The sequence below is a fragment of the Rhea pennata genome, chromosome 15 (genome assembly GCF_028389875.1).
Source record: "Rhea pennata isolate bPtePen1 chromosome 15, bPtePen1.pri, whole genome shotgun sequence".
In the NCBI taxonomy this organism is placed as follows: domain Eukaryota; kingdom Metazoa; phylum Chordata; class Aves; order Rheiformes; family Rheidae; genus Rhea; species Rhea pennata.
In genome coordinates this window covers 9,207,991-9,336,872 of record NC_084677.1, presented here as the reverse complement: position 1 = coordinate 9,336,872, position 128,882 = coordinate 9,207,991, and the positions used below count along the sequence as shown (strand labels likewise).

General features: G+C 39.3%; 5 protein-coding genes across 8 annotated transcripts; 1 reads left to right on the top strand and 4 right to left on the bottom strand.

Moving 5' to 3' along the window:
- Nucleotides 1-2,378: 2,378 nt before the first annotated feature.
- On the bottom strand, nucleotides 2,379-53,322 carry BMERB1 (bMERB domain containing 1). Its single transcript, XM_062587971.1, has 6 exons — nucleotides 53,142-53,322; nucleotides 26,062-26,185; nucleotides 12,103-12,176; nucleotides 8,973-9,087; nucleotides 7,197-7,279; nucleotides 2,379-5,658 (listed from the first exon to the last, which is right to left on the bottom strand). Exons 1-6 carry the CDS (start codon nucleotides 53,245-53,247, stop codon nucleotides 5,546-5,548), a joined length of 615 nt encoding a protein of 204 aa, XP_062443955.1. The 5' UTR covers nucleotides 53,248-53,322; the 3' UTR covers nucleotides 2,379-5,545.
- Nucleotides 53,323-62,051: 8,729 nt separating this feature from the next.
- MPV17L (MPV17 mitochondrial inner membrane protein like) lies at nucleotides 62,052-68,343 on the bottom strand. 3 transcript variants are annotated; one of them, XM_062587968.1, is made up of 4 exons: nucleotides 68,002-68,343; nucleotides 66,490-66,560; nucleotides 65,236-65,265; nucleotides 62,052-63,435 (listed from the first exon to the last, which is right to left on the bottom strand). In XM_062587968.1, exons 1-4 carry the CDS (start codon nucleotides 68,330-68,332, stop codon nucleotides 63,169-63,171), a joined length of 699 nt encoding a protein of 232 aa, XP_062443952.1. In that variant the 5' UTR covers nucleotides 68,333-68,343; the 3' UTR covers nucleotides 62,052-63,168. The 3 variants fall into 3 exon arrangements, with proteins under 3 accessions (XP_062443952.1, XP_062443953.1, XP_062443954.1); XM_062587969.1 differs by lacking the exon at nucleotides 62,052-63,435 and adding an exon at nucleotides 63,675-65,074; XM_062587970.1 differs by lacking the exons at nucleotides 62,052-63,435; nucleotides 65,236-65,265 and adding an exon at nucleotides 63,675-65,074.
- A 2,707-nt stretch (nucleotides 68,344-71,050) lies between these two features.
- PDXDC1 (pyridoxal dependent decarboxylase domain containing 1) lies at nucleotides 71,051-103,744 on the top strand. Its single transcript, XM_062588334.1, has 23 exons — nucleotides 71,051-71,134; nucleotides 77,764-77,837; nucleotides 78,375-78,437; nucleotides 79,187-79,270; nucleotides 80,205-80,351; nucleotides 82,742-82,931; nucleotides 85,932-86,000; nucleotides 86,487-86,565; nucleotides 87,366-87,450; nucleotides 88,201-88,249; nucleotides 88,355-88,456; nucleotides 88,704-88,829; nucleotides 90,123-90,173; nucleotides 91,395-91,458; nucleotides 92,921-93,009; nucleotides 93,735-93,840; nucleotides 94,971-95,142; nucleotides 95,783-95,901; nucleotides 96,931-97,052; nucleotides 99,116-99,208; nucleotides 99,307-99,403; nucleotides 100,692-100,796; nucleotides 101,789-103,744. Exons 1-23 carry the CDS (start codon nucleotides 71,114-71,116, stop codon nucleotides 102,049-102,051), a joined length of 2,370 nt encoding a protein of 789 aa, XP_062444318.1. The 5' UTR covers nucleotides 71,051-71,113; the 3' UTR covers nucleotides 102,052-103,744.
- Nucleotides 103,745-104,874: 1,130 nt separating this feature from the next.
- NTAN1 (N-terminal asparagine amidase) lies at nucleotides 104,875-112,352 on the bottom strand. 2 transcript variants are annotated; one of them, XM_062588074.1, is made up of 10 exons: nucleotides 112,224-112,352; nucleotides 111,318-111,420; nucleotides 111,132-111,197; nucleotides 110,312-110,420; nucleotides 109,105-109,178; nucleotides 107,720-107,773; nucleotides 106,661-106,714; nucleotides 105,985-106,082; nucleotides 105,334-105,447; nucleotides 104,875-105,162 (listed from the first exon to the last, which is right to left on the bottom strand). In XM_062588074.1, the coding sequence occupies exons 1-10, from the start codon at nucleotides 112,302-112,304 to the stop codon at nucleotides 104,983-104,985; spliced, it is 933 nt and encodes a 310-aa protein (XP_062444058.1). In that variant the 5' UTR covers nucleotides 112,305-112,352; the 3' UTR covers nucleotides 104,875-104,982. The 2 variants fall into 2 exon arrangements, with proteins under 2 accessions (XP_062444058.1, XP_062444059.1); XM_062588075.1 differs by having other exon boundaries at nucleotides 104,878-105,162; nucleotides 111,306-111,492; nucleotides 112,224-112,308.
- Nucleotides 112,353-113,599: 1,247 nt separating this feature from the next.
- On the bottom strand, nucleotides 113,600-127,776 carry RRN3 (RRN3 homolog, RNA polymerase I transcription factor). The gene is made up of 18 exons (XM_062587965.1): nucleotides 127,695-127,776; nucleotides 127,417-127,525; nucleotides 126,891-126,947; nucleotides 126,351-126,440; nucleotides 126,134-126,263; nucleotides 125,777-125,836; nucleotides 124,635-124,698; nucleotides 124,117-124,186; nucleotides 122,380-122,478; nucleotides 121,696-121,791; nucleotides 121,085-121,220; nucleotides 119,985-120,115; nucleotides 118,711-118,841; nucleotides 117,716-117,900; nucleotides 117,059-117,167; nucleotides 116,427-116,579; nucleotides 115,434-115,521; nucleotides 113,600-114,713 (listed from the first exon to the last, which is right to left on the bottom strand). Exons 2-18 carry the CDS (start codon nucleotides 127,507-127,509, stop codon nucleotides 114,555-114,557), a joined length of 1,851 nt encoding a protein of 616 aa, XP_062443949.1. The 5' UTR covers nucleotides 127,510-127,525; nucleotides 127,695-127,776; the 3' UTR covers nucleotides 113,600-114,554.
- Between the last annotated feature and the right edge of the window lie 1,106 nt (nucleotides 127,777-128,882).

The window sequence follows — 128,882 nt, the reverse complement described above, 5'->3', positions numbered from 1 at the left end:
GCATTTCAGCATTCAGATGGTACAAGGCTCTCAAAGCACAACCATATATCACAAAGGTACAAAAATCATGCACCAGCCTTTCTCCTGTTGGATTCAAAAGGCACGTAGAGTTCAGGCAGGAAACTTGCTTTGCATGCTGAGAATTACCAGTAAATAATACTGTTTATAGGTGTAGGTGGGATGAGGTAATTAGCTCATGGGGAGTTCAGGATTAGCTGTAATCATCTCTGTTGGTTTTGAGCTTTCTTAAACAACTCTGCAATTTACCTGAAGCATCACTTTTTGGAGGAGGCCCAAGCTCTAAACTAAAGTGCTCAACAGGCCAGCAGGTATTTCCTTAGCTCTGCGCTAGACCCTGCTGATCTGTTGCGTGCAGCCTCCCCAGCTGCCCAGGGAGCAGCATGAGATGAGGTGCGCGCACTGAAGCGTGCTTGATGCAGGAGCCCTGCACGCTATGAGGACCGTGGTGGGAATAGATGGAGGTTGCAGAAACCTTCCAGCTCTGAGCAGTCTTCATGGCAACGAACTCTGTGCTTTGCCTGCATCCTAGGCACACTGTGTGTTCTCCTGGATGGCGCAGGATGCGAGAATTGTTCTACGTTAGTCTTTGCGCCTTGTAGCACTTGCCATCCTTCAGACTTTCACATCAGACCAAAGGCATTACAGCCCTGTTTCTCCAGACCATGGTGAGGTCAAGAACACCTACCCTCCCTTAGGATTTCTGAGGACCCATCTTTGCCCCCGTTTAGATGGATAAATGATCTCTAAGGGTAAGTCTGCCAAAACATATGTTACATTCTTCTAACTGGTATAGAACCTGGTGGCAGTAGTGTATTGTGCCAAAGCACACTGAGCTGCTTCTTGCTGAGACAGTAGTGGGCTGACTGGTGACGGTGTTCCAGAGTTCAAGATGCTACCTCAGCCCCTGAAAGGGAAAGTGTTTGCAGGTAAAAAGCTGTCATTCTTTTTGCCTGCTGGGAAGATGTTTCTTGTGAATTCTCTCTGTGTATGCATCATCTGAGTGCCAACAAGCACAAGAGACAAGTGCATGATTGTAAAAACAATTTTAAATCTGTCATCACCTTCGTGGCTCCTAGGAGTGAGTGGGATTTTTTATTCAGTTAATACTTAATTTTAAAATAAGGATTTTAAATCTCAACACAACTTGCTCTGCTCCTTCCTTGGTGCTGTGTGTCTTCTGTCTTGCTAGTGAAGATACTGCTGGCTCATGCTTCAGGAGGAATGTGCTCCACATCCTGTGGTAGCTGCAGTTGATCAGATAATCTCATGCCCTCTCTATAATCCCTCTGTGGACCTGCTTTTATTTAATAAGTTGACTGAAGGCTGTAAGGCTTTATTGATTAGGCTTATTGTGTGGTAGTTACAGAAAATGATTATAGCTACAAGAAGCTAGGGAACTTCTGCATTCACAGCACTTCATTAGAGCAGTGTTGTTTGCCCAGTGAAACAAAGCTGGGTTTTGTCCATGGCAGGGCCTGGCCTGCAAGTTGCTTAAGCAGGTAGTAATGTGACAGAGGAATGCTTGTAAGAGCTGCAATACTAGTACTAGCCTTAAGGGGGAAAACTTTGTTCTTTAATCAAGCAGAGAAAGTCTGGATGATGCAGTCACTGGGTGTTGTTGATTTGTCATTCCTCAGTTGAATGCCATCGCTGTTAAATATTCCTTAGTTCACTCTAAACACCACAACTTTCTTAATGCAAACTTTAATTTCACGTCTGTATTCATTTCCCCTAGCAGGAAGTTTGAAGCAGTGAAAACAAAGAAGCGACATGGGCTCCAGCCCCAGATGCCCGTGCTTCCCTCTCACTCCCTGTGTGTGGCCACGTAGCTTTTAAGACCTCTGCGCATCTGGTTCCTGAGCATCTCCAGAGCCCAGCACTACAGGCAGCACCTGCAATCCACCCCTGGTGCAGACTAGGTGATCCAGAGACTCTTCTTACTGCTGTTAGAAGCATTCTCACTTGGCAGTGTGTTTCACTTCACTCAAAAAGATTCTTAGCAGGGCTAATCGGGTATGTTAAGACCTTTTTCTTCCCTATGCAGGGCTACGAACTCTACTGATCTCTGCACTGTTCTGGGTTGTAGTGAGGCTACCAAGTTGTCTAGGAGGATCATGAGGCTGCTATTCTGATTTGATTGTTTTGATTTCTGTGGGGTGCAAATTGGAGAAATTTCATGGTCTTTTTCATAGTTAAAATCCTTCATTTTTATTGTAGTAGCATCACTGATTTACCAAACTATGCCTTCCTTGCAGAGTAATAACCCTACTCTTGAAAGGTACAGCTGCACAAGACACTTGCATCCTGCTGTACTTAACTACTCATTTTTTTCAGTAACAGGAAAAAAACAACAAATGCTTAGTATAATATAGCAGCTTAGTTTATTTAGAAATATGTTGGACTTTGCTGAAGAGATTTGGTAGGCTTAGAGGAAGGTACAATTAGAGCTATTTGCTGGTAGAATGAGAGCGATCAGTACAAATAGCAGCTCAGCTCTTCTGCTTTTTCTCCGGAGACCAAGATTGTTGACGGAATATAGCCACATGTACCTGACCCAACCACTCCATAGAGAAAACAATTTGTCAAATCCACCTTCAAATTCCTTCTTTTTCTGCTGCCTTGCCTTCTGGCTTGAGTCAGACAGCAGTTAAAGCCAGGATTTCCAGAGGCAATTTTAGGTGCTTCTGTTGACCAGTATCCTTGTTTGCAGGCAGTAACAGGCATCTGAAAATCAGGTCTGCTGAGATGATGCCAGTTGTTCAATGTAGCCACCTAAATATTTGTCGGAGATTTTTCTGTTGACTTTACCATCTTCTCAAACGGGTGTTGTATGTTGTGCCCTCTTGGTAGGGTTTCAGCCTTCAGACTGCTTACTGATGTTCACAGGATCAGGGAATTTAAACTCCCTGTTTGAATTTGGGAATACTCAGTATTTTAAGTTGGGCTTTCAAAGAAAAGGCCTAAGTCTTCCACACACTTGACTTCTTAAATTTCATTTCCTTAATTACAGCTACTGTTTTGGGCCCTGCTGTGTTCTGGATGGATGAAGTTAAGCCAGCACTGAATACAGCTGAGAATCTGACCTCAGTCTAACAAATCCCAAGCTTTACGGCTAAGCAGTATCACTTGTTCCTCTTGGGCAAGTTGCTTGAACCTGCCCAAATAAATCAGACTTGAAGAGTTTGCTAATTAACAACAAAAGACAAAAACCCCTTTCAGCTCAGCCAGGCTAGAGGTTCTGAAAACAGAGATCGCTTTTAATATTGCTGTTGGTGACTTCCCTTTGGGGCACTGGCTGCCCGTGCTACCTGTATATAAATGTTACAAATTCATACTTGCTGTACCTTTTCTTTTCCATTTTAATTAAGGAAGGGGACTCTGTAGCCTACTCATGAGTGCTGAATCCCAGAAATGTCTATCTCTGTCGTAGTGAAACTTTTAATCTCAGCCTGCATTTTACTGGTGAAACTCCACTGACTTCTCTTTTCTCTCCAAGAGACTTTAGACATTTCCTTATTTGCAGGCACTCGTATTACTAGGTCATAATAGCTGATCCTCCCGAGGCTTAAGTTCAGTGTTTCACAACAGTTTTTTTTTTTTTTTTTTTTTTTTTTTTCCCTAACTGCTGTTTCACTTTGCCTTTGTTAAAGACACCTGTCTTAAGATAGGAGTAATTCTTTCTGTCTTAACTGGATACTAGCAAATTCAAGAGGCTGTTGAATTACCCAGAAGCCAGTAACAGCTGCAGAACTAAAAGTGAAGTTCTATCTCAGCAATAGCTGTGTATGGCAGTCCAGCCTTTGGATAAATACTTTGTCCTTTTTCCTGCGTCTTTGGTCAAAGTATTCGAAGTGCTTCATGTCTTGGTGAAAAGCTTCATATTTTCTCCTCCTTGATCTTGGAGCCCTAGGGAAATTGCAGTGACAGGTCCTTTCTCAAGTGTGTGTGCAATACTGAAACAAATAATTTTGGAGGTGAAAATGCTCTTTGCTGGAACAGTCCAGTGGTATGGATTTGTATTTCATACAAGAATACACTAATTTACTTGAGATGTCTATCTCCTTGAACCCTAACAAGCTACTCTTTAAAAAATTATTACTGTTTATCCTTTAGGATAACTCTGGTGTTTATATTGATATCCCCTCTCTACCCCCCCCAATAACTGTGGTGTCTTTGTATATAAGTGCATGTTTCACTTAGCTGCCTTCAGAAAATGAAAGTTCCTCTTGGAGAACTTCTTAGGAACTTTTTGCTGTTTATTTCTAAGCCTGAGATTGTTTTCACATTAGATCATGTTCATTTATTTACTCTTTACACCCATCACAACACATTAATATGGAATACCATCACACAGACATACCACCTACTGACAGCTAATATAAAGATACTGGATTTGACAAGACTTAACCTGCACAGAGACCAGAAATGCATTAAATGGTGAAACACGGGTCACTGTTTCCCTTAGTTTTAAACCTGCTTTGTGTAGATGGTGACCTTTTTCCTACCACAGATGTCTGCTTTCATACTTACTCTTCTTGTCTTGTGGTCAGTTTGGGTGGCTAGTGTCTTCCTATGCTAGATAGCTTATATTTTTCATGGTCATTAAATATGTGATTGATAGTTGTTCTGAGCACTATAATTTAACTGTTGTTTCTCTGTCCATGTTTTCTTCCTTTCTTCCAGCAACCTACCAGTGATAGTCTCACACAAAACCTAAGTATTGTTTTTCATAGCTGACAACATTTTCTGGGTGTTTACCTCTGAGTGTATGCGAGGTGGAGATATACAAGAAAAATATATGATGTAGCTTTGGAGTGCATCACATATTTGCAGATTACTGTAGCTGTGTTTGCTAAAGCTTTACCAGACTTATTTTTTCCTAGTGCAAGCAATATTTACTTGAATTGGGTAATTCAGAAGTCATATGGGACATAAATGCTATATCCACTTACAGCATCCTTGTCACTGATAATCATTTTTTAGGAAGACTGGAAGAGAAACTCTATGGCAAGGTAGTTGAACATCACACTAGTTTGATAAATATTTTGTATGCAACATCAGTTACTCTAAATTTGCTTCATCTATTGGTTGCATTATATACAGCATCACTACTTGTGGCTTTTCAAAAGTAGCTAAAATGGGATATTCCAGCAAGTGTCTAAGTGCTTTTTGCCAAGAGGAAAAAGTATATAACAAATTCTTAAAGTGATGATCTTTTAAAATTGCTGTGTTATCTTACTTGGTGAAATGTGCCCTCTTCTCACTTGCTTTTTCACTGGGTGTTTTTTGTGATCTCTATTACAGATCTTTTCTGGTCACTGGATAGCCACTATATAGGTTTCTTTTTTTAGGCATGCGCATTGAGTGATCCATGCAACAGTGAAGAACCTGTCGTCATACAGTCCATGTATTACTGCTGTATCACAGTCTCTTATTTCAGTTATGAGGATGCTGTTAAAATCCCTCACTCTACAGTTTCATTTAATGAAAACATTTGAAAAGACATGTGGTAGAAAGCCCAGAGCTACATGATGCTGCACTGTGTGGCCCCACAGCAATCTTTAATAATAGCCAATCCTGCCTTGGCAATGGTGGGCTTGCTTGGAGGAGGTTCTGCCTTCTTCTCTGCTGGGGTACCTGTGAAGTTCAAAATAGGATACCATTAAAACTAAGGCTAGTGCAAATTATTTCTACCCAAATCTGGCTTACACCAAGAATGAAGCCTTTCTTCTAGCAACTTCGTAATGCCAGTTAGAACAATATATCTAAGACTTTGGTAGAAACCAAGATGAGTGGATTCAAAGTGCTCTGGAAGACTTACCTCTTCAGGTGAGGGAGTTACAAGAGCATAGAGAATCCATACATCTTACTGAGATATAACTTCTTGCACTAGGTTCAGTTCAGGTGCCCTAGTTCACAACTGCAGAATCAGGTAACAGGTCCTTCCACAGAAAGCTTATTGTGTTTAAAACCCACTTACTAAGGAACTTAAGATGAAAAAGAATATTGCTAGATTGCTGCTTATTCTCTCAAGAACTTGGATGTCCTAAATAGTAGAACAAGATCTAAATATATATATATATATATATATATATATTTTTTTTTTTTTTTTTTTCAGGGTGAAAGGAATTTCTACCACTGCATTCAAAATGAGTGTATAAAAGCAATAACATTAAGTAAACTAACAAGGGAAATGAATCATGCTTCCTGTGACTAAAGGGTATAAATAATTAGTGTTGCGTTTTAAAATACCTCTATCAACTTTGTGCTTTAATTTGTCATTCCACATCCCACTAGAAGCATTTTAGCGAGTCCAGATCAGTACAAAGTAGCAGCATGTTTGGATATGAATTTTTTCCACCCAACATAGAACAACTGTATCTTCCAAGAAGCAGACTGCTCTCATTTGACTGTTTCCTTGCCTATGAGCTCAGATTCAGACAGGTGAAAATCAGTCTAACTTCTAGAACTCCTGCTGTGCCTGTTCCGCATGTAAGTTGCAGCTAAAAGCTTTCAAGGGATCATGGAATCTGCGTTGTTCCTGAGAAATGTCTGTGTTTGCAGTCCTGGCAACTATAAGCCATTTGAGCTGAGGTGATTGACAAGAAATTATGGGCAGTTGTGGAAGTTTGAAGTCTCTTTTCTACTTCCCACTTGCCTGCAGTAAAACAGACAAACCTGGTTTCAGGTATCTTAGCATGTAAGAGGCTTTTTCAGTGTATTCTGTGTGAAAACAAACAGGAAAATATGGCTGTCAACAATAAACCCCATTGCTTACAAAAGAAGGTTGTGGCAAAATGCATATTCAAATGAAATTTGCATATTCAAAACATGCAAAGCAGTTTTAAAGCAGTCCTTGATTATTTGGATTCAGTATTAATGGGATTTAAGATTCCAAATTCTAAGTGGCTGGAAACAAGGTGTGATGCACTGTCTTGCTTCAGTGTGACAGGTCATGCTAGCCTTTTGCAGGAGCAAGGTGCACGGCCCAGTATGGCCTTTGAAAATGCCTTTCTTTTATCCAGCTGTTTTTGGAGGGTTTTTTTTCCCTGTTGTTCCTGTGGGCTTTTTTGAGGGGGTGTGTAGGTTTGGGGTGTTTTGCTTACTTTTTTTTTTTTTTTTTTTTTTTTTTTTTTTTTTTTTTTTTTTTTTTTTTTTAATGCTTAGGAACTCACTGGTGGGAGATCGTGTTGCTTTGTCTATTGGTTTTAACTTGGTTCGTAGGAATTCAGCCATCTCCTTGTCTTCTTCTTTCTCTCTGGAGAAAAAAGGAAAATAAATCCATGATAGAAATGACTTTGTTAATGGGAGAGTAAAACCCAGAATAGTTTAGATCAAATCAGTAGGAAAAAATTCACTACCTTACCTTTTTAAAACTTTTTATCTTGCTGCTCATTAGAGCAGAAGATATTTGCCCAAATGAATTTAGTAACAAACTTCATAGAATTGAAAGCAAAATTTTCCCCAAGGCTCTTCAGTTGTATCTCTGACATAATTTTAGTTTGCTATATTCCTATATTCCTTAGTCAGTAGATTTCAAAACACAGTGTATCACCTATTTTAAGTTTGGTTTTTTTTTGTGTGTGTGTGTGTTTTTTTTTTTTTAAAGTGTTTCACCACATTCTCTCTAGGAAATGAAACAAAGCAATCAACATATATGTGCTACCATACTTATTTTTAAAGGCCCCACTTAAGTAAAAGACTAGTTTTTATGGTATTTTGCTGTTGCAGCTTTTTCCAAAGCCAAGTACACTTTTGATTGCATGAGGATGGCAGGATTAGGCCCAAAATAAAGATTACATGTTTTTAACCTTGATTGTATCTAATACTGATATTCCTATGTTGGTTTCTTTGTTATTTCATTATTTAAATATTGAACATACGGATTGAAAAGTATTTTGTGTGTGTACAGTAGAGGAAAACCAGATTTCATTAGCCAGAGCTTTAAAGAAAGATACCAGGTTTTATTACAAATGTAAATTGGCACTAATATATTCCCATCTGCATAGCAGTACGTTTTGCATGGCCTACAATTAGGCTGCTGTATTGTCTGATTGCTGCTGAGTTTTTGTGATTTGCGCATTGAACCAGCAGTTGAGAGTACTGGATCCTGTTACTACTCAGGCTTTTTGCCAGCTGCTGACTTAGGCAGCTCTCTTTGATCAGCTGCAGGACCCTGGCAAGCTTTCTTCTCTCCCAGCCTTTGCCTGCTTAGAATTTAAGCCCTTTTGGATGGATATTGTCACTGAGGATAAATGGATTGATGCACTAATGTTGAAACAGAAATAGGGGAAGTAATAGCAAAGCCCTGACTATTTGCAAGATGTCAGGATCTCAGTGCAGCAGTTAGAAATGAGCTGTCTTGGGAGACCACAGGTTTCTCAGTAAGCAGCTTGCTTTCATGGGCTAACATACTGAAATGAAACCATTCTGAACTCACTTATGCTTTAGGTTAGGTAGACCTGTGTTAGTGACTGCATTCTCCTTTTTTGAGACCAGCAGGTAGTCTCAAAGGTGGGATGAAAGATAAATCACTAATGTGGCTTTTTTGTATAAGAAGAGCAGATTTTAGATGTCAAAAAATATGGCCCTCATAGAATTCTCTCTCATGTTTACTACCCATGCCAAGAGGCTCCCCTAGCAGGCAGCAAAAATCCTTCTCTTCATAATGCTAGGTGCCTAATCACTTTCCAGTGAGAAAGTAAGAAACTGGAACCTGTTGTAGTCATGAGATGATAACAACCATTTATGGGATAAGGAGAGACAGAAGTGCAGCAATTCCATTTTAATACTTTCTTGTGGAACGAGGCAGTGGCTTTTAACTTGATAAGTTGTTGTAAAGGATTAATCCTCTCCTGTTAATGCTAATGCAAACTGCTACTCACTCCAGTGGGTGTAGAATTATATCTGTGAAATATCCAAATAAATATGTTTACTTTTTTAGCTCTTACCGTAGTCTTTCCACCTCTGCATCATCTACAAGAAAATCCCTTTTTTGTACCAGTGTATGGATTTTCTGAATCAGTTCATCCTCTCTTTGTTTTTCCATCTTTGTTTTTTCTTTTTCTGGTCAAAAACAGAGAAAAGAGACTGTTACTTTGCATTCTAGGAAGCAGGGGGAAAACCTGCAGATGTCCAAGAACTGCTTGCTCATGGAAATCAGCTCTTGAGACCTGAATCACAACACTTTACATTATGAAAAAGACAAAAGTATCAGAAATCTCCAAAAACTATTTCTAGAGAAAAAAAAACAGAAAATGCTTTGGAAAGAGGATTAGTTAATCCCTGCAAATGTGGAAGGTGCTGGGGCAAGCACATGGAGGGCCTAGGCTACTTTAGAGAGCTGTAATTTAAGGTTATAAAGCAAATGTAGTTAAGCCAGATCTCTTAATCTAGCAAGTAAAGCAGAGACAAGAAAGCCAGAGGCAAATCCCAGCCTCTAAAAGCCAAAAATTTTGATCAACTGAAAAGATGCTTCACATTAAATCAAGAATTTTGGTACTGAGCCATAGAACAATAGAACTGAGTTTAGAGAACCATAAAATTGAGTCAAGTATAATAGGAGTTGTGGGAAGAAGGGTAAAGTGCCTACAGTCCAATGCACCTGAGGTAGATTATGTCTTGTCAAATGAATTTATAAGAGATTTCAAACAGCTAAATAAATCAGACATTTGAAAATAATTGTTTATTATAAGTTAAAATCTGAATGTGGTCTCCAGGACACTTTACTGGAAATTTCTGCAATAAATCCACTCTTTAGTGAAATAAAAGTACCTTGAATTCGAGTATTATATTTTGAAGATAATGAACTTCTGTAAATCTGAGGCTGGAAAGTCATGTTGCTTGGAAAATTTTAAATTATGGTCTGCCAGTGACAGAGGAAATGATTTGTAATACCTAGTAAGGCTCCTTGTTTTGTCCAGGATGTATTTTCTGTGTTTATCTTTTAGAGGAGGAAAAAAGGAAAAATAAAAAAAAAAAGGGGGGGAGGATGATTACTAACTGCTATGAAGATTTCAAAGCTTCTGCAGTGTTAGTTCCTGATTCTGAGTAACCCTGGATTTACAGCAGGGGAAGAAAAAAAAATGCTTGCCTCTACTCTTGCCTTGCTTTGCATCATATTACGTCTATGGAGCAAAGGATCTCCTCCTCCCACTACCCTTCTACAGGGCTTCTTTGTAAGGGCTACTTTCTACTTTTTTCCTATCTGTCCTCTTCCCAGATTGCAAGATATGCTCTTCCATCCTGTCCTTCAGGAAATTGGCAGCTAAAAATATTGCAGATTCTGTATCCTAACAGCCTGATTCCCTGTCAGCTGAAGTATATTAAACTCCATCTACTGAATTTAGTACAAGAAGTCTCTATACAAAGTTGTATGCCAACAGAAAAAACTGAAGTTATCAATGAATCCATTTCTGGAAAGTCTTTTCTGATGATGGGCACATTCTGTGTTAGCACTGGGTTCGGTGCTGATGCCTAGAGTGTCTGGCTCTTGATTAAGACAGAAGTATGCTTGCTGTGAGCCTGCCAAAAGGTGGTGCTGCATATTCTTAGTTCTTAGAATTGCTAAGAGTTGCACAGTGTTAAAAGAGAAGCTGTTGTCTGTGGATCTCTGCTTAAGACTTTGTGAATGGAAAATGGTTTCCAAAGTTAATTTAAAAGAAAAAAAAATAATCCTAACTGTAAATTAAACATATGGCTAGGAAAGCTGCAGACTAAAAGAGGTAAGGCAAGGGAGATCATTCATTAAAGCTTTTAGCATTCATAATTCTTTACAATACCATTTAACTCAATAATATAAGAATGTAATTAGAAAATAAAAATATGTGTAAAAATAAAAATGTTAGCGGTATGGGTCATATATATAGTCAAACTCTATAGGGTTTGACTCTGTCCTTTGGCCATCCTCATCTTGTTTCCATGTTTTACTGTGCAACTTAAAAACAACAGCTTCCTCCCAGAAAGGAGAGTCATTTCAGTCATGATACAGGAAATAGATACCCACATTTTTCCTCTCAGAGCCCATACAGCAGCATTTCTTACGTGAATAAGAATTTTTCTCTGTTCTTTTGCATCTGAAAGTAATATTATTCATAATTTTCCATTTTCTTCACACATGAGTCAAACCCTGTCCTTACTAATTGGGCAACAGCACAAAGAGCATTTGATAGGTGCTAGAGGCCATATAGTGACATCTAGTGTAAATGCACCTTCCTGGTCTCTTAAGAGGTGCTTGTGACCAGCTGGTTTCAGGAAACCTCATTGCAAGGTTGGCCCCACGGTACTGTAACAGGCCTGGGACTAACGGTATGTCAGCTCAGTCTGCTGGAACAGGAAAAAAATGTCCCTACTGCACTTAGCAGTTCAGCAGGTATTTAACAGGGCACACTATGGTAAGAAGTGTTCTATTCAATACAAATAGTTATGAGTTTACTAAATCACTTTGTAGGAAGATACATGTCTCGGTTCTGTGATCGGGTGGACCTGCTCCTCAATAGCCTACAAATGCTAACTGTCCCTTTAATTCAAGCTGAAGTGAAAATGCAAATACAGGATTAATCTCTGCTGGAAGTTCATTTTTATTTAACTTTTTTTTAGGTACTCCTCTTTTTGAAAGATTTGGGGCAATTCTTCGATCTAATTACTTCTCAACTGAAGCTCTGACTGAGAGGAAGCAGCATTCCCTCCAGTGATATAAGACCACTAGAGACTGTGATGAATCAAAAAGCTGCTAAGCTTGAGTGAGTGGCATGCTTTACTCATCAGACTTAGGGTATTCTCTACTCCCCTCTTTACCTATATTGTTTATTAAGTTTCATTCCTTATGATTATAGGAAGTCAAAACACCATGTTCACAGAGGGAAGTAGCTCAACAGTGATATTTTTATGATGTTTTGCACTGCTTGTTCCAAGAGCAAAGGGCTAATTTGTGAAGAGGTTTGGCATTGTTTGCCTCTGTGCACTTTTTAAAATCAGCCTCGGGAGATTTCAGATCATTTGGGGCAGAGTTGCTCCTGACACCATACCTTCCCCTGGAATGCCCAAACATTATCCTAGTGCTGGGTTGGAGATCACCATTACCTGGGATTGCTACCAAACTCTGCAGCTCTTTCTTAAGGTTCATAATGTCTTTGCACAGCTGGATGTCATCCATCCTGCAGAAACAGAAAAAATAGTCAGACATATGCAAATTTGCATGCTCTGTTCATGGGATCAGCCAGTCTTCATTTCACTTCACTTTCATTTCGCCATCAGCTTTGTTGTTCCTGTCTCGTACCTCCCAGGAGAGGAGGAAATACATGGCCAAGCATTTACGGGCTGTAATAATTTGTGACTATCTGAATTCCTGAAGTCGTATGCCAGATGCCCTCTTTTGGAGTTGCTGTTCTGTAGTCATCTGGTTTTGATGATGGACAAAGACTAACCCCACCATCTGCACCAATTCCTTTAAGCACACTGAACATTTTTCCTCCCATCTCTATCAAGCAGCCTTTATGTTTCATCCACTTTATGCTGCTGCTTAGGGAAAAAATATCTGCCTGGCATGTTTAAAGGATTAAAGAAGGGCTATTCATGAAAGTCAAGCAAAGGTAGCATCCATCCGACTCAATGAAAGCAGGAGGTATATCTGCTTGCTGTCCTGGGTAAGGGTCGCCTTGTTGTCCTCTAAGAAAAGAGAGGAGGGACTCCTGAGAAAGCAAGCCCTTGAAAGCCATTCAAACTATATTGTTGCTGTGAACCTCCCTCTCTTTCTCCTTTGTGCTCTAGATCCTGCACCTGAGCAGTTACAGGAGGCCCAGAACAAGTTAATGTTTCTTTTGAAAGAATCACGCTGCAGTGGATTTGAAAGCTGATCAGTCAGCAGAGTTTGACTGAGAACACTTCTCAGACTTCTTGAGAAGTCTGAGAACTTCTGGGCATCCGAAAGAGAGCTGGAATCTACAGAGTAGAGAAAAAACTTTTTTGGATGCCCCAACTTTTAACAGAAAAGCTGGGGAAACATTCTAAGACTACTTCTGCAGCACTTTTTGTCTTATAAATCAAATCTATCAAAGTACAAGATGGGTCAGAGGAAAAGCTACACTCTTATCCAGCTTATTTAAGAGCACTGTTACGCCTCCTGTGCAGCTGGTGCTCTTCTCTGAGGACAAAACACAATAGCATCGCTGGTCTATGCTGAATGCTTTTTCCCTGTAGATAAAGCATGACACAAGGTAGCGAAATGACATCCTCCAGGCCCCTTTAAGATATCTGTGAAGCTAACCAAGACATATGTGTAAAATTTCCAATATACAGCCAACCTTCTCTGAACCTTGTGTTCTCTGTAATAGATGGTGCATTCTTTCCAGTCCCTGTGAAATCATTTTTTAATGTTGTAGCAAAAACATCAGTAAAGCAAACAGTGGTTATAGTATATCAGTTTTACCTCAGAGCAGAGCTTTAAATGTCTGCCCAGCAATTCTAAACCCATGAGTTATGAATATAGTAAAACATTTCTCTTCATAAGAACTCAAATCCATTCCTGGAGTAATTGCAGTAGTGTTGGTCTAGGAATGTGTTCTCAGTATACTTTCATGTAATCCTGACACTCCTCCTATAATTCTGCTTTTCTGTTTCATAATTGTTTATTGCAAAAAGCCCTCTGCATGCTTGGAGATATCACAGCATGTATTATTCTTTTCTCTCTTGGTATTTCAAACTATATCATCAAAACCTAAAAGCAGACCCTTTATTTGCCCAGCCAAGAAAAAACATCTCATAATGAATAAATAGTATGAGCAAAAGATTTTCTAAACCTGTCACAAAATGACTGGAAAATAAGTGGGTCGGAGGAGCCCACAGTAATCTGGTACAGTGACTCAGCGCACTGATGTATCTTTCTTTGGTCCAGTTACTAGGGGAAGATGCTCTGAGTACAGTCATGCCCATAAGCACCACAAATGAGGAGACAGCTTGAGTCATCCCTGCTTTAAACAGCCTGGACGGGGAGGGAGCAGGGCATGGAAATAGGAATGGGAGGCATCCCATTCAGCTGTGTCCAGGCAGGTCTCAGTGGCAGGGGAAGATAATGGCAGTCAGAGATGAATTAGAAAAGAAAGAAACCTTCCATACTGGATACAGGAGGAGTGTTTTGTTCTGTTTCAAAAGAAATTAATTCCAGGACAGCTAAATACAATTTCTCAGTCTCTTTTTCCAGCTGAAGAAGAAAACCTAACTCCTCAATACGCCATCTAGAACCATGCCTTCTTTAGGAAAGGCAAAGAAGACAGTAAAGGCAATAGGAAAAATACTGAATACTCACCTTAATAGTCAGCTAAAGAAGAGAAAAATGGCCAGAGAAATTTGTTGATTGCAAATGCCCAATGCTTAAGCTTTGTAAGACACAAAGCTTATGTAAGCTTTGTGTGTCAAATATCTTTTTGTAAGTGTCAAATATCTTTTTCAATGATTTCAGGTTAAGCAGAGCAGTTCAGTGTCTAGAGAGCTGCTAATTTTACCAAATGACTTTCAAAGCCAGAAACAGATCTGTGCTCCCTCCGGAGTGTCTGCAGGAGTGGGTTTGAGATTCTTCTGTTTTATTTTATTGCACTGAAGTGCTTGAAGGACAATGTAGATTAAAAAATGAATCTAGGATAGTTTTGTAGATCCTCTCCCCTCTCTTTCAGCAGGTTTGCAGGCACTTAAGATTGTTTAGTTCTGTTCTAATATATCCTTGTCCCAGAAGTAAAAATGCACGTAATTTTTAAGAGTTTCTGAAGACTCCAATAGTGCAGGTCTAAGAGATCACTCAGCTGTCACACCAATCACAAGTTCATGTGCACGTATCTTATCCCCTATAGGGATAAGATCATCTCCTCAGCTGTGAGAACAATGAACATGCTGAACACCAGCCAAGGGCAGCCAGTAGTGATGGAGAAATTTGGGTGACTAAGTAAAGAGCTGTGTAGAAATAACAGGCAGAGATGGTGATGTGTAGGCAGGCTGCTGATTTGTTAATTTAAGGACAGCAGTAGAGGGGTGGGACATCAGTGGAGCCCACCTTTGAGCTGTTTTTAAACACTGCAAGTGTTTAAAGCCCTGTTAGAGCCATGGGGAAAATGGAATGCTGAAAATCTCCTGGGAATAAAAGAGAGAAACAGTAAGTTTACCTTCCACAATTGACCTGTTTTACTTCATTTTGTCCCTGTCAATGCATCTTAGTTTCTTAAAGCTTCTAATTATAAAGCTGTGAAATCACAGACAACATTTAATGAAGAATATAGGACATGTCTTCTGAGTCATTATGATGTGTGTTTATCACCTTGTTATTTAGCTCCCCACCTGGTGCTGCTCAGCCTGGAAGACATAGAGCTGGTAATTAAAATAACAGATTGCTGACCAGCCCACTTGGCAGGTCAAGTTACAAATCAAGTCCTATAATAACTTTAACTATTAAAATATGTGGGTCTATCTTTTCTTGTTAAAAGCATTTGCTGATCCTGGTGGATATCTATCTAGGATTCTATCCTGGTGGATAGACGCAGTGGACTACAACTTATGTGCAGTAATGTTGTAATTCAGCTGTTTAAGCAGCTTGAGGCAATTGAGGCTGGCAGGACTTGAAAATCCTAGTTCCTGTAGGTCACACTTAAGGCATATTTCTATACAGAAATTCAGAACAGTGTTTAGAGAAGCTGTCTGAATTTTATTCTCACTGACATTGCTAAATTCCCTTGAGCAGGGGCCATCTCCTCTGCCAGTTATGAAGTCTTACCATCAACTTCAATTGCAACAACAGAAGGAGCATTCCTGGAAATACCTCCTTCTGGAGGGGAATGTTTCTTTGTTGTTAGGAGCTAGAAATTGGAACATCTACATTTGGTCATGCAGTGACTTTAGCATAATTAATAATAAATTTCCTTCTTAATTTACCTCCATAGTTAACCTTTTCTTATTTTTAAAATCAAAACAAGAGCAACTATTTTTGTATCGGGGCTGGAAAGACTAGAAAGGTATCTGGTATAAAATTAAACATTGACAGTCAGTCCATTTTAGGACTTTTCAACTCACTGTTGAATCACAATTGATTATACTTCTGTTCTTGTAGCAGAAAGCAGGGAGAGATACTGCTGAAATACTACCGGTCAAGAATTATAAGCTATTATAGAGAATCTTCGCCTAGAGGGAGATAACCGTGTAAAAGGATGGGCCCCAATAATTATTGTGAGTACTGAGTGTGCACAATGCACTATGAATACATTTTCTTGCATACATGGTCTCATGAAAAACCACTGATAACTATCATTATATAACATTTAAAAGAAAGTTTTCCTTTCTGAACATTTTCACATAGTTCTTTCACTGCAACCAATTTAAAAAAGGAATGTCATATTTTCCTCTGGGATTGTTTGCTGTCAAACCAGGCAAAGAGATGGGTCTGCAGAGAGATCAAGCTGAACAACGCATTTTTTTTAATTTCTGTGTGAGCTGATTTTCATTTATACTTCCATCTTAAGTGCACTGACAAGAACTTTGCAATTCTGTCCCAAACTCATGTTGTTGCGGCTTCCTCGTTGCAGTCTGTGAACCTGGGAAAGCCTGGTTAGAGCTGGAGCTTCCAGAATTTTTCAGATTTACTGTGGGTGCAATGACCCCTTTAGGCTCCCAAGTCCAAGGCAGTTCCCCTAGAAAGTAGGACTGTAACTAACCTGAGAAGCCCCAGGCTTTGAGCATCTGACAAGTTTCATTACAGAAACCAGGTTGGGGCAATTCCCAGCTTTTGTTTCCCTGTTATTCCTCAAAGATTCTGAGTATTTGAAGGTTTGACACCATTGCAATGGATAGGAAAGATGAATGGGGACAAGCAATCACAGCCATGAATGAACCATATCATGCAGAAGAATGAATGTATGCCCCACCATGCTATGCCAGTGAGAGAGCCAGGTACCTGGTCTCCCTCAAAAAGATGGACTTATTACTTTCCCTAATGATACCTTATCTTTGTCCCTGTCTCTTTTCTTGTTTGTTTCTCCAAAATTCTCATTTAACTCCATTCAATCCAATAGGGAACAATATCAAGCTGACAATCTGACATAAGAGGTATTTATTAAAAAATATGTATCATCACGCAGCTGCTTCCCTCTCTACAGCATCCCACAGTGCTTCCGTTGTTCTTAGACCAAGATACAATCTGCCAAACAGGAAGGAATTCACTGTAACTTATATTGCTTTGTTAAGATTATAGCACTATGAAGGATAAAAGATTTATTGTTCCTTTTCATGAAAAGATAGCCCTTATCAGAAAATTATCAGAAAACAGACAACAACTACAACTCTGTTCACAGGGGGGGAAAAAATCTGCTTTTGTTGGTGTTATTTCCTTGCACCATAGTAACAGCTAGGTATCCAGCTCAGAGAAGAGTGCTAAGACACTTACTCAAATTGTCTCACTGTTGCCACCCATGATATTAAGCCACTGAGAAGTCACAGTTGATGCTACATCAATGAGCCACTAGAAACAGAGTATTTAGATGGAAATTAATTAAAATTTAAAGTGAAATTCATTTTATACAATGATCATTGCTGCCTTTTCTTGCTTCAGAATGGAAACAGTCCACTTAAGCAGTCCACTCCTCCAGTTCTTGTGTAGCTTAATGTTGCTTCACTTTGCAGTGGTTGCATAAAGTTAGGCACGCAACCAATGTACCATTTTGTGTTTTAAATGTTCTCTGCATATTGCAAAACTTGTACAGGTGAGAGTCCTATCTGATGCCTATTGAAGTGATGGTTATTGTCCTTAGAAGGAATTTTGATTATTAATTTTTTTCCATCATGAATTTGCCCTCAATTTGAGATTCCACTATCACGTCCAACACCCTATAGACCAGTGACGATTACTGACTATCCCATCCCTTCTGCTGCTAGTGGTGGGTGTATCAATGCCAAAGCAGCAAAATAGTGATTTCATTTTTTTCACAAAATAAGGAAAGGAAAAAGGTTAGAAGGGCAAATAAAGAAAAAGTAAGCCTACCTAGAAGCAACAAAAGAAGAACAGGGATGAATTATGTGCACTAGACAGCTAATGATGGTGTGGGACTGCTAACAGGAATTTTTTACAACGGTAAAGTCAAGTTGCAGCAAACTCATCCAAATAGAAAGGTAATTGTTCCTGGGATCACAAGTAAGCAAACACAGTAGTACAAAATCGTCTGAAAACCAGAATGGATCTATGGAGAATTTGGATGATTTGAGATATTATGAGCACTGTGGAGCAGAGGGAGTCATCTGATACTGCGTACAGAGAGTGTACAGAGAAAATGACCAATTTTGCTCAGTCAGTGTAGAGGTGAATCTGGCTTTTTCGCAGTATTAGTTATGCACGGTAATAACCACACAGATACTGAGTAAGTATTCTGTATATTATTTATAATGTTTTTTTATAGATTAAACAAGCTTAATGAGGTAAGTAAGACTATTTTCAATAATTGCCTAAAGCAACCTAAGAGATCTTATTATTTAAAATCCTGCATGTCATATACATTAAAAAATTGCTATTCTGTATTGACCACACTGCAGAAATAACCACTCCCCAGGCGGCTATCCCAGGTGGAAGTAACTTCCACAGTTTTAGCTCAAGGTCAAGCCAGTATAGTTGGCTTCAAGTCCTGCTTTCCATCTGGAAGACCAGCAGTATCAGGTACTGGCAGACTTCCCAAGGAGTACGTTTCACGATGACAGGGAATGCTCTTTTATAAGAACTCAGTGCCATTTCTATTCACAGGCATAGGCAGTAACTGTGGTTCATAAGATCTCACCTGAACTATTAATATTTATGGGTCAGAATATGCTAATGTATTTTAAAATGCATTAATTTTGTACTACAAATAATTTTGAGCTTCAGTTTTGATGTGTTCCTATATCACATACTGCTCTGAGCTTTTGCTGACTGGCTGTTCTGTCAGCTAAACTGAGCTAACACATGCGTTACCCATTTTTACAATCCGCTCCTTCAGTACGGTAGATTTCTATGCTGCCCAGTCATACTGAATCCTATACTGTCTCTGAAGCCAGACACAAGTATCCATAGCAGTAAGACATTAAACGTGCAATGAAGAGAAGAAGCTCACTCAGCTTCTGGGTATGTTGTCTCGCTAAGAAAGCGAGTAAGAAAGCAGGGGAGAATAATTAGAAAGGGAAGGAGAACGTGCATACTCTGAAGTGTGTATTTGCTTTTATTAACAAGGAAGATACAAGGAAAATCTACAGTTTGACCCAAAACTGTTCTTATAGAGGCCATTTTAAGAAATACACTGAGACAATCCAGAGAAGATGTGAGGGGAAACTGGGTAGCTATAAACTGATGCTTTCAGGCACAAGTTGTCTCCGTAACAACAATGGCTGCATCCTCAGCTTTTCTGAAATTAAACCTAGCACAGCTGGAGGTAACATAGCTTTAAGCTATATTTTAATTTCCTGGGCTGGTGGTCACAAAAGCTCCTGACATAATTTAAAGAAACTTCACAGTTTTGGTAGCAGAGAAGGAGGGAGGCTACAACCATAGTTCCTACAATAACCTTAACGTTGCCCATCCTGAAAACTAGGTGAGGAAGGGTCTTGAGGGGAAAACAGAGGTCTGTAATTATAGAGCAAGTCACAGGGTATCTGCTCTGCTCTGGCTACAGTCATCTGAGCTAAACTGCGGCTGCATAACATAAATTGTAGCATTGCCGAATTGTGGAAGGCTTAATTTTATAAGATGAGAATTGTTGAATGTGTCTGTTTTATGTAAACTTTATGTAATTCAGCAAACAGGTAATCAGGTGGAACTGATATGGACTTCCTGGATATAAAGAGTACAGCTGTCTTTAGCTGCCCTCCCCTTTTTAAGGAGGAAATAATAGCATAGAGCAAAGCAAAAGACAGGCTTACAGAGGCTAGTATCTGACCGCAGGCATGCAGTTTGCACCAAGGTCCCAGAAGGATTGTAACCTCTGAATTGATTATTTCAGCTAATTTTGCTTCTCTGTTTCTATGTATTGGTTTAAACCCCTGACACACACACACAAAAAAAAAACAAGAATCATCAGAAAACTGGCTTCTTCTGAAGTATACACTATCAAGACGAAATATTCCACTGCGGCATATAGCATGTAATCTATTAAATAGATAAAAGAGTTCAGCTGCTTCCACTGATGTTCAAATCAGCAATTTTCAGAGGACAGGCTAGGAACATAATCACTTTGCCATCATGTATCTAGTTTTATTGAGCTTCACTCAGCAGAATTAAAAACTTTGTGTTGCAATACTTACCTCAGTGAAAAAGCTTCACAAATTTGAAAATCAGAGGTGTCTATGGGAGTTTCCTGTACTGTATTTTTCACTTCACTTCAGATTAGGGTCATGGGGTTGCACTCTTTTAAGGTATCTTCCTCTTTGAGTGCTTTAATCTTTTATTACTGAAAAATGTCTCACCTTATGTTCAGTACTGAAGTACAACTTTTTGCTTCTATCTACAAGGCTAAAAAACAGCACAAAAGAGAAAAATTGCATATATTGAAACTGTATGGATATTTGAAGCCTTCACTTAAATTTTGGCGTGTCAGTCAACAACAGGATAAATGATATCTAGCTAGTATTTTAACTAAATTTTCCCTTTTTTTTGTCGAAATCTGGGAAAGCTTCTTTAACTCAGGTATAGGCAGACTATGAAAAAACTTTGCCTTAGACCCCTCACGTGTGATCCACTTCGGCACTGAACTGTTGTGCTGGCACTGAAAAACAGTATTACTCTGCTAAACAGCTATAAGTACAGAGAGGCCAAAAAAGTGCAACACGCTCTTAGGCGTGTTTTCTGAATTTTCCAGTTATTTCAATGGGTACAGATACACGCCTGGATTTTCCACCAGCCAGGAGAGGCTCTGTTTCTGGATGTTGTCAGCAGGTGCCTGCCAACAGAGCTTAATTATCGGCTCTTTTGCGCCCGGCTACCTGTACGGAGCGGAGCTGCGGCCGGGGGCACCGGGAAGGGCCCCGGCGGGCCCCCGGCTCCCCTATCGCCCCTAGGGAGAAGGCTGCTGCGGACGCCCCGCTGCCTCGGGCTGCCCCTCGGGGCGCTGCACCACGGAGGGCTGGAAGCAGCGGCGTTCCCAGGGCCGTCGGCCTTCCCCAAGCGCTGGGGCTCCCCGAGGCGGCGGCGGCACGTCTGAACACGCGGTATCGCTGTATAGGGTACCTGTACATTTTACACAGGATATCGTGGGCTGGGTGATGCGGCGGGGGGGCAGTGTGCAGTCTGCGAGGAGGAAAGCTCGCTGGCAGCGGCCGCGAGCAGCTGGGTGTCCGAGGAGGGCTGGGCCGCGGCGGCCATTTCGCGCAGTCGAGGCGCGCCGGCCGCCCCTCAGGTGGGCAGTGCTCCTGCTAGCTGCCCCAGCAGGGCACCTCTGAAGGGATCCCCCTCTGCTAAGCTTTAAAAAACAAGGGGTGTCCCTTATTAAAGGAATTTTTCCCGCCCCCTCTTCCCTCACTTAAGCAGAATCACAAACCTGCAGGCAGGTGAGGTTTCCTGTGTGATTGATTTCAGTCTTCTGCTAGTGGCTGCTGCTAACTTGGTGCCTGAATCTCTTTCTAAAGGTGGAAACCATCTTCCTGAGCAGATGATTTTTTCTGTCGGTGGCCCAGAGTGAAGATTGTAAGTAAATTTTACATCTAGCCCGGCACAAAACAAGTTACTTATTCACAAAGTGATTGTTGCAAACAAGTGAGTATTAAAGCAAAGAAGGATGTACATTTGAAAACTAAAACACAAGGTTTGAGTGTTTTGATAACACTGGATCACAAAAGGTAGGTGAAATTTGTTCAAATACAATTAAAAAATTTCCCTTTTTAATTTCTAAAACTGAAAATCTGACTGTCTAACAAATAGTTATGTTTGCTAGATACTGGCTAACAGGTTAGACACAAAATAGCCTGCCTGGACTCACATCTGAGAAGGAGCCCATATGTGCTGCTCTGTGGTTTTCAAACACTACTCAGCAACTATTAAATCCTTTTATTTCTGAGCTGTCTTGTTGTATGATTCTCTTCCTCAGTTGCTTTAGGTTTTGCTTTCAAATAATAATGATGACTGAGTATCTGGCTTTTATTTCTTCATCGTCCCACTCTTTCTTTCACCCCTACGGGGTGACTCTTCTAAAGCTTCTAGCAACGATGAACCACTCAGTGAAGACTTTATTTAGATACTGAAGTGTTACCAACTGTGAGTACTGGAATGCAACATTTGTGTGGTGAAGAAGGAGCAGCATATTTCATTTTTATCCCTTTTCTGTCCTATGGATTTCATTAGTCATTAGTGTTATTTTGTTCACTGGGAGAAGGCAATGTGGACCTCATAGTGTTACACTAACTAAAATAAGGTGTAATGTTGAACACAAGCAAAGCTGCCTGCAGGTCTTGCTAGAGATTCCTTTATTTGCAGTTCAGGTTACCTGAAAAGAAAAAGAGCTGACAAAATCTGAGATACACGCTATACGGATCACAACTGAGAAACTGCCTGAAGGACTACTACATTATCGATGATCTCACATATCAGCAGGAAATTTTTTTGCTGGTTCACACACAGAAGAGTGAGAAAATGAGAACTAACTCCAGGCCTGCTGAGCAGCCAGACCTTCCTAGTTATTTTTGTACTGGCTGCTATGCTAACCTGGAAGAGTTTTCTTTGCTAAATCTGCTTATTTTATGGCTACTGCATTAACTTGGGCAAAACATTGACATAATAGTTAAAGACAATGTATGCTGTTGCAGAACTGATTCAAACCTCAGTGACAGTGAGTTTGTTTTTGTCCCATCTCAGTCACCTTTGTGCACCTTCTTTAAGGAAAGCAGTAAGCTCAGTTAGCAGTCTTGGAGGAAGATCCTTCCGCAGATTAAATCTGCACAGCTCTGACAGAGGTAAAGCTTGCTTTCCATCAGCAGCAAGTCTGGCTTGGAGTGTTTTGTTTTCTCATTCTTGAGTGTGAACATTGGTAAAGTACAGTAAAGCTGACAGGCTGTATGCAGGAGAGAGTCACTGACACCATTAGGGGTGTTGATGCACTCAGAGTAGAAGCCCTCCAGCTTATTTCCTCTCCCCCCCCCCCTTTTTTTTAAGTGCAGCTGCAATATCACTGATGCCATGTCCTAGCTTTAGGATCTGACCATATTTTAATACCAAAAAAAACCAAAAAAACCAAAAAAACAATACAGTCAGTGAGAAGAATGGACCATCGTTTAAATAAAAAGTAGGTAAAGATGCTGTAATCTTTGTCTGGATATACAAGTGATGCAGAATTAGTTCATCATTTTACTCACGCTATTATAAGAACTAATAGAACCCACAGTTTAAATCCAGAGAATTTCTATTCTGGTGCTAACATCATCAAAGGGAGAAAGGGAATACAAACAAACCTCATGCTTGCTTTTGCTCCATTACTGTATGCATGTTTTATTCCTTTGATATCATAAAATGAAAGGCTAAAGCAGCTACAGATCTAAAGAGACCTGATTTTCATTAAAGTTAGTATTGAAAAACCAGTGGTCTGAGCTAGATAACAGCCACATTATCAAAGTGAAGTCAGCTTTAAACCTTTCTGAGGCAGCTCGAGTTCAATGCAATTGGTTGTAAAGGTCAATCACAGGTGACTCTAATTCTGGCAGGAGAAAGCAATTACTAAAATGCATAATCTACATACAGACTTCAGGTCTTAGGACACTGGCAATCCTCTACTTCAGAAATCAACTGAGAGAAATAAATATAACCACATATAAAATCTTCCACTGTATGTCTATGAATGATTTATATAAGTTTATTAGTTAAACAGGCATGAAACTGAGGTAACTGAGCTGTACTTTTAATCTCAGCAAGAGATTAACATTTCGCACTTGGTTACAAGGCAAATGCAGCCAAGCCCCTCTGACAGACAGTGTAAACTATCCAGAATAAAAGGCAGTAAAGAACAGATGCAGCTCTAGCATTCAGGGATCACTAGCAACATCCTTCTCACTTGTTAGGAATAAAATGTAAAAACTTTTTTTTTAAGAGGCAAAGTCAAATAGACAATTTTTTTATACTCTTAAAGGCTATTAAGAGAACAGGCTTCTGATTCTGCAGGCCTTCGTGTGAGAGACTGCTTTCTCTTTCAAATTTGATGAGCCAGTATGAAGAACATGCCTGCTGTAAATCAGTTTAGAAAGATAGGCTGCCCACATGAGGCTTTAAAAATCATGATCAGTGATTTTTTGGTTTGCAAGTAGGGTGCCAGTGCAAAGGCAGAAGCTGGCTCACCAGTACTGACAAACTGAATTTCACTGCCTCAAGGATTAGCAAGCAGAGTCAGGATATTCTGCCACGGAAAAGCAAGGAGCTGGGCTAGAAGGCTGCATGAATATCCCAGAAAAAGTGGTCTTGCCAGCCTGTGGCTGCTGAAGGAATTGGAGGGTCTGTGACTGCAGTACAAGCCTCAGTACCTCTTGTTGAAGCCAGTGGCAGCAGCAACTAGCTTGGCTTTCAGCTTTGATACAGAGGCTCAGAAGGACTTTCCTCACTCAGCCTGTTCTTGGCAAGTGCTCTTCTGAAGTTCTAGATAGGGTGTGTTTGGATGGTGGCTAATGAAGGAAGAGCACTGTGCGCAGTATGAATGTTAGGTATATTTCCTTTTCAAAAACCAGGCTGCTTTGCGCTCTATTCCTTACTGCCTTGCGAGGCAGGCTTAGATGAGTGTGAGCATGGGGGAAATGAAAAAAACAGACTAGATGATAAAAGAAAAACAGAGCAAGCAAAAAGCATGCAAAAGCATGACAAGCAGATGTCTGCCATGGCTCTCATGTCAAGGGAAGTTAGGCTTTTTACCCAATCAAGTCTAAGAACAAGCCACTAGCCAAGTACCTATTTGATTACCAGAAGTAGGTATGACAAAACCATTCATGTTTGCTTTACTTGTACTGCCATGTTTTACTTTATTTGTATTATTAAAGGTCAGCATAACTGTTGACAGACCTTATTTCCAGAGGTCTATAAACAGTGACGGTACACGCTCTGGGCTGAAGTATTCTGCAGTAATGAGAATGTCACAGATGTCTGTGCTGTTTGAGGGTGAGACTTGCAACTTTTGGTAATACAAGTAAGTTAAAGCACTGAAATAAGCACTCAAGAGTAAAAATTAAAGTATCAGTGCTATCTTTATATTTCAAAGGGAGAAGAGAGCAAAGAGTTCTTCAGGCAAGATAAGCTTTTGTAGCTTCGTTAAAGGCAAACGTCTGGGTTCATCAGGGTTTAGACCTACTGAGGTCAGCAAAGGTGTTAGTTTCTGATCTCAGGTACTCATAGAACATAAGACTTCAGAATATTATTTCCGCTCTTAATAAGCCATAATCTTCTAAATCCAGCAATTTAGGAATACAAATTCTATTGGCTTCATCATAATTGGATTCACTACCACTAAATGGGGCACCTATGCCTGACCTCTTCGGTGGTTTTGAAAATCTCTCTGGTATTAATGCTATTTAATTCGATGCATCAAAATGTGTTTTGTGCTTATAAGCTAATGGCTTCAATTTAATAAATGTCAAATCTTGGCTGCTATTAGTTCAGAGCACAGTGTGATCTCTTGTGACACGAATTGTCTAAGACCACTAATGAAGTAAGGGGTAAAGCCCAAAATCAGTTAGACTGTGGAAGCTTTAAATCTCCTACCTGTTGATACTTTCTTCAGACAAATATCCTTCCCACAAAGGATTGAGCTCAGGTAGAAAAATATTCTCTGTAGACAAACACTTTGCTAAAGTTTCCTTTTGTAAGTAATAGAGCCCTTTTATATCTTCTGCAAATCATGCAGAATAAAAAATGTCATTTCCTTTGCAACCCCAGAAATCATTTCCCAGTGGCATTTTGCAAGCATTCACCTGACTGGGATGCTCTTTATCTTTCTTCTTTTTAAAATGTCAAGCAGATAAGTCTTCTAAATAGCATTCTTTCCCATTTTGATTAATTTTGCATAGTGTTTTCCCAGAAGAATTGATACTTACATAAACCTGAGTTCTGATTCTCGTCTGACTAAGACTTCCCGAAGTCTCTGGATCTTTGCCATCTCTAGCTCAATTTCCTCAGGCATCATTGTTGTTTCAGCCATTGAAATGATGTCAAGTTGATCTGTGTGTAAAGAAAAAGACAAAATGAATGAAGCTAGTCAAACTATCTTAACAGGATTTTTTAGGAATGAAAACTTAATCACAGAGCTACCTGGCTATAGGGTAATTAATGCAAGTAGTGGAGAATATTCTAGCCGAATGTTACAATGACTGGTTTCTTTACGTTTTTGCTCATTACTTCAATACAAACTTTGACAAAATATCTGTAGAACTGCTACAAAACTCACCCCAAACAGCTATTTGATACCCTGAAGAGTCCTATCTTGGCCCAAGTGCAGGCAGTGTAGATTGATGAGAGTTCACATCTTTATTTTTTATTACTCTTTACACCATTCAACCATTGCAGCATGACCAACAGCAGCAGCCCATACCCACTAGAGAAGATCCAAAGATGTGGCTAGAAATGATGCAGGGCCTAATCCTTTGAGAGCTTCTCACAAGGGCAGTAAAATCAGTTGAGGAGACAAATAGCACTTTATAGGATTTGCTGGGGTACAGTTGGTTAGGATATAGCCTAAGAAGTCCTAAGACGTGTTGTTTCAGCTCTATTATCTATGGCTAGCTCCACCGTGAAGTTCTTAAGTTAGTGTCTGGATTTTTCAAAAGACTCAGATGCTGAAATAGAAGCTAAAATTCTTGGAAACTCTAGATCCACTTCAGGGGGGCTCAGCCCTAACAAAAATGCTATAGGGATTATATCTGACCTCTTACCACACTTTTCTGTATTTGACAGTGAGGAACCATAATGAAGTCTTGAACTTAGTAGCAGAGTACTTTATACATTGTGCTACTGCTAACACACGGGTAGAATTATAATACAATAGTCACTGGAAGTTACATCAGACATCAGTCAAAAGAAACTGGAACAAAGATTCTGTTAATATAATTTTGCCTTTTGTAGGTTTTTGGTGGCTATGGAGCTGTTTTAACTGCTTGTAGTAAAATTGGCTTTGATGCAAATTTATTTTCCAAACATATTAAGCAGCAAAGTTATTATTGGCTTTAATTCATGGTAACACCAGAATACTAGTAATTAGAAGGTTAAGACATGAATACATATATCTGTGTATATTTTTTACATAGGCGTGCACGATTTAAATTAGCTTTCAAGAGCTCAGAAAATAGTGGGGGTTTTTTTTGTTTGTTTGTTTGTTGTTGTTGTTGTTGTTTTGTCTATCTTCCACTCTGCAGTTGTAGACGTAAATGCCCTAGTGTTATCCTGGGGAAACACCCGAGCTATCATATTGTGATTTAAACAGTTCAGGAGGGTAATCATGAACAAGCCTTATGCCCTGAGTAGAGGCTTAGAGTCAACACAGGAATTACTGTGGCCAGTAGTATGTGGCATGATCTCTTACAGCACATTCAAAGATTCTCCTTCACATCTCCCTCAACATGTGTTTGAACCACAGAAAATATTTCAGAAAGCTGTCTATAATTATGCAGTGATTTCAAAAGAATCAAAAAACATAAGCAAAGCACCACAATGTTGAAACTGGAAGGAAATAAATATAGAAAGCACCAGATCTTAGTTCCCAACTTCTCTGCAACCCTAGAGATGCAGCTACAGTAATAGAGAGATAAGTGTTTTACTTTCTCTCTATAGCAGTATCTGTGCTGTGGCCATGTTGTAAGGAGATCTCCTCATAGAGAACTCAAACTGCAAGGAGGATTGTGAAGAGCTGGATTAAAGCAACTAGGAGAGGAAGAACCGGACATTGGCAGCTGACATAGAGAACTGAGTATGGTGATTCTGTGGTGTTAGAGATTAAGAGGCAACTGTAGATGAGTAGGCATGGTCTGACAAGGAGAAGGGACTGAAGGATATAGTCCATACTTCATACATGTTCACTTGTACATTGTTAAGGAACTAAATTTTGCATTAAATCTCCAGTTTTTCTAAACCTCCCTTCCTAACAGGTAAGACTGAGTAAGCTCCTTTAATAGCTGCTATTTGATGAATCCTTAGGTCAAATAAACCCAAAAGAGTTGCAATATGCCACCCACTTTGGCCTCTTTTCTCTGAAGACTATGCATTTTTAAAGCAGGCTATGACTGAAAGGGCACAGCTATAATATAGTATATCCTGGAAATTTTAACTTAGTAGAGCACAAGTAGGAGGATGCTCTGGAAACAGGAGCCTCAGGTCAGGATTCCAACCTCAGACCTTCACTGTCATGTTCCTTTCAGATCAGCAACCTGTTTGTGTCTGAATTTCTCTTCTAAATATTGTGGCTAACTGTTCAGCCTACCTGGCAGCTGACTGAAGGATAGTCAATTATTGTTCATAAGATGCTTTGAGCTCCTAGGATGTAAAAGACTCAGGAAAGCAAAACATGTTCACATTATTAAGCCTTTGAATAAAGCCCTAGCTCTGTCCCGGTGATGAACGACACCTTTATTGCTTTGAGACATAGATTCTGAACAGCTTCACGCACACCATCTCTTGCCTTTTCATAACAGAAATACTTCATTTAAAGCAAATATGAAATGCTACTGCAATTGCATGTGTGTGTGAGGGCAGGCATGCATTAGTCAACTATTTTTAGCATATATTGCTATTACAGAAATCAAAGCTCTTTTTCTTTCTTTCTTTCTTTTTTTTTTTTTTTTTTTTTCTTTTTTTTTTTGGGGGGGTGGGGGGGGAAATCAGCCAAAATTTACAAAGAAAAAGTGGAGAAACATTGAGATTGCTCATAGCTAGTGACAGAACAAAACTACTTTGTTCGCTCTACAATCACTAGAATAATTTTCAGTGACAAAGAAACAAGTGAAGTATTACTCTATGCACAAAAAGATATCAATATGATGATAATTAGTATATAGAAATAAAATTGTCAAGCTATTATATGTTAGACTGAAGAGGTTAAACTGAACCTAGTTTTTTTGCATATTTTTCCTTCATTTAAATGCATGTTGCTATAGTTAACCTGGACATTAACTTAATGATCACATTTCCTCCTCACTATAGTAGCCATAAATGGGACATTTGCCGGTATGATGAAAAAGGAAGAAAAAAGACTATTAAGTCAATAAGTACAAAGAAAACTTTAAAAGAAGCCTGAAGTGATGGAATAAGAAATGGGAGAATGCATTGCACCTGGTGTCAATAGTTTCAGACAAATTGGTAAAGAAAGCTATGAGGAAAAAGTAAATATCAACAAAAATTCTCCTTACTGTCAATCCATGGAGACAGAACACTCTTGAAAGGATTCCCATTCAGACCAGTTGCATGCTTTCCCTTACAACTGCTGAATAGCCAGACTTCAGTCAGTAACAACCCAGCTACTCAACCTATCCAAATTACAGTGCTTCAGATGAAATTTAATTAAGTCATTGCTGTTGTGCACTGGATTTAAATTGAGCAGTTTGAGACCTATTTCCACGTGCTTAGATTGTCCAATAATAAAATAATCCCTGTTAAAATATACTTAGGTTAAGTTTTATTTCAAATTTGGATTTGCGGCTTTCACAAGAATTCAGTCAAGTTCCTAAACTGATCCTTTTCATAGGGCAGCAAGTACACTCTTAATGCTGCTTCAGGTGCCAAAACCAGGATTTTCAAGATCATTCTCAGTTGACGCTCCAGAGCAGGAGGTTCAGCTTACAGAAAGATGAAAAGAGAACAAGATGGTGCAACTTAAAAACAGTATACTTGGTGGAAGTTGCAACAGTTGCATGCTGCAGAATGCAACCATGATACTATGAAGAATATTCCACATAAGGAATATTCCAGATAAAATGTTCATCTGAAAGAATCAGATGAGTCATTTAGTTACTCAGTAGCTTGTCACCTGGAGGCATGAACAAGTAACCTTGTAGCCAGCACTGCACACCTTTGACTGGTCTCCGAAACACATTCAAAGGTTTGGGGATTTTTTTTTTTTTTTTTTGTAACCTGTCCAGGGCAGGAGGGGAAATATTAGCAAATAATTAACCTATGTGGAGAAAAATATATCTAATTGCTTATTCCCAGCCTTGCCTGCTGCAGCATTCTGTAACTATGATTCCTAACAATGATTAAATTTGGCACATCTGCGGAATGGTATTTATTCAATGTTTTATGCTGGAATTACCATAAAAATTTAGCTAATAGCTAAATACAATTCGAACAGCTGCAGTGTATTTTCTTTCTGGCTTCCCTAAGAGGCAGGCAATGTTGTGCAATCTAAAAAGGGGGCCAGGGGAAAAGCGGAAGGTAGTACAGGAGAACAGCTGTGTGGAAGGGACTTGACTGTCAGGGCCCTGAGCACATCACCCCACTCCTGGTGGTTTGGCTGCCTGGGCTCAGACTCAGTTTAGACAGTGCAGATATCCAGCCTTGAGAAGCCTCAGCAGAGGCTCCCTGGCCCTTTGCTCAGGAGCAGATTTCAAGCTGAGATTCTTACTGTTGGTCCCCTGCCTAGGAACCTGGACTTGCTCCGATGTGACCTTGGACCTGCCTTGTCAGTAGGGACTCGCCTGAAGATCTAGACTGTGGCTGACCCACGTTATTGTCACCAGACCTGCTCTGTTCACCTTGCTCAGGTAGCATGGGCCTGCACCCTTGCTGGAAAGGACACTGCTTGCCTGCCTTGCTGTGACTTGTCACTGTGCTCACCTACTCTTTTGGAGCAGCCTGTTCTTGATGCACCCACCACTGATCCTCCCCCTTTGCTCATCAGTGGAAATACTCCTCATGACTGCAGCAAACCTTGGACAGAGGCTCTCTTCGCTAGGGTTTTCCACTGCCTACTTTTGATGATTTCTGGAGAAATTCCAAAAGGAATCTGCATATGTAGACTGTGGTGACCTATACCAGATAGCAGTGCACAGCCATAGTACCTGCTTCCAAGTGCATTACATAAATGCTGTGCTTCACATTCTCTTCTTCCATGAACAATGTTGAGTACTGTTATAATGCCTGAGAGTCCCAGTGCCTCTGAGACACAGGCCCCAGTGCTTTAGCTCTGTACATAAATCCCAGAAATTAGTCCCCATTCTGCAGAGTACAGTCCATACTTCATTTCAGTGCTTTAGTCTACAAAAGGCTTCATTCTCCTCATCTCTTTCAAAGCAATCTCTTCCCTCTGCTTGTCAATTGGTCTTTCTGTTTAATCTCTTGCACTGAAGACAGACTAATGAAGACAGCCAATTTAGTAAAAGTTGTAACTATGCTGCTGGTTGTATCAGGCCTTAATAAGCAGCTAATAGGCTACATCAGGACAACAGAAGTACACATACCTGAGGAGTTTTAACATTGGAAAAAATGTAATCTCTAAAGATGCCCACAGCGTGCAGAGACTGCTACTGAAAGAACAAAAAAACTACTGTTCTACTGCCGTTATACGTGCAGTATATAGTGTTCTCAGAATCACTTTACTTTGACTGCATCAATAGCACCAAATATTAGAGATGACATTGAATTAAATTTTGCTTCTGGCAGGAAGCTGAAGATTTTTAGTTCTCTGCTTTGTTCTTAATGTTAAGTCAAAAGGAATCCTGTCTGTGCAAAGGGCCTGGTTTCCTATCAGAGTACATGGGGATCCAGAGGAGCCCTGCAGGTCTGGAGCTGTTGAATTTTCTGCTGCAAAGTCAGAAAGCCCTGAAAGCAGAAGTTTCAATAGCATTGCAGCTCCCAGGTGCACAAGAGGTACACTTGGAGCCCTGAAATACTGGCTTAACTCAGGGCATCAGAGCAGCCAGTAGCTCTGCCAGACAGCAGGGCACCTAGAAATCCTAATGCTGCTTTTTCACATGTTCCGTGTCTCAGGGCAGAATTCTGGGCTGCTTGATTCCCCTTTCAGCTCAGCAGGCAGCTGTGAAATCTGGCAGCCCTAGGGAACCTCCTCGGCAGGAGGGAGCCAGAAATACATACTGAAAGCTGATTAAATGCCAGGGTCTCTGGGAGTGTCACAGTCACCACATATCCCTGCTTCTGAACAGTTACTTAGGGAAAGAGAAAAACAAGAAGATGGGAAAATTTCTCATTTATGGGGAATTGGGGTGTATCTATGTTTCCTGTAAAACTGAAATACCGGCCAACTGAGCTCTCTAGTGCACTGCTTCAGCATCAGTCCATTCAGCAACTCCTCATTCAGAAGATTAGAAATAATGAAGTCTGTAGAGAGCCTATGTTACAACCTGTAGAGATACAAGAGACCTCTCCGAGAGGATCAAAATGATTTATCACACATTTAAACTTGCCATTTGTGGGAGGAAAAGAAACCTTGCTTTCACAGTTATGGTTAGAATCCCTAGGAAAAGCACTGTTATACCATCACCTGCAGAGAAAATATTTTTATTTTGCAACTAGAGAGAATAATAAATAATCACTATTGTCCCTTAGGATGATAGCTGCTTTTTCTTGTGGAAACAGGTTTTTTTTTTGTAATCAGCATGAAAATCCTGTGATTGTAGACATGTAACAGTATTACTAAAGACAAACAAAGGCATAAGCAATCTAAAAAGACATATTTGAAAGATCAAATTTGGAAGGTCTTGTTTTGAAATTTTGTTTTGAATTAAATACTGCAACTTTTCAGAGAAGTCATATGTGGACAATATGATTAGTTCTTTTGCCCTATGCATCAGCCTCTTCTCATTCAGTATTTGACAGCCTCTCAGTCTTCTTGGTATTAAACACTGAATATCACAGATAATCTGTTTCCTTAATATATGAATTTCCTGTTCTCTAATAATAGGCTGTAATGGGCATGTACAGTTTATGTGTGGCTTGAATCTGTTATAAATCATATGTATTTGTGTCATCTTTGAATACTTTGATCAGCATTCATTAAGTATGTGTAAATAACTCTAAAATGATTTTTTTTTTTAAAAAAATGTTTTTCTTCTATGCAGCAATCTTAGCAGTAAGCCCTACACCATATAAAGTCTGTAGGGAAAAGAGTAGCTAGGTCAAGGAGCTAGGAAAGTGTGAATTCATCTTATGGAGATGATCAGCTCTGGGGATCCCTGCTGCTAATCCAAGGCTTACTGAAGTCAATGAGAGTCTTTCACTTCAGTCTATTTTTTCTTTTTTTGCATGTGTCATATTTAACTTGTCCTTTTAGGCACACAGATTTTTTTTTTCCCCCTTTGAAAGAGAAGAATAAGCTTGAAAAAGTCTTGGAAGTTCAGACTTGGCTTTTCAGAAATCTGCTGGTATTCTGTGCTGAAAAATGACTAGAGAACTGATGAATTGTGTGGAGCTGGGATGTGATATGCTAGTGCTTGGAAAAAGGTGAGAGAAAAATGAATCCCAGAAAAAAGCAAAATGTCAGGACAAAAGTGGCATTCATCTTTTTGTTGAATTCAATAGAATTCTGATGAAACTTTAAACCACCAAGTGGTGACCAGAAAAACTGATTGCTAAAAGCCTCAGAGATCATTCTGTCTGCCATATTATTTCCTTCCAAGACATAATAAATTCATCCGACATGACCAGAGATGGCTCTGTTCAAACAGAGTTAGTTGTGGTCTGAGCAAAATAATATAATTATAAAATTTGGATTTATTTTGTACAAACCATTAACGCTTTTTTTTTTAATCACTATGGTTAGATTCACAGTCTAATCATATATAACCTGAGATTTCCACTTCAAATTAATGTCTCACTCACACTCTAGAATATGACCCAATTTTAAAATTAGATGAGCAGAGAAAATAAAAAAACACTGCAATTGCCCACTCCACTTCCAGAATCGCTTCCCTCACTGTTCCATATGTAAGAGCCTCTTGTATAAAAAGATTCTCTTTGAGTTGCTTATCCTGTACTTTCTTGTTCTTATCTTAAATCTTTGCCCTTTTATTTTTTCATTATTTATCTTTGCAAAAAACCTGTTGGCAGCAGTCTATTCTTTCCCATTTCAGGTTTTTGTATACTGTAGTTTCACTGAGATTTCTCTTGAAATAAAAATGCCAGATTCAGTGTTGAATGTTCACTCCTTCCTCTAACTCTCAAAGTCCTTTTGGTTTCTATGGTATCATACTCAAAGACTTGCATATGACGACTCCTTTCAAGTCTGATGTAAGAAAGTGCTTGTACCTGCTCAGCGCCCAAATGAGATTTTTGTTGCTTTACATCTTTCACATCATAGTTTCTCATAAATCATTGCAGTATTGCTGTGAAGAAAGGCTAGTTTAAAATCTGAAACAGAAATAGATCCTACTTTGAGTTTTCTAATTTAACTACATATTTCCAAACAGAAATAGACATTCATGCAGTAAAAGTGACTGCTATTTAAGGACAGTCTTCAATACTTTGCTGACTGGAGGTATTATGGTTAAATGATGGTTCCAACTTACTATTTCAGGGGCCATTTTTGCCCTTGTTCCATATATAAAGATATATATCAACATACTTCAATAAAAATATCATGTATAAAGATTTGTCTATTGAAAAAGCTTGTCTTGATTGTTATCCTGAGATAACAGACTGGTTATCAGGTTTGTTATCCTGAGAAATTTATAAGCAACAATTACTCTCGGCTTTGTGTTCTGTCAATTTATGACAGTTCCAATTTCCTAAGTGGGTAATTAGGCGACCCTCTAATGTTACAGTTCCCCAGGAGAAAGACCTCCCTCATCTAAGAACTTATGCATTGTGCACAGAAGACTTCATTCTAGCTTGTAATGATAACCTGAAAAAACAGCTGATTTCTCAGTAGCTGTTCATCCTTTTCTAATGATGAAGACCCTGTGAATCTGCAGCAGTTTCCTGGTTCTTGTAGAAATCTAATGTGACGCATAGGACCTAATGTGATACATTAAGGATTAGCATGAATGGTACATGTATCTATAAATCTATACTGCCATCCTGTATTTGGATGATAAATTCCATTTGGTCTATCTTGCACTTACACTTCCAGCTTTTAAGAGCTCTCCTGATTTTTTGATGCTATCAGCATTGTGGAACCAGTCTACTTGTGATGATGGGGGCTTTGGTAGCTATGATGAAAGGATCAAGGACAGGGAAATGATTATTTATTTTAAATGATAATGGCTCGTACAAGATTAAGTAGAGGTGAAGAATAAATTTAATTGAGAAATTAGTAATTATCCAAAGCAATGACATTCTGAAACAGTCTTTCAAACAGGATAACAGAGGAAAGGAATCCAAGGTGTATTATACTAAGATCAGAGCATATGGGTCATTTACGGATCCAGCCTATTCTTGTAGGGGGAAAAAGTAAACACAGCCTGGGAATAAGCACAGATATTGTAGCATTATCTGCAGCTGCAAGAGGGTGGACTCAGGAACTGGCAGAGATCAATTTGACCACGCTTTGCATTCCTAGCAGAGGTGGTGTATGAAGATGTGTGCAAAATGAGCACATTGTTTAAAACTGCTAAGCTGTAAAACAATCAATATAGAAACCAGGAGGGATGATGAAGTTGTGGGTTACAACAGATTGCTATTCAAGAAGGTGTGACAGCATTTTTTGTTCTTAAGAAGTTATTATCCATTTGATTTCAGAGTGAGAACAAGACAAAATGAATGGAGGAGGTAAGTGTTTCTGAGCTCCTGTTTCATGCTACCAGTGTGCAGACATCACAACATCCTTTACTGGAAATGTTAGATTTTTAGCCTTCCCACCAGTCCTGCACGGCAGGTCCTCTAGTGTAGCTTGTGTATCCTCTGTGCAGTACCAGCCCCAACTCCCGCCACCCCACGCTGGATGCCGGAAACCAGGAGAAGCTGCAGCCTGATGCGGAGATGGCACTTCCAATGATTGCTGCCATTCGCATCCCTCCGTTCAGGCCAACCCTTGCCACTTGGTGCACTGCAGGGGATTTTGCCCCCAGCTCTTGTCCATTTAGCAGCACTGGTGCTGCACCACACAGCTGACATCTGAAAGGTTTATTTACAGCCAGGAAGCCTGGAGTTATATTTTACCTTTAGAATCTGCAGCACTAGGTGGATTTTGCTTCCAAGCTAAGAGTTACAGAAAAATGGTTTGCCTGAGCATCTGATAAACTGCAAATTCAGCTTTAGAAAGCATCATTTTTCTACTAAGCACACAGTCACCAATATCCTTTTGTACTGGAATCTCCGAATTGGAATAAATTGGGGTTTCTGGACTAGATCATCAGGTAGTATAAACTAACAGCTCCAGTCAGTATCACTGACACATGCCCAGTGGTAGGATTTAGCTTTTTGAGATCTGGTGTTCTCTGCAGCCAGATATTCCTCACCCAAAGATTCCAGACTCTTTCTCCATATATAAAGTCATAAGGATCCATCCTATCAAGTCATCAAACTACCACTTCAAGATAATGCACTCTTGATAATCTCTGCTTTCATTTTTTCCCTCTGGATCCAAGAGGTTTTGCTTATACAGGGACTTGACTCAGTACAATAGGACAATTTGCTATCTAATTATCTGTAAATAGAATTGTTTCCTTCTAGCTGTAAATCTGTGTATGATTTGGTGATATTTTGTAGCACCATCATTATGATTTCTATGTAGTTTTTCTACCACAGAGAGGCTTTCTATTTTTATATCATGTCTTATATCAAGTCTATATCATATCTTGTATCATGATCATGCCTTATATCATGTCTATATCATGTCTTTGATCTGGAATTCACAATGCCCTGGATATTCCCCTAAAGAGTCAATTTTAGGGGAAGAGAGAGAAAGGACTTTTCCTCAGTAGTAGTTCCTCAGGTAGCAGTACAAAAGCTAATATAAATATATTTACAGATCAAAAAATAGAATTTCAGCACCCACAGCAATAAATGCCTAAGGAGTCAGAATTCAATATTCAATACAAACTAAATATTTCTTTGAAAACATGTAACAGTTTCCTATGAAAGTCTTTCCATAAACCATCAAACAACAGCCCCAGGCTTGATTTGATAATTCCTTACTATTAAGTCAAAAATACAGATTTCTTTTTATTGTTAATGAAATTAGCAGGAAGTGCTTCTGATATAAATAAATTCAGGGTATGTACAAGCATGTCCAGTAACGTAAATTACCACAATGCGACTCAAAGATTGTGTTTTGAAAATCCTTAGGGGCTTTGACACTCCAATTACAGGGTTCGACCTTGCTGCTTTGAAGCTGCTTTCAAGACTCTGTCTAGGCAATTTGCATGCCCCGGCCAATTCCCACTATGGTCAGTGATAACAAGGTTGTGCACATCTCTTCAGCCTGTTAGAGGGCAAATGCATAAAATGAGAAAAACAGAATCATGAGAATAGCAAGAGGAACTTGGAATTACTGCCTTTTTAAAAAATCTTTTTAAACTCAAGTCTCATTGAATTAAGAAACCCTAGAGACAATATTTATGGATGTACTTGTGATTCTCTGCTCAGATGAAACAGATCCTCTGTTTTACTTGTGATTCTCTGCTCAGATGAAACAGATCCTCTGTTTTAATACATATTGCAACTCTGAGTTGAAACAGTGTTTAGATACCCAAATTCTAAATTTGGCAGGTTGGCCTGCTTAGTATCATCTCAGGACAGTTCCTGTCACGCATCAGACTAAAATCTACGAACACAAAGTGTGTTTGCCGGTGTCAAGATATTGACAGAGTGAAAACAGTACTTGTTCATATTCAGGAGATGATTTTTTCAGAACAATTACAGTTCCCCTTATAGAAGGGCATCGTCATCTCTATGACCATTTCAGACTTCAGTTTCAGATATCCCCAGTGCCTGAAATGGGCCACAAGCTCCGTTCAAGACCAGGACAGCCCATTTGAAAAATAACCTGTGGTATCTCATACAGCCATTGCTGTGTGTACTAAGAAGAGTAAAGTGGCTTTGAGTGGGATTTAAAGAAGAGCTGGCCATATAATGAAGTCTGCAGAGAACTATGACAGACTTAGCAGAGAACTATAATTGAATTGTGCAAAAACATTTCCCAGACTTCCTACTGTTATTTCCAATTCTAAATAAACTCTTGTTTCTTGGGTATCAGTACCACATTCCTTGCTGCCAGATGCTCTGAGAACAGGTTTTATCACACATTTGGCTGGTAGCTTTAAATAAGGTGTGAAAGAAATTTCCCCTAGACCACATTATATGTCAATCCAAAACTAAGCAACCTAATTTGTCAGGCTATAGCTGAAATAAGAGTGCCATTTTTCCCTCCTCTTTCTCAGAGATACACCAGGATATTTTTCGTATCAGCAGTTCTCCTACTGACCTAACCTGAGGGAACGGTTCCCTCAGGAACCGTTGGAATTGGAATTCTTCCAATTTCTCTCTTCTCTCTCTCACTCCTCTTACCCACAGATAAATACATACATGCATACATACATACATGCTGGGTCTCTGCAGATGAGACAAACTGGCTGATCTTGCATGGTGTGGTTTCAGCACTTAAGTAACTGCTGCTTGCAGAGACCCCAGCAATTCAGCAATTCATTCATTTGTGAATAACAAGTCATTACTAGCACTGCTAGCCTGCATCAGCCTGCCACAGATTTTGTAAGGAATGAGAGGCCTAGCCTGGTCTAATGTGGGAGCTGGTTTTGAACAAACTTGAAACTCTGGCAGAGGCATCAGTCAAGGGGCTTTGGGCCTCAATGTGCTCTCTGCTCCCTCTTTGCTCAGGAGAAGGTATGCAGTAAATTACTGGATAACAGGGACAGAATAACTGCCATACTATTTCTCCAACCTTCCCCAGCTGCCTGTTTGGGGAAGAAATAAATCCCTAATTAGCTCTGCTTACTTGTAAGCAGCTTAGACCCAAGATTTGAGCAACTTTGGGACAGAAAGGGAACTTCTTACTTTCTTCAGCAAACAGTTGTTCTTTATCACAGCCACAGCCATAACACATATCACAGCCTTAGAGAAGTCAGATCAAAGTACTACTTGTATTTCCAAGAGCTCCTTCAGAAGAAAGCTGGCTTGACTTTGCACATAGCAGTTATATCACCACACAGTGATTACTTTTGCAAAACAGGGAGAATTCTTTTAAATTTCCTGATATGAGAGGATAAGGTCACATACTACCTTGGTACTGAGACTTCAGCATTTGAAACATGACACATTGCCAGGCTAGGTATATAAGTAAGAAAATCTTCTTTAAGGCAGACACTCTACAATATAACACAAACTTATTATATGGGAATCGTAGCATTCAGCTATTCATAATGTTCTTCTCAGAGTAGGAAAGATTATTGTAATGCTATCACTTTGCACCATGCAGGCAGCCAGGGATCCCATGCCAGTGTAACTGTGTTATAAAACAGTTTCAACAGAAGTTTGAGTACCATACATTCACTAGCTTTTCAGGGCACTAACTGTATGTATGTATGTATGAAAACATTACCCAGAAAAAGCTTTGGAAAATTGGCCTGTTTTCAGAGAAACTCAGAACTGTTAAGCCACACTTTTAGGTAGAAAAAGGCTTTAGATAGCCAAAGATTTTTAAAAAGATAATTCTGTTGAGGGGGGAGAAAGTGGATGAATTGTTTAGAGGAATGAGAAGATATCCAAAGACATTAATCCTTCCTAGATTAAGACATAGCAGGATGACAAGTCCTTAGATAAGATAAAAATGTATGTAAACTGTTTTCAAAAACACTTTTTCACCGAAAAAGTTCCAACTGTTTGCATAAAATAATCTGAGCAAGGCTCTTCTGTCATGGTAGACAACTGATCACAACGCCCTAAAAGACAGGGGGTCCAAAGCCTGCTGAAAGGGAGCAGCAGAGATTCACAGAGCACTGAAGCTGGGCTCTGTCCTGCTGCAGGGCAACCGTGTGGAGAGAGGATGGGGAAGAGCGTAGACTCTGAGATGCTGCACTCCAACACACGGCCAGAAGACAAAGACCTCACTAATAGTTCAAAGCTATCGCATGGTCTTTAGTCACATTTCACTTTTTTTTTTTTTTTTTTTTTTAAGTTTGCAAAGAATTTTTCCCAGTATTGTATTGCATCAGGATCTGAATTTCTTCTGCTGTCATGTCTGCATATGAAGAACTTCCAATTTAAGTTTATAAGCAGAGTGTTAACTGATTATTGATTTGAAAAGCAATGGCATACCCTTGAAACAGTTTCTTCTGGCTATAAATGATCAGAACTTCCTCCTCATGTGTTTCTTAAGAGTGGATATTCCATATATGAATTAAACATAAGCTCAAGAAGAGCTTGTCACTCACTAAAATATTGGGATGCCAGCAGCATGAAATCTGTTGTTTTCTTAAAAATGAATTATGCTAAATTGCTTCTTTTTTTTTTTTTTCTTCCTCCTTCCCCTCAGGTAGTCTTCCTATCCAATTCTTTGGCTTTACAATCAGATTTTCCTATTTCATTAGATGTTTATATCTCCTCTGTTGCTGAACGAAAACTTCGTACAATCAACAGAAAATACATTGACTCTATTCAGAAAGTGTTATCAGGTAGACTGAATAGACAAAGCACTGTCACTACAATTGGTTTCAGACCACTGTTCATATAATGCTGCTATTAGTAGATTAATAATAGATCTTACAGAAGTATGATCTAAGTAAATGCTATACCATTAAATAATGAATTTACCTCGTTTGCAATTTTAAATCTAGTGTGTGTACATACACATATTTATTTATTTTTTTCTCATTTTTGAAAAGGAATTTGTTTGTAAAAAAGAATACATATCTTTGTTTCCTCAGGAGTCACTATGCAGGGTTAATCATCACCAGGAATAAGCAGTTTAGTGATGAGCCTTATTTTTACTGACCTTTCCTCTGAATGAAATATCTCCAATCTAATTTCTATTTGTGCAAACTGGGATATAAACTAACAGCCCAAGTATTGCTGTAAACATTCTATGCTATTTTATTTGCATCTAGATGTATAATTTTCAGTTCATTTGCAGTATTGATCCAGTTTGGAAGAAATGCTCACAAAGATCATTTCCCATGTTGCTGTTTCTTTACTTGCCTCACCACAAACACTCGTCTTATATAAGCTGGGGTCTGATAACGACCTAGTTTTGCCTGTAGAAATGTGGTCCATATCCAGTCTCTGCGAAAACTCTTTGAACCTTATGCAGAAAAGCAGTTTCCAGTATCTAGAAATGAAAGAATTCTGATAATCTGTTCCCGTAGATGTAAAATGGTTTCTAGCTGGGATTTTATTCCTTTCTATCACAACAGAGTAAGGATGCCTGGGGCAATAATCAAAGGGATATTCTGTGAGGAAAGGTTCAGTTTCCTGTTCTAGTACTCTTGCTCCTGCGAAGGACAGCGGATAGTCACCTTGTTATAAACATGCAGGAATGGAGAAAGAAATAATTTAACTTCTAAGAAACAATGCGTCTTCTCCCTTGTGCAGAGTGAATGAAAATATGCTAAATGAACAATGTTTTCTTTGGTTAAAATACCTATAAATGTATAGGACTCACAGAAGGCAAGTCTTTTCTTGCTTACAACACCCTGGTGTAACATATTCCCAGAGTGAAAAGAGTCACACTAGATTTACTGTGTTTTGACTAGTCATACAATTTTAAAACAATTAAATAAAATGCTATGATTTTCTTCAGGAATTGCTAGACTATGCTACATAAAAGGTAAACATAAAAGAATTTCTGATCAATTACTGAGGAAAAAATCCACATCAGCAATTACGAAAGTGCAACAAAATAAATTAGGAGGATGCTTTAGAAAGTGCTTGGTCTGGCTAAGATTCCTGCCAAAAGAGCTCTCATACATGTTCTCTACTTTTGACTGGAATTTATCCCAAAGTTTAAGCACCCTAGTATTATGCCTCTGCTAAACAGACACACTTTGGATTACTCAAGCTCTGAGTGCTTTACATCAGCTGTGCTCTGTCCAATCCTCAAGTCACTGGAGTTTGCACAGTAAGAGTGCTCTGTTTTAAGTCATGTTGTTTCCTTTGAATGAACATACCTAGGAAGTGAGGGAAAGAAAACTGCAGGAAGCAGAGGAGGAATTAAGGAGAGTGAAGGAATTAAGCCCAGTCATTCATTGTAGCCCATCATGTGTATTAAGGGAAAGAATTTAATGCAGTGGAAAATGATGCTGGAGCCAGTACAAGAGCTCTGGCACTCACCTTCATCAGAAACCCATAGTTGTACAGAAAAATAATTCCATAAAATGTAGGTAGGTTTTGGATTTGGTCTTAATATTCCTCTCTTCCCCTCATCACAGTCCTGGCCTCACTGTTACATCTCTATCTCTTTATGAATGCAGAAATAAAAGGGACCATGTGGGTCACTGATTCCATTTTCTAAAAATCACAGGCAATAGGCGGATAGCCCACAAGGATCAAAGACCACAAAACACCTTCCAAGGTCCTGTAAATAGTTTAAAGAAGAAAGCTGCATTTAATGCAAGACAGGAAAAGAACAGGACAGATCAGGGGCATACTGACCCTCAACACTATTACAGCTAGAAAAGATTCAGTGAACTCTCATAGAAGTCCTCCCTAAGAAGTGAATCATGGTCCAGACTGCTGAAGGCAAAAGATCCCAGTGGTCCCTGCCACTCTAACCTGGGGGATAATTCTCTCCTGATCCCAATCCTTAATATCAGTTTATTCCTCAGCATCTGAGTAGGACACTTAGCCAGGTACCTCAAGGCTTCTCATATCGCTTCAAGTACCAGCCCCTTTGTCTCTAGTGGCTTCCAGTATCTCAGAAAGGCAGAAAAAATACCCAGAAATCAACCCGAATCAGTTACTTATCTCTAGAGACCAGATTCATTCAATGTTTCCTAGCATCCGTTTGATTGTCTTAAAACCAGCAGAGAAGAGACAAGTGTTCCTACTACCTGAAGTACCTTGTTCCCGGTACCTGTGCTTTAATGCAGTTATACCTGGGCAGGGGGTCAACTTCTTAAAATAATATTCTCTTTCTCAAAACAAATCTGTGAGAGATGCACACCTGCTTTACATTCAGAGCAATCATGACGCCAATAATATAGCTGCCATTGGTTTCTGCATATTTCTTTGACCTTTTCCCATCATTTAATGAATTGAAAGTATGACCTTGCGCACTTTAAACAGCAACTTGCCCTTCAGAGAATGGAGAGAGTATTCAGCTGTATGCAACCTAGTGAGAAAGTTTGCTAAGTGTATCTGATGTGACAGCTGTTCCCTAGGAGAAAATGGATCCAAAATGAGACATGAAAAATGAGGATAATTGTCTTTGAAGGTCTGACCCAAAAGCCCTCATTGTCAGTTTTCTTCAGTGGTGCTAAGCTAGACCTTTATCTGCAAGAAGCTATTTTCATCTGGCTCAGGAAGACTGCCAGGAGTCAGGAAGATTCAGGAAAGGGTTTTCTGTGCCCAGTCCTGCCATAGTCCCTGCATGAGATTCGGTGCAATCAGAAGGCTATAAATAGAAACTAATATAGTTAGTTACTGTGGCTGGTATCTCCCTTAATGTGGAGCTCCCACTGAAATCACTGCAGAGTCTCATCTGAGATAACGTGGACTTGGGAGCAAAAGCAGGTTAAAGTCACATTCCAAATAAAGCAATTTATGCTCCATACTTACATGACGAAGGATTAAAAGGGAATATTAAGAAAGACAAATTACTTCTTCATCTACTTCTGTCATTTTGTTCAGTGGTCAAAGGAAATAGCCTTTGGCTTTCCATTTGATTACTCACTAGAGTCATTTCTGATCCTGTAACACTAGCATAAAGCATTAGAATTTAAGTTTCAAACACTATAATAGCGTCAGCTACAGCTAATGTTCAGTATTTTAAAGCTTATTTAGTTTGACATTTAAAAAAAAATATTTTCTATCTGCATTAATTTTTTTCTTTCAAAAAAAATCACCAAAATGCTGCTTCTTAGAAAATCTTGCAAAACCTCTTTAGGAATGTATCATTTTATGTAAGACTTCTACTAGCACCAACCAATAAACAGCAGCATATGTAGCAAGGGAAATATCTATAAAATGGCCACTGACATTTCTAACTTTCCAGTCTTCACAATATTCTCCTTTGTTCGAAATTATCCAATTGCATACCAGAAAGCCTTTTTATCTCTGTCTTTGTCCTCTGTGATGTGGTTCTCTAATAACACAGTTGTCTAACAGGGCTCTAAACATCTTCCCAGCAGCTGGTGGATAATTTTAGGCAATCGTAATACCATTGGATAAATATTATAGACATCCGAGTCCAACCCAGTAAAGGCCAAAGCAGTATTGGTGTGGAGAATTGCTTCAGAAACTAAAGAAATTGGTTCATGTAACAGATTCCCACTTCAGCAAGTAATTAACTATTGAGAAGTTCCTTTTCAGAAGCCAAAGGTATGGGGGGGGGGGGGAGGTAAAGAAAAAAGGAGTTTCACGTTTCATAGCAGAAAAGACAAGTGATTTCTCAAGGGGATGAATGTTGCTGTTCCTTAGCAACTGGCATACAAGGGGTACAGGCCAGCAGCAAAGGGGGATGCCAGGCAATGAAGAATCTATCCCTAGAGTCTTGCTCGCAAACGAATAGGGACACATGGTGCTTCCAGAAAACCCTAGGCAAAAGTTGAGCCCTTCCTGAAGCATGGAATTACCAGCACAGAGCCAAAATCATTTGGTTCTTTCTTAACCTATGCTCAGGTGCAACAGCGTGTGACCCGATTTATTCTCATAATGTAAAATAATGATCATCATCACGGTTGGCACAGAAATTTGTTTGCACTTGCCTTTTGTCTGAGGATGTGGAGTCATTCTGAATCAACCTGTTTTCACTGAGTTAATTGCTTTGATATACTTTATTTTGATTCAGTCTTCTTTAAATATGCTAATACATTCTTCCTCCCAACAGGTGCTGGGCTGACCAGCAGTGGAGCACGCAGAGCTGATTATCTTCTTGCAGGTCTCAGAGGTGAGGAAATGAAGGCAGTGCAGCAGAGTCGTGAACTCTACCACTGAGGTGAGTGGACCTCTGCCTGTCACCTTCTCTTTGTACGAGAAACTGTTAGAAATAAGTTCTGTAATTGCAATACATTTCCCACTTCACCAAGAGACAAACAGATCACGATTTTGCTGGCTTTCAAAACTCCACAGCTGTGCCTATGCCATCTCATCCCACATACTCTGTCTTTGCTACAGACAAGTATCAGCCTGAAGGAAAATGTCTCAGTCTTGTTTCCTAGAGCCTGCCCAACAGCATTAACTTCAGACTGCTGCAGTCTAGCCCAGCGAGAGGCGATAGGTGGGAGGTAAATAAATGCACAGGACAGCCCAGCATGGTTCTCCAAGTTCCCTCATAGTATTGACACACACCCCAAATTCCATCCAAAACAGCTTGCCAAAGACAATCAAGGACAGGAGTCCTGGAGACATAGGTTCTGAGCCCAGATTTTCTTACACTAACATCAGTGAGAAAATTTCCATTGATGTCAATGAAGCTTGGGCTATGTTTTGTAACTAATAAAGTGTCCGTTATGCATCTTTGTCATTTCACAGGGAGGTCAGCTCATCTGGCTTCTGTAGCATTATTCTAAAATCAACTTTGGCCTTATGTACAAGGGCGGAAATGATAGAACTGACTGTCGACTCCTGTTCTGGTTTTGGAGTTGTTTTCTCCAAGAGATGAACATACCTATTAAATCACCTTGTGATGAGAAGCTTTTGTTCCAATTTCATCAATATATAAACAAGTCTCTGTAAAACAAAATCTGAAATCTCTAATCAATAAAGGGCTGGGAACAGGGCAGGGCTTCAAGGCAATAGAAAGATCCTTAAACATTGCTGCTGTTCTTACAGTAAGACATTACCTCTTGCATTTTGGAAGTTTTTGTGTTCATTAGAATTACACAATAAGACACCTGTCTCATTGAAATCATTTATCCTCATTTAATGACAAAATTCACTTGAAATAATTTTCTCAAACAATTTGCCCTTTATGAACTGACAAAATGTTGATAATTAATGTTTCATTTCTGATCCTGAAGGGCAACTAACAATTATGCAAGGGTGCTCCTACTGATTCTTCATACAGTTTGCCCTCCAGGTATGCATTTTTCATCTTTGAATTGTGAATGCATTTATACTATCCCCTCTATGTAGTTAGATAGCAGAACATGTCTTACAGAAATATAGCAGCATTATTTATTTCTTCATTCTCCGGGACTATTTTACCAAGATTTTGACTAAAATGGAATGTATCCCTCTACAGAGCAAAAGTGCTTTGTGATTCAGGATTACAGGGTGCCTAGTTTCAACCGTTACAGTGCTCAGTAACTTCAAGAATACTTCATGCATGATACACAGTACTTTACAGAGAGCACCTGATCCTGAATGCATGTTTTTAATCCTGTTTTATAAAGCACCTTTACCTTGAGACAGAGACATATGCACACATTCTCACAAGGTTCTCACATGGTTTCTCTGATGAAAACATGCTATACAACTAAGGGATCAATTATGAAACATGAAATTACATAGACTAAGTCTATAATCCCTCAGGCTACCAGCAGCAGGAAAGATGTGTGTAGTTAAATGTCCTGCTTTCCAGAGCAAATGCTTTTTTGTGTGTGTGTGTGAAATACCTTTAAAAATACGAAAATTAGTGAGCAACAGTTTCAAATACAACAGTTGAGCCTTATCTATAACACTTCCAACAGCAATTAGTTGGCATTGGTTTGAATACAAGCACTGAGTTACATTTTAAATGCTTATTTCCTGACTGGAACACACAGTTGGGCACAGATATCTGGAAGTCAATAACTCTCCAATTTATGAATATCTCAAAGAGATAACATCTTTGCCAACACATGCAAACAGAAGTGAAGCAGTAAGATCTTGATTATTGCCCACAATAACCCACATGCTTTTGCCAGGTTGCCCTAATAGTATCCAGTAGCCAGACTCCTTCTACCCAGGCCCTCTGGCTTTGATCAAGCTGGGGTGGTAATGCTTGCTTTAATTCTCATTTGTCTACATTTTGTAGGATAAGTTGGGCCTTGTAGGATAGGCTGGCTTAGGAGAACAGCAGGGATTAGGCCCAGTAAGTTTTTGGTGAGAAGCCTTGGAGACACATAGCCCATAGCTAGACAGAAAAGAGAAGGGCAAAATTCATGAAATGCGATATGGAGACGACATAGGTGAGAGCTGATCAGTGGCCTACTGACTGATTTTATTTCGGTCGCCAGATAGGAACATATCTCCCCACAGAGATCTGCGCTACAGAGTTCTGCAGACTTGGAAGATCAAAGCTCTAAGCATCACCAGTCTTTCAGTTACTGGCCAGTATTTTAGCAAGAATGCACTCAGTGGCACTGAAATATTCCCATTTCTCCCTTATGGTACATTCTGTATTTAAGAAACATTTTTCAAAACGAGACGTATCAGGGCCTGGTACATATAAAAGGAGATAGGCAAATAGAATTCAGAAAAATGGTATGTACATATTGCAGAGATATTAATTCTTAGTTTCTAAAGCCAGCCAAAACCACCAGTGATCTGTAGAAACACCAAGCTGTTCAACAGAATTTTAGACTATCGGACTGCCGTTGAGGCAAGTGAGTGTTCCTATTGACTTAAGTCTGTCCTTTTCAGAAAGGATACCAATTTTCAGTGTGCAAGAAGGGTAGTTTTGTCTTGATTTCACAGATCAAACAGAAAGCTGCTTTTCCTCTTGAACTACCGTATAGATATGTTAAAATTAATAATTATGAACAAGCAAAGAGAATAATGTAGAACTAGCCTCATACTTTGAATAAGTTGTCTTTGTGGATGATTACAATATTTTGGTAAGTAATTTTTAAAAAAGTGTGCTCAGAAAAAATAATGTCTACTATACTGGGGTTCCTCACTGTTTTTTATTGTCCATATCTGAATTTCTTCATCACTTTCTCTTTTCAAAATTATTACACAGATTCTTTTTTCAATTGAGACATGGGAAGAATATTAATTACCTTCTCTCCCTATTTAAAGCCTGTTTTCATATCTTCATAAAGCCAGCAGACTTGCTGCTTCTAAAAAAAAGAAATGAAATTGTGTATACCCTTGTGTTAGCTCTTTCCCACTTATCCCCTGAAAAAGCTTAATCTGTTTTGTCTCTCCTACCACCTGTAATAAACATAATTAATTATTTGGGGGAATTTATAGTAGCATAAGGGCATCTCTGTGAAAGGGCAACAGTGGAAGGAAGGCTTTATAACTTTGATTTGTGCCTTTGAAACTTCCATTATTTTTTAAATCAGAGTGGGAACATGAAGAAACTGTGGGACAACATCACAAGAGCATGATAGGCAGAGCCACAGCACATTATTGACTGCTTGGAGAGATGTTACAGTAAAAGAAAGTTTTTAGGCCAAGCACTGAAGTACTTTTGTGGATGTTTGTGGGATGCACAGAACATTATGGGAAGATATCCAAAACCATTTTTTTGGAAAATTTAACTGCCAAATGATAGAAACTCCTGTAACTGATGTAGGTTTGTATTTAAATGGGGGGTAAATGTCAGCCCCTTGTCAGTTCCAGTTCACGATCTCTTCACCTCTTGCTGAAAACTCAATTTCTAGTGTTACTCTGTAATTTCTGTAGTTTCTGACTTGACAGCATCTAGCCTTCCCAGCCACAGTTCTGGGCATCTTCCCCATCCCATGAGACAACATGAGTCACCCTTCAGTCTCATGAAGCAACACAGGCGGAAGAACAAGGACATTCAGCTGTCCCTCTATCCTGTTCACTGATTAGTAATGCATCCACCTTTGATTGTCAGAGACTGAATAAGTCAGCTTTTCTATGGTCATTTGGGACTAAGCACAAATGCACAGGAGGGCATTCAGTACTTCACAGGAACCAACATACTGTCAATCTATCTGTACCGGATATAGAGAGAGCTACTAAACCTCCAAGCTTTAAAAAGCTGATACAAAAAATCAAAAAGGAGGCAAATGCCAATTTCTTCTTGACTAATATTTAAAGACATATGATTAATATGAACCCATCCTAAATACCTTTTAGTGAGCCGAATGACAAACGTCACAGTGCTAGCTGTGCGTGTTTTGCTGTGCAAGACAAATGTATTTCTCTGTTGCTACTTGATTTTTTTTTAATATTGCAACAGACATCTTTCAAGTTATTATAAAATGTTATTAAGTAACATTAAACATTACCAGCTAGACTCTGTTCTACCATGAAGCCTTTGTGTTCCATTAATGATCAGGACTTAGAGATGACACAAGCAGTTCCAACTGGATTAGATAAAGTACTCATAACCAGAGGATCGCTCTTGTATAAAGGCCTTTTCTTCATACTTTGCTCACCAAAAAGCACAGAAGCAATAGCTAGAGGACCAGTGTCTATGTTACTTCAGTCTGTGGTTGGTTTCTTTTTAGTCCTTCAACTTCTTCAAGCTGGGAGAAACTATCTCCATGCAGAACAGCACTTCTAAAACAAAATGGTTTTGAACCAGAAAGGATGCAGAAAAATGTGAGACATCCACCTTCTCATGCTGCCAAGAAATGCAAATGCAAAATGTTAAATAGCATATATATTTTCAATGTTTGAACCACTCTCACTGCTCAGCGATGGAACATGTAAATACATACAAGCATCTCTTTCTGGATAAGTTTAGAAGGGCTTTTAAGATAAACTAACCCAAATATAGCAAAATAAGCTTTCCAAACCTGTTAACCACAAATGTTTGTGAAACAGAGAACAGTGCTGTCTTTCTGGTGTTGGAACACACCAGAGAAATCTCAGGACTGGTCTAATTTACACCAATAAAATCCCCCAGTGCACCTTCAGTGAAGTGCACTGCCATCTCAGGGCACCTTGCCTGGGTACAACATTCCCGGGAGGACAGGAGAGGAAAGGAAGCTGGCTATGACGGATTTATGCTACTACTGAGTCTCATCTGTTGGGAATCTCTAACTTGGTCTTTCAGTGCTGGTCTGCAATGGGGCCCTTTTTGCCTAATCTCCACTTCAGAATCAAGAACAGTTGAAAAGGTAGGTCTTTGCAACAGGTATAGCAGCTCACTTTCGATACTGAGTCACCATTCAAATGAAAACAATGAGCAAATTTCATGACATTTAGTGAGCAAACAAACCCCAGAATACTGTAGTTTTATTCTCGGCTTAAATGGCATCAAAACTCTTTCTTCACAGCTTTCTGGCATTTCTGCCTGCTTGTACTGGGGCATTCACCTTAAATTCTGAATTTAGTTCCAAACCTCATAGAAATGGAAAGAGGAAGAAAAAGAACACCAGAAACGTAACTAGGAAGTGTGATGTTCAAAAGGATGATGAAAACTGATTTGTTTCCTCATGCCTACTTCCCAGGCTTGGCACGCAGTTACCTAATCAGGGCGTTATGAGTCCCTGACGATGGCAAGATGGACAATTCTAAATGAAGCCATGCACTGGGTAACGAGGACTGACCATAATGCTCGAGTGCTCTGGTTCAGAGCAGACTCTCCAAGCCTATATTGTAAAGATCATTTACTGAGAAGGCTGTAAGCACTTTGTTATGTGTGTCCACTTACAAGGCTGACTGCCTTTTACATGCATGCACTAGAAAATTCATGAGTCGTTCTGTACATGGTAAGCAGTCATTTTTATCATGTTCTTCACTCTCTGCAATATCTCTCTTGTACATGAAAAGAAAGGCTTCAGCATCTTGTTGAAGGGACATCTTAAAACAAGCTGCTTCATATTTTGCATGTGAACCCTCTGGAGATCATTGCACCCTCACATTGTAATGCTTCAGATCCTCAGCTAATATGAACCAACATAACGTGGCAGATGATCTGGCTGAAAGAAGCCATCACACAATATAAATTTTCATAGTACACTTCATTGCCATGAAGTAACTTATCTTTGTTACGAACAATAATCATCGAGATTTTTGTACCACGGATCTAGATGTTAACATGGAGTTGCCTTTCCATTGAACAATTAAATAGAAACTACCTAACTTCCAGGACATTATTTCTATAATGGACATAATCAGGATATGCATTCCCTTGTGATACGACTAGTTACACTACAGTCACATCTACAGGCCAGGAAACGGCACTCTGTTGGGCTGAGTGTTGTACAAATACGTAACAAGTTCCACCACCAAAGAGATTCTGATTTATGCTATGATGAGACACAATGAACAGTCAAAGACAGTAAAAAAGGCAAATGCATATGCACTAATGGGCATCTGCTTTTGTTAATACTAATATTTAGCATTTCATATTTTAATCAATGGCTAATTGATGACATTGGTAAAAAAAGAATTATGCTTTTTCAGCTTCTACACAGAGTTTCTGGAGACTAATGTCATTGTGCCATGCAATTTAGGACCTATGTTGTATGACAGCATTTAAAGCAAATAGTAAGATCTATTATTTTTAATCAATGCAAAATCCAATGCAAAAAGTCAGTGCTAGTATTAAAGAATAGCCTCAAGTCTCAAGATTACTTCCTATTCTATATCTAATTTGTTACACACACACACACACACACAAATATCCTCAGGAAATTAAAGCTAGCACACAGAGAGTCAACTTGGTGCAGAGTCCAGGTGCAAAAGCCTGCACACCTTGGCTCTAGTCCTGCCAATAACCCCTTCTACTACCTGGTCAAGTTGCAATTTGGGTGGAAACTGAATGCTGAGTACACATTTCTGAGCTGATCGATTCTCCCTCCATCTCACTGTTCCCTTCTGTCAAGCAAATGATCTTTCATCCAAACCCTGCAAGACATATAACCCTTCTGTCACCTCCAGGTACCAGTTATTATTATTACAAGCACTGCACTGCACTCAGCTTGTGAGCTGACTCTGCAACAAAACCAGACTTATTTATGAGAACAAGAAGAGCACAAGGCTGCCAGGGAACCTGCAAAACAGTTGCATGTGGCTGAGCCAACCAAGTCAGTCAACAGCAACTTCAGTCTTCAATTTCATTTCAGAAAGTGCGTAGTTACTCAGCCCTGAACCCATGCCAGGCACTGCAACAAAACCAACACTGCAGCTGAAACATCAGACCGGGAAACTCGCACCTCTCTGTCACCAGCATGTGATACATGATAACATATGCACGAGAAACTGAAGCCGGAGGTAAAGTGTGATTCCAGAACACAGCCTGAGGAACACAGCCGTAGTGGAGAAGTCTGAACACAGCAGAAGCACTGGCTAAAATCTGCTACCAGGATGCTGCAAAGCCTCAGGATATCACAAGGCATCCATGTGAGACCTCACAACACACCTCGAAGGATGGGTGGTGATTCAGGAATACGAGCAAGCTCAGTATCAACCTCGATAAGGATGTCATTACACCTACTGCACAAAGCTTTTCTTCTCGTGGTCTGATCAAACTCTTCCAGAAACTTAGAACATATTTTTCTTTGTAGCAGTACAGAGCTTTTTGTGACTGTTCTTTCAAGGTTTCTTGAAAAAACTTGGGGGGAAAAAAAGCCTTTTTGGTCACCCTGAAAATAAGAACCGGTTTATAGGCTTATCAGACTGTAGGGGAGATATCTCTGCCAATAAGATAACTGAAATCTTAGAGAAGACAGGGTCCCCTAGACAACTCGAACTGACAACTACTGATCTCTTTAACTACTCTCGCCATCAGCGCTTTGGAAAGGCTGTGTCAACTGTTGCTTCCCGGCAAATCATGATCTCAGGAAAGCAGGCTCTTGCACCCAGAGAGCTTTTGCTGAGCTAATAAACACAGCACCACCACGGCGGGAGCGAAGGAAGGGCAGCGCCCCTCCACCCGCCACCGGGAGGGCAGGAGCGACCCCGCGCCCGCCGCCCGCGCCTCGCCAGGGCGACGCACACGAGCGGCTGCCGCCCCCTCCGAAAGGCCCCGCGCGGACCGCCAACAGCAGCGCGGCGCCCGCGCCCCGGGCATCCCCCCGGCTCAGCGCTCCCCTCCCCGAGCGAGGCGAACCCGCCGGCGCCCCGGCCCTCGCCGGCCAGCGGACCCGGCGCTCCGGCCGGCCGCGGAGGGCGAGGCGGCCACGGGAGCGCGGCGCGCCCGGCCGGCCCGGCGCCGCGGCTGCCCGCAGGCAGCGGCTGCTCCGCCGGCCCCGCCGCCGCCCCGCGTACTCACTTCTGCCCAGCCGCTCCGCCGGCCACGCCGTCTCCTCCACCGCCCCGTAGCGCCTCATCGGCTTCTCCGCCTCCGCGCTGGCGGACAGGGAGCGCCGCAGCTCCATGGCCGGGCCGCGCCGGAGCCCGCGGCTCGCTCACTCCATGCCGCCGGCGAGCGGTGCGCAGCGCAGCGCAACGCCGCGGCCGGCCCGCGCGGCAGCGGCGGCCGCCCAGCTCCCGCCCTTGCGCGGAGCCGCAGCCCGAGCCGGAGCCCGCGCAGGGGCGGGGCGCGGAGAGGAGCGGAGCGGCCGCGCATGCTCAGGGCGCGCCGGCGCGGGCAGGGGCCGGCGCGGGCGGCGGTGCCCCGCGGCGCCCCCGGCGCTCGCCGCCCGCTCGGCGGGTGCCCGCGGTCCGGCTCGTGCCCGCGCCCCCGCGCACCTTCCTCTGCCCGCAGGGGCAGCCCTGTGCGAACCAGCCTTCACGGCTGCCGCTGCTCTGATGGATAAACGGGTCTCCAAGGGCTCCCCGCGATGCTGGCCGCTCTCCTCGTGGTCGCCCCTGCCTCCCGCCGGGGTATTTACTCCTGCTGGACACGTGCAGCAGCTCGGACAAGCAAGAGTTGATCAGTCCGTGTGCTGCCGCGGCACCGAGCCCAGGCTTGCCCCTCCGGGCAGCACGGAGCACATCCCCTGCCCTGAGCGGCTCAGGAGGCCCGGTGAGCCTCGCAGGCACCCCTGGCTTTGGCAGTGAAACACGTCTCTGGGGCAGTTCACACAGCCTTTGTCTTCCCCCAGAGTCCTGCACAGAAGGGCATAACACCCGTTCTGGCTTCATGTTAGCAAAAGCCAGAGGACAGCACCCAAACAAATGATGTGGTTCTGTATTTCCCATAACCATATGTATTTTTCATAAACATGCAGCTTCACTGTTTATGCAGCTTCCTGGGATTAGAAGAGAAGGAAGTGACTGTGCAGGAAGCACAGTGTGGTGCTAATTATCATTGCTATTATTATGAATCTTTTCATTTGTGGTAGGGGAGGTTTTATTTGTATAAAATCACTGCTCAGCATTTTACAGTGGCAGAGTACCTTGTGAAATCCCACTGCATTTTGTGAATGCTGTTCTTACTTCTGATGTAGAGAAGATGAAGCAGGAGGTGAGCAGGTTGCCAAGTGCCCCACAGCAAGTCAGTGTTTTGGACACTGAACTCCCTGTCTGGTTCATGAAGAGTGATGGGGTACTGGTAATGCTGAATGTGTACTGAAAGCTTCTCTGTTTCTCCCATACCTTTGCCTATAAACTTTATCTTGCTCCTCAACCATCAATACTACAAAAGCACTACCACTATTTCAGCATAATACTTCCTGAATGGACTGACATGCATTGCCACTATGTTCATGAGCAGTTTTGTTTTGCTTGGTAGGGAGGCCTGCTTTTTTATTTTGGGGGAAAGACGACCTCCACATCCATTTCAAAACGTAGCTCTGAAAATGTCTCTCCATTATCCTTTTTTTTTTCTTGAGAACTAGAATTAACTACCAAATTAATATGACTTGGACATTATTTTAGAAGGTCTTCGGGGCACTGCGATTTTTCCCTGTCAGCTGTGCTCCCCAGGGGTTTGCTGTGACTGGAGTACCCAGCGTCCTGAAAAAGCTCTTGCTGACTCCGTCTTTGCTGCTTTTGACCTTCAGAGATGGAGCCCAAACAGAGCTGTGAGTCAAGCAGAAAAGCTGATGGTGTACTGTGCACAGCTGATTTTGGGTGACAGTGCCGCTGCCTGCTGGGGTGGGCTGGACTGACTCACTGTAGAAGTGAGGAACACAAGTGTGGGAGGAAGACAAGAGCCCATCTGGGATCTGGATGAGAGCTGGACTAAGGGAAACAGGCTGATCAGGGAGAAGGGCCAATTTTTGCTGGATCTGGGGCCTAGTTAGCTTAAATCCATCCCTTCAAGTACTTTGGATAATTATAACCAAAGTGCTTTGTTTAGGAGACGATGGTAGGAGCGTAGAAATGATCGCATATTTTAAGTCCTGTATTGATTAATATGGAAGAAAAATACCCACTAATTAAAAACTGCAATACAGAAAGTTTACTTATGTGAAGTGAAGAATGTATAAGATTTATTGTAAGTAGAAAGTTTTCACCTGCCCATTTTGAAAAAGTCATAATACCTATTAAGGGCTCAGCCCTGAAGACAGTTGATCATATGAGCAGGTGTATGGGAGCAGTCCTGCTCAGTTTTTTTTGCATGTAAAATCATCTCTGCAAGAATAGGTATTTTTGTGCTTGAAATTCAGCAAACTCTGGACTTTTTCAGGGACTCAGCTTTGTCCTATGACCTGGATATAAATGATAGGATCCTAGCCTAGTCTAAGGATTATCTAAAACTGCTGTAGCCAAAATTCCCACTCTGTGTTGGTATGGTGCAAGGAGAAGGCGAGCACCAGGCGCAAGTGGGCATAGCCTCACACAGCACTGCGCTTCCCAACCGGCAAGGATCTGTGCAGCCCTATGGCTGTGGCCAGAGCAGCTGATACAGGGGCAACACACTGTCCCGGCAGCTGTAGTGCTAGACCTGTGCTGTCATACACCACCTTTTCCCAGATCGTTATGACCAGTCTATACAGACATATTTACATGAAAATCAGATTTGTGTCTAACTACTTTTTACACGTTTGAATTGTCATTCTCCCTAATGATTGATGTTAAGCAGAAGTTAATCTTTTTTCCAACAGTCATAATCCTAATTAGAGGGAAAAGGGATAGCTAAAAATTACAGGAGGATCCTTGAACCAGAAAATATTTTCCTGCTGCATGTTTCCACCTTCAGTTCTGTGCTATGCTCTTGGAAGCCTTGGCACAGCCAGTGAGTGCTTGGGTGAGGATCTGCTGGGGTGTGGGAAATCAGCTACAGCAGAATGAGGGTCTCAATTCATAACCCAATGTGTATCCTTATTATATTGTTTCCTTTTTTCTAAATCTTTCCTGGCTTATGTTTGGTGACTGCCCTTTGTTTACTTATTTAGTTAAAATTACAGTTTCTCCAGACATTAGCCATTCCTTTACAATATGTTTTAGGCTAAAGTAACTTCATAAATAATTCACATTGGCTGCAGCTAAATAACTAGGATGTTGGTCCTTTTCCACTGTTACACTATCAAGGTAGAAAAATACATCTGTAGCTTAAAAGCAGTATTGCAGGCAAGCAAGGCATTCCAAAAAGCTTATTAAAAGGTGAATGAGATGTCTTGAATTTAATTTTATGATTCTGAAGTAAGATGGTGATCTATTTGAATGTTCATAAATATTCCTACCTAAATATTTATTAGTGTCATCTTATTCTGATTTTGAAAATTTTAAATTAATGTGTCCATGTGAAATAGTATATGAGTGTAGCACTAGTTTTAACATGTCATTAGCTGTTTTATCAAGCATGCACACAGAAGAAAATTGACAATGTATTTAACTTCTCACTATTTCTCTGCAGCTGAATTTCTAGTAGAGCTATGGAAACAAAAGGACAAGCATTTAATGGCAAATGTTAGTGAACCATGTGCCACTAATTATGTGCCAGACGTGACATGCTTCACTGTGTCTGGGCTGAACTATGCTGAAGTATTCTGTGTCCTTGAAATTGTTTTTCTAGGGAAAATTTACATTTTTTTTAATCTCTGCATATTGCTGCTTATGATTTGACTTCTGTACATGATAGATGTTAACTGGCAGCACTAGAGCTACAGCATCTGACTGCTCAGCGATTTTTTTTATTCCATATTCATAAATCTATCCAATTAAGTAGGCTCTGAGCTAGCAAATATTTAGATAATTTCAAGTAGAAGTAGTATTTAATTGCTTTTCTACTCAAATCAAAAAAAGTACTTAAGAAGTGGTCTCAAACTTGTGGCTTAGATGTTCAGTCTTGTCTGCAAAGCTCTCCCATTTGATTCTGGCTTTATGCTGCTAGGGTCCCTGGCGAGAGGAAGAGCAGCAAGAGCTTGCCCTCTGTGTGGTGGTGCCCCGGGTGAGGACCTACAGCGGGGGACCAGGGACTGCCGCCTGCGCCGAGTACCCGGCAGAACCTTGCAAGGTAGAACTCCGAAAACACAGCCCAGGTTGGATGAGGCTTGTTAAACTTTTGGCTTGTCCAAGATATGTTTCAAGTGAAGATGAACTGATAAATAATGATCTATGCTTGGGTATGCCAAGTTTTTAAGTGCCTCCATTTGAAAATTGGGTCTGTACCTATGCCGAGCCTATTTGCAAAATTTCCTAGGAGATTAGTACAGGAGACTACTAAAGTTAGCCCAGAATCTTCCAGCAATTTTCTGGATAGACAGTCAGAAGGCATAGCACAAAATTCAGGAGGGCACACGTCTGGTACAGAGAAGGGAAACAATTTTCATGGAGCCGTGGCTGTAGTTGTGACCATAATACCGATTTCAGAAACTTCTGTCTCTAAACTCTCCCATCTCATTTTATGTTTTTCTTAATAAACTATTTCTACATTCACTGTTCTTTTAAGCTACAGATTTCACAGAAAAAAGCTGTTACAGCATCTGTCAGATACGTTACTAATACCATGGGTATTTCATGTAACAGTCTTATTTTCTGCACTTGGAGCCAACTTCAGGGCTATGACTGGACTGGCTGTTGTGCTGGTGAGTCATTACCGTGCTGGTGGCTTTGGTGTCAGTGATGGTGGCCACAGCCACACAGAACAGATGCTTGAGTTCAGCACATTTAGATGGTGAAGTAAATGTGCCTGTGCCCTCTTAGGAGACTTGCAAATACATGGGACAATAAAAAATATTGAATTGTGTACGTAACAGTAAGCAAAGCACTGTATAGGTAATTGCCATAGAAAAGCAGGTGTAATTATTACACACACGTAATCATTCATTACTGTATTATGATGATTATGAACTAAGCATAATAAAGCACAGATTTTGCACAGGGCAAAATCCTTTAGTGTCACTGGTTTACTGTGGCAGACCAGCTGCAGCTAACAACCTTGTTACATTTTGGATGTAAAAATATGTGATGCATGAAATGAAGTAGCTGAAAAGCCTTAGTAAAGTAACAGTGGTTTTGCTTCAAAGAGGCTTCTCTAACCCGCCTTTTGCAAACCCCTGTAAAGGGCCTCGGCCTGTAGCCCTGCAGGCTTCCCAACTGAACTTTGCTGCAGTTTTGCTTTCGGCTGTGGCTGGGGCACTGGTTAGCGGTACAGTGCTCAGCTGAGAATACAGCATGCAAGCACACTTTGAAAGGGAGATTTCTCAATGCCAGAACAGAATAAGAACAAGAAAAAGGAAAAGACTAGGGATGGAGATGGAGAACTCCAGTCAAAAGGCTTGTAGATTCTTTTCTGAATAGTAGTGCAATGAGAGGGAGGCTGCTTTCCTGACAAATCACTCAAGAAGAAATGGAGTGAGGGTTTACTCTTACATAGGCACACACTTAGCACACACCTTACTTATGGTATATACTGATTCCAGGCAAGTATGCTGTAACTTATTTTACCCGGCCACCAAGTTATACACTATAAAAGGACACATAATTCAGAACAAAGCTGACACTTCCTCCACAGAAAAAGGAGCTCATGTAGTGGAGAACTTTGTGTGCATGGTTTCTGAGTCCATATGGCCCAGGCACTGTATTTATCACAGCCATCTGAGTGCTTATGCATCTTACATTGACTGTAACTGCATAAAGTACAGTAACTAAATTGGGAACAGCATATCTCCAGTCTCCCTATATCCCTGGTGACTGAACTGTTTATTAGGCCACACATTCATACTCCCTCTTGGACTCTGATTCAGTGTTGACTTCAATAATGTAAAACAGAGAGGAGAGTGACTGCATCTAGATACTGTATTTAAGGTTTCTTCTTGGCAGAGGGGAGCCTGTGCATAGGTATTATGCCACGTTACATTCACTTACAAAGAGCATCAGCTGAGTGTGAGCACAGACTCAGACCTGCTGTCTTTTTTCACCTGTTGTTTTACAGCCCCACTTCACAACTGTCTTTCCTGGAACCCAGCACACCAAAAGGCCCATCCTTGTGTTTCTGAATTTCTCTCGTGTGCCTGCCATTACAGCAGAGCTATCCTTGGCAGTGTGTTTTTCAAACATGCTCCAGAACTCATCAGTCTTTTCTAGCGCTGAGACTTCTCTCAGCACAAGTAACTATAATTGTTACTAGTGTTCATGCAGAGGAATGATGCATTTTACCATACTCTTCACAGTGAAGTCACTGTTTTTCTACCTGGATATACAGTGCAAGCCTTTGGGCACTGCCACTTTAAAGCAATAAACTGGAAAAAAAAAAGGGAAAGCAGTGTTTGCTAAGGCAGATGCTGTTGAATAGTGTATGCAAAGATCATACAGATACATAAACAACATCCTTTGTTCTTGCTTAAAATGGATTACAGTAACTTTGATCATTGTGGACAGGCAATTAAACATGAATTCTCAGACCGGTTTTGAAATTAAGAGAGAATATACAGTCTTTGGCTGCCTAAGCACGGGAATACCAAGCAGGAGTAGAAAGAAATATTATCTATATGAAGTGTGTGTGAAACTTTCACTGGGATTAATCTTTACAGGGTTACTGCCTACTTTTCAAAGTGGAGGTTACATAGCAATAAAGGGTTCACAAAAGAGCTTCAAGAATGATTCAGCATGGGACTAATAGAGCTAAACCTATTTAGTTCATCTGAGGCATAAACAAAAACTTGCATATTTACCAGTACATGAATACAGAAGGTTCTTTCTTCCTGTACCAACTCTTTAATCAGAGAAGGCATAACAGTATCTTGGTAGAATGTTAAAACTAGATTGAATAAGATTAGATAAAAAGTGATAATATTCAACAAAAAAATACACAAATAACTGTAGTATCTTAGGCATGTGGTAGATTCTCTATTATTTGAAGTCTTTGGATACCTTTCTGAAAGCTATCATGAGATTCAGACATTACTGCCTTGATTCAGTAAGTACTAGAAAACACTCATTGTTCTACATTATGCAAAGATTCAGACTGAATGATCTTTTTTATCTCTATTGGCCATGAAGACTATGAAACAGAATTTTGCAACTTGAATTTTTTCCATACATCTTCCTCCTCATTCTAAATATACAATCACTTATAGCAGGGAATGGAGCTGCTGTCCCTATTCCAGTTGTGGAATACATTACTCACTTCAGCCTCAAACCTATTGAACAATTTCCCTGTACGAAAATCTTACACAAACTACAGTGAGTGCAGTCCTTCAATAAGGACTACTAACCTCTGTTCTCCTTAATATTTTACTGAAACCTTTTACATATTTTTCCTTTCTGTATTCCTCAGTTCTTTCTGTGATTATATTAATTATCTAAATGCATAAAATCCCAAAGTTTTACCTCTTTTTAAAAAGAGAGCAATTAAGTCCAGGGGCAGTGGCCTTAAAGATGGAAGTTGTGTTCTGAATTTGTTCAGAAGTGGCAGATGACTTGAAGTATGTCGTGAACATCTAAATGTAGTGAACAATCCCGCTTACTTTTTACCCTGCCCATGGGTTAAGGCCTATGCTGTGGGAGGTACCTCTTTTTGACATGACATCAAACTGATCTCTTTGCGAGTTCTTTGCTGTTTGTGGTTCATGAGGAGCCTATGGAATGTTGCACAAGAACGTGGATTTGTTTATACACACACTAGTTGAAGACAGAGCCAAAGAGCAATGTTTAATGTTTATTAAGCCTTTTCAAAAGCACAGTCAACTTGAACTTGATTGTTTTAGAGTACTTAAATATCTCTTGAACATTTCACTGCTCTGGCATTAACATTAGAGGCAGCAGCACTTGCAAAAAGCATTGGCACTTACAGCAGAGATTCAGAAGGCAGAAGCTGCATAGATTTCAGATGTCGTAACCATATTTTTACTGTTGCGCTATACAGAGAAGTTACCCATCAGACATGGTACCAAACTACAGTCAGACAGTTTCACCTTCACAGCAGTAAGGAATTGGTTATTTTAGGCATTGTTACTGGTTGGTTGTTTCTGGTGTGAAAGAGATGGAGGCTTTCTGGTGAATTTTCCAAGCCTAGAAGTGTGTGTTTCAGATACTAGTAAGCATAGGAGGTTCATTTACATTAAAGATTTGCAATAGAAAAATACATTTTTTAATTCCCATTTTATGAAATTCAGATTCTAAATCTCCATAGCTTTCCTGAAAAAAAAAAAGCTTCAACTGTACCTGATATGAATTTGTCCTCTCAATCCATTTGCTCTTAGAGAGGTCCCATGAAATGAAAATGTCACTTGAATGCATGCCCACTAGCTATTGGCAGAGCATTCCTTTATTCCTGAGCACCTACTTGATGTCTAATTCTATTCATATCATTTTGGTTATTGAAATCTGTAGTTTCATCTGGCATTAAGATCAGTGCAATTCAGTTATATGGTCACAATACACAATTTTCTATGACTGATTTTGAAGCAGAGAGGAAAAAAAGACATCAGGATGAGTCTCACCTTGCTGATGTTTTCTAATGAATGTACTCAGTTACTGATTATTAAACTCCCATTGTAGCAGCAAGCACAAGTTTATATATATGTCAAAATTAGTCTCCTAAGCCAAAGAAGTGTCAAGAAACAATAAAGTCTCCAACAGCTAAGGAGTTAGATCCTCAAACAGAATAAACTGAAAAAGGCAAAAAATCTTTAGAAGGCACATGAATTTATGCCCACTGAGAATTTTACCCAATACAGCTTCATTGTTTTGTGTTATGTAAGCCTGAAATTTTTGCAAGAACAATCAATATTGGTAATTACAAAAAAAAAAAAAAAAAAAAAAAAGATTGTATATAGGAAAAGGGACCTGGGTTACTTAGATTTCAAGTACTTAGCAACTACTAAAGAGAAACAGAGGGAATGAAAGATTACGCAGAATCTAATGTTTATTGAAATATAAGAACTCATGCTCCCATTACATGAAAGAATTGTACTTGAAATAGTAGAAATAGGGAGGCAAACTCTGAAACTATAGCCAAACAAACATGTAGACAATGCAGGATTTAGCTCAAGGTCCCAAGCAAAAAGCTAGCGTCAGAAAAACAGCAACAAAACACAACTTGTATAAGCTTTTAAGCCTTTTAAAATAAAAGATGGATGTTCCATTCATTAAATACTCCTGCTGACGAAAAACATCAGAATTATACAGATCATAAGCATAGACTTAAATTCTTGATTCTCCTGGGGCTTAGGTTTTACTAACTATACATATGCAGAGATTATTTTTTCTACCACTGAGTTGCAGCATAACATGGCATACTGCTTACAGCATGCAGCAAAACAACACTATATCACTGTCTTTGTAATGTTACTATTTTCCAGTTCCTTCTTCCAAATTAATTCTATTGTTCATTGAACATTTAAAGTATAAGCAGAAATAAAAATAAAAGCTGTAAAAAAATAAATACCTAATTAGCACACCTCATCTGAAACTTTTAAGTATAATGTTAAGACACCATGTGATAATATAACTCTCACTGAGTAGAACAGACTTTGAAACATAAACCTGATTCTGCAAATATTAACTGGGGAAAAAAATGAAATTCCCTCTTTATCTGGAGGACTTTAAACATATACACACAATAACAATTCAACAGCTATAGCAGCCTGAAAACATCTATTCACTCATCTTTTATTTTTTTTAAATAGAGAAACTGCAATTTGTTCCTCTGTGAATCTCCAAGCAGGAGATTCACCTGACCAAATATAATAATCTACAATGAAGCTATCTAAATAGGAGCTAGTCCCCTGAGGGTCAGTTATTGATGGAGGGAAATGGGAACTTACAGTGCATAATTCATCTCACCCTACAACAGCTATCTAAAACTGCCTATTTGCCTCCACTAACAATAGAGGGAGCTGCAACTGAGTATCCACGTTGTAGATGTCCACACTACAGATGTCTAAAGTCAATTAAAATAAATTCCACCTTAAGACTGTAGACAGGTGCTCATTCCAGGTCTGCCTGTGCCAGCTGAAGATGAACTAACTGCAGTGACTTGTCATCCGTGAGAGGGAAGCTACCTCCTCCACCCATCTGCCAGCAAAACAGGCTGTAGAAGCAGCTCCCCCCCCACACACAAAATTTACCCTCTTGTCATCTGCTGCAGTCAAAGCTATATGGGCTACCACTCTTGACCTCTGTGTTATGCTAACCAAGTTGATTTTACCTGGAGTAGATTGGGCAGAGCTGGCATGATCCTTTTCCCTGTCTAAGCCATGCAGCAGCAGGGCTCCTGCAGTGACAAACAGCTGCAAAGGAGAACATATTAAGTAGTACAGCTGCCTGCAAAAGGAATGCATTTTTACAGCCTAAACAGGCTTTGGTTTACTGTTTAGACAAGACTGAGGAATTCAGACACTCCCCAAAGTGGTTTATTATTCATATATCAAAGAGAGTTGAATCTTACCTTTCCAGTCATCATCAAGATGTGTTAAATCACACAGAATTTCAAGCTTATAGCTTAGTAACCTTGAGGCATAAAATCCCATTCTAATAAACTAAGGACTCCTTTATTAGTCTGCTTTGAACTTACTGCAGTTACAGAAATTTGCACAGTTCCTGTTCCGAGATACATTTAAACGTTCAAAAAATAGTGATGAATATGTTTGTATCCAGACCTGATTCTCAGTTTGACAAAGCAGACCTACAATTAATTTTCACTCTTCCTAGTTTCCTATGTATAGTTACTATATGCCAGTGTCTCTTATGAATAGAAATGTTTAGAAGCCACTTGAAGAATAAAATTTGCTTATATAATAGCTAGAAGAAATTCCTTACATATAGCTGGATTGTTTTGGGATGGATTCTGGCATTCACATTACTGTCTTTCTCACGCTCTTTTTCTTTAAAATCTTAATTATATCTTGAACTTAATGAAACAATGGAAAAGTGGCAAAACTTCCATGTGCTCTTTAATACTTTGTCCCTTGAGGGACACAGGAATAAGCAGTAGACAGATAAGACAGCAGCTCACAGCACTGGGTTTAGTTAGATTCTGCTGTGTGAGCTGCTTATGACCAGTGCTTCCCCCAAGTGTGAATATGCAGCATCCATAATGAATCCCAAAGAACTCTGGCCAAAGTAAGTCATCTTCATTCTTTCTGTTACAGAAGAAGATGTACAAATCTATTTCAGGTTTGTACATTCTACAAAGTAATTTATTTTCTCTATAGATTTTAGTGCAGAATAAAGCAAGTATGCCCCTATAGGGAAATGCCCTCTACTTTTAGTGTACTTTTTTCTATGAGTACTATAGATGCAATGCCACTTTTTAGATAAGTCTGTTAAATTTTGTTCTGCAAAAGCAATCCTGCACTAATAACAATTGTCAAGTACGACCACTGATGATTTAATGTTCTATTCCCCCTTTTCTAGCAATTACAAGTTGCTTGAAAATTAAATTACAATTAATATTTCTCCCCAGTGAGGTTGGCTGACATAATGTGCAAATGCTTACACTGCCCTGTAACAGTCAGTCATTCCCAGAGGAGATGGGCTGGCAGCATGAAAATAATTAAGTGCCAATATACAATTGGCCTCTTTTATGAAAAATAAACAGGCACAAAGACAAACTGTTCCACTGCTTATACCAACCAACAAATGTTGGGACGACTGTTTATTCTAAACACAGTAATGAGGCTGCAGTGCAGTTTTTTGGCTTTCATAAACTCAGTTTACCAATTTCAAATGGGTTCAGAACTAAAGTTCTTATTTCTCTGATGGTTCTTCATCTGCATTGACCTCCTCTCTTTGGAACCACACAAATGCTGACTTTGCTGTGCCATCTCCACTTTGTTGGGAAAAGCAAATGAAGGTAGCCCAGAGAAAACCACAGAGGCCAGTGTAAGCTGTTCTCAGGTAAACAGGGACCAAAATGAAGTTTGACAGCTGCATTGGAAGGAGAGAGAGCTCAGTTAGTGCTCCAGGCATTGTTAGCTCTTAAGCCTACACATCCAAAAACTCCCCTTACTTCTCACTGAGTAAGGTATACTGTGAACACACAGGATGAGGTTTTACGACAAAGAAATGCTGAGTTCCCTGAAACTCACCTGCACAAAAGGCCAGTACATCAGCCCAGTCTGAAATGGAAATGAGTCACTGTTACTCTTAGGGACTCCAAACGCAAAGATTCATTTTTCTTACCATATTTAACAAAGACTAAAACTTAGCTGGACAAAGTTAATCAAAGATGTTCAAATGTAGATTAAGCCGTTTAAGTTAGAGGTTGCAGTAATAAACCTCTGCCATCTTCACAGGCTGCTATATTAAGAGTTTCTCAGAAATACTATTCTAACTCATTTTAAAAACAAAACTCTAAGCACAGTAAGTTTTTGTAGTCACCTGACACCAGATACATAAGCACATTTACCAGATGGGTGAACAAATGTTTAAATATGTGAACATTTGCTTCAGCAATGAATGAAAAATACCATTGAACACTATTTATTTCACACTTGCAATGCTCCTTCTAGTTACTCATACATCTAAGTTTTTTTTGAAAAAATTAACTGATAATTTACTCAAAGAACATAAGGTCAATAGAAACCTTATGTTTCGATAGGATATAGTGGGCACTGTTTTTAGAAGCATCCTCTGTAGTAGTAAAAATAATCCTTTTTACTCTTTTTATCCTGCCTATATAGTTACACAATGTGAAGAGAAATGCATACTGAATCACAGTTCTCCATTCTATTGTATTTTTCTGCTAATCTGTCTTTATTCTTGGACCTGGGAAATCTTTAAAATTCTTAATTGGCTTCACTCTGGGATAGCAGAGATAAATTTTTCCTGCGTATACTGAAATGTTAACTAAAACCAACTATTTATATCAAAGTCTTCTTAAAACAGGGGATTGTGTTTCTGTAAGTGAGAAAACTGTCAGTGAAACGAACAGGTCGAAAATGATTCCTAAAAAAGATGTCTCTATAATGTTTTTAACAGGTGTTCATATAAGTGTTGTCAATAGCATTACTAACTAAACACTGGTGTGTGGGTACTTCTCAAGATAGAAGGTAATATAATCTTAGGCTATAATTTTTGGTCTTGTATTGTAGGGCGCTCATTCTAACAAAGCCAGGTGCAAGTGTTACATATATATATATTGTGCCTTTTTGGAATGGTAGCATTTTACCCATCTGGCAGTGGTGGCTGCTCCAGATTACCCTGACATTAGATGACTGCTGGTAGTTAAAGCTTCCTACACATAATCAAGTGAGTGAGAGAAAGGAACCATACTTTAAATATTTTATCCAATAATATGTATTTTGTGCTTTACTGGGAGATAAGGGAACTGTTTGCCTCACCTTATATGTATTCCAAAATTTCTTTCTGCAGTCTGAAAAAATGTCTTCTTTCTTCTGAAGGATGCTCATACCTAGTGACAAGATATTTAAAACAATCAGAAAACTGCAAAAATGAAAATGACCATTTTTCCAGTGATAGCACAAACTCTTCTCAAAATATATTACTTGGGAAAAAAAAGCTGTTACGATTGCAAAGAGAAAATACTATTCTGACTGCTTAATATTGTTAGATCACCTCTCCTCATCTGTTGACTTGGTTCGCAGTATTGACACTAGATCAACTGGAATACACTGCTTATGTGGTGATCAAAACAGGTCATGTAATTCACCAGTGGCATGGTAGTAGAACAGATAAGATGCAAGTACCTTTTCCACCGAAGAGGTAAATAGGATGAGGCATTTTGCACATTGTTGAATGGCCTGCGGAGGCCCAGATCCTCTATGATGTTTAGGTGCCCACTGCACACTGAAGGCAGTGGAAAGGAGCACTTGATTTTTTTAAAGAATTTGGGCCATAACCAACATGCTATTTTTTACCATCACAAGTAGCTACATAAAATTATAGAACTGACAAGTAGAACAGTTCCAAAACCTACTTGTTTAACACTCCACACACGGCATTTCCAAATTTTAACAAAATCTGTTTGAGCCAAGTTCCACTTGATTCTAGGAAAACAGAGCCTCAAAACCAGCTCCCATCATTACAGCCGGGGCCTGACAAAGACAAAAGCCGTATGGCTTGAAGTGACATATTAGACACGTGCTAACGGGAAATACAGTGCAAATATCCACAAGTCAGAATAGCGAGCCCTTCACGCTACGGCACGTGATGGGAATCTTACGGTGCTGAATCAACACCGTGTGTCTTTTTAAAAGATGTAGCCGCTCTTCCGAGGTCACCCGCCTTACCTGGAAGAGGGGACCTGTACTGGAGAAGAGTTAGCCGACATGGCCATAACCAGCCACTCCAAAATCTGAATCTCCTCATCCGCTAATAAACCTGGCTTAGTCCAGCTCAGGTTCCTCCCTCTCTAGACACCTGCGTGCCACAAAGTTAAGAGCATCTCTCAGCCGGCACGCTGATCGCCCGCCAGCGCGCTGCACTGCTGCCCGGCTTGGGGCGCTCAGCTCCGCGGCGCAGCGCGGTCCTTCGAGGCGCTCCGGCCCTCGGGCGCGCCTCTGCCCGCCGGCCGGCCGGCCTGCCAGCCTGAAACCGTGATGTCTGCCTCCCTCCCTCGCTTCGCTTCCCTGCGACGGAAAACCCCGCGGCCGCCCTGGCAGGCTCATCAAGCGCAAGCCTCGCGACACCACACCGCGAGCGCGGCCGTCCCACTCGTCGCCCTCGCGAAGCTTAAATTCCATGAGCGCCTTGCTTCACACCGGTCCCTTCTACCATTTCTGGCGAGCTGCCTCCTCGACCGCTCCCGAACAGACGCGACTCCTGAGGCCCTCCTCGCCCAGGAGCGCTCCGGGCCGGGCGCGAGCACCCAGCAGCGGCGCCGCCGCACTCACCCGTGTAGAAGGCGAGGACGGCGACGGGGGCGCTGAGCAGCTGGTCGCAGAGCACCTTGGCGAGCACGGCGGCCGGGCGGCGGCCGGGCAGCGCCCGCTCCAGCGCCCGCAGCCACACGTAGGAGAAGTTGCCGTGGAAGGCGAGGGCCACCAGCGCCACCCGCCGCGTCTGCGCCCAGTCGGGCGGCGGCCCCCCGCCCCCGGGCCGCCGCCGCCGCCGCCGCCACAGCTGCTGCGCCGCGTCGCCCGCCGCGAAGAGCCCCGCGTAGAGCAGCACGTTGCAGAGCCAGGGGAAGCGCCGCACGCCGCCGCGCAGCGCCGCCGCCGCCATGGCCCGCCGCCGCCCGCGCCTCACGGGCCCGCGCGCCGCCTGCCACAGCGCCGCGCGTGCCGCCGCCCTCCCGCCCTCGCCTCGAGGGCCCGCCCGCCGCCACCGCCATCGCCTCGAGGGCCCGCCCGGCGCCACCGCCGCCGTCGGCCGCGGGCTGCCGCCGCCCCGGCGCGGCCCCGGGCCCGCGGCACGGCCCCGGCCCGCGGCGGCTCCCGGCCGCGGCTGGAGGCGCCGAGCGGGCACCGCCGCCGCCTGGCCGGGGCGCTGCGGCGCCGCTGCCGGGTTGGGCCAGTAAGCGCTGAGGGAACGCTAGGCCAGCACCGGTGCCTTAGCGCGGCTGATTATTGTTTATACTGGTTTATACTTATGTTATTATTCACATTTACGCCGTCGTTCACAATCATGTTACTATTCATACTCACATTCATACTTACTATAGTATTCATCTTTATTATTTATATTTATTGTATTTTTATAATTGGCTCACATGAATGGGTTATGGGTGGTTTTTCCCAAGTCTGCTGATTTGCAGCCCAGCTGCTGACCGCTCGCTGACTGCCGCTGACGCACACCGCCGTGCTGGGCACCAGTGTCCCCGGCGGTCTCTCCACTCCACGCTCTGCTGCAGGCACCAGGGGCTGAAGCCCACCTCTGCTGAATTACGCAGAGCCTGGAGAACCCGCAGTGAACCTGGTTGTCGGGAGGCTGCGAACCTGCAGCACAACGCTTGCCCACAGAAAACCACGCGAGCAGCAGGAGCGATGTCCCTCCTGTCGGCTCAGGCTTGACGTAGGGACCCATCTCCAGGCAGGAGGAGGTAGTTCATTCCGTCTCTGTGCCCTTACCCCTGCTGCTCCCATCAGCTCTACACTGTAGATCCGTAAAAGTGTAGATTAAAAGCGTAACTCATAGTGGACCCAGTTAAAAAAATGAAACCTCACTTTTGGCACAGAAATTTTAGTACAGAAATTTTATTAATAGGAAGTGGAAGTTTCTCAGTACACCTTTGGCCATATTGCGACTGTTTCAGTGTTCAAATGCTGAGTAGATGTAGATTCTCACTATGGAGGCTTCTGGTTGTAGGTTAAAAATGCTTGGGCAAGTGGTGGCATCTGACCCATCTAGCTGTCCTCTTCTGCACACGTAGCATGTGAAGGGAAGGCTGTACATCATGATAGTAACTGGATTTATTAATGAGTTTGAAACTGCTTGATGAAACATGCCAGGAAAAAATGAATCTAAACAGGCATGAGTAGCTCAAAGACTGAAAGACAGCTTAATAACAGAGAAAACTGCATTGTGCTTGAGAAGATACATTGTGTGGTGGCCGAGGAGCCATAATTACCCATTTGGGAACAAACAGAATATTAATGCTATCTGCAAAGTATATCAATAAATTAAGACAAATAATATAAACAGAACTAAAGAGAGTAGAAATACGTGATAACATTTGTATCTCTATATGATCCTACAAATCAAATTCCTGATCCTCTTTTTTTTATACCTGGGACCAGGAATAACATCTATAATTGTGATTGTTTATTGCAGGCTTACTTTAAAATTCTTATACTGTGATTGTAGAAATGTCCTCTTAAATCTTTGTATCTCTTACCAGCTTGCAGCACAGAAGCTGACTGAAAATCTTTTTTGCAGCATTTGTAGAATATGGTATTTGGCCTTGGAATAAGAGCAGTGGCACTGAGCCTGCCATTCTGCTTCAAATGGGATTTGCAAATGTTGGACACTTTTGATGATTAACGCATGAGTTCTTACGCCTTGTTCCCAATTCATAAACAGGAATAAATGTACTTTCCTCCTTTACAGTTTATCCTAGCAACTTTCTGAGCAGGACCTTTATTGTTTTTTACAGAACTTATCGTAACGAGGCCCATGCTTTTGCACAGGGAATAACAGCAATGCTGTTTGCAAACCCTTGCTGTAGATGCCCAGGTCAGTGAGCAGCGTGGTGCAACAGGAGCACGCCTGCACATGGCGAAGGGGTGCGGAGGACCTTGGACCAGCTCTACAGGCATCATGGGGGTGAGTGGCATCAGGCTGCCCAGGGCTGCGTGTCCCAAGGAGCCTGAGGGTGGGTGCAAACCCATCCCTATGCTCCATCCACTCCCATGGAGGGCCCTGCCGCGCCGCATGGGGAGGGCAGCCTGCTTGCCCAGGCCCCTGTTACGTCGCACCTCCCTCGTGTTTAATGCACAGGGCCTGTTTTTCCAGAGCAGCACCAGCATCCTCTCGTGGGATGCGGAAGGGGAGGGAGCATTAAAAGGCCGCTGTAGTACGTAGGTTAAACTGACCAAACTGGTGTGACAGCCTAGTGCTTTTCACAGGTTCCGGCCGTCCCTCCGCCGGGCAGCCGCGAACCCGCCGCCCCAGGGACACGGCCGCGCCGCCGCCCGGCTGCAGCCCGCCCCACAGCGGGGCTGCACTCACTGCGCACGCGCCAGTAGCTGTCACCTTCCTGTCCCCTTCCAGGAATGTTCCATAAGGCAGCGAGGGGGAGGCGAGGGGTTGCGGAAAGGGTGGTCTGCTGAAGGAGGCACGCAGACGCGGCCGCTGCCTCCCCGCGCTGTTCCCGCGTTGGTCTGCCCCCCCCCCCCCCCCCGGCAGCGGCTACGGAAGCTGGGAGGACGCCGCCGCCGTTCCCTAGGTGAGCGCGTTGCGCGCCGCCTCCCCCCGCGGCTCGTCAGCGCTGCCAGCGTGGAGCCGGCCGCAGCCAAGGCGGAAGCGCCCGGCGGGGAGCGGCGCGCAGCGCGGGCGCCGCCGGCTATGGACGCTTCCCTGGAGAAGGTCTGCGGGGCGCCGGGACCCCCGCGGGCGCGGGGCACCTGCGGGGGTGGGAGAGGCGCTGAGGCGAGGCGGGCCGCGGGCGGCTGCGCCGCGGCGGGGGGCGGCGGGGCCGTGCCCTGGGCCGGGCGGCCGGGGCGCCGCGGTTTCTGCATCCTGAATCCGCGAAAAGTCTGAGGTAGCTGCGAGGAAAACGCTTTAGGGACTCTTTTTTTTTTTTTTTAAGATGGAATTTGTTTCCTGGGAGTGCTAAGCTTCAGCAAGGCAGTGGGGAGAATACTGCTTGAGCTTCTTTCCCTTTTTATATCAGAGGCGTTTTCAGCCCTTCGCTTTCTCCCCTCCGATGTACGGTACAAGGCAAATATTGATTCTGTAATACCGTAAGTCACGGGCAAGGCTTGTTTTGCCTTTGTCACTGTGAGTCAGTCAGGCTCCGGTGGAGTAATCCGGGACCTGCTGCACATCTGCTGGCCTTTATGGCACCTGCTGTGCTTCGGAGGACCTGTTTTAGGGGTGAGGATGGAATGGCTGCTCTGTATAGCTTATCCTCGTTTTTGTATGCCTTCAAGGATAGAATATGCTTGATACAGTTTTATTTTGTGTGCTGAAGTTAATGCGTCTTTCTCCTTTGCCTCGCTATGCACAATCAGTCCTTGGGAGGTTTGGAATCGCTGAGACAAGGTTGGGTAGGATGGGCTCTAGCAAGATAAACACTAAGGAAGTTCAGAAAGTGTCTTTCTGATGTGATTAATGACTGGGTAGCAGAACAATTCGATGTAGTAAAATCCCCATGAAAAAAATATGTTAAAGAGTATTTAGTAGGCTTTAAAAGATTAAGGTTTTTACTAGTGCTAACAAACATTAGTGACTGCTACTTGCTCTAAAAAGTTTAAATTAGTTAAGTGAGACTTAATATACTAGTTTAGACTATGACATGTTTTCTGTCTTAGGCCACTTAATAATGGTAAAATATGCAAAGATATTTAAAGAATACACGTTATTACAAATGTTTTCTCAAAATGTTTGCTGTGTAGCGTGGAAAAATCTTTGTAAACTTTGATTGACTAGGTCACCCTAAAAAGTTATAAAAGCACCATTTAAGGCTTGAATGCTTAAAAGTCTTAATTGAGTAAAAGTTTGTTTTGGCTGTTTGTATTCTGATGTGAGCAGTAGTCTGTAATGGTGAGGGCCTATTGGACTTAGATGTCCAATTTTTTTCTATATGCAAATAGCTAGATACATATGAAGGATTATTGTTTATATTACTTCCTCTCTTGTTTAACAAGGCTTTTTCTTTCCCTTGCAAGATGAAAGTTGTCTTCTATATAATATTATGATTAATTATTGTCGCCTTGCCACAACAGTTAGTGCTCTCTTGAAGTGGTTAAGGATTGTTGTGTATCAGTAAAATCTGTACTTTGTTTGGTATGTTAGAAGTCTTCTCCTTAAATCTGAAATTCATCCCAGATGGAACGCATTTGCTCTTAAAGAATGCACATCCATTTATATTGTGCCAATGTAAGCATTATCATAATATATCTGAAACTGTCTTTTATTTGAACAGTGTATTCTCTCCTTTTTATTTATTTACACATATGACTTACTGGGACATCTGGGATAAGTACTTTTTAACTTGTATTAACATTTGTCAAAATTGTGTATTATTTTTTCTTAACTAAGAAGGCAGTTTGGTAGAATCATCTGATGAGCTATAATACATGGTAATATCAAAAAACACCGTCATTACTTTTGTGCAAATTCTAAAAAGTAGATTTATTATTATTATTACTAAATGAAAAGCCTTTGGGGAGTTGAAAATACTGTGTGATAGGGTTACAAGTGAAACCTGTAGAATATGATACACGAGTGCGCACACCACCATTCTGGTAGTTTAATCGTATAGATTTTCTTTGTTTTATCAGACAAATGATCTCCTTTGTTTCAATGTATGAATATTGTGTGTCAGAAGTGGCATAGGATGAGAGTTAGGATGAACTTTAAATGAGATCCAGAAATCCTTTTTGTCTAAACTTCAAGTTCTTCTGGAAGCCTGTGTTAATTTCTGAACGAGTTTGGGGAATGGGTCTGTGATTTGTTTGCCTGTACCTCCATTTGTATTTTGACATAAGTGACAAATCTTCTGAAGGATTTTAACATTTTAAGTTTCAAATTGACTTTGATCTTTGCTGGTAAAACATGTCAAATTCTTTCTTTGAAACTTCTTGCTGACTCCACAACACTATGGAACAATGTTCCTAAATATCAAAAAGTTCTTTTTTTTTTGGGGGGGGGGGTGGTGGTGGTTTTTGTTGCTGTTGTTCAAACCAGCCTCGGACTCTTGTCTCTTGTAACTGTATTAGTTACCCTAAATCTTGGTTACTTTACAAAAGACTTACCACAGCAGACCTGTGTTCCAATTCTGCTGCATTTCAGGGAAGTGGTAAGGATAAAGAGAGCATATTACCGTAAGGCTTTTGCTTAAAGGTATTTGATACTTTTTTCATTTCAGGTTAGTAATCATGAAGCTGTTGCTTTTTGTTGTTGCTATCTCTAATTTTTCTTAGCCTAGTGAACAAACATAATATTCTTTTGGCTGAAGAATAAACTGATTATGGTTAGAGACTAATTTACTGCTGAGAACAGTTTTTGGTTTTTTTTCTAAGCAAATGTAATAGCATAATGTAAAAATGAGATATATTTTTAATTAAATGTTTAATTAGCTACACCTGTGAGTCTCTGCACATGCAATAGTTTACTTTTGCAGACTGACAGTAGACTTAATTGTTTCTTTCTTACATCTGTGGTACAGCCCACTGAGAATGCAAAATTAAGATTAAAAAGCATCGGTATATGCAATAATATTTTCATTTCTAAGTTTATAATTAACCTTCAGTGTTACCGCAACTAGAGATGACCCCCCATCCTTCCGATTTTACCAAGTGACTCAGTGGTCAGACGTATTGCCTTTAAACAAGAAATAGTTTACAGTTCAAAGTGCTTTAAAAATAATAAAGAATTCAGTACAAAATTCAGAAGTAAACATAAATTAGACTTACTGCAAGCCAACCTTATTGAGCTGGGTTAGTACATTTTGAAGGTAGCATGATAAAAAAAAATCAGTGTAAACTAGATCAGTTTTTTTGAAGTACTGAAGGGGGCAAGAGGTGGCAGGATGCTGAATGGAAAGAAGTGGTGCTGTTGCCTCCTTAGCTCTTGAAAGGCCGCTATGTCTTGTAACTCAACCAGTCAAAGGATCAGAAACCTACCTGTAATCAGATTGACTCCTTTGATTCCAGAGGAAGGAATGAGTGCAGAAGCTAAGGTTTATGTAGGCAATTCAGTTTCTGAGGTGATTCTGCAAATAGTGTCCCAGTTCTTGTAGCTGTTTCCCAGTTTGCAGTTCTAAGGTTCTTTCTAGCAAAGGAGAAATGTTAACAAATTTATTTCTGGCTTTTATATTAATATGCAGAGACACAAACTTAGAGTTGATTGATTCTTCAAATTTACGGTATTTTTTCCACTCATTTCTGTCCTTCTGTTTTATTCCTTTTACTTCCTAATATAACATTTATGATAAAAGAATAAAGCATTATTTATCTTTTTCCCTCACTCCTCCTTTCTTCTCTTTCTATATTTTTGCTGCTTCTACATAAGCTAGGAGACCTTTGCAGTGGTTTCTAAGTCAGATGTCTGGCTCTATTTGTTAATATTTGATAGAGATTGGAACTACTGCTGGTATTGGGAGTCAAAAAATATTAGAGCTAATAATGTCTATGAAGTGAGTGCCAGCTCACACTAGCTGATCTGCTTTCCACCTCCACACCCTTGCTTATGTGAGCTGGGGAGGAAAAGTATACATCAAATTCAGCATACAGCAGTAGTAGGGATTTTTGGCTTCTTATGATTCAAGGGAGAAAATAAGTTGCTGTGTATCCAATTAGCACTTGGGTGGAAAAAAAAAAGGGATTTATTTTCCCTTATTTCCCTTAAGTTAAACCTATATCAGAATTCAAAGGCTTGCTGAATTTCATAGCACTCTATGAAACTTAGAGTAATATTCTGTGGTAGAAAAATCACTTTTAAATTGTATGTTACATCCTTATTCTGTCTGCTTATTAGCAGAAGGGATTCATGCATGGCTAGAAAGTAGGCTACAGTTTCCTAATGGCTACATTAGAAAGTGAGATGGGGTGAGTTGCGAGAGAAGCATATGCAAGCTGTTGTATCTGATGTGACTCCAGCAGGTGAATTATGTGTTAGTAACAAATATAAGTAGCTCAGATACTTTTTTTGTAATGTCTCTATTTCTTATAGCATCATCTGGAGCAGATGTTTGAATCTTTTGCATCCAGTGCTGAGAAAGATTTAAGCAAATAACAAAATATGATAAATGGCTAGAAGGCAGTTACCATCTCACAACAGAAGCTGTTATAATCAGTAAATTAGATCTAGTCCTCCCTTTAAAAATCATTTTTGCTTTTGGGAGACTTTAAGTAAGCTTTCAAAGTTTCTTCGATATGGTGCAATCCTAGAGAAACCTCTGAATATGGAAATATTATCAATGATCATACTTTTTTTTTTGTTAAATATATTGTATTCTGACTATCAAATACTTGTGTGTTTGTTTTTTAAACTCCATGATGAGATTTTGAACTTCACATACTTGTATTATTTTTCAAAAAGTACATACTTAAGTTGTGAACCTCATAGCCGCAGAGTTTTGTAGAAGCCAACAGTATAAATGGGTTAAAAAAAAAAAGACAACATTATGGATTTAAAAACAGTAAAAGCTATTGAACACAGATCTGTCACTTAGAATATTTGAAAACTGTAGATTGCTAGGTGCTGAGAGTTATTGTGGGAAAATATTATTGAATACTTGCACTTTCTTTGCTAAACATTTGTTACTGGCCATTTCTAAAGCAACAGAATGCAGAGCTATCAGTTTGGTGTGATCCAGTATGACCATGCCTGGCTACTGATTCTTCCAGCCACCTACCACTTGCTATAACATGAGATAATTCTCTAAATATTTTAGTTAAAAAATAGTCTTTGAATATATGGTAACCCTCAACTGATTTTTCCCCTCCCCCCCAATCAGTCCTACAGATGAAAATAGTGTAAAATCCTCATGTAAATTAATCACACTCCTTTTGCAGTTAAATTTACTTTTGTGCCTACTTCTGCATGAGCAAATGTACCTGCCTGTGTTGCACGCATGCCCTGTGACTGCCACTGGTGGCAAACGTGCAGACTTCGGGCAATACTGTTTCTCAACTAGCTGCCTTGGCAAGCAAGCGACTGTATCTATACAGCATGGCTTGTGTAAGTTTGAATGCACTTGAACCTGTTTGAGACTTGGTTTTTAAAAACATATAAACCCTGAAACTTAACAAGAACCTAAAGGGTCAACTACTAGATGCTTTGGTTTAGGGACCAGGCTGTTTGGTTTAAAGTTCTTAATTGACGTGTTTTCCCCAAAATTGCTTTTGTTTTATATGAACTACTTGCTGGTCTTTGAGTTTGTCAGCTTGTTCATAGGAGCTACGTTCAATGATTTTTAAAGTTCTTTTCATCTGCACAGGCTCCTTAACAAGTATGTGTTGTTACCTGGTTTCAGCAATGAATCCTGGGTTTTTAACCTGTTTGTAGCTAGAGGGCTGCAACTGTTGGATGTCTGTCATCTTTAAGCCAGCTGCAGGCTGTTTTTTCCCTTTTGTCTTGTTAAAAGGGCATTTCTCAAATTTAGATTACAAATTGATTTAAAGGTACTTGAAATAAGTTTGTAAGATCGTTTAGCTGAGATGATTTCACACCTGTTTTGAAAAGTGTTGTTGTCTAAGTTCAATAGGTAAACCTGAATGACACTTGTGATCATGTCTCTGCTCTGTCTTACAAAACTGCCATTTTACCTCTACTTTGGCTAGAGCAGCCTTAACAACATCTTGCTTTCCCCAGTTAAGAAATACTGGCTTTTCTTTTCAACTCTGCTAGAAATTATACTTGAATATGTTTGAATGCCTTTTAGTCGAGCTGACAATCTGAAAACACAAACTTTCACTTTTTGTAATTATTTTCCTATGAACTTGCATCAGAATGCTTGAAGACCAGCCTTAGTCCAAAATTTTAATGTTTAGCTTCCCAGACAGCAACTTTTCTAGAAGGTAACGAGTAGGAATAATGTTCTGCTTATCCGGTGATCAGGCTTTGTTCCTCTTGTGTCTTTTTCCAGTTACTACCATGGCAGGGAGGCTAGAGTTTTTGTTTTTTTGATGTATCGTAAGAGAGCGGAAAGTGTCAGGGAGTAGCCTGGCCTCAAAGTGATAGCTCAGAAGATAGTAGTGTTTAGTATGGAAATACGAGTTCTCAGGTGAAATGAAAGGATAACTTATTAAATGAGTTTTTTCCACTGAAAGAAATGCAATTGCATTGGGGGTACCGCTATGTTTTCTGTACTCTGTTACATGTTTTCATTTTGTGTATTCTGAGTTCAGGATACTATTTTAAAAGAATATGCCTTGAATAATTGAAAAGCATCTGCCTCTTGCATTAATTTTTATCAAGGATATGGGCACACTAGTGAGATGGATGGTTTATCAGTCTTTTCTGATTTTTTTTTCTTTTTCTGAAAGATGGTCGACCCTACTCTAGCAGAGATGGGAAAGAATCTGAATGAAGCAATGAAGATGCTAGAAGACAATCAAAGGTATGTGTAAAGAATAACAACCACAAAAGCAATAACTGTGCTGTGCTGGAGACTATTACTAATGTCATTGTCATTAAGCAGATGGAACTCTTTTTCTTAGTAGCTTAAGAACGTATTGTAATTTGAAGTTTACACCTATACAAATCACCACTGTTAAGCAAATGATGGGGTTTTTAAAATAAATGTATATATTTCTGTGCATGCTCTGTAGTATTCAGAATGAATCCAGCGACTTTTTTTCAGATGTCCAATCTCCTCTTATTACAATACAAGTAGCTTTTCCCTCATGTATGAGACCATTCACTAAGTTTGACATTTTCTCTTTAAGAGTTAAAAAGAGTTACAAAGCTTTTAAACCCTTTCTATTTCCATCTGAGCCAATTTCTTATGTTTATTTTATTTAGTTTATTCATCAAAACTATTTTAAGTGAAGTCGTAGGTTGCAAAACATGTTAGTATGTATTTCTGTGAATCAAAGTCAACTACATATATAATACAAACTGGATATGGTAGTTTGTTCTTGCATCTGTCATTTAGAAAAGAGGAAGAAAATGAAAAGAGATATACACGGAAAGATATTCCTGGACCACTCCAAGGCAGGTAGGCTACAATGATTTTAGATAGTGCTTTTTCTGTAGTCTGTAAATTTGTCATAGATTCTGCTCTGCAAGCAGTTCCTGCATAAGTCCAAGCTAACACTTAAGAAAATTTGTGATCTATTTGACAGCCTTATATACATAAACTGAACTTTAAGTGTATTAGTTCTTGCACTAGTGTAAATTCTAGTTGGAAAAATATAACTTGAAGAGTTTTAAGTCCTTTCCATTTTTTATTGTGTTGGAGTGCATAATTTTAGAAGTCTGAACTGTATTGTACAATAGCTTGTATTTCCTAGAAACTGATCTTTGTAGATAATTGTTTTAGAGATATGCTGAATTTAAGCTGAAACTGGAGCCTGTGAGAAACTTGGATGATTAGCAGATATCTTATTTTGCTGTATAGTAATAAACAGTTAATTGTTGTAAAGTCAAGCTCTTCAGTCCAAATCCTTGGATTTCAGTGATTTTTTTTTTTTTTGGGGGGGGGAGGAAGCCCAAGTTCATACTTTATTAAGTGTGCTACTCTAATTATTAAGAATTTTGAATTGATTGATACAGGAACATTGCCTTATGACTTTGTTTTTCAGGGAACTAAGAATATTTTTTTTGTTGCTGTACTCTGTTTGGTAAAATAGAGCCTAGTGTTGCCTTCATGTCTTACTGTGCAGTGTTTTAAGTGGCCTGGTTGTTAGATGCTGGTACTTACCTCTTGTTTTGATATGGTCTTGTTTCCTTGCCCCTGGTTGCCAGTGGCCAGGATATGGTGAGCATACTTCAGTTAGTTCAGAACCTAATGCATGGAGAGGAGGAGGAAGAGTCTTCACAGGCCTACAGGTAAAGCCACTTTGAGTTGTTGTATGTGGAAGGTACACCGTTTTGTTACTATTTGTGATTATTATAGAATTTATAAATTTAAGCATTTTAAAATGTAGATATAGTGTACAACCACTACTTTAAGGCAACTTAATTACTTTATTTAGTAAACTAGAATAATGCATTAGATTTAATTTTCTTAAAATTGTGACATTTCATCAAGTTAGTACAGTTACTAAATTGAATTGTACAAGGGAATTAGTTCTGATGTGACAACTCAGATTTTATTTTCTACTTTCTGAAGTCTGTCTTAGGTTGAATTTTGTGAAATATTCATAAAACTTTGAAGACCAATTGAAAAAAAAAAACCTACCTCTCTCTAGATTAAGAAAAAGGAAAAAGTTGGCTTCCACTTTTTTCCATAAAATTGAAACAATACTAACTAATCTTCAGTAGTTCATGGAGTATTAACATTTGAAAAAAAATGGAGATTCAAAAACAAAACAAAAAAAAAAAGATTAATGAAGGCTTGAAAGCTTGATAGTAATAGTTTCCTAGGTTTTGTCTGCAGGAGGAAAACAAGGTATATGTTAATGCAAATTGAAGTCCAGTGTGGATAAGGTGCTTAGTTCTAACTCATACTGACTGATGAGAGGAAGCCTTCAGCTCCCATTATGATTTCCCTAGAATAGGTAAAAAGAAGCTGAAGGATTATCATAAGTAGCTTGGCCAAATCAAGTGCAGGTGCCTTTGTCTCCCCTAGGATTTTAGTATGTTAATACAAAATGGCAGGAGGGTCTCTGTAGTGTGCTGTACTTCATTCTGTTAAATATTTAAAGTTGCTTGTTGGCAAGTTCTGCCAGTCTACAGTAAAAATAGGCTAGCCTAAAATCCTGTAACATTCATGACCTGTGTTCAGTTGACAGTTACTCTGATACAATGTTCTGACTTGCAGACTGCAAAATGTTGGAGAACAGGGTCACATGGCTCTACTGGGACATAGCTTGGCTGCTTATATATCAGTACTGGACAGGGAAAGACTGAGAAAACTTACAACAAGGATCCTTTCTGATACTACTCTCTGGCTTTGCAGGCTCTTCAGGTGGGTCATTGTGAATAACTTACGTATCATTGGGTAGTGGTAACTGTTAACAAAATATGTGCATCTGATATGAGGATATCCAGAAAATAAACTATTTTGCCATTCACTTACAAATATTCTTTGAAAGGCCTTAAATATGATGCACTATATATTAAAAAAGAAATTGTTGAAAGATAGGAATTTGTTAGTAATATATTTGTTGTAAAAATCATTTTATAAGAAATATATGGTGGAATTAAGGGCTGAAGTACAGCTGCAGGCAGATTGTTGACCATTGAATTAAATTTTTGTTTCTTGAGCCATATGTTATGTTGCTGAGTTTTGTGATACTTTATATTTTTAAAAGACCTCTTCAGTTATCTTTTCATGAGCTCTTCTGGGGTCTAGTTCAGTTTTTCATATGTAGTAGGTAACACTATTGAATTTTTTAGTAGAGTGAAATTTCTCATAAATGCCTGTTTTATAATTCAACCTGGATATCTTAAGCTGTCCCACAGGAGAAGATTGGAGATCTTGTGACCTTGTTGGTAGGTGGGTGGGTATTAGGGGCAGGGCAATATTACTGATTAGAATTTCTTTTTTCTTCTCAAAGCAAAAGTGCTTTCTCCCTCTCAGTGCCATATTTTTTCAAAAAATCTTGCCAGTGCTACTGATGGTGAGAGTTTGGGTTTTGTTTTGGTGAAGGCTTTTAGGGTTTCTTTTTTTGGGGGAGTGGGCTAGGGGAGAGGATGTTTTTAAGTACAGGGTAAGATGAAACAGTAAAAAAAAATAACGAAACTTAACCTAAATGTAATCGTTAGGATTACAGGTAATATGAAGATGAGCTTTTCAACGTCCTTTATCTCCATCTATTTTATAAATTCAATGATTATCAGTCTTTGACTTAAGTATTTTGAAACTCTGTGTGACTATGAAATTTCTGAGAAGCTGCAGATAATCCAGCTGTTTTGAGAGAGAAATATGTACAGAAAGTGTGCTCCAAGTGGTGTAGCAAATAAAAGGAAATATTTCTGTTTTGAATCTAGTTCTAATATCCAATGGTGTTGTGGTTTTTTTTTTCCCTTTTTTTTTTTTTTTTTTTTGGGATTAACAATGGATACGTATTGAATCGTGGTCCCCAGGTCTTTGTGGTGCATAGACCACGGCACTGTACCAGCACTATGCTGTGGGCTGCTTCATCCTATTTGATGTTTTCTGTGCCTGTGAGCCTCGCTAGAGGGATTTCTCTGTGACCATGATAGATAACAGAACTGTTGTATGATGGTGAGGTAAATGTCTGCACGTGCGTCATTCTGGAGTTAACCCTGGAGTGCTGAGCAGTATTTGTGTGCTGGATAGTTGGTGATAATCTAAGATGCTTCAGGGCCTTTATCTAAATTTGTGGATAGACTCTGCTCTTAAATTGTCAAGACTACTGGTTTACGTGTGCAGAAGTGCCAAAAGAAAAGTCTAGCTTGCAAGGTGCTTAATAAATCAACACATCTCCAACCCTTACTGTTGCTATTTCCTTTTCTGTGCTTACAATAGTTGATAGATCGTATCTATAGAGAACAATTGTACCTTTTCTCTTCTTTGGTTATATTGTTCATGTTTCTTGATTGCAAATGTTAATGTGCTGATCTGAGTTTGATGTTCAGAGTTTAAAAAAACTCAACCAACCAACCAAAAACCCCAGAAAGTAGAAACTACCCCAAAAGTCCCAAGGAAGTGTGCCCAATAAATCGACTCAAAGGCAAAAAGAGTATAAAATCAGTAAAAGTATTTCTGAGGAAAACTATATTTATGCAACTCAGGTGTTTAAAACTTCTAGACAGTTGCTTTGCAGTGTACTCAATAAATTTTAGTGAATTGTAGTCTTATTTTCAAACTTACTAAAATAGAAAAGACATCAGTATTTTTGAGTGTTATACCTTTTATTTGTGACTTCACAACAAGGTTTGAAAGTCTCTGCCCATCTTTGTCATATTTTATTTAATTCCATTTTTCCTAACTTACAATTGAAGAATGTCATGTTGCATCTCCTCTAAAATTAGTAAACTAGAATTAACATATGCTTTTAAACCCAAGTGAAACACTGAGTTTGTCTTTTGAATTATTTTTTTCCTGCTCTTACTGAGCGAAGGCTTTGAACTCTTTAAAATAAATTTTTAAGGCCCCAAGTGTGTGATTTTTCTTACTTCATCTATGAGTTGAAATGAAAATATATACTGGGCTTCCCTCATTGTTAGTCTGTCTCAAGAAAGTTTTCTTTTATCGTAGGAAAATGAAAGATTTTTTTTGTTATCTTTCTCCTTTGCACTCTTGTAAGCTGCTTAGATGGTCAGTGATGTTTTAAAAACTAAACTGGATATTGTTTTTGCTTGTCATTACTTACTCAGTTTTCCTTGCAGGTATGAAAATGGGTCAGCTTATTATCATGAAGATGATCGTGAAGGTCTCTTAAAAATTTGTCGACTTGTTATTCACACACGCTATGAAGACTATACAGTAGAAGGATTTAATGTGCTGTATACTAAGCAGCCTGTTATATACATTAGTTCTGCAGCTAGAATGGGCTTGGGCCAAGCTCTCTGCAATCAGGTAAAGTGAAATAGTTGGGGTTTCAGCTGCAAGTAAAACCTGTCCAGCTTCATATTGCCTGTTGGAAGCTTAGATTAAAAAAAAATAAAATATATATATATTAAAAAAAAAAAAAAGGTATTTTATACTAGCAACTCTCTTGTTAATTGTTTGGGACCAGTGATGGGTCTGCCTGGAAGGTCATTGTTAGCAGTGGAGCTTCTTTCAGACTTTTGCCAGTGCTACTCTGCCTGCTGAAGGCAGGTATCCGCCAAGCAAGGTGTCTCTGCAGCACTCCTGTTCCATCTGTATGTGTGTGCTCGTTCTTGTCTGATTAGTGTTCCTGCTGAGCAGATTCCTTTTGTTATCTCCTCTTCCTTGCCTTTCTATGAACATAATAGATTTTTATAGCTTACACTGTTATTTATGTTTTCTAAGATTGAAGATAATGTGTCTGCCTCTTGAACAAGAGTATGAAAAGGGGCATTATGAAGAATGAAAACTGAGCCTGGGTTTCAAAAAATTTCGGTTTAAAGAAAAGCAGAGCTGCCATGATGTTTTTGAAAATTCATTTATTTTTCTTCAAGGCATAAACAATAGCAATGTGAACAGCACTAACACAATGAGGAGGTAGAAATCTGAAGTTGGTTAAAGTGAAAAAAGCATGCTTTGACACCAGTCAAATACATGCAAGCTAGTAATGCTAAACTGTTAAACAGTGTTGGTATTGCTTTATTAATTGACATGCCTGACACAGCTATAAAGTGTAGACAGATGAAATCCGAACTGTGAATAACCTCAGTAGCTGTAGTAGACTGTACCTTTTAATTAAAAACATTTATCTGGAAAAAATACTTTCGGGCTGCATATGCAGTCTGTATTTTGCAGCAATGATAAAGTGGGAGGAAAAAAAAATTCTGAATATTTCCAGTGAAATGAACCTATATACTACGCTCTAGTTTTTTGTTGTATTTGTGCTGTGGGTTTTTTTTGGCGATTGTTTCTAGATTTCATTGCGCTTTTTCTGTAAAGTGCAAGATTTCCAAACACTTAGTTATTGTAAAAATTGTTCTGAATGGTTCCTCTTAATCTTAACTCTTACTGCCAATACATTATCATTTTTGAAAAGAAAACAGTCTAGGAGAAGTAGACTGTATTGGTCCAATATCAGAAAAGTTTTGCTTGGAATAGTAAGAACTGAAACAAACAACAGCAACAAAAAGTCTAACTTAAACAAATCCAGTTTTTCCTAATTGCATTTAAAACTTCTAGCTTTTTCAAGCATTCATTTACACAAATGCTTACAGACCTAAATAAGCTAACTATTAGGCAAACACTTTCCTTTTGAATGCCTACCATTCATTGGGCTACAGATATTTTTGAACTTAACATGGACTGAAGTGAAGGCTTACAGTCTTAGAGCCTTCATTCTTCAAGTCCTTGGAGGAAGAGTGTGGCATCACAAATAATGGAAATTATAAATGACTTTAATGTCACATTACATTGCTTTTCTGGCAGTTTTTATTTATTTATTTATTTTTATTAAATAGGCTTCTCAGAGGGGAAAAAATAGCTTCTTGAAATCAGAGCCTATGCTTTTGGTAGAGGAGTGTGTGTGTGCCTCAATTAAAATTGAGGGAAGAAGGTGGCAAAGGGCTCTGGAAACTTTCCTTGGGTAGTACATGGGAAGAAGAAAATTGGGTAGATAAGGATTCCTTAGTGGATAGAGGAGGAGTGTTGGTGGGTTGACAGCTGTACCCTCCCTTGCTTCTCTTGCTGTGATAAATGTTTACAGTGACATTGATTATTCTGGTAATAAAAGCTAGAAGTTTGGGAAATGATAGAGGAGAGAATTTCAATACTTCTTTTCCAGTAGTTGCTGCTATTTCTTCATATTTCTATTAAGGACATAGTGGGGGCATTTTTTTAAAATGCAGACTGCAGAGGAATATAAGTGCTATTAGAGATAAAAAATTTTTTGGCCAAAAATGTCTTGTGCAAAAAGATAGTAAAAGTTAATTGGAATAAGTTGGTGTCTTTTGTAAGCTGAGTGTTGCATGTAGTTTTTGACTGAAATTTCTTAATACAAGAAATACTACCAAGAACCAGTATTTTGAGTAACTTTTGTTTCTGAGTATAGAGCAGTTACCGCTTATAATGGTAGTACCTTATTTTTTATTTACAAGCTGACCTATCCTTTGTCAGGCAATCACTGAACTTAAAAGTTGTGCTGTTTATCTTTGATTTTTGAGAAGCTATGTATATATTGTAGAGGAGATCACTGGACCAGAGTAGCCAGGTATTAATTCAGCTTCTCTTAAATGAAAGGATAAACACAACTTAATTGATAACTAGAGTTGACTTAATTTACTGAACCTTCTGTTCAAAGTGGTGAGTGTGATCAACTAGACTTCACTTTTCTAGTGATCTTCCAGGTCAAAATTCAAGGTTGAACTGTAGGAAAGACCTTGATTTTTATTTTTTTTCCCTTTTCATGTTAATAGAGGAAGATATACCTGACATTTGCATTCAAAGAAAAGGAAGAACTTCAGGCCTGCTAGCGTGAATAGCCATCTGAGCAGTGTGCTCCAAGTAGGCAGAAAGCTGTCTGTTCAGTAAGAAGGTGACTATGAACCTTCAGGAGAGCCTGGCATATTTGGCAAAAAGACATTTTTGTTTATAGGATGTATTAATGGAAGTGTGGCCAAGAAAGTAGGGATGAATTTGGGCTGTTATACAGGGCACATGTTTCTCATTGGAAATATGGTATGCAGTTCATATGTTAACCAAAATTTGACCTTCCCCCCCCCCATTTCTCCCCTGTGTTCTTTTCTTTGCTAATAATCTGGTCATAAATTTTAGCAGGAGACTTGCTTTAAAATGTAATGCTTTTTTTTTATTATTATGTTGTATTTTCCATTTTCTTAGTCTTGTTGCTTAACCTGTGTATGACTGCAAACACTTGAAATGAGTGTCCTAAAGCATGACTCGGTTGTTCAAACTCCATCGTTTTTATTGCAGCTGGGGTTACCCCTTTCTTGCATGTGCCGTGTGCCTTGTAACACTATGTTTGGATCTCAACATCAAATGGTAAGTTTTTGCTTTCCTCAAGGCCTCTTACATTTTATGAAATGTCAAGTGAACATCATGGATGTTGTTAGGAAAGAATTATTAATGTGCTTACATTTTCAACCTCTAAGTTTTCCATGTTGTAACTCTACAGCGTTCTGTAGCGTTGTGTAACTCTCCATGGTTGAGGTCGTCAGTGCCAACAGCTTAAATCTTGGTCTTGCATAAAGTACTTCTCAGTCCAAGAGCTTGTTTAGAATATGTATAGTAAGAGATATGTTTACAAAGTACATGATATATTTGTTGTATTTCTCACAAGTGTATTTTTTTGCGCTTTGGGGGGAAAAAAGCACAAGTCATAAACAAAGCTTTTAAGGATTTAATCGGGATTGGCTTAAAAAACTTAATGTTGTTCTGTTCTAATCAGCTTATTTTTTCCTGTTCAACAAAAATAATTTGATTTTTTTGACACTTGCATTTATATATTTTTTTTCTTATTGATAACAGGATGTTGCTTTATTGGACAGATTGATTAAAGAGGATGCTGAATCTGGAAAACTGCCCTTGTTGCTTGTGGCCAATGCTGGTAAGTGCTATGAACAAACAATAACAAAAAGCACACTATTTAATGAACACATAAATGTAAAATAAAATATATTTTCTTAAACAGCTTAGTGGTTTCATGTCAAGGAATAGCTTAGTGATTGTACATAATTAGCTGTCCAGAGGGATATTAATGTAACTGATTCAAAATTGGATTGTATTGTTCTGTTTGTCAGTTGATGTATATGACTAGAAGGTGGGGTTGGGGTGGGAAGAGGGAGTTTGTTTATTTTTCAACGAGTCCAAATCTCGTGTTGAAAATCAGTTTTACATTAACACTTCTGATTTTTTAATGAGTATGACATCAAATTTAGCTTTAAAAACTATATTTTCCTCTAAATAATTGAACAAAAGTCTTGTTGCTCAGACCATGAATAAAATTACTTTAGGTATGAATGAAGTGACTGTTACTTGCTTTGGACTTGCAAAAATATTTATGATATTAATCTTGGTTTCCATTTCTTTAGTTGAAGTCATACTTCGAATGTATTAAAAATCTCTTCAGTTCTTAACTGAGGCTGCTGAATTTTTGAATGTCTAGCATGTAATTTTCCAAGTATTTTAATATATGTTGACCAGCAAAGCATGCATCTTTTAATTTTGTCTAGAGTTCCTATTGTTAATTTATCCACAATAAGCAAGATATAGTGAGCTCTTTTTAAATATCCCTTTCCTATTCCTGCGTGTGACTTTTTTCAGCAACAGAATGAGAGATCCTCTTCTCCTGTAAAGTCCTAGTTTGCATTGTTATCCTTCACGACTAACTATTCCTTTTCAACAAAGGGACACCAGGAGCAGGGCACACAGATAAACTTGGGCGACTGAAGGAACTTTGTGAGCAGTACAAGATGTGGCTCCATGTAGAAGGGTATGAAACTTGAGATTTATATTATTATATTAATTTAAAAATCTGACTAATGGATAGCACACAGTTTTATACCTAACAAGCTAGTAGAGCATTATTAAATTTGTCACCATACAAGATACAGATTGTTTTACCTATACAGAAATAACTAACTGAAGTGGTTGTTTCTGCGTAGGTTGCTTTTACTCAGGTAGTAATTTTATTTGTCCTTGCTTTGAAGAGCTTGGAATATGAAAGAAAGAAGACTTACAGGACAATGCAGGAGAGACATTATATGGTGATTATTAAGGAGAAAGGAGGATGGAATGTGGAAGAGAACAGCTTAATGAAGGTTAAGATGACTGCTGCAAGTGCAGTGGGCAGTGTAACAAGGAGGAGGAATAAACCAACAGGAAAAGGAACTGGAACCTGTTAGACAATGTTAATGAAGACTCCTGTGCTTTTAGGTGTTGGTTTGTTTATTTATTTACATGCTGTATATCTCTGGTACAGCATCGGTGCTGAACTATGGGTAGCACTTGGACGGGTGAATTCCCCAAAGGTTGAAATGATAAACTTTTAGGTTGAAATGGATTTTTAGTTTTAGATTATCAATCTCTGAATATTAAATAGCAACATCTACTGCATGGATATTTAAAAAATGAATAAAAATAAATTACCTTTACACAGCAGCATGAAAAATTTAATGTGAAGATTAAAATGCTATGTTTTGATTAAATGTTTAAAAGTGTTAAAATCTTTTTATTTTTCTAGTGTGAATTTGGCAACTCTGGCTTTGGGTTATGTCTCCTCTTCTGTACTGGTATGTTTTACTGTATCTAGCAACCTCATAATGTGCTCTAGATTTTAAGGTCATGATCTAATCAAAGTATATATGGTTTCTATTCCCTTTTGTAATAAACTTAAGGCTGCTACAAAATGTGACAGCATGACTCTTACTCTGGGCTCCTGGCTGGGTCTCCCAGCTGTACCTGCTGTGACACTCTACAGACATGAGGATCCTTCTTTGGTATGTTTAACTTTCGTTATTCTTAAGATCTCAAGACTCCAGTTGCAACCGTGGTATAGTGTTTTGTTCTTCATAAGCATCTAAGTAACAATTTGCAAAAGATTATTTAAATTGTGATGCATTCTGTAGTTGGTGAAAATTGGAATGAATGGATGATAATTGGAGGGAGGGGGAGAGAAGCTAATCATTGATTCTTTCTGTTGTCTATTTTCTCTCCCCCCCCCCCCCCCTTTTTTTTTTTTTTAAGTCCTTAGCAGCAGGGCTTACATCAAGTCAGCCCGTAGAGAAGCTTCGTGCCCTGCCACTCTGGCTCTCCTTGCAGTACCTGGGCCACGATGGGATTGTGGAGAGGATAAAGCACGCCTCACAACTAGTAAGCATGAGCTGGTTGGCACGTCGTTTAGCAATATTTTGCTTCTGTGATTATGGATCAAGAAGTATTCTTAAGAATCTTTTTTGTCTGATTTAACAGCTTGAATATCCAAGTTAAAAAAAAAATGTTTAGATAGCAATGATAGCACAAGTGATATCCAGGTGGCTGTTGCAGAACACAGTTGTATTTAGGAACACCATTATAATAGCTATTAATGTACTTAATTATTGTGATGCATTGTAGAAGGCTGAACTGGAAATACGGAAATCATTGATGATTTAGCATATTAGTTCATATTGTGTTTAAAAACAAATTATGAAAGCAGAGTAGTAATGTTTGGGGGAAAGGATGTGCTTTAGTTCTTAAATTTCAGATTTTATTTTTTTCATGAGAAATAATTTGTCCTTTCAAAACTATATGCTTACACTTTTTTTCTATCACTTCTTTTTTTTTTCTATTTTAGTTGAAACCTGTTCAGAGAAACACTTATTTTTGTACTCTGCTATACATTGCATTGAAAGGACTGTTAACTATAAACACCTGACAAAAGATTTCAAAACAATTCCTCAAATAGTGACAGATGCACTATTTTGATGTTGAATCCTTATTCATTAAAAGTTAAGGTCCAGTGTAATATGCCATTAAAAAAAAAAAAAAAAAAAAGCACTGGTTATTGCCAGTACATTTTTCCTCTTAAATGTGCAGCTGCCTTCAAAATTAAAAGAATGGCAAAGAGGTTGTTTTGTGGGAAATAGAAAGTTTCTGCAGTGGCTAGTGAAGAAGCTATTGGCATGAAAAGACCTAAAGGGTGACAAAATGTCATTAGTCATTAAGATTTCAGGCATCTAAGAGTGATCTTTGTTTCTATAACAGCCTATTAATAGTCTTAGACCACTTTGTAAGAATGTTTTTTTTCTAATGAAAATAATTTAGGAAGCTGTTACAAACTGCTGTGGTAGCTTTGGAGAAAAATAATTGTTGGTTCTGCTACACACTAGGCTTTGCTTAGTTGACAAAGTTTCAGAGATGTTATCTCAATTCACTGAGATTTTATTTTAACAAAGAGCACTTTATAGCATGTGTTTTACTAAAAATATTCAATATTTTTTCCATTATGTTCTAAATATTTATAAATAAGAATTGGGTGTGTCACTGACATTTCATAGGGAATTGTTAACATACTGAAATGATAGTGGTGACTAATGTTCATACGAATAATTTTCAACTTCTGAAACTATGTATTTGTGTCTCTTTTCTCCTCCTCCCCCCCACCCTTCTGCTACGATCTTCTAGAGCCAAAGGTTGCTGGAAAACTTGAAAAACCTGGATTTCATTAAAACTTCGGTACAGTTTGCATTTAATACATTGGTTGTACTGCTCAGTCTTGGCTATTAAATAAGAATAACATTGATTCATAAGAACTTATTGAGAAGTATTATCAAAACATAGCCATTGTTTTGAAGGTGCTTGATATCTTCTTAATTTCAAGTGTTCAATGGAATTATGCAACTTCATTGTGTGTAACATCTGTTGGCCTCTACATTGTACTTGTCCATTGCTGCATCCTCTTTTACTCAGTCAAGTTGACAGGAAAACATCCAGAAACTTTTCAGAGGTTGATTTAGTTAAACATATTACTGAACAAATCAGTGTTTTTATGAAGGTAGTTTCTGTAAATCTCTGACTATATACTGACTGCATCTTATCTTGCTGTTGAGATGATATTGTGAGCCCCTGAAATCCATGCACAAAATACTTATCCCAGCTGAGGCTTTTACAGTAGAAATCGCACCTAATGGATTAATTTCTAATTCAGTTTTTGTGAGGGGGTGTCCTATTCAGCAGAGTGGGTTTTTTTTTGTTTTGTAACTGACACTTGATGTATTGTAAATGTATACAACTTAGTTTTCTGCATCAGTAAATATTCCATGGATCATTGAGCGACAATAATCTTTTTTGCAAAAACTGTTTTCCAAAGATCGTACGAGATCTTGGGAGTCTGAATTACTGTAGCGCTTCCTCCTTCTACCTAGATAGATAAATCATGTATTTGCAGGATTGTGAAACATAGCAACAGTTATCTCCAGAAGTGGCCCTGTCCATTTTTCTTGCCTTACCTCAAAGCAGAATCAATTATGATTTTGTTAGTCCCATTGGAACTCTCTTCAAATTCTCCAGTGGTTCTGGAGCAATCTCTAAGAGAATTTTCTTTAAATGTATTTAGCTGCCCCCCCCCCCCCCCTCCCCGAAATTAACATTTTCTTCATTATGGTATATAAATGAGTGTGCTTGTTTCTTGCCTTATAGTATCCAAACTTCAGTTATGCATATCTTAGATCAGTACAGTTCTGCTTGAATTAAATAATCATTTACTTCCTGTGTTTGCAGATACATTGACTCATTGACTCCTCCTCTTAGTGGGTTAACTTCTAATACTCAGATAATCTGAGCATTTTTATTGCAGTCTAAATAAAATGTGCTTTGCTCAGTAATCTAAAAGGGTATATTCAATGTTAAATCTCTTACATAAGTATTTTCACACACTTTTTAATTATTATTTTTGAGGTTGAAGATGAACTGAGTTCTCCAGTGGTTGTATTCAAGTTCTTCCAGGACTATGCAAATAGAGGTATGTGATTTACTGGGGGGGGGGGGGAGGGGGGGAGGCAGACCTCTGCATGCTTTTGAAACTGTTAATTTCCAAAATTAATTTGATTAGGTAAATATTATGTAGTACACATTTCTTGTGTAACCTGCTTTTAAAAAAGGCTGTAAATACAGGTCACAATCTAGTGAAAGACTATCATATCATATATATGATAACTTCTTATTCTAAATAAGCTGCAATGTTTTAAATTTTCATAAGTCATTTTCTGCCTCCTTGAGTGGAGAAAGATTTGTGTAGGATTTTGGTCTTGGACTTTCCATACACAGCAAGCTGTGTTTGAGTACACTGATGAGGGAAGATTTTTTTTTTTTTTTTTTTTTCCCTTAATTTTATTCAGGCTTTATGTTTCTTTTATTATTTTAGTGGGTAGGTACAAGGACTGTCTTTGTATTTTATTGTTTACTGTTGCAATAGTTTTAAAAATAGGAGAGCACAATAGGAGCAGCTCTGTAAAACCTGTCGTGGGTATAGCAGCCACAGCACGTGCAGCTCTGAGCGGAACATCCCTGTCTGGACGTGCTGGCCCGGGAAGGTGATCAGTCAGCTGGCCCGTCAGTTATGCCAGAGGTGTTGTGCTGTTTGTATGTGCCCACTCTGAGCATGGGGAAATAGCTGGGTTGAGGCGAAGGACTGCTTAAAAAAAAAAATCCTGAAATTTCATATTGAGTGTGGATTTTAATTGTCTTTGGATTTTTTTGTGTTGGGCATGTGGAGGGGTTGTTTTAATCCATTTTGTGGTTGCACTTAAAAGACAAGATTATTCATCTTGATCCAGTGAAATAACTTAAGAGATATTTTTTATATTGATGCATTTGTTGATAAAAGACCTCAGAGAACTTTACTAGGGAAAAATCACCCACCCAAATTTAAAGCATGTAAAATGTTTGACCATTGACACACATTTTGTATATGTAATGGGCTTATAAATCCTTAAATAATTTATTAATTATATAAGAAATTAAATTAGTTATACTGTAACCCTTAAATAACCCTTAAATTATATAACGGGCTTATAGTCCTAAATTATTTTTGTTTATTTTAAAACAGAAAGCAATTATTAAAAATGTAGTTTACCAACACACCAAATTAAATTTTGCAGCTTGCTATTACAGGATGTTTGTTTTGTGAAAACATTGTTTTCTGTTTCTGTAGGGATATTTGAACTTCAACGTCTTGAAGTATTTTCTTAGTTGTTTTTAGAATTAATATATCTAACTCTGTTTATTCCTCATATTTGTCATGTTCATCATACCTTTGTAAAAAAAAAAATCCCACCTTATTTTTCTTGAGGTGTGATACATAGTTTAGATGTTTTACATTAAGCTAGGAAATTTAATTGTCTTTTATCTAAATTTTAGGTTGCCTTTTGTTTATTTAATTAAATAAAAATCTACTTCTGTGATTCTTGTATCTTTGGATTCAGATCAAACCCCACATGCTGCACAGGCCTCAACTATTCAGCACCCCCTAATAAGCAATGAAAGACATGTTTATGACACTTTCAATCAGTGGGTAAGAATGGATGTTTTTCTCTTCAGGAAAAGAAAAGTGATGAGTGTTGAATGTTTCTAGGGGTTCATCAGTAATTACAAAACTAACTTAAACTAGCTTGGTAGTTATTTCAGATTTGTTACCCTTTGCAAAAACTAGTGCGTGTTTTGAATAAAAAGATTAATTTGTTTCTGAAGTGCAGTTGTTTTCACATTTGTGATTATTTTACAAGTTATTACTGAAATTATTACTGAATCTTGAACTTTTAACAGTTGAAATTTGGGGATGGGAGGGGCTTGCAAGTGTATTTGGAAACTTGAGAATTCTTTAATCAACTTGATATCTCATTGACAATGTCTGCCTATGCATAAAGAGATTTTCTTTTCCAGATCGTAAAAGATTTAATTTTAGAAACGTGCACTTTCAGAGAACTAAGCGCATCACTGTTTTGGAGTAGTTGCTTAGTAATCCTGGCATACTTCATGTGATGATAGTGTTGAAGAAACTTCTGACTTTTAACATTCATAGCTTGCTTAAAAATGTGAAAACTTCAAGTATATGTCCAACTTTGTTTTACTACCAGCAAGCTAACATACTCTTGCTGCAAGAAATAACTAGAATTTTGAGAAATTCAGAGAAAACTGTTTAGCATGCAGTTCATCTAAACTCTGGGAACAGTCTAACCTGAATCAGTGACTACAGGAGGTTTGTGCTCTTTGTTTCTTTAACTGTGCTGATTCCTTCAGCTAGGAGAGCAGCTGGCACAGCTGGTTCCTGCCAGTGGAGTCGATGTGGTGGAACTGGAAGATGAAGGCACATGTGTGCGTTTCAGCCCATTAATGACTTCTGCAGGTAACATTCACTTAATTCAACCATTTGTAAAAACGGAATTTGTCATTAAAAGTGTACAGCAATATACTGATACAAAAGTAAGTATTCTGAAGAAACTCTTTACTATATTCTCCCATGGTGAGGATTTTTCTTATCTTGAATTTAAATAGGTTTAGATAAACCTATCTCAGCTTCAGCCTTCTGCTATGCCTTGGCAGCAGTTGCATCAGCTATTCTGCCTGACATTGCCTCGCTACATCTGCAGAGACAGACTTTTACTGATTATTTTTAAATTCATTAGGAAAAGCAAGGGGAAGAGCTCTGTTTTTAACAGTTATAAAAAGAAATATCAGGGATGAATCATCCTCATTGTTCCTTCTCTCAGCTGCTTAACTGGTGTTAAGGAGAAGATACTTGACTTTTCTTACACAGGTGTTTAGACACTGGAATGGAGCTGGTGTTTAAATATAAGTAATTAACTAGAATTATTTACTAAAGCTCTGGGGATTTTTTGTAACTACTGATGTGTGGAGGGGGGGTGAAGAAGTGATTTGTGGAAGGTGTCTTAAACTTGATGTTTAAGCTAGCACCATATAGATACTTTGTGTAGATTCAGTATATGCGCAGAGGAACTTGTTGGGGCTGAGCTGAAGCATGACGTCTCCTTTTAGCTGTGATAACTCTGAGGTGGGGTGAACAGCTAAAACTATCAAAATATCGTGATGCTCACGTGTGAGGATGCTGGTGTACAAAGAAAATTAAATTTTAGAGTAATATTACTTAGTGATGCTGTCAGTTCTTGAACAGAGTAGGGGCTAATTCATTATTGGTTTGACTATGGGACAAGAGACTTTTCTGGCTCTAGCTGCTGACATAACAACAAAGGGTCTAGCCCTTATTAGTTTGTAACATCAGAAAAATCCTTGTTTCTACTAGCTTATTTTTCAGAAATTTTTGGCTGTTTTGATGTATCAATGGATAGCTTACTGAAGAAAAGACTTTTATATGTAGATCAAGATAACTTTATACTACTTCTAAGTTATTAGAATTGGCTTGTAAAGTGGTTTCTTTACAAACAGATGTGTGAATTAAATACAAGTAATCTGTATGTCCATTCATGTTTATCACCTACTAACATACCAGCTCTTCAGTTTTAGGAACTGAAATACAAGATATTGATCAGCTAGTAGACTGCTTAAAAATGAAGATACCAGTGCTGACAAGTACACTGCAACTGAGAGAGGAATTTGAGCAAGAAGTAAAAAGAACAGTAGGCCTGCTGTATGTTGAAGATCTCAGCTGGCCAGGATTAGGTGTTGTAAGGTAAAGTGCATTAACAGAAAGGAATTCATGGTCCTTTGAGTAGTGATTTGGATGTATTGTTTGCTGGTTATCTCTTCTTTGCACTCAGTTGAAGCTTTTGAGTGCTATTAAACAAGAAGCCATTTTCTTTATAAGAAAAATACAGAGTAAGCAATGTAAGAAAATGAAGAGCTGTTTTTGCAAAACTAGGGCAACAATTCTAATGCTGGAAGCAGCCTGTGGATCTGTCAGATGGTACTGTAAAATGCAGGTGGATCCTACAGTATATAGCCAAATGTAGCATGTATTTTTATCTTCAGTGGGATTAATCCACTTGCCAAGAAAATCAAGTTTCTATTCTGATCATTTGATCATATAGCCTGTTGGGAAGGCTTCTCTATAATTGGAACAGTCCGTGTATAATCAATATATTACCTAAAAATCCATTGTATTCAGCCAAATTTGCAGCAGGAACCTCCCCACCCAAAATCTCTGCTTACAAATGCTGATAACCTTGTTAATTTAAGCTGTCGTGTTGCTCTCACTTTTTGGTTTCTTAGAGTATGTTAGTTTGTAGAAGCATGCTAGAGGTACAGATCTGTTTATATATTTTTGTATGTATGTTCTGTAAAGTAAAATTACTGTCTTCTGGCTTTTGAAGATACAGCTATCACAGTGATGGGAAGAATGATGACAAACAAGAAAAAGAATTAGAAAAAATTAACACAGAACTTCTGAAAAAACTAAATGAACTGGAATCGGATCTGTTTTTTTCTTTGGGTAACTACACTATTACATAAACTCAGTTTAAGCTAAGAATCATCTTATTAGCCCTGTTACACTGCAACAGGTTACTTGAACGTAGATTGTTGTGATAAATGTAAAATTACACTGCTGTATAGTTACTCTAAAAACATCTGTAACTTTGTTTCCTCCTTGCCACTATTTCAGTTGGAAAACTTAATGTAAAGCAGGAGGTGCGCTCAGTAGTATGAGCAAGGTGCAGTAGTTGCAGAAATTCTTGTGAAAACTGAAGTATGATCAACTTGACCAAAAAGGGTTTCTTTGTCAGAAAGCAGAAAAGCTTCAGTGTTCCCCTTTCTAAAGAATGAGGAGGGGAAGTATCTCCATTGTATGAAATAAGAAATTCAAAGAGGTTTTGGGTGCTGCGCACTAACGAAGAGTAAGTTTTGATGCTGTGCTGAGTGGAACACATCTAAAATGCACTAAAAATGTTAAAATACGTACCACACAGGAAAGAGGTCTAAGTTAGTGTTGCTTGTAGTGAAATGCAAATCTCATTCAAAAGCTGTTGGCTGGTTCACTGCGCTTTGTGGCTAGATCAAAAGCTTCAGGTGACTTTTGTGATAATTAGTAGCGCTTTCACTGGTAATAATGTCACAGTGTATTAATTTTGCTTACTCATAGCTCTGATCCTTTCTATTCGGCTTCAAAAGCTGTTCAAGTGCCATAGAACTGTGGAACCAAATAATTGGTAGATGCAAAAAAAAATGTATCAAGCATTTTTAACAGTGCTTTTTGTTCTGTAACTCCTTATCTGTATAAAGTATCAACCAGTCTTGTTGATTAGATGTGGTTGGTTTTCTTTTCTCTCTTTGAAGACCAACAGAACTGAGCTTTTTATGGCTTGCATAATTTAGACATATGCCAATATTGCACTTAATTCCTGAAGTATGTGGCAAGGGGCATATAAGGGTCTCTGTGCATGTACATGCACACAAACGTGTGCAGTACCTATTTTAAGAATGCACTTCATACATGACAAATGCTTAATTCCTTTATTCGTAGGTCCAGAATTTGGAGGGGAGAAGAACTGCATTTATATTGGCATGGTAACTGAGGATTTGGATGTGTCCGAGTTAGTTGAAACCATTGCAGCAACAGGCAGAGAAATTGAAGAAAATTCACGAGTAGGTATTAATAAATCATAGTATTTCAGCACCTTTTTTTTTCATATGGGCTTAAGGACACTCTTTTGTTCTTTCTAAATTGTACTTGCCAACAACAAACTGTATTAATTACTGTGGAAGTAATGATTTGTGTCCACATAATGAGAACTTTTGTTATAGGAGTATGATATTCTGAGGATATCCTGATTTATGCTCATGCTCCTGTGCTCAGTAATTCTAATGGCAAACTTGCAATTGTACTGAAAATAAGCTCATTCTATTACAGCTGTTTAAGCTGTCAAAAAAGTAGGGGGAGGTGTTCATTATCTGCTGGTGGTGTTTCTCATCATTGCTAAAGGCAGTGGGATTGCGACAGTTTCTATCAGCTATAGGATAAGGCTGTGCCCTAAAATGTGTGGAAATTTTTGAATCAGTAGCTTAGAAACTAGATGTACAAATTACTCATTAAAGTAATAATGCTGACTTTTTTGTACAAGCATTTACTTGATTTATGGTTTACTCATTAATATCCATAGCTTTTGATATCTAGTACAACTCTTACGTGACCTGCACTTTCCCTGCCGCTAAACAGCACTGCAGCGGGAATGAATGGCCACCCTTTCGCGCCTCCATCACTGGGCACTTCCTCACCTAAGAAACAAACTGAACTTCAGAAATCCTTTGCATGTTTCTGCCCATGGAAATGTTCATTTCAGCAACATTTTTTTTCTCTGACAGTGTTTTCTGGAGACTGTTTTCTACCCACTTTTTGAGGGCGAGATATTTGAAAGGTGGATTGGCTGCAGGGTTTTTTCAGTTCTGTAACTGTTGTAGCTGAGTGATTGGGAACTGAATTTTGGAATAAGTGCCAGTCTTGAATCCTGAAGCTTCTCAGGAGGAAAAAGGTGGTAGAGGACCTTGGAAAGGCAGAGTCCTTGGCATCCAGCTGGAATAAATCTGTAGTACTATAAAGATCTTACACATTTGATCCAAAAATTGAGAAGCAGAACTAACCTGTGAGAATGAGGCGCTCTCATTTAGATCAGTGATCTTTTGATACAAGAGAGAAGCTTTTAGGAAAAAAATGCTCCAGGATCAGCAAGCCTTAAGCATATGTTAGTGTAAAGTACACTAAAAAGGCAGAAATTCAGGATGGAAACATCGTTACTGCAAGAGGAAAACAGTGGCTCTTTCATGTATGTTAACCGCAATTCTGTTGCGTGTGCACAGACATGCATGCACACGTGTGTGCCCCCCTGTAACTAGGGTTACAGGTGAGGTGTTCAGCTCGCTGTGATGATCCTCTCTGCAAATGTAGTGATAGATTTAGAAGAGAGCAGTCAGCCCTCTAGAGAAACCGGAAGGATTCCTGCCTGTCTTGCAAGAATTCCTGTGTTGCCTCAGCCCCGAAGAACAGGAGCAGCTTTGCCTTTGTCCCTCTTGTTTTTATCAAGTGGTAGTGGCCCAAGTTGTTTTGCTTTTTGGAGCAAGTGCCTGTTATCTAGGGCCTGCTTGATATTAAAGCCTACATAAACTGCACATATTGGCACTTGTTTTGCACATGACAAAATTGTGGCTTTGTTTTTGGATTTGTTTTTCACAGTTTATCCTCCCTGCAGGCTCTAAATAAGCAGCTCGTTCTTTGCAGTGTTTGAGGTCACTGATGCTTCCTGTGCCACAGGAGTCAGGTTAGCAGTCATACATTAAATTTGAAAAACCTGGCTGAGCCTGTAGCTAGACTGGCACATTCCAGTTCAGACTTCTTAATAAGACTGTGAGGCTGGTTCAGACCAAGGCACGTCTGGAAGTCAAACTGTACCTGATAAAGCTAAAAATTGTTCGATCAGTTTCAGTGCATCTGAGGCACATTTATGTGCTAAATAGTCCTTTGAGAAATTTAGGTTATAGGCTCATTTCCAAGTAAAAGAAAAATGTGTCATCTCTGTTAAAGGCAGTCTCTCCTCTGGGTATATTTTTTTTAAAACTTAAAAAAAATCTGGCTACTGTGTTAAATCTTCAAATCCTGAACCGAAAAGACAGTTTCAAGTCCAAATAATGTATGTATCATTTTTGTTATTTATTAGCTATTGGAAAACATGACTGAAGTTGTTAGAAAAGGGATTCAGGAAGCACAACTTCAGCTTCAGAAAGCAAATGAAGAACGACTTCTGGAAGAGGTAAGGCTATAAAAATTAGTTATTGAGGTAACTTGTAATAACTTGTGACAATATAGAGGGCTTGTTCACCACACAGTGTTCAATTGTGTACTTTACAGGGACTGTTACGACAAATTCCTGTAGTAGGCTCTGTGCTGAACTGGTTTTCTCCATTCCAAGCTTCACCAAAGGGAAGAACATTTAATTTAACAGCAGGTAGGACGAAGTGTATCTGCAGCCATATTCTGCTAAATGTTTCCAATTTTGTACTATAATTCAACAGATTTGCTTGTGCTGATCTGTACATGAGTGACATAATCCACCCTCAGGATGTAAAAGAACAGCCTCTTCACCACTTCTCTAATACCCAGTGAGAAAGCCTTCTAAGTTCACTTGCCTAGTTTTCATTTTGTTTTTGCATACTGAATCACATTTAAAAAAAGCTGTATTCAACACTGTCATTTATTAAGAGAGGAATCATTATATGACTTTTGGATCCGCAAAAGCATATATTCTTGGGGACTTACTTATGCTACATTTATAAATGCACAAGCTTGCAGGATAGGCCGTGTTCAAGTCTTAGCACATTCCTTCCATGTATGTGCACGTGTGTCTGCTTGAGAGTGCTTGCAAAGTGTCACTCACCTGTTTTGCTGTGCTACTCAAATGTGAATTCAGCTATCATCTTAACTATTGCTGTACTGATAAAGTACCAGTTTGCAAGCTGAAATAATGAAGTGTCTCATAAAAAGTACGGGCTAAAACTGAGGCCTTATATGAACATGGCTTTGTGGGAGGCAGTAATGAATGGAATTTTTTTTACAGCATAAAAGATAGAATATTTGTTCTATTTGGATCCATCTATAACTGATGATTGTTTTGATGTGAAAAGATCTCTCTATAGTTTCTACTTCATTCTTGGTGATATACTAGCCTAATGCTCTCTGGAATCATAAACCTTCACTGTAAAAAAGGAAGTCTTAACATTCCCGAACTCAGAAGAATGTCAGATCTAGAACAGTAGCCTCTCTGTGTGTGTTAAAAGAGCCTTTCTTCCTAGCTTTCTGCTGCATTTGGGATCTTCCTCCCTTTTGGATTTTTGATTCACTGACTGGGAGGTTCTTGTGACAGAGAACAGCAAGGTTTCCTTGGGAATTTCTCACCCCACTTGTAGCCGCTCGGAGCAGCTGCGTAGCTTGCAGCTAGGGATTTGTCAAGTCTCTAGTAGAGGAAGGGAAAGAGGAATATTGGATTGTAGCAGCGTTGTGCAGTGAGTGCAAGGGAGGCTCTGTTCATCTGTCTTGTAGTCTCAATACCCATGTCCCTGGGTGCTCAGAAATCTGCTACCCTGGAGTGGCAGCTTCAGCTCCAAGTTGGCACATGCAGTTTTGGAATTACATATTAAACATAAGCTTGCTACATACCTTTTAAATACAGATGAAAAGAAAACTTACTAGTTGGTGTTACATGCAGTTTACTACTGCTATGCTTTTATTCCCCACAGGCTCTCTAGAATCCACAGAATCTACATATGTATCCAAAGCCCAAGGGACAGGCACTACTCCACCACCCACTCCTACATCCAGCCTTGCAAAGCGAAGACTTCCTGGTAAGTTTTTTTCTCCTTAGTTTTACTCTTAAAAGCTGCTAAAATATTCTGGTCCAAGTACAAATCCAAGTTATGTGGTACAGTAAGATCAGCATGGTCTTCCATGTTACATAGTATTTGGAACTAGAACACTTAAAGTTACTTGAAACTAAGTCCTCCCTTAAAACTTTCATTTAAATTTGGCATGGAACACCACCCTAATCTGTTTTCCCAAAAAGTCTTTCTGTGACTATGGGAGATTTTTATCCCCTGAATTAACAACTGCCTTTGAAGCCTAGAATCTTCCTCATGAATATTACATGAAATATTCATGATTCACAGATTATGTGTATTAAAATAAGACTATTGACTTTTAGAAATTAGCAGGTAAACAAGTAATGTATATGGATATATTTCACAGAATGGTTAAGGTTGGAAGGGACCTCTGGAGATCTAGTACAACCCCCCTGCTCAAGCACAGTGAAGCAACTTTGAGCAACTGCATTTCTGTTGCTAGCTAGTATTTTGGAGACAAAGTCATTCTAGGGTGAAAAGCTATTAAATATATGGCATTTTCCTTGTAGTGATATTAGTAATTAATATAGATCTGACTGGCAGGGAAGCTATATTGTTTTAACTTAACATTTATGTCTGGTTGGCTTTCTGCCTAGGATCATCTGTTTCCCACCAGAAATCTTTCCTGAGGGACAACGATTCTGTTGTGACTTTTTTTAACTGTAAAATAATTTCACTATGCATGCTGACAATGTGGGTTTTCACCTGAAACTTAACTGAGACTTTGTTTACACATGACAAAATAGCAGGGGCTATTTTGACTTGCATATATCTGTAATTGTGAGCAAGTATTTACATTTAGGATGCAAGTTAGCACCCAAATAAAATCTATTTCTTTGCAGTTGTAAACTTTGAATATGTTTTTCAAAATGTAACTTGTCTATACTACACTTTGCATTTGCTGCCTTACCTAGTACTGTATTCTTGAATTTTTACAGGTCAAAAAATTTTTAAAAGATCTTTAAGAAGTTCTGATGCATTCAGTGAGACTAGCTCAGTGAGTCACTGTGATGACCTGGAGAAGATAGATCAGAGACCCCCTGCTTTCCCTCCCGGTCAAGAACAAGAGCATTTGGATGCAGAAAAAACAGAGCAGCAGCGGGAGGCGGCACAGGCAACACACACAGAAACTGACCCCATTCAAAGTGACAAATCACCAAATGATTGCGCTAAGGCAGAGGAACAAGGAAGTCAAAGATAAAATCCACACTCTGGCTTTTAGACTTTGCAAGGGAATCACACGACCTGGGAGGCAGGGTATTAAAGACGCATTTAAAATGTGAACAGTGCCACACACTAGTACAGTAACAACTACTGTAACTTATTAACTGGGATTTTGCACAAATATAAAACTTCTCCCCCAACAGGACAGATTTGTCTTACTATACACTTGTTACAGTTGCTTTAATACGTCAGTATCACCAAAGTAATAGTGCAGTTCATTAACTGCGTGAAACATTTGTCAAAAAACTGGCAGTTATGTAACTCCTGTATGATTCTAAGCATAAAAATAGTTGCTAACAAATTGATCAGCCATACACAAAATTAAGCATACAGTTGCACCCAGTAACTGTAAAATGATCTTATTTTATGTGAATATATTAAAAAAATCTGTTAATTATTCACCTTTTATATTTAAAATTCAGTTTAACCTCTATTGCAAAAATCTACTTAGTCATACTAGCTGTATTTTGCTTTTTTATATTGCCAAACAGTTGTGGTGCAGTGTATATTAAGGATGGATACCTATGTATATACAAGTCACGGAAAAGTACTTTTTCTATCAACCATTTTTTTTTTCCTGTCTGTTGTATGAATTGACCCATTCAGCTAAGGTCCTAGATACAGTGGGGACTAAGTTACGGAGTTGTAAGCCTTTTAGAAAGCAATAGTGCATGCCTAAATGGCTTCCTGCTTCCACCTCTGAAAGGAATCATTATCATACCATTATTTTTTCCTTTGCACGCCATTTGTAAATCAAATCTTATCAAACGCATTTATATAGTGTAACTGGAGTTTTTTTTCTGTTGTGTATTTTTAAAGATACTTGTTAGTAAAGCTTGGAAAACCAACACATTTGTGATGATTCAACACTTCTTACTTACTTTTGAACAATAGTAACTTACCTATGGTAGAACTTGTACAGATTCAAAGAAATTATATAGGTTAGTTACACTACAGCAGAAGTTCATATCATCTCTAGGACTGTTTAATGCACAAGATAATCTTTGACTACATCAAAAACTAAAGTGTAAAAGTCTCTCTTTGTTCCTTACTGAATTATCTTCATCTTAGTCACTTTGCTGCAAGTTTTCTGAGCTTACAATAGTTTCTTTGGGTAGGGAAACTTTAGGAAAAGATTTTTTTTTTTTTCTTCTTTCTTCTTCTTCTCTCTAATGCATCTGATTTTGGGGAAAATCTTAAGTCCTACTCCCTCCCCCCACCACCACCCCTGCAGAACTGAAAACAAGTACTGTAACCTGTTTTCCTTTTTTTTTTCCCCAATCCCCCCAAACACATAAATCAATACCATGAAAGCTGCAGTGGTAGCAGGACTTTGATTTAAAAAAAAAAAAAAAAAAAAAAAAAAAAAAAAAAAAAAAAAAACTTTCAGATTAATTGTACTGTCACCTGACCTGACTTTCAGCTTCTAGATTCTGTGGGGCTGGGAAGGTATAAACAAGCTTAATTTTGCTGTTGGGGTAATTTATGTTAATCTGAGTGCAATTTTTCTAAGTGCAAAAACAATGAAGTTGACTGGTCTTCCTTATCAATTTCTTTGGTGCAATGAAGTATGTTAATATAAGTAATCTGTTGGGGATAAAATTATCACCATAAAGATTAATTTTTAATGTTTTTATATTTGGAATTGTTAAACCAGTAGTTTTGTTGGAATGAGCTTCATTCTTTAAATACTACCTAAATGTTTCAATAAAGATTCTTCAAATTACTACTCTTGATTTAAGTTACTATTGAAGAAAGTTTCAGTAAGCATTAAGTATAAGCAACTTTTTTTTTTTTGCTTTGTGTAGAAATGTTTTCTAAAAAGGAAAAAAAAATCACCATCATGACTCAATTTCTCAGCACTGCTACCTCTCAATCTATGCTAATCAAAGTGCAGTTTTAGAGCAACAGAAACACAAGCAGCTACAATGAAGGCATGTGACAACATGGAGCTATACCTGCAACGAAGCCGTGGTTTTTTAACAGCAGTAATTTTCTCAGTGAGGATGAAGTAGCACTGGGAGTTCACTGAGAACTGAAGTGATGCTACTGCCCAGTGTGGACAAATATAAAAAATATATACAAATGTTAAGACAAATATAACATGTGGATAGGACTGGAGAGAGACTTACTTTCTCCCGTATCTTACAACCTTTCAGTTTAAACCAATTTGGGAAACGAGACTATGACAAGACTATGTTAAATTAGACAAATTATTAACCAATCATGAGGAATGACTTACAGCTCCTGCGTGTCTTGGTCCTGGTTTGACGACTGACCCTAGACCTATAGAAACAATGAGAAGGAAAATTCCCCTCCCCTACTAAAAAGGACATTTTTTTCCAGCAATTTACCTAAGAATTCTGCTGCTTAGTAAAACTATGACTGACTTACAGTCCAGTTTGAAAGGTTTCTATTGTGCCTGGCTACATCAACTGACATGGCTGCATGTTTAATGCAATTCATTAAGGCTGACCATATCTCACCAGTCACTTGGAAAGACAGAAGTATCTTGAATTAGTCCCAAAAATCAACCAGCTTAGGTTTTGAAAGAAAAAAATGGTTTAAAATAGCAGATGTAAGTTAATTATCAGGCTCAGTTTCAAAGTATTTCATGATCTGGGAAGACCTTGCTAACACCAAAGCAAAACAGTGAAACCTTACACAGGATTATGTAAAACCAACAGAAAAATCCTTGTCAAAGTAGTAATAATTCAGACATGTAAGTAAGTAGTGCAGAAAAAGCCAAATTTTTCTGCCAAAATAATTTTATTTTGAAAAGCCATTTTTTACCAGAAATACTTTTTTTTTTTTTTTTTTTTTTTTTTTTTTTTTTTTTTTTTTTGTACAGCAAATTGCTCTTCTGGCAAGGCTATACTTCCCTAAAACAGTTAGCTTGATCTCCAGGTTAGATCTTGTCAGAACAAACCTGTTCCCACAACCCTTCTTCATTTTTTTTGTAGATGCGAGGTTTCCCATCAGGAAACAGGGAATGAGATGGAAATGGGTGTTCTTTTAAAAATGTTAATGTAGATCTAATGTGGGAAACAAAATGGGGTGGCTCAGCCAGTGGCGATGTGGAAAGGTTCTGAAAAACAAGATAGTAGCAAGAGCTGTTTAAGATGCAGAATATGAAGTTCTCAATTATTCTTGCTTTTAATAAGATTATTTTCCACTTTTTCCAGCAGTATACTAAGAAAAATTTTAACAGACTATATCCATCTCTGCACTCAACTAGATTAAGAAAAGTTTCAGTTACCTGTAAGAGCTGTTGATCATCTTGTTCCAACCAGAAGTCCACATGTGGGAAAGGCCTCCAAAAATAAGGTCCAATATGTAGTTGTTCCATCTTTGCATCATAAATGTTAGTCAACTGTAGTGACACAGAACAGATTGCAGGGAACCTCAATATTAGACAACTCTCTATATAGAAGAGAGCAAATCCACTTGATCTGAAAGCCCTTAGCTGCAGCTTCTGTCCTAGACCTACTCAGTGCCTGTTCAGCCAGACTTCATTCCTATTCCATTAGGACTAGCCAATTATTCTGACAAAATAGCAGTACTGGATTTACACTATTCAAGACATTAAACTTCCCTCTCAACTGTAACAAGAAGCTCAGTATTGGAAAATACTGCTGAGAGGATGCCCATGACCTGAATCTCTTTATGTAAGTTATCCATCCTACTGAAGTCACAACACCATGTGAAAGAACTCTGTGCTTCTAAGCACTGGCCTCGTAGTTGAAAGCTCAGAAGTGGTTTGATCTCCATCACTATCCTTTGCTTCCCTTCCACTGTCTTTCTTACCTCTTTTGTTACTGACAGAAGAGTACCGAAGTATTCTCACATTTGACACCTCATTGCCCCTAACTGGTATTCCACCAAAAATGCTTTTTAAAAAAAAACTCACCGATGCTCCCATTAAGGTGTGGGCTGAACGCAAATCCTCATCTGGCCCTTTCTCTGGGAACGTTGCAGGGAAAATCTCTGCTGTTTTAACATTCACAGCTGGCAGAAAATAAAACAAAGATAACTAAAGAAACTACCAACTCCTCCAAATCACTTGTTTAAAAAGCCCAGGACCCCAACACTACTAAGTTTCAGGCAAGCAGAAGCAAGTTTTAGAATGTATCAAATACTATTCTTGTATTTTTCAGTACCCCAGACCTCTTAGCCTATGATAGCTTATTTCTACTTATTTTCAGTGTTGTTTTGACAGTACGTCAATACTCTGGATGAAGACTTTCGAGGATACTAAAAGCAATTAGAAAAGAAACAATAAAAGTAAACAGTGAAAAGAAAGTTAAATTCTAACCAAAGGTTACTGCAGAATTTGACATTGGTCAAAATCATAAAGCCAGTTAAATAGAAAAACAAATCTGTTGTTTGCATTTGTACACAAATACTTCCATGTGCGTGTGTCAGGCAGTGGTACCCAAAGAAAAACCTTACTCTGTTTCCATGTACATCTCAAAAAAGCACTCCTTAACTTTTAGAACTGGCTTTACTAGTCATTAAAGGCAAGCTATTTACTATCAGAATTTGAAAAGCAATCCAATTAAAAAAGATAACTGAACTTAACTCACCTATTCCATAAATGATTGGAAAGTGAATATCCTTTTCCTCTCTGTCATTTAGTTCTGTAAGAAAAAACAAGCAAGTACTACCACCTCAAACCCACGACTTTGGATTTCTTTTCTGAGGCATTCATTTTGTTGTATGTATTAAAGAAAAACATACATGAGGTTGAATAAGAAAATATAAAAACCAGGATGCCTGAGGAAAGTCTTGTGTAGGCTGAAAATGAAAAGCATTTTAAGTAAGTGTTCACTCTGAGCCTACAGGTCACGAGGATAAAAATCAAATCAGATAGAGAAGTAATGGTTCCATTTCAATAGAGTGAAATTAAAGGTATGAAGTAGCTCCTATTTTACCAACATTTAACCACATCAAAAAAGTCTTGCGAGTGCTATTACTTAGCAAAATTATCCATCTCCTAAACGAGACGTGGAAAAAGAAGGGATAGGCCAGAATCAACACGCTTGGGACTTAGAGTAGTGCTTTTTATCTAGTAACATTAGGGACTATTCCGGTCATGTTTTATGAGGAGGCATTTTACAGGGAAAAATAAAAAACTCACAATGCAAAACTTCTATGACACCATGTTTCAAAGATGCAAGTTACCAACTGTGTTAAAATGCAAAGATGGTGGAAATACCATGACCTGAATGCAAGGTAAGGAAGTCATTCCTGCCTTTATGCAACTTTACATATTATGAATTCATTCAAAACTGCAGGGAGGAAGACCTAACATCAAGAGTCAGCATATTTTCTCAGCTGCCTCTCAAGATATTCATAGACATACAGTCTCCTTCCACAGGACAAAGGAGGTGAAATAAGCCAATAATGATCGCAGGTCCTACCATCAACTGAATTCCAGCAGCACTTGGTAAGGAGAGACATTGCCACTGTGTTGCCTATTTGACACCACTGCACACTCCCAGCAAAAACAAATTAAAACGATTAGTATGTAAGAACTGTACTGCTTTTCCTCACAGAAGAGATAAAGCTGTGCCTGCGAAGAGCCTTGTACTTTGATTTCAATGACTACAGATACTTTAAAAGACAAGGAAACATTTTCTTACCTGTTACGCAGAAAGTCACTAAATGAACATCATCTGGTTGGAGATCAAATGCTCCTACAGCAACAAGGATAGCAGCAATGTATAAAACTGACTGGTGGCAAAGCAGGTGCTGTATATAGACGAGGGGGCACTATCAGTGCTGCGCACTGCAGAATAGCTGTGCACAGAGTACCTAATGCACTGTTCCTAGAACAGGCAACAGAGCAAAGAGTAGTTTGCAGACATGTTTCAAACTAACTTCTATAAAATAAAGCCACAGCTACTACAAATAATAGGAATTTACAAAGAGTAGCCATTTGTAATGGCAAAAGCATGCTAAAAACACGGTATTGTGCCATTTCTTTTACTGATGCTGGTTTAAAGTAGCTGCGGCATCACATACTCTCCATTCGTTTTCTACAAATCTAACAGCTCCTATTTAAATGTATGTTCATAAAATGTTAAATATATAGTGAGCAAACCCCATCTTTCATTAAATGTATTTTAATTCTCCTTCTCACCATCCCACACACCAGAACAAAAATCCTTTTTTTGAACTTCTAATAGGAATAGATTGTTCTTTTAAATGTTACACTATGTGCATGAAAATTGGAAAGCTGAAAAATAACTTATTAACCGAAGTATTTTATCCTGTAGAAAACTCTCACACAACGTACAACACACACAACAGGAATCACTAGATGAGAGGACAACAAGGGTGCATGCCAGGACCTTTGCTGGTTCCCTTTTCCTTTTCCTCCAATCTGTTTATCATCCTTTGCCACCTCTCTCCAACACTGATACGTATCCCTGCCCCTTCCCAATACCAGTGGTGGCCAAGGCCTCTCCACACTAGGAAAGTGTGAACAAATCAGAGCACTTAAAGTGACTAAGCTAATACCTTACATTCCCGATTTGTTTGCAAAGCTCCACAGTGACTTCTTTAGAATACAGATTTCACACAGACACAACATTTTTAATCACTTTCAAACAGTAATTAAATTCCACCACAGACATTAAGAGATGAAATGAATAGTAACTAACAAAGTCACCCACATGGATAGATCTAGACAACGACAAACAAAACACCCAACCAAAATCACACAGTATCTCAGCAGCAGAGCCAGGAATCAAGCCCAGCTGACTGCACTCCAATTCTACACTCTCAAATGTAAGCCATGAACAAATTACCAAGTTAATACCCTCCATCCCACACACTGGCCATATGCAAGCCTCAGAAGTCCAACCCCTCTTCACACCAAGTTCTCAGGGGGAGAAAGCACCCTCCAAAACACATCCAGATTTCTCTTCATAAAGTGATAGGACGTTCAGATTACAATCAAACCTTACCCAAATCCAGTCAGAACTACTTTTTGGATACGAGAGTGGAAAAAATGTGAACTTACTAAGAAGCTGATAAGTAAGTTTTTGTGATAACTGCCTATCATCATTGAAACCTCCAACTAGGTGCACTTCCAGCCTAACAGAGATAGAATAACAGGAAACAGCAATTAAAAAGACACCCCAAAGTAAACAGCTTTACAAAATAATTTTCAGCCCAAAATTGCAAAGCAATTATTCAAGAAGCTTCATTTGTTACAGTCACATGCACCGTGTTGATTTGTATTATATTGCAAATTATGGTCAGTAATTCTGTTCTGAACACTCCAGGAATCATCCAGGAAATAGCACAAATAAGGAACTTCAAGAGGCATTTACACACATGCAATTCTGTCTAACCCAGTGGTACCTCCAATGATCAGCATCTCAGGTTTGGACCTGAATCTAGTAATAATTTTTCATTTCCCAGCAAAGGGTTAGTTAAGTGTGAAGTAGTTTGCTCCAGCAGCTTCCTCATAACTATCTTGGACCACAAGGTTCTTCCCTGAGAAGTGTCTGCGTAAAGACAGTCTTGTTTGTGATCCTTTTAGCCAAACTTCTACAAAAATGACTCGGGACCACATCAGTTGGGGGTGGGTGGAAACAGGTCTCAAACAAGGAAAAAAAGCCAGAGTGAGCATATACCACCTGACAACCAGGCCATGGTTTAGCATTTCAAAACTGGGCAACCCAAATCATGAGCTTTTAGAGACCATATCATCCAATTTCATTGAGTTTTTGGTCTTATCAAAATAGACATGAAAAGATTCCTGCACATCCAGGAAGAATCTTGTTAACTGGATTCTGTTTTGGGAGATTTGCTCGATTTTTCAAATGTGAGGACAAGAAAAATCCCAGATGGATTCTCAGACCCCAAAAGGAGTTTACAAAACCAACAGTCTATGGAGAAAAATACAATACAAAAGTATCTGTTTGGAAAGTTAAGACACATCTGAAATAGAAGTCACTGAGAGACAGTAAATGTGAAACCTCATAATGGCATTTTTACAGAGACACTACTCAGAGTAGAACCATATTTTAAGCTATTGCTAAAAAATACTCTCAGAATAATCATCAAGGAAGTAATTTTTATTTCATATACAATCCTTGATCAAAAGATATTTCCTGCACAATTACCGAGACCCATATGATCATATTCAAAATTCCCCATCTTACAAACTGCAGTTACTGTTGTGAAAAACTGCACACAAGAAATAAAAGAGCAGAGCTGACCTTCCATATTCTGTGGTGTTAGAGAAAGATTTTACTGAACTCATGATGAGAGACACTTCAGCTTCTGTGTCTGATCCGTCGCAGTGCGTCAAGCAGGTAGCTCCACTACCTGAGGAAGGCAAGAGAAAACAGTTACTTAACTACATAACTGGAGGCTGTTACACTACCTTCATTTAACGCGTCAGCTTACAATGAGCCGTAATTGAGATCTAGATCCGGCACTTCCCCTGCTAAGGACATAGCCTCTAGCAGAAGGGCTGGGCTGACTGAAGGCAGCAGTAACCACCTTATGCACCTCATTATAAAATCAGTACAATTCAGGAATCAGATCAAGTTATGTGGAGGGTACAAATAACCTCCTACTCAGGATCAGGCAACACCTCCAATGTCAGAAATTCAGGAATGTAGTGAGGGTCCTCACACGAACCAAACCTCTGTTATTACCAAACCTTGCAGGTAGTGCTGGAGATCTAGGATAGTTCCCAACCTAGTAGGACTTTAGCTGTTTCAAGGAAGCATACAAACCCTGTCCAAACAGCTGAATATCAGCCCCTATATATGCAGATGGCCTGGACCTAGTAACTGCCACTACCTGTCGGCCACTAGAGGAGATTAAGTTTGTAACGTGCTGGAGCTTCTGACGCTGAATAAACTAGACTTCCGAAGAAGTCATTTTATTAATATATCACACAGCTTTTTGAGATTCAAGTTTACATAAACATAACTGCAATTTATTTTGTTAATGCAGCATAAACCAATATTGATCCTTGATTCATCACTTCAAATATACAGGTTTTGTTCTGAACACCCTTTAAGGTACCTGTATGTCGGAGCACAACCAAATGACAGGTAGTTGCATCATCTGAGCCAAGAATGGAAACAGAACCTATTTTAAAGGACAGAAACACAGTAAGAACTTTGCTCTCATACGCACTGCTTCAGTAGGGGAAAAAACAAACAAACAAAAAACAACAACAATAAAAAATCATTTTACCTTCCTACATACCATCTTTTGGGCTTGTCACGGCAAATTCTCTCTGCTGGACATATAGGAGACCTCGGGGTTCCACAATTTGAGCAGGCTGACTTCTAAGAAGTTTTGCCTTTTCCTAAAGATAAATGATAATAGAGACTACAGTGGCTGAATTCTCAGGGTCCATTACTTGAGAGAAACATCACCTCTGAAAAGCAAGGGGAGCCAAGTCAGAGAAAAACAAGTCACATTTTGTATTTCAATGTGTTCTGAATTTTTGAGAATTTTTCACTTTCCTGACACCTTAAATCCCATCACTGCAGCCAAAAAGGGGGGGGGGGGGGGAACAAATGAATAAAAATAACACTCAAAGGACAAGCCCTACCCTGCTTTATGGATGATATGGAGGTACAGAAAGGGCTGTATGACGTGCTCCAGACTACAGTGGACAATAATACCAGATCCTAGATGTTAAATCATGACAAGAAACAGGCTTCTTCTTCTTTGAAACTTTTGAAATACAAAAGCTTCAGTCTCCTGCTGCCAGTCCTGCGCATTTATCTGGGGGTTATGGAGACGCGGCCGTTTCTCGGCTCCGCGCTGAACCGCCCGGCACGCAGCGGATTTCCACCGCGGGGCTCGACGACAAGGTGGCTGCACAGAGCCTCGCCCAGGTTCCCGCAGGAGCCTCGCCCCTGCGCACAGCCGCTCGCCCGCAGAGGCGCCCCGCGGCCTGCCGCTGGGAACGCAGCACCGACGCGCCCCAGCCCAGCCGGCCGCGCCCCCAGCAGCTGCGCCCGGCCGCGCCCGCGGGGCAGCGCCGCGCCCGGCCCGGCCCGGCCGACGCCGCCCGCGGCGCTCACGTTCAGCCAGCCTGGGGCCGCCTGCGGCAAGAGCAGCGCGGAGAGCCCGGGGGGGGGGGGGGGGGCGGCTCCTCACCTCCAGGTGCGGGTGGGCGCGGACCATGTCGGCCGTGGGCCGCGCCAGGTCGACGCGCTCGCCGTTAACGAGCAGCGGCATGGCGGGCGGGCGGGCGGCGCCGGGGGCCGCCGCAGCGCGCTCCGCGCTTCCTCCCGCGGCGGCGCCGCCGGCGGCGGGCAGGGCAGGGCAGGGCCGGGCCGGGCCGGGCCGGGCCGGGCCGGGGCGGCGCCGCGCCGCGCGCGCGGGCCGACGGGACGGCGGCGGGGGGAGGCCGGGGCGCGCGGCGGAGCGCGGCCGGGGGGCTGTTACGTAAGGCGGCTCCCGCCGCGGCCCCCCGCAGCAGCCGTTGGGGAACCGACCCCCCCCGGCGCCCCCCCTCCCCCCGCCGCGGCTCGCTGCCCCGGCGGGCCCGAGGGCAGGGGCGGCCCCCAGGGCAGGGGCGGCCCCGCCGCGAGCAGCGATGCCCCCGCCGCCGCCCTCAGCGCCCGAGGAGCGCGGAAAAGGGGCGGCGCGGGCGCGGAGCGGGCCGCCTCGCAGCGCGGTGCGCCTCTCGCGGGGCCCGACTCGGAGATGCAGAATTTCTGCCTCTGAATCAGCTTTCCCCTCGCTACCATCGGTATTTACAGACTCAAACTCTCCTGGGCAAAGCGTGGGCAGCTGCCGCCGCTGCCGGCTGCAGCGACGCCCGCGGGAGCAGCGGCCCCAGAGGGGACGCTGAGGAGACACGGCAGCCCCTCGCCGGCCGCGGGATCAGCGAGTCTGAACTCTGCACACTGAACTGAACTGCGCAACTCCAGCGAAGACAGGTCAACGCTTGGCCCTTTTTAATGTTCTGCTTTGTGTCATTTGCTATGCATCTACCTTCTTTTTCTCCTTTTTTTTTTCTTCCTCTTTTAATGAGACCTAGAAATTTGGAAAGTTTGTACAGCCTTTTTTTTTTTTTAACATGACTGATGACAATGCTAAAGGCAAAGTGACAGAACAGAAAAATTAAGCTCCCAAAGGACACATTCCTTGCTGTTGATACGAGAAGGGCTCTTTTGTGCAAGGAGAAAATGCAATTATTTCAAATTGAATTCATTGTCTATAGCTCAAGAATGGCAAAAGAGAGAGCTAAATTTAAAAACTAAGTCCCAATTTATCCCACAATGCACAGATTCACAGATGAATTTTGCAACATCATGTCCCAAAACTCACTTTCACAGTCTGTCAGAAAAAACATGCTAATTTTGAGAAGCTAGACAACACACAGAAAGGTGCTTCACATCATAAAGAGATTTGTTTTCGAAGACATAGGATTTGTGCTGTTTGCATCAGTCTGTACTGGCTCTGAATAAAAACACGGTCTTGAAAGCTTACAAATTCAGACTATAAAGAAGGGCAGACAAATGGAATTGCAAAGCTATTAGAGTTTTACCTCAAAAGTGTGACATTTTCAACTAAATGGTACACAGGTAACATTTTTTCCATCATTTATCTTTTTTTCATGATTGCTTACTCTTAGATTTGAGAAAGAATATAAAACACGCAAAGAAACTCTTCACTGACACATGAACACCACAATGACACCATCACTTCCTTTCTGCAAGGGAATTTTTTTTCCTCTATTTTCAGTATTCACATATGAACTTTAAAAGTCTGAAAACAAATATACATCTCAGAGTGCTTTCTTGGCATCTCAGAGAAAACTATCTACAAATCATACATTCAACTACTCTGTCATTTTCAACACTTCCAGCAATCAACAGTTTGGAAAAGTTTTGTGTCAGCTACATATTTAAGCAGTGATAATGCTTACTGTCTGAATACACTTTCCACTATCAAACAGCTTTACCAAACACTATTCTACAGATAGGAAAAGCTTAAGAGATATGTGCAAAAAGAATCGTCATCAGACTGAATTCTTGGCTTCCCTATCACAGTCTCATACCATTACTTTGCAACTAACTCAAAAAAACAGCCATCAGAGTACACTTTAAATACTAACAATGGAATCCTGGTCCCACAGAAATCAATAGGAAAACGAACCAGAATTTCACCCCGATATACAAAACTTTGTAGAGAAACATTAGTAAACAGAAGCTTTAAAGTCAAGAAAATAAACTATAAAAAACCTTTGAAGTCATAAAAACCATTTCAATGTGAAATTTGTAAAATACCACCCTATTTATTCACTAGTCTTTTCTAGCAACATATGAATTTATCATATCTGTAGAAATCTGATCAAGAAGCAATTTTTCTTAAATGTAGTTATTTAAATATTTGCCAGTTCAGAAAGTTGAGCTCAAGTCTCTTCTCAGAGCAGAAAATTGCACACAATTTCAACCCTTTCACTTCTGTTTCTCCAGGTCAGTGTGGATATTGCACATAACAGTCTAGAGGGGAGCCTATGGGGCTCACAGGGCTTCGGGTATTTGACTCATAAGAGTTTGGAGCAATTCCAACCATGCCATCATTCTTAGGAGTTTCTCCTTTCAAAAAGTCATCATCTTCATCTTCAGAGGTACCCTGCACAGATTTAAAAGTCAGTAAGAGCAGAGACATAACTACAGTCCCTTAAGAGTTTTCTGCTTTGCTCTCAGTTAAGATGTCACAGAAACAATGAATGTTGAGACCCAGAAAGATTTTTTTTTTAAATAAATTCTGAAGTTGTTCAATGTTGCAGTAATAAAATCTGCTAATCAAACAACTATAAAGATTAAAAATTTCTCAGTTAACAAAAGACATCTACAAAGTTACACAATTAAGTACTTTTACATGTTGTCACAGAAGTCAATGAAAAAAAAGTTCTAAGGACTTGAACAAAAAGCTGACATAGGATTGGCACTCTACATGAGACAGTAAACAAAGTATACCAAAATAGCAGAAGGAAATAATTCAAAACTTGAGCTGTGTTACAATTGTCATGGCTAGTTCAAATTATGGAAAAATTAGATACACTCTCATTACGAAACACAGGCATTGCAAAGTGGATTTCTCAGGTATAATAGCAAAATTGATGTCTCATAGTACTTTAGAGATTAACTCCTAACACTGACACCTCAACTCACCAGTCTCCCTAACAGCACCTCAATGAAAACAATCTTTACAAGCTTCCTGACCAATTCCAACCACAGTTTCCCACAAAGGTTAACTATGCTCACACTCATTAAAAAATTAATCCTGCAATACAAGCAGCTGATAGATATTTGGCAAAAGTGGAACTGAATTTTGATCGAAAAATATTACCCTTTTAATGGGTTTTTTCAGATTCTCAAGATCTTCAGCACTCAGTTCTTCCCAGAACTGATAAAAAGGTTCAATGGTCTTCTTTGATCTGAAACAAGAATTAAAGCATAGTATGAGTTAATGAATTCAGTTAAAAGCAGAAGTAATTACTATATACATTTTGTTTTGGTAATACAATATACCATGCTTGGCATTTTCATAGCCATCTATAGGATTTTATGAACTTTTCCAATTAATCCCTCTACATATATGTGAAGAAATAACTCCATTTTGCTGACAGAAAGACCGATAGGTAGAAATTAAAACTTCTTCCTTGTCAGATACAGTCAGGAATCTAGATCTCCCAATTCTTACTTGTGTACTTTTAACCAGCTGGACTATGCATAGTTTCTTCCAAATTTATAGAAGATAACATCATATGCTTCTATCAAGTATTTTACTTCTAAGGAAGGTCTCTGTTCTGTGGAGACTTCTTTTTTAAAGACATAAAATAACAGAATATGGCTATTGTATTACATTAAAGGAAAATCAATTCAAGCACCAAAGTGCTAGCTAGACAATTTGAAAAGCTGCAAATAAACCACTATTCATTAAGAAAGCAAGCTACTTTAAATAAGTTGAAGTGTCCAATTATAAACTACTATACTCAAGGTACAAGAAACCACCACTACAATCCCAACAATGTATGTACTAGATTAACATTATGATATTTTAAAGACTCTTTAAAACAAGACCAAAGAAAAATTATCAAACATAACAAAATTAATTACATCTTAATAGAAAATTGAGTCTTGTTCTTTCTTCCATACACATGTATCATAATGGGGTTAAATTTCAATTCAAATCTCTGACAGTCTCTGGCTAAAATATGCTATGCAAAAGGTACAAAAGATGGGGAAGAAACTGCGTTATAGAAACACTGAAAGTTTCTTACAATTTTTTATTAATTGTCTTCTACAAGGCAGAAATAAGTTGATTATTTTTAAACTATACCTTTTGAGCATGTATGGATCAAAGGGGAAGAAACTGTCAAGTGGGTTAGTGCACGTTTGCACAAAGTCACCCCCAGTGCCACTCCGAACAACTGGTATAAACTGTCTATTGTTCCTCTCAATAATTGTGTAGCAGAACACCAGTTGGTATTTCCTTTTAAAAAAAGTAACAAAAATTAAGAGAGAAGCATTTCTAGAACACACAAAAGCAAGGATTTCAGATGTTACAGTGTTATATTTAAGAAACATCACTTCTATCTACTGTTTTGCAACTGTTATTAGGGGTTCACAGAACAAGACAAGTGTGTTTAAAACCTATTCTCTTCTTCAGCACTTCAGAAAACTTCACTTTAAGGAGCATTAGCATATCATACATCACCAACTTTAGCACCAATATAAAGCTATGGACCAATTTTAACATATTGCTATATTTCATTGGATCTGAATCAGAAATAAACATAGCCTGTCTACAATATGACCAATATCATAAGACTACTCTTGGGCTAATAGTTGATACTATACTAACAATTATGAAATAAAAAAAAATTAAGTGGGTTTTGAAAACTGTGCTATTATTATATGCACACTCATATAATCTTTATCAAGTAAAAAATGAAATAAATGAGTAGGTACCTCGTAATGGCAGCAAACAAGTTAACAACAGAGGGTATACAAATCTTCAAAGGGTTTAGCTGACACATAACAACACGTTCAAAATTTAAACTCTGCAGATATGACAGACCTTCAAAATAAGAACAATTTACAAATACCCATTACACATCATAGAAGCTTAACTTAATTTCTAAAAACTCTGCACAAAACCACAGAAGTACTTTCTATAAGAGAGTTAATTAACACTGACCTAGCCCACACCTTGCTCAGCAGAAAACCTATTCTAATTTATGGTAACGTGTCACAGTACGAAGGACCCTTCTACCAGCCACCTAGCAACGAAGATGCTACACTTACATGCCTGTGTTCAGGGACTGACAGAGGCACACAACTATTACAGACTCATTAATTGAAGCCCACACTATTTCTATACAGCTGGAATTCAAACATGCTCAATAAGCGTGGCTAGAAATTCCAGGTTGAGGATTTACTATTTTTTGTAGAGCAAAAGACAAAAATCACTTAGCTCAGTAGACCAACATGTATACAAGCCATCTTATTTCATTTAAAATACAACAGCATAAAGTTGCCATTAGTTACCTGACTGAACTGACAAGACACATCAAGAATAAAGCTTGCAAATAAATCTCTAACTCCCTTCAAACAGAACATACTCACCTTTCCTTAAATTTCCTTCCAAAAGTTGCTTATGACGGAAAATAAGCGTATAGAATACCGCCTGACACGTAGAATAAAATGGCCCATGGAGAGCTACATCACAGTAAGCATTAGTCCCCATATCCTGATTATCTATGTATTTGTGCATCCAGTTAACCAGAAGATCCAGGCATGCTTTTACTGTACTATAATAGAGAAAATAATATGCAAGAATAGCATATGAATTGTTCAAGGATCTCATGTTATAAAAATATCAGTAAGAAAATCACATTGTAAAAAATAGATTGTTACAAGCTTTTTTATAAATGTATTAGAAAATCACAAACTGTGAAAGCACAAGATCCCATGAATTTATGTTTTATGTGACTGAGAGTAAATAATAAAATAACTAAGTATTAAATAAATATTAAATAAGTAATTAAAATCTTGGACTATGAGTAGCATAGAGGCAGATGCCTCCAATGTCCAAGGAGTAATTCCAGTATCTGTTTAAGTTCAACATTCAATTCACTAAGGCTACAGCTTGAACAGATAAAAACATAGAAGGTACATGTACAAAAGAACACTCATGTGTTGAAGTATTTGAATCCATCTGTTTCAAAATACTTGAACACATGACTTAGATGTCTCAAAATCCAATCCATCTGCATTAGGCATTTCACATAAAGAGATCTGGTTTTGAATATCAGATATACTGAGCATCCATGACTGCCTGAAATCAGCATAACTTGCCACTGCTCAATATTTCTTGTTAAGTGAAGCCTTAAATAACAAGTCCTGAATCCCAGCAAACATTAGTCTACATCCTATAAATACCAAAATGCTCTGGAAACTTCAAGAGAATTCTGAAACAGTATTGCAGAAAGTAAAAAAGAGTGTATTAATACATTACAGGCAAAGTTGTGCAATCAGGAGACCAACACTGTACCTCTGTACAGAATCCTCAGCAAACATTATAAATTGTTTAGTTCTGCTCATTCATCAGAATAACTTACACAATTGGAATAAATTTAGCTCTTGCCAAGAAGCTGCCAATATAACTCCCAGCAGTCTGCCTGATCACTGAAGGATTGTTTGGATTATGTATTTTTTTCCAAAGATGATCTAAAAATGCCTCAGCCAACCCCTGGAAACAAGACACATGAAATCATTACTTGTTACGTTGATGCCTCTGTAAGTAATAGATTCCTAATACTCAATACTAACTACCATAATCAACCAGAGAACCCCCCAACCAACTAACACTGCAGTAAATAACTACTCCTACACATGATGGAAAAAGCACATAAAAATCTATACTCTTTTCTATGTCTTTCTCTATATTTAGTTGCAAAGAGTAAACAGAACTCAAAGTCTAGGAAAGTCTGGAATAGATATAGGAGAGGTCTTTAAGAATTAAGAGCATTAAGGAAAAGGTAAACAGGAAGCTTGTAGCAGAAGAGGTATGGTGTATCTGATGAAAATAGCAGGAAGTTGAACTTAGCGGAACCAAATGTGATTCTTCACCCAATAAATGCTTACATCGTCCAACTTTTTGTCACAGAAATCCTGGATTCCAAAAATTCTTATCAGCACAAAAAGCAATGATATATCTGCACTTTGAATATGTCCATCATGGGCTGTTACCATAAAAGAACATCACCTTGGCTCAGAAAACTGCTGCAGGCTGAGAACGTATGCTGGCAAAGCACCATAACATGCTTGCCCCACTCCAATATTCTTTCTAATAAATCCACTATTCACCACTGTCACAGACAGAGTGTTAGCTTAATTGGATCTTTAGAAATTCTTATTCAAAAAGTATGGATGTTCTTATTTAAGTGCTGTATTAGAAACGGCAGCATTTCATTTAAGAGAGATGGGAAAGAGCAGAAGAAAACAGTAAACATGATGTCCAAACTAAAAAGCTAAAACAGTCAGTATCTATAAGATAGCTTTTGGATGCTGAAAGAATTTGGTAGAACACTATGCCTCAGGTTCAAAAGTCCAACTGATTTTTGTAAATGAGCTGTATTAACGAAGTGCCTTCAAGCCGGCCTAGATTCCACTTATTTGTAGTTTATGCACTGCATGAAAAAAGCAACTATATAATGGAAAACTTAACAAGAGAGAATGCAAAGGGACGAATGAGTACTGATGCACCATTTTCAGATAAATGTAAGGTAATGTTGGAATTTCATCTGAAAGCAGCTATCTGTTGTAGGAAAACCAAACAAAACCAATAGAAATAACAAAAGACATTTCATTAAAAGAAATGGAGTCTACTCACCAATTTGAAGCTACAGATGTAAAACATGAAATACTGTACATGACATGAAGCATGTGTTGGTAAAATGAGCTTGTCAAAAACAGAAACCAGGTCCCGATACAAATCTTTTGTCTTGTTGATATCAAGCTTGCCTACATAACAACAGTAACAACAAAAAAAACAAGTTTGGATTTTTACTACCCGCAGGCTATGAAAATGACATTTATAAAATCTTTCTAAACCAGTAACAGACATCTAAAGAAATACTGTCAACCTGACTTCTGGGTTTATCTGACATTCAAAACAAAAATATTAGGAGTAAAACTTTCCCAGATTTCAGTTCTAATGTTTTTTATGTCAGTTACGTTGGAAAACGTACATGCACATGCACACAGGTAAGACATGCAAACTTTGCAGTAATCTGTTAATTCAGAAGAACCAGAAGGAGATACTATGCAACAAGTTATGATAACTTGAATTAAGTGACAAAGAAGCAAAAGCATCTTCTAAGAAATACAGCACCTTAAAAAATGCCAACAGACATTTGTTCATGTTCCATCAAAGAAGACAAAGTGTTTTTCCCATAACACGCACCTTTTTTTCGCACCTTTTTTTTTTTTTTTTTTTTTGCATTTCAAACTGAATAAAGTGGTTGGTGTTTTAAATCTACTCCTAGTGCTTACAGTGTAGAAAGAATCCTACTTTCCCATAATTCTAATACTCAAAGCAAGTAACACAGTAAAAGCAAATGATAAAGTACTGTGCTTAATCAGTAAGTATTTCCAATCTGCTACGAAATTTTGTAGCACCATGGAAAACAAAACCCTATTTACCCTTGTACCTTGTAATGTTACAATTTGGATAGTGTCACATTTGTATAATCAAAACGCCTACAGCTGAAGAATAGACTTTAAGGTCATAAATGGACCTCTGCGTTCTCCTCCGACAAACAACTGACAAAGGTAAGAATCCGGCCTAGAGCTTGCTGAGAGCAAAATTTGCCTACTGAAGAGTCAGGGCTTCATCTTGCAGCAGCATAAGTACAATCTCCACTTGTGTTTTTCTTACTCATTAGCAAAACAAAACAAAAAAAAAATCAGTTAGAGTTCATGTGTTATTACCATCTACATGGCAGACATCTTTAATATAAGAAAATAGAATGGTCATCAAAATGTCCAGGCGCTCTGCAAGTGGATGGGCCATTCTCTCACTATCAGAAGAGGCAACTTTGTTCCCTTTTGTTTCTTCATCTTCCTCCTGGTAGGTAAAATGGCAGTCATGCATCTTTTATACATACAATACCATAAAGACAGCAATCAGAGGAACAGAAGTACAGAATTTCTCTGTTCAGTGATATGCTACTGAAAGTTAAAACAAACACAAGCAAAAAACCACCACTATCTAATTACACAGCTTAGCATAGCAAGTTTCTGTAAGCTAAGCCAATTACCGTGAACTCTTTAATTAGGTTTATGTACAGCTGCTTGTGTTTTTACATAAGGAAACTGTTCCATAGCATGCACGCATGCTCAGAATTACATGAATAAATCAACACCCAAAGAACAGATTAGCCATTTATCAGCTGTTCAAGTTTGAAGATCTGGGTTTTATACGTTTACAGTCCAGTAAATACAAAGTAATAATATATTCCTATGCTATCCTATTTTATAGTTCACAGTCACCTAAAACACAAAAATTTCTATCAAGTTTTTATTAGAACAAGATAGCCCACCATGTCAAACAGTCCCTTCTCTGTAGATTTTTCTTCACTATCAGAATTATTAGCAGTTTCTTCAGCATCTTCAATATCTTGCTGTGGAGTGCTAACCTACAGTTGCAACAAAGAAATTAAATTTTATAAACCTTGCTTTGTTAGTTACACAAGAAATCATAATACTCCTAACTTCTAGCTATATGTTATCCATGATTAAATGCACATTAATATAACGATTGATATATACATACGAACACACACTGACTTTTCAGAACTTTACTTGCAGAAGATTAGCTTTGCCCCACACAAAACAGATTGATATATGCGGAGGTTCTCCAAAATAAAGAGCATTAATAATTTGCAATGCTTCCCCTTCTGTGTTTTTAAGAATACAAATCCTTTCATTATAAGGCAACAGTAAAAGAGATCAATTGTGCAAAGAGTAGCATGTTCTCCACATCTTGGCACTGATAACCACAAAAAGATTATTTTGATTCTGGCATGGAATTTCCATGCAGTGACTAACATTACATATCACACTGTTATCCTCAGCTGTGGTAATATGCATAGCTTACGATTATGTGCACCGTTGGAATATAATTTCTGTTGAGCTGAATACTCAAGAGTTTCTCTGTCTCTATTTTTTGAGTTTCTGCACTTTAACACAAAACTTTCTTAAAAGATGACACAAAATAAACTTACATCCAGCTTTAACAGCCTTTCAACAATAAGTTCCAGAATTTCAAGCCTCAGTGTTGGAAGGTATACTGTAATTCGTAGCAAGTTATGAACATAGCATTCCTGTAACACAAAATTAAAAGAACTGTCTATAGTACTGTTAACTGGAAGTTTCATTCTTGCCAAAGATTTTTTTTTAAATAAGTTTCTTAATCTAAAGTTCTAAAAATAGCTGGAAATAAGACTGCATTCAACCTAGAGTAAGTTAATGGGTAATCAAAACACTAACTTTTAATTGTTAAACTGTGTTACCATTAACTTCTAATCTACAATTTCCATGCTAATTTTTCAAAATATCTTTAAACAGAATGAGTGTAAACTCAGAAAGGTTAAATATTAATTTCCATAGGAGTTCGCCTAACCTTTCTCTAGAAAAAATGAAAGCCATATGCCTATTCTTTACTATGTCTAGACACAGATCTAATAGAACTGTTTAAAATGAGACTGAATACCTCTTTACTTTTATTATATTAAGCCAATTCAAGAACAATCCCAAATTCCACACACAAGTCTTCCCAGAGTTCTGCATACATTTCAGACAGGTTAACAGGCAAGTTATATGAGCGTGCACGTTCCCATACACACATAAGATACAAAACAAAACACTGCAACTTGCATAGAGCAAAACTGACAAGTTTAGTTAGAGTAGCTAGATTAGGTAAAGGTAATTAGTGCCACATTTAAGTATGCTGTAGTCTCTTTGTGAATATGCATTATAACACAACCTTTAATTATATAATACATATGATTTTTCCACAGGCCCTCTTCTGCACTTTAGAGCATAAGATGAGAAGGACTAATTCACGAGACTCTGTAAATTGAAAATATTTACCAATAATGCATGGACCATATTTTAATTACACTCCACTCAAACCTCAGTCTCAAGACAATTATTAATTTCTTCACAATGTGCTCCTCACTGAAATGTTTCAAAAATTAAATCAAATCATTCTCATAAGACTTGGTAATAACTATTATCAGCCTCACTTTACAGATAGGGATCTGACACTTAAAGTTTCTTATGTAAAACAAAAAATATCTAGCAAGAAATACAAACAATTTTGAGTTTTTTCAGCACGTGGTAATTTCAAAACACAGCTCCAATTGACATAAACTGCTGCAGCAGGGATCTGCCCTTCTGTAAAGAAAGTGCCCAGATATCAGATTGGAAAGCACAAAAATAAAGATTGCAGATGAGCAGTGACCTCTGAAAAGCTGTCAGATTACTTTTCACCACACAGAGGCATCAGGGCAGAGATGTATACTGCTGGCAAACTGGTTTTCAGCTGTAATATCCACTGCTTTGTTTGCTTATCAAATCCCCTGTTCATTTGCTACATACTTTCCAATTTTTACAACAAATGAGACAGGTATCCTACCGTCTCCTTACTATACAACCCTGAGATTCAGCGTCAAAGAGGTCCATCTTGTGCATTGATTAAGAAAGCAATCCTGTGGAAAAGATATGCAGTTATGTCATTAAAGACTAGCACAATGCATATGCACAAGGAATTCAAGTATGCTTGGACAACCTTCATACTAAACAGACACACAAAGACATGTATGTATGTATGTATACATAAAAATGCTATGAGAAGATTCTTAAACAATGCACTCAAACATTTGTGTTCAATTGCCAAACCAATTACCATGCTATGGAATATTTTTATACATAAAAAAAAAAAAAATCATTGTTCTTACCAAAGTTCTTTCCGATTTATTTATGAAAGGAAAGTTTTCCACAAGTATTGGCATAAGAAACTGTGGTGTTCTGCAATAAAAAAGTAGTTAAAGTGTCATCATGAGAGCAAATATCTAAGCTCCAGCTCTACAAAGAGAGACTGGAATAAGCTTATTTCACAAAATGTTTTTTTCATTTTAAGACAATTAACTACACAAGATCTGTTCTCACAGTACAGCAGAACAAATGATGAGCAGCAAACTTTCACTGTTGAATTCTTGGAAGCTACTTCAAACATGCTGCTATGAACATCGTTTTCCCTACTTCCTATTTCCATTAAAATTAACAAGATTTTCAGACTCTGAAGTCTACGCAAATTTCAAAATGATAGGACACAACATTCCAGTTACTGAATAATAGGAAAAAGTGCCATGAAACTATTACACTTCCAATTAGCAGAAGAAAAATTAATTCACTGTTACACAAGCTTTAAATATGCAAGAAAAGGCCAGACAAAATTATGAAATTATATACTTACGAAGGAACATATCTTGCTACAGTTTGCAATGCTCTATGGCATGTATTAAAGTTTTCAGAAAGGTCTAGAAAAAGAAGAAGTACTCTTAACAAGTTGAATGTAGAGTACTAATTCAGGAACAAGAAAAAATAGTTCATATCAACTAAGCATTCTAAAGATTTCCAAGGAAATCACACTTGCCAAAACTAGTTTTTGGAGTCGAACTGCTTTACTACCAAAATTATTGTGAACAGTAATTCTAAACAAAACTCACAGTATTACAATTAACAAACTCTGAATCTGCTGCTACCACCAAAGCCAGGTATTGTTGCTATACTCTCTCACACTAAGTGTTAAATATGGAAATCCCAAATTTAGACCACAATACAAAAATAGTGAGAAGATATTATAGCAGAGTCTTAAACTAGCCAAAATATATTGAAAGATCACGTCTCATTTTCCCAGCAGGCAACAAACAACTAATCAGACTAATATAATAATACAGCAGTGTGTGTGTTTGTTTGTTTTTGTTTGTTTGTTTGTTTTTTGGATGGGGGAAGGGAGGTTTGGTTCATCCAAGCATAGCCACAGTAAACACTTGAATTGTGGCTCACTCATCACACGCAAAACTGAGATTTATTCCAGTGTGCAAGACAAAGAAAGGCTATCTTGTGGCCTACTCAATAAACAAACTAATCATGTAGCATTTTGGTTACTGATAGCAATTGGATTTGAGCTGACTGCAGGCAAACAACAAAAGATCCAAGAATCTAAAGAACAACCAACATGATCCTAAAAACAGGATCTAGGTAAATAAAATGAGAACAAAAAAACTAATTTTGTTTTTATGTTTTTTTTTTTTTTTTAAACAAGCTATGGCTTGGGAATGCTCTCCTATGCATTTTTTTTGTTTCTACAGATATTGTACCAACAGTAGCATTTAAAAGAAAAACAGATCAAGTCACCACACCATTGATTCAAGAAACTTAATTTCAAAAAATTCAAGAAATCCTCTGACTTGATAATTTAAGAACTTAATGTAAAATCTCTGTAAAGAAACAGTAACTCAGCTAAATTCTGTAAAAATAGACCAACATGCGCACTGCACTTGTTACTGAAGAGCTTACAATAACATATACAACTCACACTTCCTTTATACTCACTTTCTTCATCATCATCAGAATCTGAAATATCCACATCATCTTCTCTGATTGTTATCCGAGCTAGCAAAAAGAGAGATTATTATTGCCAAATCATACAAATCTTATAGGTAAAACTCTCAGTGCCAAATCAAAACACATAGAAATGGTATCTGACTGTATCATCCACTAGAAAATGCTTTCTGAAATGTAAGCCACATAAAATGGATTGTATTTTACCTCAGTTATTCAAGTGAAGAAACGAATCAATAGAAAAAAAATACCAGATTAATTCTGGCATGCATTATATTTATACAGAATTATCTAGAAAGACACATTTTGATAAGCAAATAAAGAATTTTTTTAAAAAAAGTTACTTACGAGGAACAAACTGTGACACAATCATGCGGAGGCATGGCCTAAGATGGACCGTTTGTGCTGACACTAGATTGCCAAGAAAACCCAGATATTCTTCAACTACATCTCGGCTTCTGCTCAACCATGGCAGCTTCTGAAAGTAAGTAAAGAGCAAGATGTCAATCACAGAGATTTTGAATACTAAACTCTTCATCTTTGCATATAACAGACAGATATTTACCAGCAGAATGCTGACCAATTGTTCAAAGTCTTTGGTCAAGTATGCAACAGAAGCTCGGAATTCATGCAGCCAGTTAATGATCTGAGCATCCTTAACATAAGCAGAAAAAACAAGTAACAATTTCAAAAAATAATATGACCTATTACTAGAAAATAACAAAACCTTTAAAATGACAAAGCAATGACTGACACTGTAAATAGAAATTATTTTCACATTAACATGCTGGGAATTTCTTGGACTAAGTTTCTACCCTCCCCAGTGAAAGTTGTTCAATGCAAGAATAAATGCACAGCAACTTTCAAACCAAGAGCCTGCCTGTTAAGTTAAAGAGTTACATTAAAGGCTGGGCAAGGGATGCAAACCTGACTTACACAGAATATATTTAAAAGAGATGGCACTCAGAGAATCTTTATTTTCTTTTCTTTTGCTCTTAGTTTAAGCAGTTTAAGCTTTAAACACCAGAATCACTTTCCCAATGATTATATTCAGATCAAAAACTAACATTTAAGTCATCACACTCTTCACTACAGAAACTCTTACCTTTATGTCCGGATCTGACAGCTGATGCTTTAACAACTCAAAATCAGTGGTTTCACCCTAATAGGGGAAAAGAATACAAAACACAAACCACGATCATATATTTCTGCCACGAAAATACAAGTTTCATCAGCATATCTAAACAAGCCGATACTGTTTAGCAGTGATACAAATCAGTAAGAAAGCTCAAGTCAAGCAAAAGTAGCAGTAGCAGAAGGCTCTCCCTGAAGGGCAGCTTTAGCTGTCAGGTAATTTAGCTGTCTCCCTGTAAAAGCAATTGTGATCATTTTGCATCCTTTGGTATCACTTGAACTTTGCAGCCATCAAGTGCGTCACCCAAATAAGGTTATGGGGGAATTTCTTTAATCTACAGAACAACGCAGCCCAGTATATGCCCAAAGGACTCAGCTACCTTCAGCTTCCTTTTTCTACGTCACCAGACGCCCCCCATGTTAATCAAACTAAGCCTTCGCATAGAAATTAAGCGCTGCAAACTCGATTTACGATGGAGAAAGACCGTGACAGTCACCTTTTCGTACTTCAGCAGGATATCCGTCAGGGTGCCCCCGAACCGCACCGTCTTCCTCGGCGGGGAGCTGATGAACTCGTCCCCTCCCAGCATGGCGACGAGCCCGCGCCTGAGGAGAGGCCACGCGCCGTGAGTGCCCGCCGCCGCCGCCGGCCTCAACGGCCGCGCCGCCCGGCCGCGCCCCCCACGGCCCCGACCCCCGGCCACGAAAGAAAGGCGGCAGCGCCTCTCAACAACGGCCGCAGCCACCCCCCGGCCCCGCCACCGCCCCGCCTTGCCTTGCGCCGGCGGCCGCCCGGCTAACGGCGTAGGCGGCGCCACCCGCCGCGGCCCTCCCGCGCCGCCCGCCGCTGCGGGCCCATGCCGGCCCCGGGCGGAAAGGGCGCTCGCCTACCCGGAAATGGCCGTTGCTCCGCCCCCCCCGCACCATAGAGAGGCACGGCTGGAAGGGCCGCCGCTGCTCTAGCCTGGGCATCGCTGCTGCGGGCGGACCGAGCGGGCGAGGCGCGGCGCGGCGCCCCCCGCGCAAACCGCACGGGCGCGACCCGCTTTCCACGGCGATGCTGCGGCTCAGCGCAGCCTAGGTAGATACCGGCGCAGATCTTCAGTACTCACAGCTGGAGGGTGTTAAAGAGCAGTGCGAGTAAACACGCAAGTTCAGATTGTGACTTTAAATTGCCTAGAGAGGGAGAAGTCCAAATTCGGCACCGCTGTCACCGTCCGTCAGAATTTCAGCTGATTTAACGCACGCTTCCCTCATTTGGGTCGAGTGACTTCCCACTGACACGCGCACCTGAAGAGACGAAGTAGGAATGACCTGCGAGCTGCTACACTGAGAACCAACCAGATCCCTCGCAAATCTGCAGATCCCAAAGCACATCAAAACACCGGGCTGGCAACCCCGAGGCTGCAGCACCCAGGAGCAAGCTCTGACTTTTTTATTTGTTTTTTTTTTATTATTATTTTTTAATGGTACTGTAGCTGTACTACTTCAATCTACAAGTTAAAAAAAATCAAATTATCCCATTTACTTAAGGTTAAAATCACCGGACATTCAGTTAAAGCAAATTTTGACCTTTTATTAGCAATTAATATTAGGCCAAAGGGACAGGTAGAGAGTTTTATCAAGCTTTCTGGGCTTTTTCCATCCTCTTCGTGTAAGGTAGGTCTACATTAAAGCACAATACTGGTAGCAGAGCATACGAAGAATGATATAAAATAACATACATTATAGATTTTTCTATCTCTTCACTAGCAGCTAATTTTCCCCTCAAAACAATATGTATATATAAAAATTGCTGTTGAGAAAAATCATTAGCTGTTTTTATTTCAAAAAACACGTTTTTGGTAGACTCCAACTGATACTACTAATGGTCATAGCAACTTGGAGATCATACAATCCAAATGAATTAAACATTAAATACATTAAGCCTCCAATAGCTTTCAAAACTACCTGGATAAACAGG

Coding starts and splice junctions, on each gene's coding strand:
- BMERB1 (XM_062587971.1), bottom strand. CDS start 53,247: ATGGAGCTGCGGCGCTCCCTGTCCGCCAGCGCGGAGGCGGAGAAGCCG. Junction 26,186..53,141: donor GGCGGAGCGGCTGGGCAGAA/GTGAGTACGCGG, acceptor CTTTACACACAG/ATCAACTTGACATCATTTCA. Junction 12,177..26,061: donor GAATCAGAACTCAGGTTTAT/GTAAGTATCAAT, acceptor CTGTTTCTGCAG/GATGGATGACATCCAGCTGT.
- MPV17L (XM_062587968.1), bottom strand. CDS start 68,332: ATGGCGGCGGCGGCGCTGCGCGGCGGCGTGCGGCGCTTCCCCTGGCTC. Junction 66,561..68,001: donor CGTCCTCGCCTTCTACACGG/GTGAGTGCGGCG, acceptor TCTTGTCACTAG/GTATGAGCATCCTTCAGAAG. Junction 65,266..66,489: donor AATTTTGGAATACATATAAG/GTGAGGCAAACA, acceptor TTTCCATTTCAG/ACTGGGCTGATGTACTGGCC.
- PDXDC1 (XM_062588334.1), top strand. CDS start 71,114: ATGGACGCTTCCCTGGAGAAG. Junction 91,459..92,920: donor CCAGGACTATGCAAATAGAG/GTATGTGATTTA, acceptor CTTTGGATTCAG/ATCAAACCCCACATGCTGCA. Junction 99,209..99,306: donor AAGAACGACTTCTGGAAGAG/GTAAGGCTATAA, acceptor TGTACTTTACAG/GGACTGTTACGACAAATTCC.
- NTAN1 (XM_062588074.1), bottom strand. CDS start 112,304: ATGCCGCTGCTCGTTAACGGCGAGCGCGTCGACCTGGCGCGGCCCACG. Junction 110,421..111,131: donor GGTTGTGCTCCGACATACAG/GTACCTTAAAGG, acceptor TGCCTTCCTCAG/GTAGTGGAGCTACCTGCTTG. Junction 105,448..105,984: donor ACACCTTAATGGGAGCATCG/GTGAGTTTTTTT, acceptor GTGTCACTACAG/TTGACTAACATTTATGATGC.
- RRN3 (XM_062587965.1), bottom strand. CDS start 127,509: ATGCTGGGAGGGGACGAGTTCATCAGCTCCCCGCCGAGGAAGACGGTG. Junction 122,479..124,116: donor ATAAATCGGAAAGAACTTTG/GTAAGAACAATG, acceptor TTTGTGTTACAG/GAATGCTATGTTCATAACTT. Junction 118,842..119,984: donor ACATCTGTAGCTTCAAATTG/GTGAGTAGACTC, acceptor TCTTGTTTCCAG/GGGTTGGCTGAGGCATTTTT.